This window comes from Lichenostomus cassidix, chromosome Z (assembly GCF_008360975.1).
Source record: "Lichenostomus cassidix isolate B80296 chromosome Z, HeHo_3.0, whole genome shotgun sequence".
Classification (NCBI taxonomy): Eukaryota; Metazoa; Chordata; class Aves; order Passeriformes; family Meliphagidae; genus Lichenostomus; species Lichenostomus cassidix.
The window spans coordinates 24,044,373-24,188,551 of NC_139511.1; the positions used below are offsets into that span (position 1 = coordinate 24,044,373).

At 41.8% G+C, this 144,179-nt stretch overlaps 1 protein-coding gene and 1 long non-coding RNA gene across 2 annotated transcripts; one reads left to right on the top strand and one right to left on the bottom strand.

The window, feature by feature from the left end:
- Positions 1-31,007: 31,007 nt before the first annotated feature.
- On the bottom strand, positions 31,008-106,691 carry LPAR1 (lysophosphatidic acid receptor 1). The gene is made up of 4 exons (XM_085043574.1): positions 106,584-106,691; positions 80,390-80,558; positions 67,638-68,385; positions 31,008-36,747 (listed from the first exon to the last, which is right to left on the bottom strand). Exons 2-4 carry the CDS (start codon positions 80,447-80,449, stop codon positions 36,446-36,448), a joined length of 1,110 nt encoding a protein of 369 aa, XP_084899700.1. The 5' UTR covers positions 80,450-80,558; positions 106,584-106,691; the 3' UTR covers positions 31,008-36,445.
- LOC146424540 (uncharacterized) lies at positions 85,692-88,147 on the top strand. The gene is made up of 3 exons (XR_014846998.1): positions 85,692-85,973; positions 87,856-87,899; positions 88,026-88,147. It is a non-coding gene; the product is annotated as an uncharacterized LOC146424540 (long non-coding RNA).
- Positions 106,692-144,179: the final 37,488 nt, after the last annotated feature.

Below are 144,179 nucleotides of genomic sequence, written 5' to 3' on the forward strand. Positions count from 1 at the left end.
AGTCTACCCTCCCAATAGCTGCTGGTATTTGTGCCTGGATTCTAATCTCCCACCTAGATGTGTGGAATTAAAGTGTGATATAAAATAAAAAAGAAACTGAGTTTACTGTCTGTAGAACACAGCTGAGAAGAGTTTCCTGCTGAAAGGCTGCCCCTCTACTGCTGTTGTGGAGCTGAGAAGTAACATGAAACAGCTTTTTGTACTTCGTAACAAATTCAGAGGCTTCCACTGGTGTTCAAATTTTCAGAGACTTCCAGTGGTGTCCTTCAGGAGTAAGATCATTTTCTTATTTACAAGGAGGAAAAAAAAAGAAAAAAAAAAACCTATCAATTTACCTGCCCCTCCAAAACCACAAAACCTGTTATAATAACATCATGGGTGTTTTACAAATTTCTCAACCTTGGAAGAGAAATTATGCACTATTTAATTGAAAAATATTTTGAAACTCACCTTTCTATACAGTCTTGCTGTACAGAACCAAGAGCATTCCCTAGAGGCCTCTGTCCAAGCTAGTGGTACAGTGGCCAGCTGTAATTGTAAAAAGGGGAATATCTGAGGAGCTTGAAGCTGCTCTTAAAACCAGTACTTGCAATTTTCTTCAGTGCTGGAGTGGTAGCCCTTAGCAAACATCATACTTTATACCACTGACATATTCGTGTGCTAACACAGCATCTTGTAACATCCCACAAATTTGGTAGTGAATAAATAAGAGTTTCATCAGCAACTGATAGACAGAATGTTTTATGATAAATTTGGACAAACATTCAATCAATTAATTAATTTGTTATATTTGTTGAAGAAATATTTTTCTTCTGTCTACTGGGATGCTTTAAATCGCATGCCATTTGTAGGCCAGTGTGCTTACTTTGACAGTGAGATAACCACACTATATATTTCTACTGGGCATGAGTGAACATGTTGAGGCACTTGTATGTTTATTTGCCCTCCCCCATGGCTTTTATATAAAAGAGATGTTACACTGGGAGTTTATATAGGCTAGCAAACTTTTATGTAAACAAAAAACTTAATGGAAGAGGGGATCTGTGCAGAAGAGGGGATCTGTGCAGAAGAGAGGAGTGCCAGGTGAATGAATGAGGGTTATTCACCCTCTGGATGTTGAGATCATGCTGTGCTAAATTTGACATCTTATTTAAAGCAGTGCTAACTACACAGCAGTGACACTGAAGAACAGGAGGGCTTTGGTTATTGTAAAGATGGGGAACTTCCCGTGGCTGGCTGTGAAGAGATGGGATGACGTGGGATCACTGTATGGAAAATGCAGCAAGGAGCAAGGCATTCCTTGACTGAGGAGCACACCATTTTCCTGAGAAGTGCAATACCAGGCACAGTCAGTCCCATGAATTCTCTCAGATTTTGTTGAGATTTACTTGCAGTGCTTTTGTTACTCTTCCTTGTGTTCTGGAATATAATGAGATCTTGATACTTGTGCTCTAAGCCCCTGAATTCTTGTGCCCCCATGCCTTGTGCTCTTCTCAAGGCAAGCAGCAGGACAGCCCTACTCCCTTTTCCTTCCTCCCAACAATGCACCACTTTCATTTGATCACAGGGTCCAGATAGGTGGCCATTTTGTGGAGAAGGGCAGTGCCAGTAAACAAGAATATTTCCACCACTCTTACAGTGTTGAAGAGGTGTTGGCTTTTTGTCCCATGCATAGATCAGCAGTATCACTACCCCAGGTCTGTACCTGGCCTGCAGTACAGGTGCAAGTCTTTACTGGTCTGGGAGGTTGCATCTTGTTCAGACAGAGCTCCTGGAGAATGCTGTACAAAATGTTCAGATCAAAACTTCCAGCAATGAAAAGCCACCCAGGTTTGGGTGTCATTACTGACCCTGATGAGGTTTGCCAGGAAGATCTGGGTGCTGCTAGGCTGCTGCTCGGCTACATTTCAAGAGAAACTGCCCTGATTTATAGCTTGGTGTCAGTAGCACATTGCAGTCCAACAGCCGTGGACTGGCAGGGGAATGGACAAGATGACTTGGTATTGGTATGTCTTACATGTGAGATCTTCAAGTCAACAGCAAAGCATTTTAATGATCTGTCCTCTCATTAATCTCAGATGTGAAAAATTGTGACTGTCTGGGCACGAGGCAGGTGACACCTGTCTAGACAAAACAATAAATTTTTTTGCCAATCTATTTTACTGTGTAACACACCACATACAGACACAACACAATGATACTTATACACTGTGCTGAACAGGGCTGGTCTCTTTTTGCAAACAACGTGCACTATTGCCCCGAGTCTACAGGACAGCAGTGTATTGGATTTAGCTTGCATGAGATAAATCCTGTCAATGAGAGGGACACACTGCCTATTTGGAAACATAACCTGACTCAGCAAGACTTGCACAAATATTTTTCTTGGACAGCTACCATGCAGTCAAGTAGCTGCTACTACACATTTGCCCTTTTATGCCAATCCAGACAAAGGATTATCTGTTAGCAAGAAGTTTTAAAAATAACTTGAGATAAAATGTTAGATTAAATTCTTACACATGAGATAAAAGTATCTCTGTCTACAATAAAAAATATGCAGAGTTCATCCTTTTGGAACTCTGAGATATTCTTTGCCTTCACTGGCAATCCTAACTTTACTCAGAGATTAGTGGGGCTGATAATTATCCACTGCATCTGCCAACACTCGAATGAAGGGGTTTCCAATGAACTTTAAAACAAGGATGCAAAAAATCCTACACAAGGCAAAATTATATGCACATGAGGCTACAGATGCCAAAGTATGAACAAATTTTAAAAAAAGGAAAATAAAACAGATTACACAAATTCATGTGGGAGAGGCCTGTCAATTTGCATTACATTTGATGGTTTCAATGTTTCACACTGCTGTTTTCTAGAACATTTTGGAGGAACAAAAAGCAAAAAATCTGGTTTATGGATGTAGGAAGAACCTGAACTGGTGCATTTCGTAGAATATCTACTGACAACAGTTGGAGTCGTGATACCAAGTATCTGTCCTTCTCATACGTGGTTTACTGCTCCTTTTCTGAGATTCCTTTGCAGAAGGGCCTGGGTTGTAAAATCTGGTCTCAGTTTACGGGTGTCTCCTAACTGAAGGATAATTGGTTGTTCTGGTCTTGGCACTGGCATGTAACCGGATGAAAAAAAAGTTAACTTTCTGTTTTTCTGTGATGTGTTTTAGTTTCTCTGGGATAATGTTATAACACCCTCTGAACCGAAACCTGAGCATCCTTCAATGGGCAAATGTCCTGTGTGCATCTGCAGGGCTAGAGGGATCAGAACAAACTCCTCCTGGTGCAACTCAAAGTGTTGCTACCCACTGAATGAGTAAATGACTTTTGAAACCTTCACCGTGTTTCCAGCTTACTAAGATGTGACAGTATTAACATTGAAGTGAAATAACTGAAAGGTATAACGAAAACCAGACCAGAGGATACAGAGTAAGGAGCCAAGCTCATCTGCTGAGGCAGCTTCTAGAGGCTGAAGCCCCTACAGCTCCACACACTACCTGCACTTCAACTGGGAACTCTAACCCTGTGATCCAACTGTGGCAGCTGGGATTGCACACAGATATTTTCCAAGTTAAAATCATTAAAACATGCATTTGGAGCCCTTGACTCTGAGCAAGCCACAGGGAAATGTGTGCTGACAGGTGAATGCACACCCCCCGGGACTCCGAAATCCATCTGTGTCCCTAAGGCAACCCTTGCACTGAACTGCACACACTGAATGTGTGTGATTTGGTCACACACATTACATTATCACGTAATATTCTTCTTGCAGATTTGGCAATGCCATTACTTGTAAAACACCAGCACAGTATCAGCAGCAGTACTTCTTAGCAAGTGGTCTTCCCAGCTAGTCTGTAGCAGCTCTCAGTCTCCAGATTTTAAATGATTGCAGCCAAACGCAGTTCTTTCAGTTCCAAACCCCGAAACCATTGACCTAAGCATCTGGCTGTCTCGTATCTCCTGGGCCAGTCTTTTTTCCAAGGAAACCCGTGATTCATCTGCAGATGGCTCCCTGAATCAGCAGGCAGCTCCACCCACAGCCAAGAAAACCGGCAATTCCAGTGCTTGCTGCCCCAGCAAGGATGTGAACCCAGTGCTGGCATGGTTCTCCCTGCAGTTTCAGAAACGTCTTGCTGTTTGTTTCAGGTCCAATGCTCAGTGATAGCAAGGAGAAAGACTTTTAGGGCACCCTGTTCACCATGGTGGGCATCTGTGTTGCAGAGATACTGTGGTACTGCAGGACTGCATCTACAAGGCACCCTAGGATGGGTGTGACTACTTTTGGGATGGCTTTTCTGTCCTGAGGAACGCAATTTGTCCTAGCCAAGAAGCAGCATGTTGATGCTGTTACCAAGTAACAGACATGGTGGGATACTGCAGGGATCATTTCCTGATGTGCTCCATTTCTTGGGGAAGGAAAAGCAGGGCAGAAGTATGAGACTCATCCTTCACTGTCCACCTGCATAGTTAATGTTGCTTGCTGGCCCTTGAAGGTGAACTTCCCATGATTTTGGCACTATCAATAGAAATTGGCTTGCTTAGAACATGCTTGAAAATGCCAGCCTCACTGTTGACGACAAAGTTTTCGTAATGTCAACAATTATGCAGGGCAAAGATTTTTAACATCTATGCTGCTGTAAATATGGACAGTTTTGATCACATACCACAGTTTTTTGAGTTGCTGCAGATTCATGCTGGAGTTATATAAGAATGACCTGTGCTTGACCTCCTCTGGCAGTTTCCCACATGTAATTAGAGATCTTCTGGCAACAAATTTATGATTGGATCCAAACAGCTTGGCAAATACGAGATATAGGAATTTCTGGTAAGCTGAGACTCCAAATAGCCTGATGCTGCCCATCTTCCAGATGTACAATTTTGGTGGCAGATGGACAAGGAAAATTTCCTCTCTCCCTCCTTCCTCTTCCCCCTGGCTTCAGTGGTGCTTTCACAAAGAAGAGCCTCCTGGTATCTGCTGCCTGGCTGAATTAATAGGTTACAGCAAGCTCTAGGGAAGTGCCCTTTCCTGCCCTTCCTGTGAGGCTTATCTTCTTTAAAATTAAATGCATGCTTCAGTAAGGCCAAAACGCCGTAATTTGCCACGTAGGAGCAGTACAACTTCATGCTGTGAGTCTCCCAAGCCAAAATAACAGGAGGGCATTGGAAGTCCCCTGCCTCCTAATGCTTGTGACACAGAGTTGATCAATGCAGCAGAGGAAGAGCAAGTGGGAAAAACAAGGAGACATAAAGCACCATGCTAGGTCATATAGTTGTCACCTAAACCTGCAGTGGTGGGAAGGGGAATGCTGCACCTCATGGCTCCAACCAGGCAAACCATCAGCCCCAGGACTTAAGTGAAGGCCTGGACCACTAGACATATAGTGCCAACCCCATGGGAGACCCAGCAGACAAGAGATGCTGCAGCCATTGAGATCATGGAATCATTAAGGCTGGAAAAGACCTCTAAGATGATCGAGTCAAATTTACTTTACCCTCAGTTTTACCTACATCTCTGTCCTCAGCAAGCAAATGGGTAGTCTTAGAGCCATGGTGAGTTGCTCAGCAATGCTGAGCAGTAAAATATGCTTTTGTCAGAAATAATTTTCCTAATTCTGTCCAAACAAAAGCATCATATGTACACCAACAGTAGAAGAATGGAAATTTTGTGAGAACCACCACATCCAGCTCACTATTCAAGGCTCATATAAAATGAAGTAGTCTGCCTGTTGGTGAGCAAAGAGAGACTCTCTACTTCTATTGTGAATGGATTGAGATCAAGATGGTAATTAATCCCCATTGTGTATTTTGTATGAGCTTCTGAGAGCTGCCATGGAGCCAAGAGGTGAGAATACTTAACTGTGATTGCCCTAAGGGTGTGTGCAGTTTATCCCTTTCTGAGTACAAAAGTTCACTATTTGACAGAGACCTACCCATAAACATCTGACTAGGAACCAAAAACCTGTTGCCAAACAGGATAGCTCTCTGAAACAGATTCAGCCATGTTCTTCACTCTGCTTTGGGTAAAATGCAGACAAAAATATATTACATATCATTAAAATGATCTGTTATATTTGACATGATAGAGTCTGATCCAGCTTTCATTCAAGACAGTTGAACAATTCCCATCAATCTCATTTAGGAGATAGCTACACTTCACAGCCAACTGTAGTTAAGTTAAACACAAATCCAAACATTCAGGAAGAAATAAGGAGTGCTGCAATGGCTATTTTTCCCTGGTGTTGGCATCCCTGGGGGTTTGAGACAACAAAAATACCTGAGCCTTTTTGTGAGAAATTATTTCACAAAAAACCAAGCCCGTAGAAAGCCCTTTCATGAGATCCTGTTTCCAGGAATGAACAAACTTCTTCCAGAGAGATACTTTATAGACTGGTTGAACTGAAACTGTGATAAAACAATATTTGGGAAACTGAGGCAGAGGGTGAAGATATCCATCCCTTTCTTTCATTCTTACGTATATCACTTTAATAGATTTTCCCTGACTGTCTTTGACAAAGCAGTGACAAATTTCTGCAGTTGTTCTGGGACACAAAGAATTACTCGACAAAATTAATAATGCTGCAGAGTTGGAAATGGTTTGGACCACACAGGTTTCATCATTGCTAACAGCAGTCCTGGCTGGGCACCTTTGTGCTGTCTCTGATTCAGTGTTAGTTGTGCAAAGGAAAGAGAAGAGCTGGAGGAATGAACTCTCACTGTGATTGCCTAAAATATTCACAATCCTGACTAATGGAGACCTTCTCCCCTCTCCTCCCTTCAGATCCTGAGAAAACAAGGCAATAACTCACATGACTCTTTGAGCCAGGCTGCTTAACTCTCCTCCCCCTCATTAAAACAGCAAATTGTGGACAAGATAAGGCTGAGCATTGCACTCAGTAGCACTGATGTTTGTGGAGGCTGAGACATGAATAGCGACTAGCCCTTGGCTGCCTATAAAGATACATTTTTATCAAATGGAAACACAGAAAGTGAGACACTTGTGGACGGAAAAAAAGTCCAAATAAAAGTCACTTGTAGTCTTCTATTGAAATGGTATTAAGAATATCAGGAAGAAGTAAGTTTCTCCCTCCAAAAAAACCCCAAGAGGAGCTATAAATGCATGATCTCCATAGGTTCTGCAGCAGTGTGAGGAAGGGTCACACAAGAGTGAGATACAGAGGTGTGAAGAGTAAAGGGCTGGGAAGGTGACAACAAGTTTGTGGAGTTCAGATGCCTTGCCAGGGGTGTGTGTCTATTTTTTAGGGAATGCTGGTCTGCCAAAATGTGATGCATGCTCAGATCACAGCCACAGAATATGGTGCCACATGGAGAAAACAGAACAGAATAGTTTTCTGGGAGGAGAATGAAATCAGGAAAGCTGTTGGCTCCCTTGAAGGCAGGGAGGCCCTGCAGAGAGACCTTGAGAAATGAGAGGACTGGGCAATCACCAACCATATGAAGTTCTACAAAGATCAGTGCTGCATTCTGCACCTGGAATGGGGAAACCCTGGATGTACAGACAGACTGGAGAATGAGATGCTGGAAAGCAGTGCTGAGAAAAGGGACCTGTGGGTCCTGGTCAGCAGAAAGCTGAACATGAGCCAGCAGTGCCCTGGCACCCAGGAGGGTCACTCGTGTCCTGGGGTGCATCAGGCACAGCACTGCCAGCTGGACAAGGGAGGGGATTGTCCTGCTCTGCTCTGCTCTGCTCTGCGGCAGTCTCACCTCCAGTGCTGAGGGCAGTTTTGGGTGCCACAATATAAGAAAGATATAAAGCCATTAGAGAGCATCCAAAGGAGGCCATGAGGATGGTGAAGGGCCATGTGAAGCCGTGTGAGGAGTGTCTGAGGACACTTCGTCTGTTCAGCCTGGAGAAGAGGAGACTGAGGGGAGACCTCACTGCAGTTACAAGTTCCTCAGGAGGGGAAGAGGAGGGGCAGGCACTGATCTCTTCTCTGGGGTGACAGTGACAGAACCAAAGGGAGTGGCCTGAAGTTGTGTCAGGGGAGGCTTAGGCTGAATATCATGAGAAGGTTCTTTACCCAGAGGGTGATTGAGCTGTGAACAGGCTCCCCAGGGAAGTGATCACAGCACCAGCCTGACAGAGCTCAAGAGACATTTGGACAGCTCTCTCATGCACATGGTGTGGCTCTTGGGGTTGGTCCTGTGTGGGGCCAGGAGTTGGACTTGATGATCCTTGTGAGTCCCTTCCAAATCAGCATTCTGTGAAAAGCAAAAGTCATGAGGAAGAGCTCACTGAACATCATTTAACCTTCAGTTCAGTTCTCCTGGCATGCCCTGTGAGGGAGACAAAACCGACTTTTGGCTAGCTGATATCGCATCCAGGAGGGGAGCAGAAAAGGTTTACAGCTTTTGTTTCATGCTTTTTTTCTGGACTACAGTTCTCTTTGCCAGCACGTTTCGTGTGTCTTTTTGTGTGCTCTCAAGCTGGTGGCAATGTCTGCCAACTCAGGCAGTCTCAGGCCACACACAACATCTATGGACTCTTAAAAACAGCAGCCGTTGCATTTCAGGGTAGGGAATTAGTTCGTAAATATTTACAAATCTGTCAGTTACAGAGACAAAGAGCTGCTAGCAGGACAGTTCTGATCAGAACAAGGGAGATGGGGCTTCAGCATCCCTGGCTAATTTAGCCTGGTAGTTGCCCAGCAAAATAATTTATGGGCATGAGGGACGCAGTTTTCCTCCTCCTGCTTCACAAATAAAGCAAGAGTCTACATTGCAGGATGTCTTCAAAATCCACTCAATGGGACTGGATCTGCTTAAAACGTGTCCCTTGAGGCTGTATTTTTAAAATCCATATGTAAGTATAATTTTTTTTTAGAGGGACTGAATAACTTCTCCCCATAACCTCATGTGTTGTAGGAAATCAAGCCCAAATACATTGGCTTAATCATGACCTGGAGTCCCAGTTCACACAGTCCTGGCACAACTCAGGCTAGTGCCAACAGGAGAGACCTATACATCACCCCAGTGTTCTGACTCACTGACCTGCTTCTGAATGAGAAGACACAGTCATGCTGAGAGTCTCCTGCAGGAATAAATGCTGCTCTCACCCTTTTCTTGGTAGGGAGGTCCAGGAACTTAGCAGCAAGGTGCCTCTGTCTGTGGGTGAGGGCTTGGTCCTAATCTCCCTTGGGGCTCCTGCAGTTGGATAATATCTGCAGGTACTAAATCAAACCTCTGGAGGCTATGCTGGAGGCTTTGCCAGAACAGAAATTCACTGCTGCACACTGATGCCATCCTTGTCTGAAGGAACCAGCTTGCACACCTGGAGGACATGTTGGAAAATGTAATGTCTTCCTCAAAATTTAAATGCTTTTTTTTAAGAGGTCAAGGATTTTTTAGTAGAAGTATAGTGTTGAAAATTAGGAAGCTGTTAGTTTTTTTGTTTAATTGACCAGGTAAAAGGTCTCAAGGCTTAGCACAACATTTTGAACAACAGTACACGAGATAGAAAGGAAAAGATGAACCACAGTTGATAGGTGAGAGACTACAGCATATGAGGAAATTAGATAGTTGATATGGATGATCTTATTTTCCCTGATCCAAACCACGTGAGACACAAACAGAACCCGAATGGTCTGGGATTATGGGCTAGACTGGCCTGCAGGAAGCTCCACAACAGAGACTGAAAGCTTCTAGTTTGGTGAGAAGTCCACAGCTTTGTCTGACAAGGAAAAGCCTGGAGCCTGTGGATTATGCACAGAGCTAAAGTATATTGTTCCATTTCCGGTTATTTCTCTTCTGCTTCCTTTTTTCCTGCTTTTTCCTTTTGGCCCAGTATGTGTCATTGGCTTAGGGCTTGTTCTAACTGGCATATTTCGGGGCAATGCTCCAAGTTATAGCCCTGGAGCACCCAAGGCTATCATGCTTTAGCAATGGTATTCCCCAATTAAGTGCTCCCACTGAGACTCTCCTAACCAGGAGCTGCTCGATTGTTCTCCCCCCACCTCCTCTCTGCCTCTGCAGGTGGCTGGAATTGAGAACTGGAAGGACAAAAGGTAAAGGTCACAGGTTGAGATAAGAACAGTTTACTGGAAACAGCAATGAGATAGGAAAATGAACCACAGCAGCAACAATAATAATGACAGAGGGTATAAGAGAGAGGCACACGATTCACAGGGAAACCCCTCGACAATACCTGACCATTCCCTATGCCACACTATGCCAACCTGGCAGGAACTACTTCTCCCAGGAACAGACACTCTTCCCCTCTCACCTGCCAATGGCAGAGGTGGTATAGAATAACCTCCAGGTCCTATCCAGGCCTCCTCTTGGCTACTGCAAAAAAATTAACCCTGTCCTGGCTGGATCTAGGATAAAAGCTCTATCCACATAGGTTTAACTTTGGGATTAGGTCTTAAAGGCAAGGTTTTTTGGAGAGAGGCTGCCCCTTAGTTTGTGTTATTCCAGCACTCAGTTTAATGTATCTGTGACCCCCGTGATGTCTGGGCATAGGAGTCAAGCAGCAATGGCATGAGAGCAGCAGCCTCTTGGCATATTTTATCCACTAGACACTCAGTAAAGTAATTACATGTCTTAAGCCAGGGCTCCTGCTCAAGGAGTCTTTTGGTCAGTATTTCTGCACATGACTGGATCTGTGTAGAAACAGTCACAAATCCCACTCTTTTTGCTGGTTGTTTTGGCTCTCAACTCTTTCCATGGCTACATTAAAAGGTGGGAGAAGAAGCAGTTTTATTAACTTTTCCTGAGGCTCTTGCAAGGCACAGAAACTCAAGATGCTGGATGCCTTTAAGGTGTAGTAGGAACATGCCAGCAAAGGCTGAAAATCCTGAGTCCTGCTTAATTTTTCCTGCCACATCTACTCTGAGGAATTTGTGAAGCTTCACTACACTTCCTGTCTTCAGCCTGTTGAGAGAGAAGAATGACATCCACATGTGTTTCACCAGTGACCTCGTGAGACACTCTGATGTCCAGTGAGATGAGACAAGATGAGAGATGTGCCTGGTGTTTCCAGAGCCTCTCACAGAAAAGAATAGATTCAGCCAGTACAAAATCTCAGATTTTTGCCAAAGATGACAATAGTGTACCTGATGCTGCCCATGCTGTCTACCCCTGAAGCTACTCTCAAAAAGCATGGCACTGGCAGCTCTGTTATCCTACCAGATGTTGCAGAGATGAACATCTGCCGGGCCAAATCATAACACAGCTGAAGTAATGACATGCTGTTCCCTGTCTCTCATGGCATCAAACCCTCCAGCCTGGATGTGAGTCCCAGGAACATGACAGTCTCTGGCTTCTCCACTGAAATCTTCTGTTCCAAAGATGTGTGCACACTCTGCTTACTCTGATCTTGTGGTAAATTATACAAATTGCTAATGACTTTTCTGTGTGTGGTCAGGGGATTCTTAGAGGATGCTGAATAATGAAATAGGCTCCTGCATATTCTTTTCACAGCTCTTCTTTATACTATAAAATACAAATGATGGGAGACTAGGAGACCACAATTTCGACAATGGATTTTGGAGATAAATTTAAAAGTGGAACAAATAATGAAAATTTTTTATGATAAAACCCCCCTGAAATGTTTTGCAAAAATCAATGCCACAGTATGAAAGGATTCACTAGACAGTTACTCCTTCTTTGCTGAGGAACAGAAGAAAAAGTACCACCAGTTTTAGTGGGACTCAGTCTTCAGAAATACAGAAGAACAGGTCTCTCTCCATGGTGTACTCCATTTGCAGACTTCTTGCAGTGGTAGAGAAATATAAAACCATATTTTCGAAGGATAAAACTAGATGTCTGACAAAATCATTAAAAAGCCACAGTGAAGGCAACAGATATTTTGCAAAAATAAGAAGTATCTGTAAGCAAGAGATGCACTTCCTTCAAGATACAGAAAATAATTTCTCTAAGTGCTTTTCTGATAAAATGTGTATAACTCAAAGACTTAACGGTGCCTCTATATTATACGTCAAAATATCACCTTTTCCTTATCACTGGCCTCAATTCTACTCCTTTCCCCAGCTCAGCAAAACAAATAAATGCATATTTAATTTCAGGCATCTGCTCAGATGCTTTGCTGGAGTAGTACAGAGGCTGAACTCATGGTAGATGCTGACCTTTGTGGCACCCCAGCATTTGGGAAGCTGGCAAGTCTTACCCCACAGGCTTTTGCAGGGCTGGGTATTTGCTCTACTACCCAATGAGAATCTCTTTGCATGTGAGGGATAAAGCTCTTGTCTGTAATAGAAAACAGGAGCTGAAATGTGGCTCTCTGATCGTTTGGTTCCCGAGAACTCCCGGGAAGCTTTTGTGTATCCTTTGCCAGATCTTCTGCAAATGCGTCTTTGCCCAAAGTCAAGGGCAGGTATGCCTGCTGTAGGGGGAAAGTAAAACTTTTGCAGGACACTAAAATTGTTGGGTGTTGCAACATATGTTCTATTTAAGGCTGTATTGGTATCAAGTTACTTTTTATAAAAGAACTTAACAAAGGCTGGGTAGAGGTAATATTCCTTAGAGGAAAACCTGGTTGCACTCAAGCCTTCTGTCTTTGTTCTACACCAGTAATGTGCACTGACTTCCCAAAACAGAATAAACTGGTCTTCAGCCAGTGCTTTTCTCCTAATTAAATCTACAGAGTGGAGAGGCATTTTAAGAGTTGTTTCAGAAATATAATCTCCAAAGGCCTGTCCTGGGTTTCTGAAACATGTTTCCATTACAGGTCATCATCTGTGTGTATGTAATTTATAAAGTCTCTTACTTTGTCAGGGGGCAAAAACTCAGGAAGATACATGGGCCCAGCCTACCCTTTCATTCAAATGTATCTCATCAAGTTCTTTCCAGCTCCTTTTTTTCAGTGAAGATGCCACAGAAATTTCTGGCTGAGGTCCTTCTACAGGTGGGAGAGAAACTCTCCCCTAAAGACGTGATCTTCCTCCACTATTCGGTACAAAAATAGTGCCTCTCCCCATTCAGCACATAAAGCACTGGAGCTCCTGCACTGTGAGAAGAGCAAGATCTCGCAGTCCTTGCTTGACAGGTCCCATCTGTGGCCCAGTAGTGGCTGTCATGCAAGAGAAGGGTCACAGCCTTTGTGACAAGACATGCCTCAAACAATGGGGACAATGTCTTTTGAGCAGAGGAAGTACATGTCCCAGAGGAATACACACACTGGGTATCATTCCACAGAAGATGGAAACTGTCACAAAGCCTTGGCTGTGGAGGAGCTTGGGTTTGCAGCCCTGCATGCCCTCTGTTCCTCAGCTCCTTAGCCAAGGGAGACTTAGGAATAAACAATTAAACAAGACTGTCAGGGTGAATTTTCCAGGAGTTCTGTCAAACACTGTGGTCAGCTGAAAACAAAACAAGGCCCAATCCCTGGCAGGAAATGTTCAGGACCTTGGAAGATTGAATGTGAGCTGAGCCAAAATAATTCCCAAGGGGCAACAGTAGGTCAGCAACTTCCCTTCTAAACAAGAGTTTCCTTCAGATTATCCACTCCTGTAGTGTTACTGCTTTGGTGTCAAGAAGACAGCATTCTCTGAGACCAGAGGTCAGAAAAGATTCTACAAAAGTAACAGACATCTCTTCACCTCTCACAGTGTTCTGGACCACACACTACTGCAAGTTACGGGCGTGCCTCCAAAGAGAGCAGAGGAAACTTTGGCGCTGTTGCTAGCTACAAACTCAAAAAACTTTATTGCTATTACCTTGAGAAAATAGTAGTAAATGCCCCCTCTGCAAGCTGTAGAAATTGCCCCAAGCTAGTACCCTAGGAAAACTGTCTGCTACTTCTTTGCAAACCCCCTCAATACAAGAGCAAAGACAGTTTGTCCACAAAGCTGCAGATACGAGTTGCGTCAGGGACACTAGTCTGTCTGATTCTGCAGACTACTGCAGGGGTGCCCTTGATGCAGGAGAGTGCAAAGAACTCAGTTTAAAACCACAGACTGGGGCTTTTAAGGCAGCTTGTGAAACCTGACTGTTTAGTTCTTGGCAGGCTATGGGGGACCTGGGTGAGCAGGGGTTACTTGAGGTAGAGCACAAAGCAGGTGAAAGAGTAATGCAAAATAACTTCCACATCTAGTTTCAAACACAAGGATGGCGGTTTATTCAATTTCAGATTACAAATTCTGCAAATGCTGGTTTCGAGTCTGAGTCTGGATACATGGTCTGAACGTTTCAGTAACTGATAGGAATACACTGGAAAAATTCTAGAATACCTGGAGGAGGGACAAGCAGGAGGCAAAAGTGCCCTAAAGGCATTGTTTTAAACTACAAATATATTCTAATGCAATGCCACAACTTCTGGATGTTTGAGTCTAGAGTTATTGCTAAGCTTTCATACCAAAGCAATGCACTCACTCATGGGTCTTCAAACAATATTGTGTGTGAAAAGCATGGTCTTTGTTGCTCAGAGGTTGTGCTCCCCATCTAACCTCTGACATAACTAGAGAAGTCCTTGTACACTGTATGGTTTTAATACTGAGTTTCGCACCACAGATTTTTAATGACTCCATGTACTCCCTCCGTTGGTTCTTGAATATCTCATGGTTTGAATATACTGTTACACAATAATTCATTGCACACAAAGAATTATGTCAAAACAGCCATCCACATGAAATTACAAAATCCTGAAGAAAAAGGCTGCCCAAAATACAAAAAATAAGTGACATAACTACTTTGCGACAGAACAGAAAAAGTAGCTATGTATTCACTTATTTTCTTATCAGATGATTAAGTGAATCAGAAATGATATTAAGTTCATGTCAAACTTTAATATTATATGTGATTTAAAAACATGTAACAAGGTCATATGCTCAAAAGCAACCTGAATAGCTGTGTTTACATAGAATGATTGTGTTAAAATGAAAAAAATGTAAGAAGTAGAAAGTATGAATGAAGTCTTTAGGGCTACTGCAGAAAACCCTGAAGTGCTGAAACTTTTTTCTTTCCAGAAAGGTACAGAAATGAGTGTGCTTGACCTCTGGTATGTGTGTCATATCTGAGTTCATGAAAGCTAGGAATATCACAGAAAGCTACTGTTTCAGTTTATTTCATTCCATCAATTAAAAAAAAAATTGAAAAGAAACAATTTTTGATCCTGAATGTAATGAAGAGCTGGAGATGCTGAAAATGTTGTGCCAAGAGAGTCTTTATTTCAGAAAAGGGACTGGTCAAGACCTGACTATAAGGTCTTTGGGCCCAGTCCCATTGACAATTAGAAAGAAAGTGTTTTATATTTGTCAAGTGCAAACAGGTACCTTCATGGCAGGAGTGCCAACAGAGGTGAAAAATAACAGGATAAGTTCCTGGTGAAAATGGAAAGTGGCTGAAAGTCTGTGTGCACATATCAAATAAATATCTTCTTTTTTGTCTTCTCTGCCTCTTGCCTAAGGCCAAAATAATTCAATGATCCAACTAACAAGTGGATCCCTGCTGCCTCACAGTGACAAAAAACACAGATGTCTTTATCCAGATGGTCTGACTTAAAAAAATAAGCCAACCAGGGACAGTTTTTGAAGACTGCGTTGCAAAATAATAAAATTAATGTATTAAACACCTTGAGAAAATTCCGAACCGGCAAACTTCACACAGGAACTTACCATATGTTTTCCACGGAAAAAAAAGGTATGACTATCTTCCTCCATGAAAGCCAGCAGCTTTGTTGCCACCTGTCTGCATTGCACCAAATCTGCATGGGAATGAATCACACCCACTCTTCTACTCCCTTTGCTTTGCACTGTGCTTCTCCTGCACAATGCAAAAATGAAAATTCAGAGATGAAAGCAAAGAGGGGCAACATATGAAAAAGAAATTGAACAAAAAAATCCCAAAAGGGCAAATAGCAGGGCTGTGCTGTTCCACTGGGCACTATAACATGGCAAATGCGTTAGGATTTCTGTTATTTTATTACGAGCAGATCACATGCAAGGGCTGGATCATCCATCCTGGATAGCCTGCTCTTTGGCCTTTTTTTTTTTTGGTAAAAAGCTTTTTAAACTTGTCTTCAGGGCTCTCCCTTTTGCTTTTCTGGTCTAGTTCGGTTTCTGACAGCAAGAGAAAACATACTAGTACATGGTATTTAACCATGTTGCAAGCTAGATCTCCACCCAAAATATTTAGAAAGTGTCTGGTTGGCAAAATCCCAGCTTTCATAAGACATAAATCACACCAATCTGCATCATTTGCCTGCTGATGTAGATGGAGCAGCATCTACAAGGAAAGAATGGAGAAGTCACAATTATTTCCAAGTTCTCCAAGTCCAGAAAAACTATACTAAGAAAAATTTAACTGAAAAAATCAAAAAACTCAAATGAAACCAAAACATCAAAATCCAACATGGTCTCATGTATCCCCATGATTTCCAAGCTCCTTAAAAGCGCATGAAGACTAAAGGGTGATATGTGACCACCTGGGGCTGTGGGATGTGGCAGGGACAATGTGAAGCCAACATGACAGAGGCTCATTTTTCAAGGCCTGTATGTACAAACTGACCAGCCATGGATCATGAGTGACACACAGTGGAGGGGTCTGTGAGCAGAGGGGGATGCAGCTGAAAAAAAAACGTGCAGAACTTGAGAAGAAACATGGTGTGCAGCTGCAGGACCACTCCCCAGCCAGGCCCCCACTTAGTGCTCCTGAGCTTTCATAAAGGGATTGTAAACAAAGGAGAAGGAAACAGAAAGGGAAAAAACCCCAACATCTTTCTCAAGGGAAATTTTAGCTGAGAAAAAACAATATAGCAAAACAGATGCTCATGTCTTTACCCTACAGTTTAACACAAGACAAGTTGGAGCAAAAACCCCTCCCTTTCATGCTCCCCTAAAAGCACCAAGCACACATCTTCTACCAGTTCTCAGCTCTTGAGCCAACCTTTGCCATTAACTCTTCCTGTCCAAAGTGAGTCTCTGAAGGTCCTCCCTTGCCAGCTGTGTTCTTAGTGCTCTGCTGTGCAAATTTAGTCCTTAAACAGTCCACCCAGCTGTATGGAGAAAAAAATGGAAAATAGTTTATCCCCAAACACCTCCTCATGAGATTTCCACAGAGTATTTTCTAATAATCTGAACTGATGTGCAGAAAATCTGACTTTCTAATTGTGTGATGGGGTTTTTCCTAGCTTTGTGAGCCAAGCCATTAAAACCACCTTGTTGCCTTCTTTTATGCTCTTTCCTTCTGTGAAAGCAAACAGGCGTTTTTTACTTTACTGCAGAACAGTAAGGACAAGGCAGGGTAGGTTTAATGAGTTAATCAGAGTACAGATGCATTTTCCAGAGCCAGGGCAGGTGGTTTTGTCATCTGGAGGAGTGTATTATCTGCTGCTCCTATGTGCCTGGCAGGCACAGAGCCTCACCCATCCTGGCTCTGACTTCTGCATTGCAATTGTCTGAAAACATCTCATACTTGCTATCTCTTCATGAATCTGAAGCCAATTTTCTTCTTTATTAAAAAAAATTCCTCTTTTAGAATAACAGGGGGTGTGAGATCGATTTTGCCGTTTTTGATCAGTGTAAGTTGTACCTTACTTGCAGAACATCTCCTTTGAAATCAGTGAATCATGCCGTGAGCTCCAGTTAAGTGAAAGCAGCAATTATTTGCTGCAAAAAGGGACTTTCATTGCAAATCAGGGACTTTTATTGCCAAACAGAGACTTTGGTAGATGAAGAAGGGTTAGAAAGTAAACATATGCCACAGTTTTTGTGGAGGGTCTAACAAAAATAGTTTTTAAAAAATTAATAGGTGCTTAATAGATTGCCTTAGTGACTGGTAATCAATTTTTAAGGAGTTCAAAGGGCAGCGAGTTACCTCTAGCCTTTACTTATTTCAAAATTACTTAAAATCCTTCATGACATACATTAAGCATGAAACCTTTGAAATTTTGCATTAACCTCTAATAAATCTTTTCCAACATAATTTCCATGCGAATTATTACTGAGGTTTTTCTGCAGCGCAGGGTGCCCTTCCTGTCTGGGTGGATATTTAGAGAGTCTTGTAGAACAGATCTATGCTACTATGATAACTTGCCTTTCCTGTAATTTTCTCCATGATTAAACTTCAGGTTTCAGAAACTGAAGAGTGACTTTGATGGGGCTGTGCTGATTAATAGGAAGTGTGGTTGTAGCTCTGCAGCAGTTTTTCATTAAAAGCAATGGGAGTTATTTACCAAACCTGCTAATGATTTCCTATAGTTTTAATTTCAAGGCATGTGACTGCAAGGAGCAATTCAGTATGAGGTAATTTTATTTTTTCCCTTCTTTAGAGTCACTTTGGGAATAATTTTTCATCTTTGCATATGGTCGTACCACTGCAACGTGATAAAATTCCCATACCAGTTCTTTGCTCAGAAAATTTATTTCTTACTAACGGGCCTCTGTGACTAGCCAAAAATTCTTCCCAGGACAGTTTCATGGAAAACAGTTGCCAGCTCAAAGAATTTTGATTCATTAAACAGACTGCTGATAGGAGCTGGGCTGGAAATAGTCTTGAATGAGTTGTATGAAGTAATCCTCAGATTTTGCCTGTGATTTGAGCAGTCCCTGTGTGCACACAGCCACTCATCATCTGCCTTTGACTATGGGAGTGACTCCATACCCACAGCAGGGACAAGCTGGGACTCCTTGCCCAGGTCACTAAAACCAGTACAGTTGGCTGTCACAGTCAAATGGATTTAATGAATGGGAAGATATTGATATTACCTTTTAAGCAGCTATTTTTTGTCCTGCTGCAGCATCTTTGTTAATAGCATACAGCTACAGAAGAGGTATGTTTATGCAATACAAAAAGGAGAAATTCTAATAAACACACACCAAAAAAAAAAAAGAACATAGTACTTGGGGGGAAAAAATGGCCAGGAAACTCACATCTATCATATGTCTTTCCAAAATCATGGTAACTGCTCCCCACAGTCCTGACTTTGTTTTCTCGAGCAAGATTATTTCAAATTGTGGAATCCAGAGAGCATCAGAAAATATCTTGCCTGATTCATAACTTCACTGATCCAGAAGACAGTTTTATAATTGAATCAGAGTCCTTGGAGGAGTAACCGTCTATTTGTTCAAAAGCATTTTAAAGGGCTTAGCAACAGAGTGAGACAGAATCTCACATGTGACACTCCACACCACCAAGTATGCGGCTTATGAGTTCAGCGTGCCATTTCTCTGACAACACAATTTTTTCTCCTGCTTTAACATGCAAGGATAGGCAGAAAAGAGCCTCCCAGATACTTCCATCTGTAAGGAGGGCTCATTTAGGATAAAAAACAGTATAATTTTGTGATGATCATTACACATGTGCCAAATGCAAAACCTTTTATTTCCTCATGCTGGAACAAATCCTCAAAACATATCCTTTGACCCTTACTAAAGTGGTCTAAATTTGCTGCAAAAATATTGATGCTATCCAGGGGCTCTCTGTAAAGTTAGGACTTTATGGTGCTAGTTGCTGCAGAAGCATTCAGGAAATAGAATAATTTTTTCCCATATTTATGACAACATGCAACAGATGGGGGAAACAAGAGGCCAGGGAGAGAGGGGAGAGAGCAAGATAGCAATATAAGCATATTTTCAGATAGACAAATGCAGCTAATTTGTTGACAGCTGTCATTGGAAGACCACCTTCTGCAGCTGTGCTTCTTCCGAGACTGTGTAAACTGCTTTTGCTCTTCTTACAGCACTTGGACACAAAGAAATGCTGAGATTGAATGTTCCTGAAGGATTGTGCTTGGGACATCCAGAGCTACAGACAAGAGGTTTTTTCATGAGACTAAGAGCTGAGCTCAAACCAGAGAGATGAGTACCTTAAATGAGAGTCCTAAAAGGTAGAGAAATTGAGTTCATCTTCAGGTCTTGCACTTGCAGATACCATGACTCAGAAATAGAAGAAATTTGCCAATGGAAAGTAACCTGAAGGAATCCTGGTCAAAGCAAATAATCAAGAGGGAGTAGAACTGACTGGCAGAGCATCACTTAGTCAGGAAGTACTTGGAAGATGAGCATGGTGTAAGAAAAATGAAGAGAAGGAGAGGTGAAGAGGGAAGAGCCCTGGTATGTGGCAACAGAGCTGAAGCAGTCAACATCTCCAGCTGGTGGAAAATGAAGTATTCTCCTTTGTTTTTAAAGAAGACACTTCACTTCTGCAGTGGTCAAACTAGGTTTTAGCAGCCTGGAGTTATTCCAGGCAGTTAGATTTTTCCAGACCACCTCTAGACTTTTATGGGAGAAAGGTCACTTAATAACACCCTTTCTTGCAAGAATCCATCCCACAAGAATTTCCACTAATCCCTCAGCCATCACATTGCTGAAATATATATTTTCCAGCTGCAGGAAGAGACTTGTCAATATGAGCAGCCCCAAGTACTGGGACAGCTTTTTACAGCAGAGCTCACATGCCTAAGGTGCTTTGTGCAGTTTCCTCAGAAGCACATGTTTTGGTTCACTTTAAGATAATTTAGAAGATAGATGATTAATCTGCCTATTAATCTAGATGATTAATCTGCCTATTCTGGAAGCAGAGCTAAGGTATGCAATGTCAATGGATTTCCATATTCTCATTTCACTACAGAAAGATGACAGCTCTGAATGAAGAGATCCTCCTGTGCCAACACACAAGGTTTGGTGTTTTCCTCCCAAGGCCACCATCATCCTGGGGGTCTGGCATCAACACAGATTGGTCTGCAAAGTGCTTTAAGGCCCTCTAGCATGCAAGGACTTCTCAGTGGAAGATGGTGACATTTTCTATTTGCTGCATCAGTGTTTCTTTTTTCCTCTCAGGTGTCTCAGGACAGGTGCATGCCTACCTTCCCCTCTCTCAAGTCTGCTGGTAGGTCAGATTTCAGTTGGGTTCACAAGCATTTCCTCACCACTGGTGTTTTGGTTGTGTCAGCATATGGGTTAAAAGCTATTTCCATCCCATAGTAGTTGATGAGTACTCTATAAAAAAAACAAATTCTTTGTACTGGTTTTGCTGTTTTCCTCACTTATAGTGGAGTTTTAGCACCAATTTCAGAAACAGGGTAGTGGCAAATCCTATGGAAAAAGACACCTGTGAAATCATGAGGAAGTTGTTTTAAACAACCATATGAGAGAGACTTTTGCCTAGGTGAAAACTATGCACTGGATTGGGATATCCAAAGCAGTAGTTCTCCAACCACTTTGTAGTGACACCACTGCCTGGATCAGAGAGAAAACTCTCCATCCATGCAGGCTGTGCTTTCAGTTTCCATTTCCTCTTTACAGGTCCCACACTTCCTTTTTCCAAAATTTCTCCCTTCATGCTGTTAACACCTCTCCATACTCTGAATGTTGTCATGACACCCCTTTCCTAGAGTCATCATTCAGTTAATTTCTATCCTTACTGCAACAACTACTAGCCCTCATTCACAAAATAATAGGAAATGCAGTCAGTGCTCCTGACATGTCTGTGCTAATGTATGATGGATCATTTCTGGAAAGACCTCCAGCAGCCCGTCCTCATTCAACTGCATTAATTCTATTTACTCTGTCAGAGTTTGCTGGTTTTCACTTCAGACTTTGCTGAGGGCAAGTCATCACAGAGCAGCTCTGGCTCCTCAGCCCTTCTGCTGCAGCTGGAGATGGGAGAGGCACTTTCTAGGATTTGCAAGGGCTGGTGATATACTGGGACCAGCCTTCAATCTCCCCCAAATGATTCTTGGAGGTCAAAAATTCTAGGTATTTTCTAAAGATGGCCCATCTTTATGCCTGAAGCTGTCAGCATTCTTCAGCTGATTAAGATCATCCTTTCGGCCAATAAAGCATGATGTGCCAAAAGTATCCTTCAGCCAGTCTCCTATACATTCCCTAAACCTTCCTCTTTCCACAGTACCCAATGACCTCTGTTTATAATAAACATCACAACACAGTGAGGATTTTCACACGAGGGAGTGAGTTGCCCCTCAGCAGATGTACAGACTTTAGAAACACCTCCCGAGAACAGCTCACCACATGGTCAAACTGGAGGTGAAGAAGGAACTTATATGCCAAACACTGTGCCTGTATTTCTGGCTGTCCTTCTTTTCACTTTACTTTTGGGTGCCAACTTACTTGCTGCAAAATAAATACCTTAATCACTGTATGCTGATGCAAAATTTGTTGTAGGTGGATATCCGATTATGTAGCAGGTAAAAAAGGTGAATATCAAACTAAATGTAAAGAATGTTATCCTCAGGTCTTTTTTTTATTTCTAGAAGAACAATGGATAGGCAAACACCTTTAAAAACTGAAAAGTAAATACATTTGAATAGTTAGCTTCTAGGAACTAGGTTTTAAAGGTCTACAATATTTAAAAACAACTATGGGAAAAGCAGGTTGTTCCACTTACTCTGAAACGTACCTTTGGTAATATTGACAGTGCCTCTGTCTCTTGCCAAGGGTGCCACCATGTTAGTAGGTCTCCAAACTCTCATGCTTGCTTCCCCAGAGAGGATAATGAACCAGGAAACAGGTGTTATCCCTGCTGGATGTAAATCACTACCTTATTTCAGAGCTCTAGCTTTTTCACAACCACTCCTGACTCTGAAAAATCTTCAAAACATGTATGCTATGAATGGCCCACAATTTGTAATGGCAGATTTGTAGGAGATTGTGAAGTAGGGTGGAAATATTTCTCTGAAACACATTTGCAGTGTTGGTTTAGGATTCTCACTGGTTGTGAACAAGATCTAATTCCCCCATGATTTGTACTAACTCTATCTAAAATACTGTGGAAAGCTTTTGTTTGGAAATCTCAGCACTGCATCAGTATGATTCCAAACTACTAACTTCATCTTTACGTGTACCCAAACTTCCTCTTTACCCAAAATACTTTGAGGATAATGATCAGGACGGTAGGAAGTCCCGGTTCCAGGCCAATGCTCACCCAACTACTGTGAGTGACCCACAGTGCTGCTTGTGCCTTCCACACCCTGATCACTTGCTGTCACAGAAACAGCTTGGAGACTTAATACCAGTGCTAGCTACAGGGAAATTTTGCCCTTGTCCTGAATATTAGTATGGATGTTGGCCTTTGTTTTATTTTCATGAGTTTTCAGAAATTACACCTAACACAGGTATAACTCCAACTCAAAAGGTGTAGAAGGCAGTGCCCAGGTTTTGATCTTGGTCTCAGAGACATATATCTGGATTTGATTTTCTGATTGCAGTAAGCTCATCAGGCATTTACAGAGAAACGAGAAAAGATTATGACTGTACAGAAGATAGTAACACCACTTCCTGTATTTCATCCCATGTGGTTCTGTAAACAGCTTAAAAGATCTATTTTAGTAGGAATTTAAACTTGTGACAATTGATTTTTCCAGGGTATGCTATCTGCAAAACTGTGCAAACAAGTTAATGATCTTATTGCAGAAGAAGTTCCTACCAGTGCATTGAACATTGCAGCCAATTTGATGGAGACTTCATAAAAGGAAAATGCCATTTTCTTCCTAAAAAGGGCCACTGGCCTGACTGAAGAGATTTGTTTGGTCTAATGGACAAATGGTCTCATAAAATGGACATGGATGGTTGGTACTGTGCATTGCCTGGTGTGGTGCCTTCTTTTCTGCCTCCAAGGAGATATCCATGGACTAAGTGGGTACTGACATCCTGAGCATCCCAAACATCCCATCCAGAGCCACGGTGCTGGGCAGTATGTGAGGCTCTGTGCTGGCTTCAGCTCCTGGTACCATTTGTGAGACTCCTGCTTCCTTCCATGGTAGGGATATTCCCACCCAAATGTCTCTGAAGTCAGCAGGACTTCCATTTCATCAATTTTATTGTCCTGGGAGCAGGTAGCAGACCTCTGAACTCAATGATCTTGCAAGATCTTAAATGAGAAGGCTTTCATGTGCCCTGAGACCATTTGAATTTCATAATTTCAGCTTGCTAGAAGGAAACCCCTTCCAACAGCACTGGTCTTGTCTCTCTTGGATGCCTCATTCACATTGTTATGTTTGCCCTTACAGGGGAAAATCTATTCTGCCTTTTGGTCTGTCTCTACATAGAGACACAAGAACTCTCTCATGAGGCTTATTTTGAGCAACTGTACTACCTTCCTTCTGAACTTAATTGTTACAAAAAAATTCAACAGGAGAGTGTCAGATTGATTGTTTCAGCAAAACATAGCTGTGGCCATGGTGTTTGCTCTGGTGTGGGAAGCAAGGAACATGTTTCCAGCCATCACAAAGGTGAGGAAAGAAATAAATCCACCTGGACACAACAGGAAACTGGGGCTGCCAGCTGGATGGCTTGGCCTCCATCATACAAAAAGGGTGGTGGAAATCAGCCCCAGTGAGCTTGCAGCTGGCACACAGAGGGGCAGTTTGACATGGTCACCAGAGCCCTTTATTTCCCTGGATTAGACATTTCATCTTAGTATTTATGAATGACAGTTCTTGATTGCCACTGGAGAATCACCATGCCTGAAAGGACCATAACCCCAGGGGAGAAAACCCAGGAAAATTCAGATGAAGTTTTTTCAGTGTTGTGGATTCATGCTCCCATCCAACAGCCATCTCACCCGCTAGTGAGTTTGATGCTGTAGGTTCCAGCCAAGATCCTCCATAATGGATCTCTTGTTAACTAAGTCTGCTCTAACAAATGCTGCTCTGTGTTTTAGTCATATTTTGGAACTGAATGTCTATGCTCCCTGTTTTTCAGGCAGAGCTCATTCCCTTCTCTTTCCTCCCAAGCACCACAGGCTCCCCTTTAACATCACTCCACAGGTCCACATGGTCCCATTGATTTTCTATAACCCTCCTCAGCAGCTGTAAGGGTCTGGGTTTGCTTAAATGATAAACCTGATGACTAACTTAAGCCTTCCAGGTTTTCAGGAAATGCAGCCATTTCCTGATGGACACTACTTCAGCATCCTGCTTTTCAGCAGGTCCTTTGACGGCTTCCTCATTTCCAGGCCTGCAGAAAATCAAGCTTAGCAGGCCATCAGTTTTCTGTCTGTGGTTCAGCAAAACTTAATCACAGGCAGTTTTGCATCTTTACATTTAATCCATTTCTTTTACTTCTTTTCTACAATTCTCCTTTAAGTTTATAATCCCTGAAAATATATTTTCCTTCCTTCCTTCATTACTACTTTTTGGTGTCCAACTGCATTCTTACGTAATTCCCTCTTTCTTGTCCAAACTCTCCTCCAATGAGGTAAAAAGATTACCAATCAGCTCACGTCCGAGTTGACAGTGAGTCAGCTGGGTGACTGAGTTGTTTAACTAAGTGACTCGAGTGCTGATCCAGAAATGGCCTCATTTGCTGGTGAAAATGTTTTCCCATGAACATGTTCATTTATCGCTCTGGGTTTTGCACAAACACGTTACAAATAGGTATTTCTCATATTTTAGAACTCGTGGTGGAAAGGGAGCAGGGGGCAAAAGCCTAATAGCCCTTACTGAAATGGAAAACTTAAATACTGAGGGCTAATTGCCTAATTGTATATAATGTGTGGCAGAGCCAGGCATAATTTCTGTCTTTGCATTCTTGGCACAATATTTTATCCATTTGGCCGTACTTCCTCTTTCTTTTGATTATTCCTTGCATTTGCTGACTGCGTGCTGGATCTCTGGGTTAGAGGCAGACCAGAAGGGAAGGCACAGGGTGGCACAGTGTCTGGACTCTGCATCGTATCATGTGATAGCCTTGTGCAGCGGCACTGAGCCCCAGGAGCACAGCCACAGCCCTCCTCAGCACTGCTCCACTGCTGACTGTGGGGCAAATCCAGCTGTGGATGGGCTGGGCACGATTAGGGAAGAAGGAGGAGGAGGCAGAAGCCCACCCAGAGCGGCGGTGTGAATGCAAAGGCTCAGGAGCTTTATTGATGGGCAATTCTTTGATGAATGACTGGATCTGCTTTGTTTTTCATTGTATACTTGACTTGCACACAGTGTTAACTAATGAAATTATGGGGTTTCTTACTAAAATCACACGTATGTCACTGCTAGTTCATAGCAAACAACATGGCTTCATTGTAAATTTATACGCTGTGTGATTTTTTTTCCACTCTTAATGGAAAACACACTGTTTTGTTTGGACCATCTCCAGACGTTTCAGTGATGGAGTTACTCACTGAAGGTGAAGCATGTGGGAGGTTGCTTTAAGCAACATTACTAGTAAAGCCACTTACTCTGAATATTGGCTGCTCTTTTACTTTATTTGGATGAAGAGCAATATTTTCAAAAGTGTCTGAGCTACTTAGGAGTCCATGGCTTACATCAAAAAAGTTTCACTGGCGCATGCTGGACTGGTTGTGATGTTTTTCCTTCAATGGTTGCACCTTCAGATAGAAATACAAGACAGTAGAACAAAGGTGCCTTTTACTAGCGCAGTTTCTTTTAGTTCCTGAACCAGATTAACCTGGACTGGTACAGGCAATGGGAGACTAACGCAGATATCTTGACACAAGCTGAGTTGTGTCTCTTCCACCAAATTCAGTAAAATGAATGCTGCCACATTTGTGCATATTTAGGGCATTTGTGAAGAAAACTCTTCTTGACTTTCAGCCAAATTACTCTAAAAAACCTCGATGCTTCTTCAGCTATGCAAATGCTTTGGGAAAATGCTAGCCTTGCAAGTAAAGGAACAGAGCACGGACATTAAGAGATTAAAACAAACAACTGTGCTACAAAGACTTCATTTTATACCACTGTTCATTGTAACATGAGCAGAAAAGGCAAGAACTCTTTTCTTACACCACTGTCCTGTGTCTGCTCACTAATAAATAAGATGTCTACCTTGGCTGTTGCTGTGCTGCAAGAAACTTTCAAGATGCTATTCAAATGCTAGAGAGAAAGAAAATCCCACACCCTGCTTTTATGTGCAGGATACACACATCCTGCTGGCAGTACCTGCTGTGGGATGGATTCTGCTGCCACAGCTGAACCTTTGGGCAAAGCAATGCTAGCCAGAGAAGTCCACTGTTCAGGAGTCACTGGAGAGGCAGAGGGCCCATCGGGCTGCCATTTCTAACATACTCCTGGAAGGACCCTCTCATAATGTCAAAGCCATATATGTTATTTGACCTGTCCTTTTTAGCTGAGTTATAGCCATGGAGCACAGTTTAAGGACAGGACAGAGGAACCCATCCTGAGTTCATTGTGGAGCACTGTGATAACTCCTGACAACAAGCCTCATCCTAGACAAAAGTTATATCCTTGCTCTCTGGGCCAGGTCTTGAATCCTTATAATCCACCTTGTGAGTTCATTATAACCATACAGTTCCTTCAATTCCAATTTAGTGGTGTTCTGGTGTATCGCCACAGATATTCCACCTCTTTGTAAAGTGCTAGAGGCAGGCAAGAGGGTAGTCCAGCTTGGCTCCATTTCATGTAACTACTTGGAAACATTTTTTGCCATGTGCCTCTTGCAACATGGCCCTGTGGCTTACCCTGGCTACTGCTCCTGGCAGGGCTGCCCTGATGCAGCTGCCCACCTGGGCTGACTTCACAGCCCAGAGACACAAGTGACACAAGTGACACCCCCTCCGCAGCCTCTTTGGTTCCTGCTGACCTCTACACCACCACAGCCATGGCAGGGGGGGTGAAGAGAACCTCCCTGACTGCACCCCCTTCCCTGAGCTCACAGGGTCCAGGTCAGGTTCAGAACCTTGCAGCAGTTTTCAAGAACAATAACCCTCCTACAGCAGCTAGGTTAAACATGGTTTGTTCAAAAAGGGAAGCTGTCATCTATGGTTTGCTATAAAAAGGAGTGTAGTTTCACCCTTTGGTGGTGTTTGTGCTTTCCCAGGATTTTGGAACACTTACTTAAATTCAGGGTATGTTCTGCTTACAAGAAAATTAAGTTATGCTGCTCCTTGTCTTGCAGTTTTCTGCACAGAAATAAAAAAAAAAAAACAAACAAAACCCTTCAAGTGAAAATCTTCTAATCCTACAAGTTTTCATGGAGTTTTTCTAAGAAAAATAATTGCCTGTGTCACAATTGTGTTTTATGTGTACCTTTAGACTAAGTCATTAAACATGTCTGGTGTTCTCAGACCAAAATAGACATCATAACGCAGACTCTGCATATGTTCAGCTGTCAAGAAAAGAGATCTGACCGTCAAGGACCTTGCAGTTCCCACTTTCCTGTGCATTCCCCCTGGTAGGTCAGGTGTGGATGCCTTGTGCTTTTAAGCATGTGGACTGAAAAACAGGTTTTCCACTTTGCAGAAAATATGCAGACTTTTTCAGGGGCACAAACAGGAGTGTGCACACATCTGAGCAGCAGGAGAAAGGACAGATGATCTAAAGACTCTAAAGACTAAACAACAACCCACTTCTAGGCATGTTCATGCAAAGATGTAGGAATGATGTTTCAAAAATAAAAGAAAGGTCTGTCACCTTTTTCAAACCCTTAACCCAATACAGCTCAGGAAAGTCTGCTTTCATGATAGTGTCTTTAAGAAACACCATATGGGCAGCCAGCTTGCCTGATGCACGTTGTATTAGCTATAGGGACATATATACAATACTGACATTTTCCCTGACACAAGAATTTCTAAACAAAATAATTGTCACTTGCTAGCATATATTTGTGGCTCAAAATCAGACCTCACTGTGATCAGACAGGAGAGGGGTCTGGAAGGCAGTAGCAGCTGGAGTAGCTCAAATTAGGCACATTTTTGAGTAACTCCCTTGAACTAAGGAGTGTTTACATATTTTGAAAAGCAGGATTGCAAAGAGACACTTGAGGACAAGAAGAATGTACAAACTTAAAAATTCTGTGGCCGAACAAGCAGCAAAATGTCCAGATATCATGAACTTTGGAAAACCAGAGGAGTAGAAAAACCCTAACCTATATCAGTGATCCTTGAAGCATCCTTCAATATTTTGAGAGGTAAAACACCATTTATATAAAAACAGTTTAATTTTGTGCTCAGTGTGGGTGGTAAATGGGAAGGCTTCTCCTTGTTTCAATTGGCCTTTTGATCTCTTAATAAATTAGATACACCTAAATCAACAAAGTCTTCCATCAGAAAAAAAAAAAGTAATGCCATGGAAGGGGCATTATTCTTTTTCCTTGAACAAAAGCCACAACCCAGAATTCTTTCCTGAACTTTCCAGAAAGCCTTTGAAAGGGTCATAAATGAAATTCTGCATAGAAGGTAGAGAAGTTTCTTATGTGTTGCCCCTTTCCCCTCACAATTTTTCACTTCCTTATTCTCTATATATTGTATTTATTTATCTACCATAGAATCATAGAATTGTTTTGGTTATAAAAGACCTTTAGGATCATCGACTGTAACCATTAACCTAGCATTGTCAGGCCCAGCAACAATCCATGCCTCTAAGTGCCACATCTACACATATTTTAAATATCTCCAGGGAGAGTGGAGAGATATCTCCAGACTCTCATCAGACATTGTTGATAAAGATACTAAACCAAACTGGCTCCAAAACTGGGCACTGGGGAACACCACTTGTGACAGACTGCCAAATGAATTTAACTCCATTTCCACCTCGTCCCCCAGGAAATCACAAAGGAACTGTATCTGGGGTGTAAAACACCTGGCTCTCACCTTGCAGCTTGCCACAAAGGTGGTTTAGGCTTCTGGAGGAGGCCCAGAGAAAGGCAACACATATGATGAGCTGGAAGGAATCTGAAGGGCAACAAGATTGTTCAGCAAGAGGTTGGGCTTGCAAAGACTAGAGGAGGGAGCAGCAGATCCATAACGATGTGAAACCTAAGCAGTTAAGAGGAGAAAGGCTTTAGATAAACATGAAAGAGGCTGACTTGCATCTGCTTCTGCTGGGTGCAGCTCATGTGAGGCAGTGCTGCCCATCCAGACACACCTGTCCTGATGGGTCACAAAAAGGCACAAAGCAGGATGGAAGGGCTGGCCCAGGGGACAGAGGCTCTGGGCACTGTGATCCCAAACGTGCTGGCTCTCTGGTCTCAGAGTTCCTGCTCTGCATGTCTCCCACTGCGCGCTGAGGCTGCGAGTTGCGGCGCTGCACGTGTTGTGTATTTAATGTTAACAGATCGCCATATAAACAGTCTGGCTTTCCCAGCAAATGGTGATCCGGGGCTTAAACAGAAAATCCCAGAGGGATTGCAGTGCATTTTCATGGGACGTGATTTATTTAGCAAATGTGTGTTTTGGCTTTCTGCTCATTATGTCCAGCAATCAAGCTCTATGGGGCTGCTTTACATTACCCACGCCATGCCACGGAAAGCCCAGCACCAGGGCATTAGTCATGAATCACTAGGATCTGGGGAGATGAAAAAACACCAACTCTTCTTGTTTTTCATTTTTGTACTTAACAATGCTTGGAGTGATTAGGAACAACAACTTTTTTTCTGTCATTTTGCTGAAGCAGACACTTGGCTTCCATCAGTGTGTTATTAGCTTCTCTAACAAAAGGCAGGGGGCTAATGAACCCTTTACAAAAGTCTTGTTTTCTTCAAAATGTGAAATAGGAGTTAGCATAAAAATAGAATCTGAAAGGACTATACTCAAACAGCACTGAAAGAATAATTTGATTTCACTTCTGCTCCCTTCCTATGGCTATCCAGGTCTATGTGTGGACACATACATTTCTATATATAAGCCAAGCAGCTTTGGTTTAGTTAACCTTATATGGCTGAATCAAAACTGGGGACACATAGTAGGAGAAACATGTCCATGCACAGAAAAAATGACAGGAAGGTGGAGGACAAAAGGAAGAGGAAGAAAGCAGAGGGAAAAAGGAAGGAAGGGGGAGAGGGAGAAGAAGCAACAAGTTTGTTTTCTCTGTGCAGAAAGGTTTTCTCTATAGCAACAAGATGAGGCCTGAGGTTAAACAGTGCAAATGTGGACTTCAAAGAAAGGTAGGTGGACACGTAAGAATCACAAACAGAATGAATTAAGTGATACACTGGAAATAACCTGTCCCTTTGCTGTCCCTGTGTTTCAGCCCTACCCTATCTCCTGGATGGGACAAGCCTGTGCCTCCATACAGTCAACGTTTTTTGAGTAATTCCCCTCCACATCCAAAAATACCAGCTCTCCCGAAAAAGGGTATTTCTTTCACACTCCATATTACACATGCCAAATACTTTATTGTACTAGATACAACCTCTAAACATTTACAGTAAGTGCACTTAGTAACAAAATTGTTTGCCAAACCTCATTGGCTGTCTCCATACTTTTGAATTACAAACACAGCTTTATTTAAACAGGAAAAATTAACAGATTCCTGAGTCTCCCACATACACTTCTGGTTATCAGAAGTTTATCACAGGCAAACGGGAACATTTCATGGAGGCTCTTGTTAAAATGCTGGCAGCTATATGTGTGTTGGATTTCCATGTACCGCAGAAGACAGCAGCATAGTTTAATATCCTTGTGCTCTGTGTTTTTCTTGTGGTTCTTTTTTTGGTTTGTTTGTTTTGTGAGGTTTTTGTTGTAATTTTTTTGTTTCTGTTTGGGTGTTTTGTTTGTTTTCTTTGAATATCAACCACTTTTTTTTTTGTCCTTGATAGACTTAGAAAAGAGGAACTGGGTATAGCTTCTTGGAAAATCTTCTAAGAGAGGAAAATGAAAGGAAAGTTAGAGGCACATTTTTTAAGGAGCTGTGGCTGGACAGGTGTGGGTGTTAGCACTCTTTAAGCTAACTCTCTATTGGGAGTGGCCTTTCCAATCAAATGGTAAAGCCGAAGCAATTTGTCTGAACAAATGAGACTGGAGTTGCAAATCCCCTTCCTACAGACATCAGTGTATAGCAGAGACTGAAGGCTCACAGCAGGAACTGGTTGGAAAGGACGTGACAGGTACACATGCAGTAACAGGAAAGCCCTTAACAGGACCAGAAAAAGGAAAAGCCTGTATTCACCTCTGCAGCAAGTGGAAAAAAAAAAAAAGCCAGTTTGCCAAGGCTGACCTCTGCCAGATATGTCCAGTCTAGTGGTCAGAAAGGACCCAGAACAATGTCAGGAACACTGGGGATGGGGTCATGCTTCTGCACAGGGTGGGGATGATGCCCTAGTGAAATGCCTTTGCCTGCTCTGCTTTTCATCACCTTGATTCACATTGACTGAAAGACAGACCAGGGGTGTTTGCATCAAAGCCTCTCCATCTGGTGGTGTTCTTTTTAATCTTACCTGGGAAGAACAATCTGCAGGGTGCACTTTTATTTCTTTCACAGAGAAAGCTGCATGTTTTTTGTCTGTGGACACCTCCTGCAGACAGATCTGGCTGTGGCAGTGGTGCAGACACAAACCCCAGATGGCTTTACAGTAGTTAAGTATGGCATCTGGTGGCATACTTCTGGGGCAACATAGAGGTCAGAAGAAGCTTCAAAGACCACTTCAGAAGCAAAGCCCACTTGAGTTTCCCCTGACACACAGCTCCTGGGACCCAGACTGGCCATGGTTAAACCTCTCCCCACCACACCACCAAAAGACATACTCCATGGAGTGACCCTAAAAGTTTCAGTTCACTGCAATCCCATAGTGGGACAAATTTATGTTGATATTGAGAAGTTACCTAGGAGAGGAGAGAGAACTAAGACACTGGACTTAAGAATATGTCCCTTCCTCTTTCACATCCATGTTACCCAGGTTTAGTTTGCCCCAGGAAGATAGCATGTCTGCCCTTCCCTTTTTGCCAATTGGCCTACTCTGAGCCTCTGTTGCCTGCTTCTTTAAACAGTGCTACAGCTGTGCCTTTGGCAAAGGCAGTGTTAAAAAAAAAAAAACCAATGGTAAATCTTGTGGCAACTATTTAAAAACCTCCATTACTGGTGCACCATGGACAGAGAGGTATGCGTAGTTTTAGGAATTACTGGAAAAGCCTGTTTTTGGCCTGCCCTCTCTTCTATCTGCCCAACTTTTAGCATCTCAGCCAGAAGCCAGCCTTGAAGCTGCCAAGGGGTCTCAGAAAACTCAGAATAACAAAGGTTCTGACAAGAAAACCAAAGTGTCAAACATACAAAGAATGTATTTTCAACCTTTTATTTAAAAGATGAGCTTTTCCTGACCAGTGGGTCACCCAGCCTCTCTATATATCACATCAAGAGGGAATTGAAATTCAAAGGTCATCTTTTCAATTAGTTTTCAGATTTATACTGTCATTGAAAATACATGAAGTAGGAAAGCACATTTTCCTTGATCTGCAAAGGATACTCCTTTAATACACAACTGCCCACCACTACAATTGCTGACACAAACACCATTACATTTGAACTTCAAGAGGATTTACTTGGACCAGAGGCAATCAGCAACAGAAGAATTTTAATGACTGTGGGAGGATTGTTGGTATTTTAAGAAGTCTTCTAAAACCTTTTGAAGAATTTGAGATAAGTAAAAATAAGTGGGGCAATTTTTTTCCCTAAGTACTTTGCACTGTGTTTTCACATAGCAGAAGTGAGTTCTACAACTGCACAATGAGGCTGGAAAATCTGAATAGAAGAGCAAAACTTAAAAAAATTCTGAGATGAAAACAAATGGCATGAGAACCATTCTAAGGAACACTGCAAATGAGTCCTTCTATTCCAGGCTCTGGTTTTTATTCTCTTTGCTCACTGGAGCTTTAATTTCATTAGCTTGCAAAGAACCACTCAATTCACAGATCAGATTTCTTAAGGATATAGGGACAACATGTCAACAACACAAAGCACTAATCAAATTTTAGTCAGCCACATGCCTCATGAGTTCCTCTAGCAGAATTGCACAAGCAATGTTCCTCCTGTTGCATTTGATCTGAAACACTGCACTTCACCTCTTAGAAGAAAAGCCACCTGTTGTCAGACATACTCCTGGATTAATATACCTGACAACTGAAATTTAACTGCAGCTAAGAGTTCAAGAGGTTCAGCTTCTTCAATTGTTGAGTGCCTCCTTGGGGAAGGGCTGATCAATGTATCTGGACAGCAACTGCCATCAGTCACAATCACAATGATGACTGAAAACCTCCTTGGGCATCTGTCTTCACAAGGGGCCTCTGGACCCACCCATGCCTTGAACAACTGTACCATCCCTGGTTTCAAATTATTCACCTGTGGCTTCTCAAAACCCTCCACAGTTCAGCCGGGTAAACTAGGGTGAATAATTTGCTGCTATTTTGTAACATCCTCTCATCCTATCCATATGAAATTCAATAACAGCATGCAAACAGCAGTGAAAAAGACACTTGGAAAGGGCAATGCCCCCAGCCCAAAAAACCCCAAACCCTAGAATAAAGTGTCTATGATCTTCTTCTTTTGTGGGGATGTTAGGGACAGGAAAAAGTGCTCTTGCTGGATCCAAGGAAGAAACGAATTCCATGCACTCGAGAAAAGGAAACTGTTTTGCAGTCAGATGTCCTCTGTCTTTGGAGGCAGTCTTACCCTCTCCTTTCTTCTGCTTACCTGTACTAATTCAAGTATCAAGCAGGCACTAAGGAAAAATTGTGAGTGGATTAGCAAGCAGGTGCTTTTAAATGAAAAATTCATATAGCTGTTCTGTTTTTCAGTACGGTTATGCGAATAAAACCAAATCAAACAGTGCATTCACTTGCTCTCATATACAGTCAGAAAAAAGAGCTGTTTTGTTCAAAGCAAGTGGATATATTCAAAACCTTGGTCAAGTGGCAGATAATGTTATGTTTATTCTCTCTGCCTACTCCACCCTCCACAATGTCCACACAAAATTAGCTTGACAGTTCATGTGGATTTCAGTTTTAGTGAAAGCAGCGTCAAAACTCTCACTTTATTCAGTAGTGGCATGTTTTGCTTACTTGCTTTTCTTCCCTCCTTCAGCAAGGAACTGACTATTCCAAGCAATTTTATGCTTGGAAGCATAAAATCAGAGCATCTTCTCTAAGCAAGAGATGCTGAAAACACTGGATTTTGGTGGGCTGACCCTATACTCTCCATTTTTTCCCTGCACAAATGGGAGAATATTGTCCCTTAAGTCACATTCCAGTACAGTACACTGAAGGATATACATCTCTGGGGTTTTTTGTTTTGTCTTGTGCGGTTATTTTTTTGTGAGTGTTTGGTTTTTTTGTTTGGTTATTTTCTTTTTGTTATAGAGACAAAGTACAATGACAAAAGTAGCGCCAGGAATTTACTGTTGATATATTTTACACTGTTAGGAGAACACACAGTTTCCTGGAAAGAGGTCCCAAGTTTTTTATCAGCAAGATCCCACCTTTGCTCACATTTACCCCTGTTAAGGAGTTTTGTTTAATATCACTGATTCTTGGCAACCAGTATTCGCATGAGTGACATTTCTCTTCAAAAAAGGCTCAAATGAAAAAAAACCCATCTGTTTAGGTATTTATAACAGTGCACATGTGTGGCTACTATCTGTAGCACGGTCCAGTCACTTGCAAAAGATGACTACCTTGTAAAGTCTTGACTTTACAAAATAAAATTGTGCCTTGGTTCTTAGTAGCCCACTGCTTTTGAAATGAAGGGTGCATCATTGAAAAGGTACCCTACAAACATTTCTCAGTGCAAAAATGCAGAAGGTGTTTTGTTTTCAATTACAAGAAAGGTTCCATGAAAACATATACCTTTTTTTGTCCCATTAAAAATGCCTATGCTTTTTGCCATGAACAAGAAAAGCATTCCAAGAATATGTCATAAATACAATTTTTTCAATCTACCAACCTGATTGCAGCCCTTTAAGAGCCTTAGGGATGTGTTCTACTTTAAGAACTTATCCATAAAAAACTTGGTACCCCTCACATGTTACACATTTCATACCGCACTTCAAAGAAGAACCTTATATACATTGTGACTAAAGTACTGTTTATTTCATAATCTAAACAAACACTGAAATACAGTCTATGCTTTTCTACTTTCCTGCAGACTTTACAAAGAGCTTTTTTTTTTCTTTTCATAATTAAAACAATCTGCATACACACAGAACATGCATTCTCTAACGCCAGTAATGAAGGTAAGAAGAGTCAGTTTCCATCATCTTCCTGTTGCCTGTGTTAGAAAAAAAATACTTTTCTTTTTACTGTAGTTATGACAGTGTGGCTAAGGATACAAAGACTAGAGCACAGTTTTACTCCCTGCACAAAAAATGTTCATCACAAGCATGCTGATGGTGATACATATTACATGTCTATTAAATGATAGGCATATTTTTATCCCCTTTACTCCCTTTTTAAAAATACTAAGTGGCTACATGTAAATGCAGTGAAGCAGGTATAAGCTTAATTAATCAGAGTTGATTCAAACTGGCACCAAGATGCAGCAAAGTCCAACAAAGTCTCAGCGAGGCTTTCCGTGGGCTATCGATGACCTCCGCCACAAAGCAACTACATTCTACTTTTTCAAAGTAGAAATCAAAGGCCTTGCAGCATGGCCAGTCCTGTGGACGGGGTGGTCTACACTGGTGTGTCAGGCCCCCTGGAAAAGATGCACTTGTAGTCCATTAGTGTTTGAGAAATCGTGAGTGGGTTACCTCCCCTGGGGCCATGCGCCTGCCCCGCCTCGCGGCGTCGCCTGCTGCTCTTTGTCGGTCACTAGGCTGGCTGTGGCCTCACACCACGGAGTGGTCATTGCTGTGCACTCCGGCCAAGATGGTGTGGTTGAGGGAGGACGCCGATCGGTCCGAGCCTTCGGTGGGACCATTGGTGCTCTCGCTGCGCTGGCAGCAGAGGATCTGCTTGAAGGTTGCACTCATTTCCTTGTCCCGGTAGGAGTAGATGATGGGGTTCATGGCAGAGTTGAACTCCGCCAGGAGCAGGAAGAATTTTTCGTAGGCCAGGACATTGCACTGGGGACAGCAAACATCGAGGAGCAGCAAGACTAATCCCGGGGTCCAGCAGATTATGAAAGCACCTAGGAAGAGAAAGAATGGACAAAAAGCAAACTCCACAAATATACTAATGGACCATTACTCGTCAAAACACCACAAGAACCATCTGGCCAGAAGCAGCAATAGTTAATTTTCTTTCAAGAGCATCGTTCCCACACTCTCTTTTCATTGACCTGATGAGAGTGATGCCTTTCAAAGATCTGTAAATGGTTATGGGCAGCACATCAAAAGAGCAAGACACACCCCCAAGCCCCAGCCCCAGCCCCCCTCCATCTGAAACTCTGCTTGGCAAATACATTTACATTTAAAGTTGATAATGAGGAACATTTTTTCCCTTCAGCTAGAGACCTCTGACTAATCAATCTCTTGACCAGGAGAAACAATACTGCAATTTACTTCTCAAACTAGTAACAACAAAGAAAACCTTTCTGTGAGTGCTGTGACTGAAGCATCAGTAATAGAAAAAGAGTGGTGCAGGCAGCAATTCTCAAGAAAAAGAAAGCCTGGGTTTTGTTAATCCATTTCAGCCCCATTATGTAATGGAAAGTTCTAAACACACATCCTTCTTGCGCTGAAATGCCGTCCTTCAACAGATCTACTTCTTTTCTTAGGGCTCTATTCAATCGAAATTCAGAGGCTCATCAGGCTTCAATAGTGTCAAAGCCAAAGAGTCTTACCCCGATTAAAATGCTTCCCCCTCCTTTCTCTGTTTTCTAAAGCTCTGAGGAGAACAAAGCCCAGAACAAAATTCAGAGCTCAATGCAGAAATTAAATCAAATGCCTTGCACTTTACTTGGAGTAGTGAATTAAAGAAAGATGGTAACTCCTTGCAAGGTTAGAGAGGTTTCAAATATAAGCACTGCTGGGGAAACCTTTACACACCAATCATGTCAGAACATAAAACAGGGCTCCTAAGATTTTCCAGGCTGCTTTGTTGAGGTGGAACCAATGTGTTATCATCAGTGAGTAGGATTAGCACAGGCAGCAGCAATAAGTGCTTCCCAGCACTATCCAGTGAGTGCTGTTTTCAAACCCGTTCTCCTGTCACTGTGGTATTTATTTGTTAACATACTGCTCCCATTTTATCTTTAGGGATGGTCTCTGCAGGTCTACCAGCTGACTAAAATCAGTTCCTGCAGCATGCAGACTTCTTACCATGGCTGCCAAGAAGGTGCAAGCAATTTCCACCTTTGGCAGTGGCAACTGTAAGCTGTGCAATCAGCTTTCTGTTTGGACAGCAAACCCACCTAGATCAAATTGAAGAACATTTTCCAAAGGGCTCTGCAAACATGTAATGTGTGCCAGGTGAAAGACACTGGTTACCAACCAGGGATCCACACATACAGGCTTTTTACACACCAAAAAGCATCCCTAAATTGAGCTTGCTTGCAACTAATGGTACCACTCAATGCCTTTCACGTTGCTGACCAACAAAGCTTGCCAATGGAAAGAAGTTGGGGGTTGAACTGCCAATACAAAGCAACGAGCCCTTTCACCAAATTACTTTGTTAGGGTCTCTGGCAGCAATTTGACAGCATGGGGAAGAAACTCTCCCATGCTGAGGTGGCATCAAACACATAAATCCACTTCATAGCTTTTGACTGCAGCTATTTTGGCTTCCAGCAGTCCTAGGAATAAGTACTTGAAACCCAAGCAAAATATTACAGGCTTTTGTCCCTTCCCTTTACCTGCTCCCATAAGAGCAGAGAACTGCATCTCTTTATTTGCAGGACTGTCCATGCTGATAAAGCATCGATACTTTCGTCTGTATGGAAAAGCTCTGCTGAGCTGGTCTATGCAGAAACCAAGCCAATAATTCAAATTCAATCACTCACTGTTGAATTTGTGCATGTTGTGTTCAGCCTCCCAGCTAGTAAGGCAGCAGTGGACTTTGCTCTAGCTTGAGCATATATTTCCGTCACTATAGGCTGCCTTGGGAGAACAACATCAGAGATGGGAACACTGCAAGTCATGGGATCTACAGTCAAGGACAAAAGACAATGACAGCATCCTCACCAGGCCTGTGTAGAAAAGTCCAGTGTGTAAACAATGGGAGAGAAGCTTGTATAGCATTGTTCAAAGTTGCAGTTGAAAGCTTCCAATTTTCCATTTTTTTTTTTTTTTAAATCTGTTGCTGAGGAACAACAGAACATTCTGTTGGCATAATTACTGATGTGTTCGAAACAGCAAAAAGAAGCTCTAGGGTGAGGCAGATAGGAATTTGCTCCTGAGAAAGCCCCAAAGTCATCCAGAAAAATCCACATGCAGCCCACTGTACTGAGCACTGGTCTCAGGTGGAGTTTCTGAGCCTCTCTGGGGTCCTCAGGGTCTCAGATAGGTCTGATAACCTGTGTGCTGAGGCTTTAATGGTTGCACTCAAGAAAAAGCAGACTGTGGCTGAGCAAACAGCTAAATGCTCTGGGCAGCTCATGCTACACTGAAAAATGATAAAAACAAAGGTTGCCTTCCCACCCAGCTCTGGAAGGAAGTCACTATTGTGCAAGTTGACACCCTTCTGCTCCTGGCAAAACATCCCCCCATGCTAATGGCTCTGGCAGCTTATTAAGTGCTTGTAAATGGTGACACAAAAATGCCTCAGGTTTGCTGCCTTTTTATTTAACTGTTGGTACACTGGTAAATACTGAGAAGCATAACTCATGGTAAGGACATGTTTGAGTTAGGTACAAAGCAAGGAACACACAAATATCAGGCTCTTATTACTTCAGATTTTGGAAACTTTATCTGTTAAAAATGGAATTATTTTTCTAGAATTATTCCAAAGAGAAATTTTTTTCCCCTCTTACTTGGAATATTTGTTGAAGTAAGCTAAAAGTGAGGTTAAATTCTACCCCTACCAGAAATCTGTTGTGAAATGATTTCACCAATAATGAAGATCTAAAAATATCACATTTAATAAAACAGTGACATCCAAAAGCATCCTCCTGCCATATACTGGAATCTCTAAAGCATACACCAAAATATTTATGTTTTTCTGCTCAGAATCAGAACTGAGTGCAGCCCAAAGTACAGTGTTAGTAATTTCCAGGTGCATCTTAACATTTTACAAACTCAGTCAAACCCAAGTTACAATGACATACAAAGCAGACCTGTTGTATTCAGTGACTTGACCCTTTGTGGATGTGCCACAGTCATACCATGGCACTAGGAGAGCCCAATGTGCTTGAAAGAAAGTGCAGACTGTGTGTCCTTGTGTGGCTGAAGAGCACTGTTGCCTGGACAGAGAGCACCTTGGGATGTCTCTTCCAGCCCTGGCAGTCCTTCAGAGGGACTGGCACTGCAAGAAGCTGAACAAACTCTTCAGTTGCAGCATGAGGAACACTCCTAAGGTGCATGTCCAAGGTCTGTCCTGAGGGTCTGGCCACAAGGGCTGTGTGAAGAAGAAATTCCCATCAGACTGAGGGGTGAATGGCTCGCCATTAGATGGGAAAGCATGAGGGACCCAGAGAAATATGACCAGATCTTCTTAAAAGATTGAGGGGTCCCTATGGACAGAGAAGCATGTTTTACAGCAGGAAATACCACTTACAAAAAAGCAGTTATGACCTAATCTAATTTTCTGCTGCTGTGTGACACCTCTCACCCAGGAATGAAACCCCAACTTCTTGTGCATTCTCTGTCAGAGCTGTGGCAGCAGTCCACTGGGGGCTTTCCAATGTCCATGATATGACTACATCACATCTGTCTTGAACCCTTGTCTGGTGCACCAGTGCAGATTATGTTTCCATGGTATCTGGATGTTGGAAACCCCCGGGTGAGTGTGACATGGCCTTACAGCAAGATTTGATTGCAAGAGAGTAAAAACTGTTGCAGGCAGCCAGCCTATGAAACCAGCCATGATAAATCACACAAAAATGAATGAGTAGAAGAACAAAAGAGAAAATAACTCCAAAAACCAGCAGCAGAAAAGAAACAAGCTACACAAGAATGCACACAGAGGAACTAGTCACTTATTACTAGGATACCAGACTGGATGGCTACTCACGAAACTTCTTGTGCTAGCAGCAAAGTGTTTCCTAAGCAGCACTCCTTTTTTCACCCTTTTTCTTGGTCTTTTGCCTTGGACAGCCTCTGTCTGTGTTTATTCCATGAACATTTGTTTTCCCCTAACTCAAATGAGCAAAATAAAAGACGTATTTCTGTTTCTGCCAAGTCACACACTGTTGTCCCTCAAAGGGTCTGGAGGGATGCAGCTCTTGTCAATGCACACCTATTCTGAAACACCTTTCTTGTCTGCTTTACCCATCCTGTGTCCTTTTCACTTGTCCTCTTCTGTCCATCTTGTGTGTTCACCCTGATTTCTGTCATGGGCTCACACTCACCCTGCAAATTCCTCAGTCTGCATGGAGAGGAAAAATATTGGAAGGGACTCTTTTAGGGAGTGAGAGAAGAAAAAAAATCTCTCCTGTGTTTGCAGTTTTTTTAAGATTACAGGAATGGGATAAAGCACTAGCATGTCAAAGACAGAAAATATCCATTCCAGCTGTACTGCAGGAACATTTACAATCTGCTGCCGTTGCCCACTTACTCTTGCCTACCCGCTGTCCTCTCCAGACCCCCTCCTGCCCTCAGAGTGGAGTTGTGACAGGCAGCTGTGCCCCTCCCCTCTCTTCTTGAACAATGGTGACTGAGAGAGGAAAGGACACTGAGCATCACTGCTATCACTGTTATCACAGCTACCAACAGGCAGAGGAGTCCTTCTGCACTTTGTGCAGGCTGAAAACAGTGCTATGGGGGGATGATTCATTTTAATTAACAAAATCGTAGCCAGAAAGGGCTACAGAAGTGCCTCGCATTTTCCAGATTCTGATATAATCCCACCCTCAGCAGGGAAAGCCACTTGCCATGCTAGCTGAGGAGCAAGCTCATCAGCTGCAGCACAACTGCACTTCTTCATGTCCTAGCCATCTGTGAGTTGTATCAATAATCCTCCTTATCACACTGAGCATTATCTTGTGCACAGCATGGCTAGAGATAAGTACTGCATGCAATACTGCTTCTTTACAGCTATGTATTGCTTTTCCCTGACACAAATATGAGAGCATGAAATCTAAAATGAATGCTGAATTATTATAGATGCAAAAGATCATGAAGATCATTTACCATGTGGTAAACACACAGAGCGTAGGAGCAATTATTCTTATTCTAGTCTGTCATAATTTCCCCCAGTTTTGCCACAACATTAGTACAATATAGCTAATAGTTTTTGGTGGATGAAAACACAGTTGTTGTTGTTTTTTGCATTTTCTGCTGGAAATAATTAACATAGGGGTAATGTTTGCTTCCGCCCATGGAATATTCATGTGAAGAAATAAAATATGTCTACCACATATGGACCATATTAATAAATTTAAAATAATTGTACACTAAACTTGGCAAATTTTGAAGACCTTCATATATGAAAGGCTTGCCTCTCCATCCACAGACTCCAAAAGACTTGAGGAGGATGACAGTGATGAAACAAAGTCCTTGAAAAATACCCCAGCTGGGGGAGAGCTGCCTACAGGGTACCAATAAGAATGGCCATGTTGAAAAAGGTGCTATCAAAACAGCTTCCTTTATTCAAGGTGTCTTTATTTAAGGAAGCTGTATGAATTCTGAAAGAGAAATTCATAGCACACTCCTTCTGAAGTTTTTGAATGATTGTAAAATGCTGTCTTCTCTGATGTGCCTCTGGGAGACTTTAACACTATGGGTGCCTTTGGGTTTCAAACCAAATATTTATCTGGTGGGACAGCATGTGAAAGAAAGAGGGGATACCTCCAGAAAGAAGGAGGGGACAGGAGTGTAAACCAGGAAATGAGAAACAAAGCAAACATAAATGAAATCTACGTTCATATTCATGCAACACTATCTTACATATACTTCTCTGAGATGATTTGAAGCAAGAGAACATGAGCACATAAGAGAAAATACACAACTAGAGAGCATATGAGAGGAGCAGGGTGATACAAGCCACCAGCTTGTCTTTCAAAACACTGTATGTGCCCCACTCCTGGCGTTCCCTGTTCTAGTCTCCCATGAGCAGCTGTGACTGGGGAGGTTATAGACAAAATCCTGACCTCAGCTTTATCAAATATCTTAACTCCACATGAACTCTGTAACTGACAGGCTTGTGAGATTTTTCAGTCTTCTGTACCCATGACTTGTAAAGGGATTTTAGAAGAAACTGGTTCTGCTAGTATTGTAGCTGACCCCTGATTTCCTACCTTCTCCACAGCTCCTTGCAAATGCACAATCCAACCTCTTCCTGAATCTTGTTCTGGGAATTTCAGCTGTTGAGTTTGGCCAGACTTTATACAAAATAATGGCTGGATTGTGTAGGAACAGAGAAATCATGTCTTGCTCAAAAATGTATTTCCTCTTCTCAGCAGGAATAGAGAATGTGTCTACTTCAAACATTTATCTTCACCTTTGAACTTGTGCACACAGAATTGTTTTGGTGTTTAAAGCATGTCTATCTTTGTCAACAAACCATCCCTTCTCTGAGGAATCTATCTGCTTCCATCTTCAGACATTTATCTGGTTTAAAACATGCTAATAACTTAACATGAAAGCAGCCCTGGGGCTCTGCCTGTGCTCTGGCTGGGAGGAGCAGCCAGCCTTGACCACAAAGACTGAAGTCCAGAGTATCTTAGCATCACCTCATTCTGGGCCTTAATATTTAGTATTTCACCTGTGTCTGTTCATCCATCCAATCCTCACTGTCTTCTTTCATTTCAGAGAAGACAAAGTACAAAACTGTTTCTAAAAGGACACACAGTCGTGACCACAAATGATACTCCTGCTGGCACCTAGACTCCTCTGCTACAGGTTGGCCTCTGCTCTACCTGGTCTATTCCAGTGCTCACATCACCACGTCGCTCTTGACAATTTATCATTGAAATACACACAAATTCCTTGGTGAAACCTCTAGATCAAAGCTTTTCTTTTAAACCAGACACACTTTAGCACCTACACCTGCTACACAAAGGGTGAACTGAAGAAACACCTGACCTATTGTGGTGTTTCATAGGATGCTGACAACAACCATTAGCCAGCAATTCCATTGGCACCACCAGCTGCACGACCACTGTCTCCAAGCATGGAGATACTCAGACACAAAATACCTGTGGTCAGTGGGGCTGCATCTACAGCAATCATACCTTCCCTTATCTCAGGGTGGGCCAGCACCTTTCATCTTCTTTTCCTGCAATTATACCTTTCCTTATCTCAGGGTGGGCCAACACCTTTCATCTTCTTTTCCTGCTTCAGTTTGCAAGTCCAGACCAGAGGTGATGAAGAGCAGGTTTGCCTCAGCAGGAGTCAGAAGTGGCAGCTGTGGGAATCTGTGTGAGCTCTCCCTCTGAGGTACCTTGTGCTTACTGCCCTGAGTGCTCACTGCCATGTGCTGGAGGCAGGGCATGCTGACACTGAATCCTGACTTTCCTTCTGGAGATGCTATCTGTTGCATGTCTTCTCATCTGGGCAACACTGCGTGGCCTTTCCACAGAGCCTGGCACCAGATGTGGAAGTTTCCAGTACCACATAGTCTCCAAGCACTTGTATATTCCTGCAGCATCTGGGGCTTTTGAAGTTTGAAACAGCAAACAGACAGAAAAGCCTGTGAAGGACCAATAACAGAACAAAACTAACTGAAGAGAAAATGAAACTGGGCAGTAGAAAGACAGCAGAACTGACCTGCTTATTTCATGGGTGCTCACCAAACTCTAGCCCAGGTTAACACATGATGTAGTTCCCCACCTGCTGCTTGCAGTCTTGCAAAATGAGTTTACTGGTCTTTGGCCAGCTGGTCCAGCTGCCCTCAGGTATTCCATAGCTGACATTTCTGAAGGAGAACTTAAGTACTACTGCAAATGGAGGAGACCAGGACGGTTTTTCAGCTAACATCTACAAACCGAAGGTGTTTGAATAGTCCTCTTTCAGAACATACTTGTAATGGTTTTAAAGAACACCTTGCAAAGCGGACTGTGCAAAACTCATTCCAAAAACAAAAGCAAAAGCTTAATCCCATTGCAATTTATCTGCATCGATTTGAATCCCTCGAAACAAGAAAAATGGAGTTTGCTCCTGACCTAGTAACTGCAGGAGTCAGGTGGTGCACTACCCCTCTGCAAAGGGAGAAACTAAGCCTTTTATCTATAGAAAATATTTTAGACAAAAACAGGAAGTCATTAAACACCAGTGGTCAGCATTCCAACTGATTTCTAAATTCATAAAGATATGTGAAGCTCATCTCTGAATAAAAGCTTGGCTGTTGCCAAAGCAATTTGATTATTTATCTCTGTGTAAACACAAACAGTAGTCCCCATGGAGTTTCTCTTTTGCTAAAAAACCTGACACACAGAGGAAATTTTGGTGTCGTTTTCAACTCTTGGGTGTTCCAGACAAGCCTTTGTGCTCTAACCTAAAAACAAATGCTCCTACAGTCCCAAATCAGTGCTGGTAGCTTGGCTAGAAAATGAACACGTAAGCCCAGCTGATAAGGGACTCCTGGTCCTGGTCTCCCTGGGTCACAGGACAAATAAAAGAAGGCAAGAGATGCCTGGGGAAAAGTAGAAGCAAGAATCATAGAATCCTAGAAAGACCTGTGTTGGAAGGGGCCTTAAACATTGTCTAGTTCTAACCACTCGTCATGAGAAGGGATGCCACCCACTTGATCAGGTTGCTCAGGGCACCGTCCTTGAACACTTCTAGTGATGGGACAGCCACAACTTCTCTGGGCAACCTGCTCGAGTGCCTTATCACTCTCACAGTAAAGAATTTCTTCCTAATTTCTTCCTTCTAATGAAATTCTACTAAGAATTGCTTCCTTCTAATGAAAATCTACTTTTTTTTTTTTCTACTTAAAGCCATTCCCACTTGTTCGATCACTCTACATCTTGTTAAAAAGTCCCTATTCAGCTTTCTTGTAGGCCCTGTTCTGGTACTGAGAGGTGCTGTAAGTTCTCCCCAGAGCCTTTTATTCTCCAGGCTCAACAAGCCCAAGCCTCTGTTCCAGCTCTCTGATCATCTTGGTCCTCCTCTGGATCTGCTCTAACGGGTCCAAGAAACAACCTTCAGCTCATATCTGGCAGCCTGTTTTCATCCCTTAGCCCAAACATAGCTCAGATTCTCTTTAGGGGCCCTGACTAATCATGGGAATGACTTGGGACTTCAGGTGGGGGACAGACCCCTCCTGAGCAGCAAGAGGAGGGTCTGAAGGGTCTGGGTGAGGCTTTCAGGTCCCGGATGTGGGGCAGCTGGAGGTCACCAGGTCTTGTGAAGCATGAATGTGCCTAGGCAGCAGTGAAGGCTCACTGCAAGAGGTCATCTGGGGCAGGAGCTGGACAGCTGGCACCCTACAAGCAGGGCTTACAGACTGGACTCTCCTCTGCCTGCTTCTGCAAGGTACACTTAGCCAGCTTGGGACTTGGGTGTTTTGCTGCTTTTCTAGTAGCTGCAGTTTCCAATCACAGAAAAATACTTCACAGCCATGTTGTAAAAGCTCTGCTCTGCCTGCTTTTCCTACAGAAATCCATATATCCTCTGTGGTATTCTGGTACTTTCCCAGGCATGGTCACAATGCTACGCTCAAGCAATACAATAGGTTTAGCAGATTGCAACCAACTTTGCTACGTGAGATTGTATAATTGTATTTTCCTTTGTTGTTAAGGACATCAAGTGTTACTGGTATTATGTTTGGATAAGTTCCAGTTGCAACACAAGATTCCAAATGAAGCCTGGGTGGATGCAATTTAATATATAAAGGACTGCCTTGATTCTTACGTAAGATTAAACTAATAATATTAGAAGAAAAATATTAGCCTCTGTTGGTTTCCTTAATAGGAATCTAAATTGTTTCTCTCATACTAATACCAGACTGTGAGTAGGAGGAAGTGTTACCAAGGGGTAGAGATAATGAAAATGACTTACTATATTATATATCATCTCTACCTCAACTGCAAGAAAACTGTGTGTGCTTTTAGTTTATATAGCCATACTAACATTAACTAGATTATTGCTGTCTGGTTAAGCTGTGGTAGACACCCTCAGATGGAATTGCAGTAAGACCAGTCACATAAAACAGGTTTAAGAAGCAGAATCCACATTGACTGCTGTGCCTCTGAGAAAATGAAGAGCACAAGCTCCAAAGTGAAGTGGACAACAGGGTCCACTATCTGCTATTGATAAGGGAATGCCTCACTCTAGGATACATCTTCTTGGAAAAATCTGCTGTCTTTGGACAAGTTAGTATAGACAAGTTAGAAAAGCCTTTTTACTCCTCACCTGAATACAACAAATGAAAACTACTGCCTTCAAGCAGCAGTAGCCTTGGACAGACTGCACATGAATGGCACTATACTGAGTTGCCTGCACACCTCACCACCCAGGAGGTGTTAAGGTCCTACAGACATTACTCCAACTATCAGACTACAAGGAAGGCACCTACAAATTGCACTGTTAAAACAGAGGGAAGCAGACAGATGTGACATTGCACATCACTGGAGAAGCACTGAGTGATGAACCACCCATGTTTAGACTGTGGTAAGTATATACTTACAGATTATCAAAAGGGTAAATTGCAGGTTTTGGCACGTAATTCTATCTGTACTTGTTTAAAACTATATACATGAGGCTGGTATCAAGAGGAGAAAATACAGGTTTTGTTCTGTACTTCCACGCTGAAGATGAGACATGTTTTAAAGGGGTGCAGCTACCTTTTGGCTCTCACAGATGCCTCTGGATTCCCCATTAGGGTGTTTACTGTCCTGCAGCACATAATTTCACTGTGGTAGCAACAGTATTTCCCATACTTCAAATGGGAAATTCAGTGAACAGAACTGGAAATGTTTCATTGCTGCTGATGGATTCCAGGGGCAGCTTCTCTGTAATCTCCTTTTTTTTTTTTTTTTTTTTTTCTTTTTTTTACCATTACAGAATCTATATAGATTTAAATTTTCAGGTAAACACAGAACAGAGCTCTAATAAAATTTAGCCTCTAATTAAAGTCATACAATCAGGAATGACATCGCCAAATTGCACATTATCTGTCAGAAAAAAAGGTGCATCTTCAGCTAGCTTTTCCTCTCACCAATACACACCTGTGTAAAACCCCGGAAATGCAGCTACATCCTCATGACTACAAACAAGGACATCCCAGTCTCATCCACGTAGAGGGTTAGTCATTAAGACTGCTCCTGGGTTAGGCAAGTCATGTGTATTCCCCCTTACGACCAAGCTTCCCCAAAATTACTGCATTTATTGGAGATGTGAGCTTGATTCTGCATACAGAACTGATCCCTGTGATTCCCTTGGCTTACAGGAACAGTCTTCTACCCTTGGCAGTCTGCTTTCCTGTTCTAAATTTAACCTCTGCTAAGAAAAGTGTGGCACCTAAAAGCACCCAAGAATAGTGCTTGCACTGTGTTAGCACCACATTCTTGGTCACTTGGTTCAAAGATTGCTACATAAATATCCTCTGAAACCACAAAAAAGTGCACTATCATGCTATTTTGAAGATTACTCAATCTGCATATTTCTGAGGATGTGACTCTTTTGACCTCTGGCTGACAGTTTGCTCCAGTGTCCCTATAAAAGTCTGTAGGTTTTGGCTATATATAAAAAGGAACAACAATGATGAAATAATAAAGAAAGGCACCAAGTCTTAACTTTCAGTTCCCTTACTCCCACCCTCTCATGAAAAACCAATTGAATAGCAGCAGAAAACTGGAATAACTGTCTGTGCCAAAAATGGGCTGACTCCCAGCCACCTTCATCTCTTTTGGGAGTGTTCATGAGAAGTGCCAGAAAAAGATCATTTACATCCAGTTCCTATCTACCATGCAAGGAAGGCAGAGGTGTTAACATTGCAGCTTTCTGTGCAGCATGCCTTGCCTGCAGCTCAGCTTCGTCCTGGATCATCTATTGCTGAGCATGAGCATGAGTCTCTGTTCCCACTGAACTCCTGGTGTCCCTAGTGAGACTGTCAAAGACAACAGTAATAATTTTTTTCTGTCACCTGTCAGCCTAAGGGCAAAGCCAACTTGTCTCTCACAGTGACACAAAGAAGAGAAGCTTCAGCCAGGGCAGAGATCATGGCTGTGCTCACACAGGAGCTCCCCATGGACCTGCATGAATGTGATGTTTCTGCAGGGCAAAAGCTTGAAAACTCTTCCCTTTTAGCACTCTTCTTGCCGGGAACTTCAGTCCTCAAGGGATAAGGGATTTATATACCATCTAATGTAAAATCTTTGCCAGCTGCAAATTTTCAAGAAGTTTTCAAAATAGAAAACACAGTTTAAACAATTCTCTAAGATGTGGACCAAGATGATCTGGTAAAAATGCACATCACCATTATGCACAACAGGACAGAACTCTACTTTTTAAAATAATCACTAATAACAGTTCCACCAGATGTGGCAGATAGCAACATACAATGCAGATCACACCAATGGCTGCCAGAGATAGAAAATACCTGTGAAAGCATTTGCTTCACACTTGAAATGCCTGAGATTTCATGCAGACAGTGATGAAGCATCCAGAAAGCAAGCCTAATTTGTTCTGTATCATCTGATGTCCCCTATAGCTGTCTAATCCCCTTTGACTGATCCTGCACCATCACCAGGCACATCTGTGGAGCACGCTGCCCTCTCTGTGTGAACTGGCTCTAGGTGCAGGGCTGGCACGTCTGCTCCAAGGGAGGGGACAGCATACAAGCAGGGAGTCAGCCATCAAGGAAACTGAAACTCCACTGACTCCCACAAGCAATTGCAAAAACAAACTGTTGCCATCACTACGGCTGCATTGAAAGTCAGCTTCCGAAAGGAAAACAAAAGACTCCTCCATACTCTGAAAAACCACAAGAAGTTTTGGCAAGGTCCTCAAAGTCCTCAAAAGAAGGTCTTGGTATGCCTAGGCCATCTACTGAATAATGTCCTTCTGCTTTACACAATACAGGGTTGTGGTCATGGAGGCAGGATTGTGAAGCAGAAAACTGACCCAGAACATCATCAGTAGCTGTTGCCCGATGGAAGAGGGACTGAAGGACCAAGACTGCTACCAAACCACAAAGGCAATTTCCACTTTTTTTACATTCAGCAGCTGCACATGTCTGCAGCTCACTTATGAGGCTGAGGAGGCAGTAAATTTACAGACTAGCAGAAGAGGTGAAACAGGGCTAAGAGGATCAAAACCAGACACCTCCTCAAATTCCTCCTGCCAGCTTTTGTCTTGCTCCATGTTAACAAAAAAAAAAGTACTGCACCAGGCAGAAAGGCTGTGCCCACAGGAAATATGTATTATTGCAATGCCAACTAATCAAAGCACCTACACTGAGTACTCCTCCTCCAACACACACCCAAAATAGTACCACTGGGATCATTCTGATGTTTTAGTTCGTCATTGCTCACAGTAACTCAAGTCAGATTATTTTGGGACAGACATGCTGATATATGAATCTGTAAGACTTCTCCAGGATTGTGGGTTTTCTTGTTTTTTTATCAGATACTTGTAGGCTTGTGCCTAAAGCAAACAGGAAACTGCATGAGATAAACTGGGACCTTCCAGGCAAAAAGGCCCTCCACTGAGGAATTTTTGGGTTTTAAAAAAAAAGACATAAACAAGCAATTAGTACATTGTAAGAAAATTGCTTGCAAAGTCCTTCTACTCAGCAAATTAATTGCTTCTAAGAAGAACCTCCACTGTTCCAAATGAAATATAATGCTTTTTTCCTTTTCCAGAAAAGATTAAGGCTCCCCTAACTACTCAGCAATGGACTGAAGGGCACCTGGTGATACTTGCTGCTTCTCATTTTTCTACAGAGCTCAGAGCAGTGGCCACACCTAAGTCAGGCTAGCTAAATCAGGGACAAATGCAAGGCAGGGGAGCCATTTCAGTCCTGTAGGAAAAGCCTGTGCTTCCAGTTCCTTCTCTTTATAGCCTGGAGATTGATCACAGCTGTGCCTTAAATAGTAAGAGCCAAACCAACCACCACTCCAAGCTGCATATCTGCTGGGCTCTTACTGTTCTGCAAGCTATGAGGGGAGAAGAAGAGCAGAGATTTCTCTGTCCCTGGTATCTTCTAGGAGAGGCAAGCAACAAGTGATGAGCCCACTTATTTGCCCTTCAAAATAACGAGCATTCAGCTTTGTTAGGCATCCAGTGACACCACAAGCATTTTACTGGCATTGGTGCTCCTATAGATCTGCTCATTAATTATCTATGAGCATGAGAATACACAGATATGAACAGGGCAACATTAAGCAGAACTTCCAGACTGACCTACTGCAAATTGAGAGATTTCATGATATTTTCAGCACATATTTTGCTGAAAACAAGCACCCACTAATTATATTTTTCATTGTCTATCCTCTTGTCTTTAACTGCATTTATTAGAGAAGGCTCATTCAAGTTTCACCAGCTTGAATCCCTTTATGAATGCAGCATCAGTGGCTGAGAAGACTATTACTGCTACATGTATACAGCAAGTAACATGGTCTGGGCAGGAGAGTTTTCACTCCTTGCTACTTTAATCAGTGTTTTGTGGATCTCTGAAGCTGGCTGAGCACTTTGCAAAGTCCTCAGTGTTGCGATGCCATAGGAGCCTCTTAGGTTGGTGAGTTCCATGTTCCCCTGCACAAGATGTTGTCCTGGCCACAGTCCAGCCACCCCTCTCCCTTATTGACACAGCTTTCATGTGAACTTTGCTCTCCTCCCTCCTGACCCATGGCTGGAGAAGCTTCCACCAGTACCTGAACCATGGAGTTTTGTAAAACTCAAGCTGTGTGTGCCTGGGGAAGAGAATGAATGAGAACAGGGAGGAGCAGAAGCATTGCATGACCCCTCTTACCCTCCCCAAATGTAAGAGTTTTGCTCCAGTAAGTTATAAACAGTGCCACTCTCTCACATGGTACTGGATCTTGTGTTTTCTCTGGGGGTCAGGGGAGCTCCCTTGAGATTAAAACTCGCTGCTGTTGTAATCCACATTTGTGATGCTCCCTGGCATTGATGGTTTCTGTGTTCCTGCAATTACATCAGTATGTTACTGTAGTTATGGCTACATGTTTAATCCATAAAAGAAACAAGCAAACAACCACCTGTAACTGATCCACAGCCTGGATGTTCTTCACCTCTTCCTTCTAATTCTGCATGACAGACTAATTCTCATATTCATCATGATACCTTAATGATTTCGGGTTTTTTTCCTCTTCATGTATCTGTAGCTTGGTGTAGTTCTGTGCTCTTACTGGATGCTGAAAACCTCTGTTCCCAACACATTTAACCAAAACAAAGCTCTCTGGATAGAGATTCAAGGACACATTCGTTACCCTAGGACCTGAAATGTGTAACCAATGGTGGAAAGGGGGGAGCAGGGCCTGAGGCAGTCAGTATCATCACCTGAAGGTGTGACTGGAGAATTAGGGACCAAGATGCTAATAGCAGAGAACTCATAAAAGGTGAAGAGCTCGTGACCTAGTGTCCATTTTGGGTGTAGTCCCCTAGGGGGACTTTGCTTGCCCAAATACACCTTGAAGGCCTTGAATAAATTTGTCTGCTTTTATATACTCCTGATTTGTCTTGGCCTCTGTTTCAGGGAACCTGTTTTAGGCATCAATCAGGGTTACTTTGTGCAGGAGTTTGGGGTTGATGGGAGAGGGTTGAATGCAGAGATCTCCCAAGGTTCAGTTGTGGCTGTAAAACACTGCTGAGTACAGTGAAGTCTGACCTTGAATGTTGCAGCAATGCAAGCTTTTTGGGTATAAAATTTAGATGTTCACAGTACATGGTGCAGCGCACAGGCCAGAGCAAACTCAGCAATAAGTGAGGAAATGAGTTGCTTTGCAAATTGCAGTAGATGTTGTCAGGAGACTTTGAGATAAGCAGTGAGATGACCATATACAGTGGTCACCACAAGGGCACTGCCCATGAGCATGGGGAGAAGGAGAGGCAGATGTACCAATGCCTGCAAGAGCATTGCACATCATGGCAACAGACACATGTAGAAGTTTATGGATGCAATTTAAAACAAACTTTTCCACAGAAATGTTGAGATGTGTCAGCTAGGTGGAAAGAGACAACCCCAAGAGCTGTTTGTGGCAGAAGAGAGCCATATGTAACTTGCCACCTCTCCATCTTTCTCCCTAGATGTGCCTTCTGAATTTATCCAGGGATGGTCAATGGGGTGTACCCATCTCCTCGCCCATAGCTATACTGACTGCTTTGGGAAATTCAGAAAGCTAGCTTATGCTGTCATCACACTTTTAGCGCATATACTCATCTCACAATTTAATGCATTTGCTAGCATCTGTATTACTCGCATTTTAAGAATTCATGCACGCTTCCACAGCAAGTGTATTTATCAAGAGCAATCCAAGAAGAACCTGCATCTCTGTTGCTCATGAAATGACACTTCTTTGTGCCTTGCTGTGAGAGTTACTGAATGCCACCAGACTTCTAGTCTAGCTGTGAGGGTTTGCAGGGCACAACAGGGCTTACAGTGTATTGTATGATATTGTTCTACCTGTGAGTCTATAATTGGGGTAGTTCTTATTGAACATGACTGGATTTAGAGTGCTGCACTGGCTCTGTACTTCTGTGGCTTAGTGTTGAATTGGCTATGACCCAGAATCTAAGCCCAGCCACTGCCAGCCCCTTTGATATCTGAGGACTAGCTGGAACACAAAGCTGTTTATTTTTCTCTTCAACTTCCTTACTCTTAATGTATCAAAAAAGCTTGCCCTTACTCCTAATGTGACAGCCATCACAGAGGTGTCTGTATCTGCTCTTGAGTACTCATGAACTCTAAGCAAGTCCTGGAGTCAGAAGACACTGCCACAAACGGGGCAGCTGAGGTCACAGCGGTGAGGGATCCCCTGGAAAACCATCACACCAGGGGCACAAACTGCAACGTGCACACACCCCCTTTAATCCTAACACAAGTCCTCCATCCAAATTAAAGAACAATTCATGAACTGAGCTACCGAATCATTAAATATCTGCAGATAGTTCTCTTACTTATACCTCTCATGTTGGTTCATCAATTTTCCAAACCTATCACTAGCCTAACTAGTCTTCTCACAGGCCTTTAAAATGCTGGCAATGTGCCTGACATTTCCAAGTACTTTGTATTTTATTTTTCTGAGGCATAAGAAACAGAAGTGTTTAAACAACAAAAAAAAATCTTATCCATCTTCCAAGCATGTGGACTTTTCTTGTTTTTTTGAAAGTGGTCAGCCTGTGTCACAAAAAGGGAGGATAGGGTTTCAGGATGTGGCAAAAAACATCTCTTACTATCACAGACTTCAGCACACACAGAAGTCCACTATAATACACTGCTGCAAAATGATGCCTTCAAAATCAAATACATGCAGACTTTCAGGAATTTCACCAAGGTACTAGAGCCTATGCACTGCTTTCTATTAAAAAAACCACCTTAACTGCTTACAACAGTATCAGTTTTCTGCTTGGGCTGACATTTTTGTTTGTGGTGCTTTCTGCTTTCTTACATTCATCTGAGGAGATGCTCAGTGAAACTGCTGCATCTGCTAGACATCTCTTCTGTTTGAAAGCAACTGCAGCAAAAAAGAAGCAGTGAACTGAAATTTCGAATGAAAAAGATGTTAAGCTTCTCTAAAGCATCTGGCCAGTATAATTCTTTAGTATTTTTTGTTATTTTGGGGGAAATCTGCACTCAACAGTGCAATATGCCTTGGAGACATCCCATAAGTGACACTTTGCAAGATTACCTGTACTGTATGAGTGAAGGGTAATTCTTGATAGCTGTGGATGCAGGAGACCACTCTGCAAACTTTGGAAGAAAGGCATATTGTTTCAAAGTGAAATGCATAAAGTACAAAGCTAATGAATGGTTTATGGTTAGGGTTTTAATATATTTCATCACTGTTTTTAGGGTCAACGCCAGGTTTGAAATCTGGTTCGTGTCTCTGCTGAGATTTCAAGAGTGCTTGCAGAGAAATCCTTATGTTTATACAGACAAATGCAGAACTTGTGCTTCAGCCAGCTCTCTTCACTCATTTTAAATGGAGGACGTGTTAGAAATTTGAGGATCTGTTGTATGCACTGTATTCTAGAAAACTGCTACATCTGCGGCTGTACATCCCTCCCAATGGAAACTACTCAAACAGGTTCAATTTCCTTATGTATCAAACCTTAACTGGCCATTACTTCTGTGTGATCTACTTTTTCCATAACTGATGATAGTCAGGTCCTGGACTCAGGAACTGGAAGTACAAGACAACTACAATTAAAAAGTAGAATAGAATAGAATAGAATAGAATAGAATAGAATAGAATAGAATAGATGAAATAAAATGAAATAAAATAAAATAAAAGTTTTTAGAAGTATCTTTTCGATGTTGAGTTTCCCAGACCACTGAGGAGAGGTTACTAGCTTGGAAAGTCATGTATCCTCTTTAACCAGAGGATGTCTCAGCCCTGGTTGGTTTCTGTGGGCTCCCATAGATGCAGAGGAAGTACCTGAGGAAAGAAACCCAACCCCTAGACCCCCAAAATCTGAGCAGCAATAGTAAATTGACCTGTGCCTGGCAAGTGGCCAAAGGCAGCAGGCTCTTTTGCATCCTGGTGCCCCCCTTTCTTGGATCAGCATAGTCAGAGAAGCTGTGAAGCAAACATCTGCCTACCCAGCAGGCAAAATACTCAATAATCCTCCTGCTGAGGTATTTCTCTCCTTCAATCAGAGAGATAAACCTATGAGAGGGCTAAATGGTGAACTGGCAGGGTAAGAATGGAACAGATTTGTCTACCATTTCACAGCCTTGTTCCAATAATTAAAAAAAAAATTGCTTTTCTTTCCAGGAGTAAATCTCTAAATACTGGATATTTATGCCTGTGACAAAGGTTTGCAGGAAGGTGGCTATACTTTGTTTCCTGGAAATAGGCCTGGAATGCCATGACACAAGCCAGGACAGTCTGGCAGCCCAAACCAGCTCAGAGGCACGTGAGAGTGAGCCACTGGTGCTGCAGGACAAGGTGGTCTCTACTGTGAAGGCCCCAGAACATCCTCCAGCAGCTCAGGCTCCCATGGCTTATCCTGCAGCTAGGCTGGCTGTCAGAGGTGCTGCTCCTGCCTGCCAGTCCAACAGCAGCAAGGCCACATAGATAAAGTTATAAACAAAGAAAGGGAGTAGAGAGATGGGAAAGGAGGGAAAGGAGGGAAAGGAGGGAAAGGAGAGGGAGGAGGGTAAAATAATTAAATAAAAGGAAAATCTCAGGGGAAACAGAACCAATCAGTACTGTGCTCACTGGAATGTGCTTAAAAGCTCATATTTCTAGAGTGCATATGGCTTTACCCATACCTCTCCCCCTGCTTGGTAGGGCAAAGGCCAGTGTACCTGAAAGCCTTCTGCTTAGTAGCAACACTAGCCATGGTGAGTGCAGCACTCAGGTATTTGATGGGTGAGTCAGCTGAAAGTTCATCTAAAGAATGCTACATTACTTATTTCAAGCTAAGTACTTTGCTTTGTTTGTTTATTTAAACTGATCACTCCTCCCCCTAGACTGAACCAAGCCAAGCTTTCCGGCTGGAAAGACAGAAACCCACAGAACTCATTTTGTGGAGAACTCTGGCTAAATAGGCAAGGATCAGATGCAGATCCCCCCCAATGAAGGGCCGTTTTCAGTTCCCGTGGTGAAGCTACAGCATACTCTGATATAACTCTCTGTGTGCTGAAGGAGGGTAAGTACAAAATGCAGCTGGAAGGCCAAGTGTGTTCACAAGGCTGATTATCAAGCAGCAAGCAATGATCCCTCAGCACCCAGCACCCTCAGAGCTATGTCCCACAACATTGCATCTATCCAGTTTTCAATTTTAGTATGTTTGAAAGATGGAAGTGGCAGCCATTCTACAAATACACAACAGTTTTACACAATGTTTTTTACTTGAACTATAATCAGCTTTTGCTTAGAAAATTAATATCTAAATTACTCCTTGTACTTCTCTAGAAAAGTAAAAAATGAGCACCTTAAAGCAACTTAAAACAAGGGAAGATGAGAGTTATCAATGCCATATGTCAGAACAAGTTCCTTCTGAGGTTATATCAATACCAGAAGATGGGAAACAGCTCCCTCAAAACTGCTTTCAGAAGAACAAGGAAGGTACTGAGTCCAGGGGAGCTTGGCAGCTTTTCCTCCTTTTAACAGCTAAGTTCCCTCCCTTTTCTTTGGGACATGACTTCTTTCATGGAGGAAGATATTTCAAAAATCTTAAGTGTTCTCGCATATCTATGGTTATATTAACAAACTTGTAATCAGATACCAAGTACTTTATTAAAACAGAAAGACCCAAGCAGAAAGCTCTTACTCAAACACAAAAAAATGCAACAGAATTTCTCTCTCTCTCTCTCCTCTCAAACATGTCTCAACCTTTTTTCTTTCCAGTAACCTCCTGGGTTTTTAACGCTACTGTCAAGGAATTATTACTTCAACCTTTGCAGCCCACAGAGGCTGCTCTCCTAACAGCAGCAGATGGCCACCCCATGGCAGATACGTCTGGGGCAGTTTTACAGACCAAGTACTCACTTTCCCAGTTGCAAAACTTAAGATCACCCTATCCACAAACTTCAAATACTCATCACTGTGTGCCCAAATACCTCCTGTTTGCTGGTGGGTCTGGAAATCAAGGATTTTCACTTTGAGCAATTCCCCTTGCTCCAGAACATCATTAAATAATGTAGAGTGATGGAAAACACCAGAGCTTGGAAATGAAATGTCTCAGATTTATAAATGATGTCATAGCTTCTGAAGTCTCATGACCTTCCATAAAAGCTCTGAGCCCTTGCTGTTCTCTGGCCATTGATGGGAAAGGGTATGTGTGCACTAGTGGACCTGCCACATTACACAAGCAGCACACTTGGACATAACATCAGCATTTCTCCATGTGGATACAGGAAAATGAACTTCAGAGACTTTTTTCCTACGCTGAGGTAAGTAAAAGTGTGACACAGAGTTTTCCCAGATGAGAACTGCAGTAAGAATGGGGATCTTCTGCTGCTGTTGTTGCTTCCCGCTTTAAAGGAGGGTATCAAGTGTGTGGGAGAGAGAAACTTATGCAGCTGGAAGGCCAAGTGTGTTCAAAAGGCTGAGTATCAGGCAGCAAACCTGATAAGGGTTGGGAAGAAAAGGGAAAAGAAAGAAAGAGAAAGTGAGAGAGTGAGAGAGAGTGAGAGAGAGAGAGAGAGAGAGAGAGAAAGAAAGAAAGAAAGAAAGAAAGAAAGCAAGCAAGCTGAAAATATCTTTGAAAGAAAAAAAGTAAAAGCAGTCTACCTGTGAGCTCAGTGACAGCATCCCCATGAGTATGAAACTCAAAAATAGGAAGCTGTTCTGCCAGCACCAGGAGAATGCAGAATCATATTTTTCTTTCACATCCAGATTTGAAACACATTTACTAAAAAAAAATGCACAAAGAAAGTCTTTTTTGTTGAACATTCTTTTCATGCTGAGGCTAGAAGGATGGAGGCATGGCTGCTATCTGAAAGCTATCATTCAGTGCTGACCATTTCCCACTGCACTGACTGGCTGCTGTAACTCAGATGTCTCAGCAAGTTATGCCATCAGCAATAACTCCGTGTTTTGATGCTAAGAGCCATAGTTTCATTGCAACTATAAAGGCAAAAATAATTTGATACTTAAAATTGTTATTCTTCTGTTCTCATGGGTTATCCCAGAAAAAACAAACAACCCAGAATACTTAATCGCACTTTTCATGTGCAATGAAGCAATTCAGAGGGAGCACCACAGCTTCTCTGGCACAAAACAGTCTGTTGTTGTCAGTGCTTTCCTCTGGTGGAAACAAACAATAGTTCAGTACTGCACTGAATGCAGTTTCACAATGAGACAAGTTAACAGCTGGCATTTTTGTTCACGTAACTTCTCAAGCTGAGGTCTAGCTGTAAGTTTGACTAAGCACTTGAGGGTTTTTTGCTGAAGCACAGGAAGGACAAATGGTATCACAAAGGTGAAAACAGAAGGGAGTGGCTGGACATCGGCCTCACCCCATACCTTGAGTCTGCAAATGCTTTGCTTTAAGAGTTTCCAAGGGTGTATCAGTTTTAGCTGAGGGGGCAAGAAATGTAATCTGGAAAGTCAGTGAATAACATAAGCAAAACGTTTAGAATCAAACTCCCCATGCTTTCAACAATGTGCTTTCTAGAGGACAAAAAGGTTATGTTGTGAGCAGCCATTTTGTAAAAGCGTTATTGTTGCCTCTTCTAAAGAAAGGATAGGCTCCCATCTTCTCTTCCAAAAAATTAAAAATTCAAAATACTCAAATTTTGAGAGATCAGTAGGACTTGGTCACATGCTGGCATTTTACAGTAAGCCTTCTTGTATGTGCTGATTTTCAAAATTTCTTCTTGGCAACAATTTCTGCCCTGGGTATTTAGCAAAGTTTACCAAGGCCTTTGTTTTAGAGCACATGTTTCACAAAATGTTCCACTGTTTTGGAGAAGCCCAGGTTGATGAGTGTTCACTTGTGGATGTAGCCATGCTGAGTGGAGTCTGATCTCAGAGCAAGAGAAGTTACCAATTAATTTTGATTTGGTATGGATTTTCAGTAAGCAAATATCACTCCTTAGTCAGCATTTTATTATTTTACCTGGATCCAAGTGAAAATCTTGGATTCTATTTTTCAAGGCCAAAGTGTGATTTTCAAACCCTATTATTAAATTAAAGGAAAATAAAAATCAATTCTCAAGGCCTGTTGAGGAATATACGTACTTTTGCCACTGCAATTCATTTTTAAAAGCTTCTTGGAAAAAAGACAAAACCTATGCAAGCAATTAGAACTAATTTTTTTAATAGTTTTTTAATCAAAACGTGAACACAAGTGCAAGAACTACTTAAGGTTTACCTTTTCCTGGCTGTTCTTAGAAAAATGAGGAGAGCTTTCATCTGCCCTTTAAATTTATTTTTTCTCTGAAAAGGTAATAAATTATACTGAAGTCGGGGAAAATACTTTTATTAAGCAAGGCCTCATTTTCACCATACTTAAAGGACTATATTTACTAGAGAAAATTTTCCCTCTCAAAAATAAAATAAAACCACATTCCTGTCTTGGGAAATGAGGGAAGTTCCTCAAAATGCATTTTCAAAGGATCCTAAATGAAAAGAAATAATTCTTATTCTTAACTGAAGGGGGAAAGAAGAGGAAAACTTCCAAAGGGATTCCCCAGGGTGAAGCATTGAATGCCACAGGGATACCTGGAACACTTTAGAGAAAAGACAGTTAACAAGGATGTATCAGCTTTAGCTGTGGATGCAATAAAATAAGTTGAGAGAGTCAGTGGAGAAATTAAGCAAAATAGATAGAGTGAGCCTCCCTACACACCCAACCATGCTCTGGGTTCAGAGAGACTTGCCTGGATACAAGGCACCAATAACTTCTGCTTCATCAAGTGGAGCTTGCACAGGCTTGATTTGGAACAGAAATCTACTTATGAAGTTTATCACACAAACAAACTGACCACAGTGTAATTTCCAGATGCTGTGCTTCCTTATTCTTTCTCCTTTCAGTATCCTCGACAGCCAACCAGTAACAGGAAGAGATTTGGTTTGGGACTACTAGAAAAATTCTAGTTTTCTAGAAAAATTCATTTGCAGGACTATAAATGACCATAAAAATGATCAGGGACTGAGATTTTGAGACAGAGCACACATAGTACTGCTTTTACTAGCAGCACAAAATGTATCAAGCAATCAAGCAACATCCTACGAAGACTGTTAAAGTTAAAACACACTATAATCACTGCATAATTATGTACATATTGTACATAGATCCTTGGCAAGTTCTCACGCCTCCATTATTTTAACTGAAAGAAGAAACTGATTTTTAATAATTCATTGTGAAAATTTGTCTTCCTGATAGAAAAAAGTGCTAGACCTGTCTAATATAGTGATCAAGCAGTATTTATGAAGAAAATAAGAATACAGACATTTACAAACATAAATATATTAATACACTTGTTATGAATCACTGACTAAAGTCAAATTTCTTGTTATTAAATCTGAATGATTTCACAATGAAACCTTCTAAAAAATATACGCAATAATATGAAGACTTTAATTCCCTTTCACCTACTTGCAAGCTAAAAGTACACTGTTACTTAAGTCAATACCAAAATGTCATTAAGATGGACAGGGGAAATGAAAAAACTCAACAACTAAACAAAAAAGATAATACATAATACACCATAAGTAGAAATGGCAAGGCCTGGAAACCATTGACCCCCTAAACTGCATGATTTTTTCTGCAAGAGAGCTTTTAATGAGCAATCAGAACTACTCCTAAGGCCTTCCAAGAAGAGAGAAGAGAGAAGAGAAAGAAATCCAAGTAATCAAAAATCCTATAGCATAGGTAACATGTGCTATATATTAAAAAATAATTTTAATCAAGATTTCACTTTTTCGTGCAAATATTTGATGATACAGCTTGAAAGTACTGCTGTCACACTGAAACTCTAAAAGCATTTATTACAAACCTTCCTTCTCCATACAATGTAATAAGAATTTATGCTACAAACTCTACGAGCTCTCCAGATACACAACAGTCATCAGCAACAATTTCCCAGTTTACTCGACTATAGGGTTAAATTCACAGTTTATGCACTTTTAAAATATACTTATCTAAAAACACTGGGGCTGAACATAACTGCACCCTGTGTACAGAACAGAAAGTCATTGATGCTCAGACTTGTACTGCCCACACCAGTTCCAGGGTTTATTGCCCTGTTTTTCCGTCAGGACTAAATCAATACACAAGTGACATTTCTGTGATGCAGGGGTCAGGCAGGGTTGGTGACTCTGAACTGACCACAGGGTAACACGGTATTTATGGCTTCACACTGCACCACTTCCAGAGAAGAAGCTGTGAAAAATGCTGCTCTCATCTGAACTCCAGCCTGATCCTACTGCCCAGCCCAGCTCTCTAAGGAATATGCAATTACAAGGAAAAGTGCCTGACTGGATGCTGCTCTTCTCCCCAAGGGGCCACTGCTACCTGGTGGAAGGACATTCCCAAGCTAAGACAACATCCTCAATTTCAGTAATCTCAGGAAAAGTGCTGCTCTAGAGCTCATCTCTCTCAACACCAGCAGGAGTCCTCAAGGAGGAGGTAAATAGGTGTAGTTGTCATCTTACATCACTGGGCTCAGAGTTATACCCTGGCTTCTACAAAATATCCTCTTAGAAGCTGCATTGTGCTATGAGGGCTGATGCTTGCTTTGGCCCACTGGTATAATGTTCCATGGGCAGGCAAGGTCTGTCAAAGTTTGAGTGATACCATAACGAAGCTCTGTCGAGACAAGATCATCTTCATCTCAGTCCGGGACCACATTCTTGGTAGCTGGTGGAATATATTTCATATTGTTCAAACCTTAAGGCCAACAAAGATAAGCCATTCCAGCTAATTACCTGACACTCCATGAGGAGTATGGAAATAAAGACTCGCCTCTGTCAAGCTACTATGTGCTGTCAATCAGGTTGTAGCATTATTTCACAGTCTGTTTATTTTGTACTGATAATCAAGTGCTTTTACTGCATGGGAGGAGAAAGGGAGTAAAGATACAGACTGCATGTCAAAACAACTACTCAGAAAGGTTAAAGTTATCAATAATGCACTTTATTTGCTTCAACTGCATAGCTACAGCTTATGTGACCTCTCGTGCATCAACAGTTATTTGCTGCTTTCCAACCTCATTTGGTACCTAGATGTGAAAGAAAAGCTACAAAATACAAAAATAAGTCTCATGCAATTTGTAACTGCAGAGAGAGGGCAAGAAGAAAGCTGTTGCTGAGCAATTCTACCCTTCCAGATGTTTATACTGAACTTCCAGATGTTTTTTCTTGCATTTATTTCTTTGTTATAATAAGTAAAGGACTGTCTTCAAACACAGTGAGACTCATTTGAATCAAAACAGTTTATACAAAAAGAATCTTCACCATTTTTGCCTGTGCCCACATTAGTTTCCCAGTCTTACAGAGTAAACCACATTCCTGCAAACAAAGTGGACAATTCTACAGGCAGGAAAGTCCTAAGTGTCTTTTTTACTTCCCAGGAACATAAAGGGTAAACATTTATGAATTCATTGTTTGGTCTCCCTACATCCTGGGGGCTAGCTCTGGTGCTTGGCTCAACAGGCATGCCTAATTTTGGCCAAAAAATATTGAGAACTCACCCAACATAGAAGGCTAATCATCAGGATTATTAAAATACACATAAGAAGGGTTGTTGGCTTATTTAAAATTCAGTTATAATCCCTCAGTATCACAATCTCACCGTCTAAATTCTAAATAGAGAGGAATGCCCAAAGATGCATATGGAGGTATATGGCAGAGTTATCCACACTGTAAAAACTAGAGGTGACAAGTTAGGATAGATATTTAATCAGCATTTAGGCATGTGAAAAACAGGCTAACTGTCCAACAGTAACATTCTAAGCCAGTAGCTCTCTACAAATGCAGGTTTGCACCTGAAAACACCTGAAAGACCCTAGCCTTTCATGACTGATTCCAGGCCAAGGAGCTAGTTTATCCAGGCCTGAGCTCTGAAATCCTTCATGTGGTGCCTTCACTGCTTCTTAAAACAATAGTTAGATATTGTCATCCATTTTTGGGCCAAACCTACAACTGGCCCAGATAAATGCTTTCAGAGTCTAACTCTGATCCCCACCAGAAAAACAGTTTAGCTTTGTCTTTAAATGTAACATGAGAAAAAGTGGAGAACAGAAGAGAGGATGCCAAGTTTTAGCTGATGTATCTGCTCAGTTTCTGCCTGTTCCCTGATTGCTCATTTAAAGGGAACACATGGTGGTGGTGAAAGGCAAAGTGTCATTGAGCTGCAAGCCAAACCAGACATGATTTTATGGCTATGTGCAGTACACAGATCAGTCTTTTCTCAGTTCCAATGCAAAGGAAAGGCATGGTTTAGAGAAAAAGCTGTATGTTCCTTGTTACTTTTGAAAGATTTCTAAAGCAGCTTTGTTAAAAGAAAAAAGGGCTCAGCTATGAAATCACTTCCTTCTGTTTAAACTATTTTACTCAAGCAAAAAAACAACAAGAGGGCATGAAAAAAAAAAAAATCTGTTCTCTGCTTTTGACTTGTTCCTAGGATTCAGCAACCCACCCGCTCTGTGGGATGACGCAGTGTGCCAGATCCCGACCGCTCCAGTCAGTGCGTCAAGCGGCCATAGCCCTTCCCACACAATCACCCTCTTGTCAGAGGCAGCTGGCACCCTCCCCGCACATGCTGACAGCATCTCTGCCTGGAGGACTGCACCCCTTTGGGGCTGCTCTTCTCCTCCTGGAGCAAGGCAGCAAGGCACGAGGAGGGCAGGCCGTGTTAGGCAGCTAACAAACAAGAAGCGTTTGTGTTATTCCCTCCACCTCCTGCCCCCAAAGCATAGCGAGAATGCGGACAGGGTAAAAGATGCTCTTCTCCTTGAGGCAGCAGCATGGCTTTGCCTGGGAGCACAGCCAGCAGGACAACTCCAGGACACCCGTTTATGGAAGTTTAAAAGTCAAATGAACAGTTCATTGCTGCCCAATTCACAATGGGGTTCCTTACGGCTGAGCAGCATTTTAACAAAGATTCTAAGATGAGGAATGGTTTGCCTCCCTCTGCCAATGCTCACAGGTTTACCCAGACTCCCAGTCCTGTTTTCCCTTGGATCCCAGGGCACCCTCCCTCTCCTCCAAAATGAATTGTCTTCTCCTGTGTAAAGCAGCCTGACACAAACCAGCTCCCTTCCCCACTCAATATGGGATAGGAGAGGGGGGAGAGGGATCTTCAGAATAAACTGCTTTCTTTCCCATCTTCACCTCCTGCAAAAAGTTGGTTTCTGCCTCAAACCAATGTCTCAAGTAATGTATTATTACTCCAATCTGCACCATTAAAAACAGGCAGGGGTTCTTTTCCTCCATATTATTGAGGTTCACTGATGTAGAAACAGCCAGATCACATGAGAGAAATGTTCGGCAAATTGCTCCATGCAGCCTAAGACACTCACCTTTCCCACCCTTTCCAAAGCTCCACTAGATAAACTTGCAGCACTAACTTTTCAAGAAGGCATTCAGGAAGTATGACTCCATAAATTAAATCTTCTGCTTGTGAAAACTTTAAGCCAGACTTACAAGTAGATTGCAAACAGTGACAGAGCACCAGCACACCTGCCTAACCGACATGGTGATCACACCATTTGCTTGAGAGATATCTGGTGATATCTGGTGATATCTGAGATGCCCAGACGTGCTTTGAAGTGATGCGTAGCTTTTCTTCTTCAGAACCACGAAACAATCCTCCACTGAAGTGCAAATTCAGCAATATGTGATGGCACTCGCCCTCTGATGGCAACTAATGAACATTCCTCATGGTGCACCTAGCAGTCTGGTAACACCTTGATGCACAAACATTTAACTCTCCAGAAGTCTTTGTGGTTATCCCAGAGCCTTGGCTTCAGTCTGTTTTTTATTTATTTCTTTCTTAAATTGAAAGACTTTACATAACAAACTCCCAGCTGTTTCCCAACCACCTTTATCTTCCAACTGTGCCTCACAGGTGGCAAGGAGGTGAAAGTATTCCTGCTTCTTTACAATATGGCCCCATGACTGACCTCCTCTAGCCTTGCTCTAGAAACCACACTGCTTAGGAAAAACCCCAATTGAACCAAAACCCAAACCCTTTGCCAATTAATACCAAGGTGAGAGCTGCAAAAAGGAGGAAGAGTGTCACAACCTACAAGTGCCTTTGTTTCCCTCAAACAGATTTATTAAGATAATAAGTTCTTGCTTTCTGTAAGTGGTATTTTATACAGATTAAAAGAGGTGCTAAAGTGGAGTGTGTGCAAAACACTGAATGAAGTAACAAGAATTAAGGTCCTGTTTGAATTTTGAAGAAAGCTTCAACATGTGCTACCTGCAGTCCTGAAAAATCTGACCTTAATGAGGAATCAGAGCTATTACTGAACTACATCTCCAGCTAAACTGAAGTCACCTTCAGTTTAGCTAATGTCCCTTAACCCCTGGAGCTGTTTCACTCTTTCTAGAACAATACCTGAAAAAATTATACTTATTAGGGGAAGAGAAGTGTCACTTTATGTTCCTTGTACACCACTACTGCTGTGGCCACAGTGGGTGGCCTGTACATGTTCCCTCTGACCTCTTCTCATGTCAGGACAGTGTAGTCACCACCTACCCTTCCTGCTACATGTGTACCTCTGGTCCTACCCATGCTTGGGATAAGCTGACATTTGCTATTTACTCAATGACTTTTATTGCTACAACTCCACATTGCATTGGTGTAAATACTGACTATTTGCTATCCACTTTTTTTTGGGTTGTTGTTTTTAGTTTTTTTGCTTTTGTATTTTTTTTAAGTCTGAGCCAGTCTTTCATCTCATAGGAAATACTACACTGCTGTATGAACAGTGATTCTTCAGGAGGGAAAACAGGAAAGTGTTTCCTAAAAGAGGACTGAAAAACCTGAATTTTCCTTATATTTTTAATCATCTTGCTTTCTGCCATGGGAATCATGGAGGTGGGAAGGGACAGACCTCTGAACCACCAGGAAGTCAGGGGAGGTTTTACCAACTGCTACAGTCTCCCTCACAAAACTCATAGAGAATCTTTCCCTGAAGACAAAAACAGGGCATGGAAGAATAAGCCTTATCAATGGTTTAATGGGTTAGTTAGCCACACAATTCATGTTCTGGTTAAAAAGCTAATCACTAGGTCAGAGTACAACATGTAAATTCTTAAACTAACAAGTGAGTTGACACAGTGACTCACACGGAATCTCTGCACCTATTCTGCCACATTTGTGATAGAAAGCACAAGTCACAGCACAAACCTGTGGGAATCATAATGTCAAGGAGAGAAATGGGGCTAAGTTTTGGGCTTTGTAGACTGCATAACAATTGCATTTATGGACTATTAGGGCAACCATCTGATACAACAGGGCAGTGTGATTCCTAGAGACCCATGTACTGTATTGGAAGACCTAATAGGTGAGATCACATGTTAGGACAAGGAAACCGTCTGCACCATCCTTGCTGCCTTCAGCTCACTATCATCTGCAGCAACAAAGAACAGAGCAAACTGCAAAGAAGATCACCAGGGAATGCTACTCAGCATTCAGGTTGTGCTTCTGCATGAGCAAGCTGGGAGCCCCAGACAAAATCCAAGTAAAACTACTCACAAAATGAAAAGAACCACCTGAATCCACAATGTGTTATGGTGTTTTTCTCACATTTCCCTGTTTTCCAAGCTCTGAAACTTAGGCATCTCCTGAGCAGAGTGCTGAAGCACCAGAATCTTATTTGTTGCTTTCCTGTGTTAGCAAATGGTCAGATACTGATACGTGCCAAACACTATAGGATTGAGTACATGCAGCCCTGCTCAACACACAATTGTTTCATGAATAGCCTGTAATCCTTCATTGTTCTTCATATATTGGAATTTTGCATGAATACACACAACACCTTTCGGGTGGCAAAAAGGAGACAACAGGTACTTCAGCGGAATATTGAGCTTTCCCTGTACTGTTTTAAGTTTAAAGCCATTCGGCATCTTCAAAGGCAAAAGGGCAAACACTGCATACAATAGGCTGCTGCAAAAGGTTTTAAACATGCCTTGCTGCAAAAAACCACATTACATCTGGATTTTCACCAGTTACAAGGCTGAGTAACCAAGTTTGTTCCATCAACTTCGATAAATAAGCCTGATAGCCCCTAGTGGTCACAGTAGTGAACTCTGGGGGTTCTCACTGTCTGCACCTCTTCCAGTGTCTTCCAAATGCTGCTGATCCCCCAGGAGCTGACCATGCATTACTGACATCACCTGATAAGGAACAGAGTGGGGAGAACAGGGTGGGCAAAGTAAGCACTTACCAAGCACAATGACCACAGTCTTCAGGAGGCTCATCATGGTGTCACGATTCCTGCGGGGTCCAGAACTGTGTCTGGACATTCTCATAGTCCTTTGGCGAACATACCCAAAGATGTGAGCATATAGGACCACCATAACCACAAAAGTGACCAGGTTGAAAATAGCCCAGAAGACCAGGTAGGAGTCACTATAGAGCGGTGCCATGTTGGAGCAGTGAGTGATATCACAAATACAGTTCCATCCAACACTTGGTATGGCACCCATGACGATGGCCATAGTCCAGATAACAACAATTACGACGACCACTCGGCGGTTGCTCATCCGCGTATGTAGCTGCATCCGGAAAACTGTAATGTGCCGCTCAATAGCAATGGCCAACAAATTGGCTACAGAGGCTGTCAGACTGGTGTCAATGAGACCCTGACGGAGAAGCCAGGTGCTTACAGTCAGTCTTCTAGTGTTGGGTCCTGTGTTGAACATTAAGTAAAAGTAGGCCAGCCCTGCAAAAAAGTCTGCAGCAGCTAAGTTGGCCATTAAGTAATAAATAGGAAAGTGGAATCGACGGTTGACATAAATAGCCACCATAACCAAGAGGTTGGCCAGCATTATGAAGATGCAGACGGTAATCCCCAGTCCCATTACAAGCTTGCTGACAGTGTTCCATTCAGTGGCTAGATATTTTCCACTTCGGTTATAAAAGAAGGCAATGGTTTCATTGTAGTAGCACTGTGGTTCGCTCATGGCTGTGGACTGAAAGAACAGGGGAAAAAAAGAGAGAGAAAAAAAAAGAATGACATCAGAACTGAAAACATATGATTGCCTCCATGGATGAGACATGCACAAAGAGTGGGGAGGGGGACAGGAAAGGAACACGCTTCAGAACAAATTTATTTTTTCAGACCAAATGGCATTCCACAACTCACAAACAATTGCTTTGAGGAATCTAGTAACAGCAACCAGAGTAGAACCAACCAGAAATGGTTCCATCTGCTCTGGGAGCCAGCATGATTTCTGATGTAGTTGTAAATTGCATGGAAAATGAGCTCCTGGCCAAGTAGACCTGCTGAAAGATTCAGTTAAGGAAAGGCATGCAATTCATAATTAAGAAAAGTTAACTCTGCTACAGACATCTTATTTATGTTATTGGTGCATAAAACTGTTGTTTGACTCTAGTGGAAGAATAGCCCTTCAAAAAGGAGGAAATGTTTACTATGTTTCCAAGCAGATTTTTGTTTTCCATCACGGCTATTCCTTCTTGCCCTGTCTTAAAAAGTGGGAAGAATACCTTATACAAAGATTGTCAGTATGCTCTGAGCCTGTCAATTACCAGGCGTGGTTTGTCCACAATGCATGAAGTGCTTTTATGAACAATAAAAGAAGCATGACATAGCATTTCTATGAGCATCAGCCACATTTCTAGAGAGGGTTTGAAATACACAATGCCTTTAAATATAACTCACCAGAACTGACTTATTCCAAATTGAAATAGTGAGCCAAAAAAAAAGAAAAGTAATATGTGGCTTTACTAGTGTTAAAAGCATCCAACCTTATTTCCTGAATTAAATATTGTTATAGCTGTGTCAGGGAACACATGATTAATTTTCCTTGTGGAGTACTCTGCTGAGAACATCTAGGGGTGCAACAAACAAGCCCATACTCCAGCAGAATGTGGAAGTTTTGAATAAAACTGTTGGCTCATAAGAAAATGCTTAGTGAGTTTCCTTTCTCAGTTCCACTCAATTACTCAAGGCGCAATTCCCAAAAGACAAACCTTAGGAAAAGGAATCTCTCTGAATAACTTCCTGATTCCTTGTTTAGCATGGGTAAACAACAAGGATGTAAAAATAATAATTAAAAAATACTCAAACCAAGAATCACATGTCAAAAAGGTCTCTTCCTACAAGACACTCAGGAGACCTGCCTTTGCCTCTCTGCTTTTATGGCTCTGGAACACTATCAACTAAACTTGAATTTTTACAAAAACAGATTCAGTTTTAGCAAATGCAGGTAATAAGCCCATTCAAAGTACAGATCAACAACATTAAAATATAAGAATTTCTTCCCATTAAAACATACAAACTAAACCATATATTTTGGACAGCTCCAGTTACTCTGCAGGAAGTGCTACAGCTAAACGTCTTGTTGAAAGCAAAAATGTACAGAATTGGAAAAGAGAATTAGTAATTCAACTCAAGTGAAAATAGTATCTGATAAAGATCTCCTCAGAATTACCCAAAGCTATTTCCGTTTCTTTTCATTTCTACGTTTTTTCAATGCAATTAAGCCAACTTCAATAAAGCAATATACCAAACTTCACACATATATCCCAAATGCACTACATTTAAATTTATGCTAAAGAAAAAGGTCTTTATAAAAAGATTTTACCTCCAGCCTAAACATTGATCAGAAACATTTGCAGGCCCAGGATAATAAAAAGTTAGCGTAAATAGTATTTCTCAGCACAGTGAGTATAATACTTTTATTGTTCCTCTAGGATACATCAGCTCTTAGGGTTGAAGCCTTTTAGCCTTAATTATTCAAGAAATTTTTGAAGTTCCTATGGAGGACCTCTCTGCAGCATATAAAAAAAAAATATTTATAAGGGATATTTAACAAAAGGAGGCCTCGCCACAAGACATCTGGCTTTAATTCTTCGGTTAAAACCTTGTAGTAATAACAGGTCAAGTATAAGAACCCTTGAGGGAGGGAGGAAGTCATACGAATGAATTAGTGGCCCTTACAAAAGCTTGCCAAAATCTGAATTAATTAGGCAATGCATTGGGTTTTTAGCCTCTGTAGCAATATCTGGATGCAGGATCTAGTAGATATCTGTGATCTTTAATAAATTATCTATGCCTATGTATTTGTCAATTTATTTTTTTCTTTCAGATGTCTGCTGCCCATGTGTCATGATACCTGTTCCACTCCTGCTTCTGTGGAAAGAGGCCTGCTACATCTGGAAAAAACATATCTTTTCATAATTCAGAAATTTAAAATGTGGCAGTTATTATGCTTTTACTTTTTTTTCTTCTTTTTTTCTTTGTGCTTTTGTTTTGCATGTGGCCTTAAAATGCGAATTATTCCCTGAGTGTGTAACATTCTTCCCTACCTTTTAGTATGAAATTTGAAACAAAATATGACAAAAAATTTGACTTTTTCACAAAATGCCAAGCCAGGACTGAATGTATGTACACACATAAGAATATGTAAAATGTTACAGAGTCAGGCTTGCTCAATTTAAAAGCACGACATCACTTGAGCAATCTCAGAGAAGTTAGCGTGAGGCTCACTTGCTGCTTCTCTCATTTTGAAGACAGAAAAACAAAATGCTGTGTTCGTGTAAGGGATTTTGGAGAAGTTTTGGTTTTGAGGCATGCTAATCTAAAACCTGGGATCTCGTTTAAAAGTAATCTTTTCACCCCCCAAAGGGAAAGAAGAGAAGAAGACAAGATAGTTTGCTGGCAAAAGTTCAAACAGGGGACTTCAGATGATCAGCTTTCTCGGATGCCAGTGTATATCTTATAGGAAGGTTTTGACCTCCCAGGTCACAAACATAAAAATCCTAAGCATCATATTTAGCTGTGATGCTGACTGGAAAGGCTCAATCAGGAGAGAAATGCAATGCATCTCCCAGTAATGAAAGTGTTAACATACCACAAAGGCATGCAAGCAGGCAGACCCCATCCCCTCTCCTGCCCCTGCAGGAAAAGGGGCAGGGAAGTTTATATTTTAATTTCCTGAAGTTTCACTCAGTGTGTTTCACTGCCTGTGTAAGCCAGATGTGTGGTGCCCGGAGATTTACCTCATCCATTCAGTATATCTCAACAGAAGTTTAAAACAAACTGAGCTGCAAATTGCCCATGTTAACTAAACCTCTATGACACATCTGTGTAGAAGAAGAAAATGTTGAGTTATAAAGCAACAAGACAGATAAAGAAAAATGGGAGTAAAAGCAGGCTAAAAGCAAAGTCTTCTCTTACCATATGAAGCTGACTCAAGACACAGTGGTCTCAAATCAAAGAACAAGAAAATCACAAGTACATGGAATTAAATCTCTTAATATTATGAGACAAAGTTATAACCACAGCACAGTACAGACAGACCAGGAAATCTGGCACCAGAATTTAATAAACAACAGTCACTCTTCTTCAGCAATTAGTCATTCAACAGCCAGAACCTCACCTTGGCACTAGCCTTTTCAGGCAGTATTTGTCTGGTTGTCTCCTTTCCTCTGGTTATATAGGATCATACCACAGGGGTAGCAGTGGGAACACTGGGAAGAAGAACCTACGTAAGCTTTCCCACATTTTGTGCTTGGTTCCTCTTGCTTCTGCCCCACCTCTGCATCACAGCCAAAGGATAGGGTGAGGATTTGGACCCACAGCTGCTTGACCATAGGATGTCCTTGTGTGAGAAGCCCATTGCTATGTGCCTCTCCTGTGGAAGAGACCAGACTGGAGAGGACACTGTCTGCCTGGAGCAGGAAGGTGACAGGGGATCTCTGTCAGCTCCATGACAGGTGAGTGACAGCTCAGCTCGGGAGGCCTGTGTCACAGAAAGATGCTCAGCGTGGAAAACAAACATCAAAAAGTTTTCAAATACCACTGATTGATATTGACTAAACAAAGCATTGATTAGCACAAGGCGCCTGAGGGGAGAATGATCAGTTTACAAACCCCTCTGCAATCTCAGAGTTTGGAGAGTTCCTCAATCCATCTAACAAAAAAGGCAGGCCCCTCTCCCCACCCCCAGGATGCATGTGTGCATTTATTTCTTGCTGAGAGAAACAGCAGATCATTCTTCAAATACTAAGGTCTGACTTTTACAGCACTTTTCAAACTCGTAAGCCACAAAAATGAATCCATATCCAGGAAATCTCTTAAAAATACCTTAACCCTAAACTCCCCAAACACAGTCTGCTCTTCTCTTTTTTTGGTGAATTAATCTCGACATGCTGCTGTTTTCTTACCCAGAACACAGAGGGGACAAAAAGCAATTAATTTTTCTCATATTGGTGTGATAAACTAAGAATATAAAACCGTAATAACTGTCTTATATATTTACATTTAGTGCAGCAGTGAATGGAAATCAGTACCACTGCTTTCAGCTTAGGTAAACACTCTTAAGTTTACCAACATACCAGAAGGGGTCAAGCTGGAAAACTTTAGGGAACTGCCAACTTCAAAATCCCCAAAGAAGGGTATAAATTAAGAATATCTTTAAAATAAGGATAAGCAAATAAGTATAGGCATAATTGAATCAATATGTAAGTACTTCATCAACCCACAACTGCTAAACATGGGGTTTACAAAAGTAAAGTTGTAACAGATGAGAAAAAAATCCAATTTTCAAAAAGCTTTTCTCCATTACCTAATGAAAAACATAGACTGTTTTCCAAACTGCAGAACATGAAAGAAAAGCTTTAAAATAAAGAAGAAAAGAGGTGTTTCTGTTAAAGACAAAGGAGAAGTAAAATATCATAAAGTCACAAAGCGAGGGTCCTGATTTAAAGCCTTATGCACAGATATATTTTTCATCTGCACAATTAAAGTATGAAACCCTATCACCAACACAGAATGGCTCCTCCTCTTCCAAATTGCATCTCCCAAAGTAACCATTCAATGGACTTGAAGATAATCCTGTATAGTAAGACATGGTGGGTACGGAACAGAAGGTTACTTAATTTCACTAGACTCATTTCGCCCTTCACAAAGCTGACGAGCCAGGAGGAAATTAATCTCTCTGCAAGGGGATCCCTTTATTGCTATTACAACATACTAAAACATGTTACTGAAGGATCATGTGGCAACAGCTAGACCATCCAATAATTTTTAGGATGCTTTTGTAGCAAAATGTATTAGAGTCTCAGAGTCTACAGAGTCTCAGAGCTGCCTTATGTCCCATCCACTAGAAACAGAACTGAGAATTCCTCTGTATCCTACAGCTTATACCTGGAAAAGTAACTCAACATATCCAAAGAACAAAGAGACCCAGTCACCAGCAAGAGTATGAAAAGAGGCAATTTTCCTGTTGAAAGGTATAATTCAGAAGTGACATAGATCCCATTGATAACTATGATTATGACCTCCACAGGTTGGCTATAAAACTAGGGAGGTTGTTGACCTTCAGTAGAAGTTATTCACTCTTGAATACTACAAAAGCAAGTTCAAAAAAGCTTCCATGAGCTAAATAACAGAACGTGAGAGACCAGGAAGTCCAGCATACTATAAAACCACCTTTCTTTTGGAAGATGCCAAACTACCAGGTTAATTAGGAAGATGCTAACTATCAGGTCTGAAATACCTTGAACCCTACAGTTCTTGAGCATAGATAAATGAGAAGCCATGCAATGCCCTATTCAAACACAAGGACATTAGGGAACAGCAGTGATGGTCAGGAGCACACTGGGCTGGCCTAAGACAGTCCCTGATGGTTTCAAATTCTCCATTTTCTGCTGCAGCCCTGCACACCTTGCATCTGAATTTTCTTTCAATGCAAAATTTTGTTAGCAAAAGGGTGTTTAAGAAGCTAAAAGCTAGAAGAATTGGGAAAAAAACCCCAAAAAAACAGAGAGACAAAGAGTGAAGGTATCGGACCACAACTTAGCTGGCAATTCAGACACTGTTTTATTCTTGCTCCTTTTCCACAGATCCAGCATTTTTCAGATGAGCTGCATCCCTCACAAGTACTACCTAAATGTTAATATGAAGGTTTTCCAGTAGAGGAGGAAATGAAGACTTTTTGACTCAGGGCATAGTTCTACATCATCACACCCTCACTTACATTGCTAGAATGAGTTATATATGTTGATTACTAAGGACTTTTTTTTCCTCTGGCACCGCATTTCTGCTTTCCAAGCTCCTCTCAAAGGGAGATTCCCACTGTAATGTGTAGATATTTAAGAAAATAAAGTAACTGGCTGAGGCACGTGTAGAGCATATTGAGCCCAAATTGGGGACTTAAGCCCAAGTGTTGCATACAAAGTACAGAAGGAGGTCCTGCAAAGCTCTTAAAACTTCCTTCGGGGGTAGCTTTCATGACCAGCTGAGCTTCACAAACACTAGCCAAACATGGGCACAGGCTCAACACTTTGTGGCTTTGTGGGAGACACAGGAAGAAATTATATGCCACCATCTCACTTAGTGACTGAAATATTCCACCTCTTATGCCTCCAGAAAAAGTCTTTGCCATGTTGACTGGGCTGCTCCTCTATTTTGCCCAGTTCACTCCCCAGTTGCCCACCTGCCTTATCCTCAATCTGAACATCCTAAACAGGAACCCAACCTGCTGTGAGTCCTCAAATGCTGCTTTGAGGATGAGTACAGCGCAGGACAGATCTTTGCCAAAGACCCTCACCTTGGGAGGAGTTTCCTGCAGAGAGGAGCAGCAGCAGTGTCCTGTGCATGTAGTTCAGAAGCCAGAGCGGAAACAATTGGAGTGGAATAAAATCTGCATCTATTACATCCCAAATGTGTTTTCACGCAAAATGATTTACAACATGCATCCTTTAGGCCCTGTCAGGTGCTCAGTAAGCCAAGTTGGTAATTATTTATTGGCTACAACAGCTCAAAGACTGTGATTTTATGCTGAAAAAGTGCTGTGGTCCATTAGGGATGCTTCCACCTCCAGGGCACACCTCCCATCACTCCTCATCAAGCAAATCAGCAAAGTGAGCACTTGGGAAAGTTTAGACTGCAAGCAAAATGCTTATGTTAATGAGAATAGCAAATTTCATTTGGGAACTGGAAATAGAGATTTACAGATGGCAATAAGAAGACTATTATGTGTTTACCCCAGCAAATACATGTTTTCATGAAATACATGTTAAGACAATTTGGGTTTCTTTTGCTTTGATGAACTGAAATATTTGTGAAATACATAAACAGAATATGGAAAAATCTTTGTCTCAGAGCTTTAGAAACAATGGGGTCTTCTATAAGCAACTTGTTCACACAGTTGCCTATAGGGCAGTATTGGTCTACTTTAAAAAAACCTGAGGTGCATTTTGAACCTCCAGTAAAAGACTTAAAAAAATAAAAGCATACTGGCATTTTAGTTTCCCCTATGATGTCTGTAATTGGTTGGATGTACTTTTAAATACAGCCTGTTTCTTCCAGACTCACCATTTCCTTTTGTTCTCTTGTTTACCTTGCTTACCACCACCAGAGGCCTGTTTTGGTAACAAGGCTAATTTGTTTATTCAGCTCAAGGGGGAGAAAAAAATACACATACTTGTTGACTGCAGAAATTTGGGCACCAAATCCAAAATGCAAATTGTGCTGTGCTTTGTTGGGAACAGGGGTGACAACAGCTGTGCCATCCCACAGCAGTCTGGTCTCAAGCATATTGTGAAAAGGATAACCATTCTGTGGCAATGGTAGTTTAAATCTCTTCCCCTCCAATTCAAACAAAAAGAGGAGAAAATAGAGATGTATTCAATGGCACAGAGTGGGAGAAGTGGTTTTTGGCTCTGGCCATGAAAGGCCACTCTAATGGAAACTGTTTTGGATTTCTCATTGGAACAGCTGCAAGGCAGTTATTTAAATGTACTCATTTGCTTCTAGTATTTGGCTGGTAGGATCCACTGCTGGCAGACGCAAAGACAGACTGATAAATTTTTGTTGTCTTTTTGTTTTAAGCGTTTTTGAGGCACTGTTGGAAGTCCCTGGTTCATTAAGGAACTGGAGCTCAAGTAATTTCTTCTTCAAAGCTTTTACTGCAGAATTCATCTCCTGCCATTCACAAAGACAGAAAATACTAGTCACTTCAGAGAGTACTTTTATCAGTACGGGTCACAACTTGGGATGTTTCTTTTTCTGCAAACAGCAAAGCCCTCGGGGATGCTAAATGCTTCTTGCAGAATTATTTAACTTTCTGTTTAATGCATTATCAGACTAGTCAGGTTTCTATGAGGTCACTTTGCTTGTCCATAGCTGAGGTATGATGTAATAACATGTACACAAAATATGTCCAAATTAAAAATCAAAAAGTTCTGTTACATTTTATTTCTCTCTCTTTAAGAACAGAACATCTTATCTAGTCAGAAATCGCTACACTCTTATTTATTGTGACTGATTTGAGGTAATTTTTTGCCTTAAAACTAAACCCTGTGGCAAAGAACTCAAAGCATATTGCAAAAATTTTTTGTTTCATTGATTCTTAAACATTTTGTGAATGCTATTCCATATCTATTTTCTATTTCAGATTGCAGCTATGGACAGCTAAACTACCTTGAAACTTATCATTCATCTTTACACATGACCAAGATGCCTGTGCTCTTAATCACCATTTCTTGTGTCTGGTAACAAGACCTTGGGGGTGGAAAACAAGAGGGGAGATTTGGGTAAGTCAGTTCATTGGGAGAGTATGACAAACCATGATGGTGGCAAATGTGTTGTTTCAATGGAAAGTTGTACAGAATTACCAGAAGTAGGTCCTATGTTGTCACACTAGAAATAAGAACATTTAACACAATATTAGCAATTTCACATGTGGTACTAAGAAGTGACTTTCAAAAACTTTTGCAAAAAGGTGAATCTTTTTTCACCTGATGCAGAAGATAAGTCTTGGGAAAAATACTATTTGCCACTAAATTAACAGGAACTTCTCTTGCTGAGGTGCCACCACGAGCATCTGTAAGATTGAAGCCTGAGCAAAAACCTGTCAGAGGGAGCTCTGGGTTGCAACAGGCCCTGCTGAGGTCTCTGAGCTTCTCTCCCAGGGGAAGTAAGCTTGTTTGTCTGATGCAGTTAAAGGACTGATGATAAGCAGAGGAGTATTTACTACTGCAATGTATAAACATGTGTACATATACATATATAGGTATACAAAATAGTATTTACTTATGAATCTAAATGGACCATATATGAAGGAAGCCAACTATGCTAGCAATGCCAAAAGAAAGTTTAAAGACAAAGGATTATTAAAAAAAAGGGAAGTTTAAAGTAGCAAAACTCTTCTTTTTGTAACTAAGATGCCATCTAGCTCATGCAAAAGGCATGCAAGGTTTCTTCCAAGTTAAAAAAAAAAATCCTTCCTTAAAACATTAGTCTCTAAATGACTTCTGCAGCATACTGTGGCATCTCCCGAGTTTCAAAAGGCAAAATAATGTCCTCTGGGGGAAAAAAAAATATTGTAATCAATGTTTTCTAAACTGTATCCAAAAATTTATTTGCATGTCAACACAAACATGAAAGGTGAAAGCCCTTGCAGTCCAAGTATGAAAAGTGCTTTACTTCAATATTTGATCTAGCAATTTTCTCTTTACATATGTATCTCGCTATGCCCTTGTCTGTTAAAAAGGTCTTCCTTACTCTCAGAAACATACATGTGGCTCCCAGCAGATTCTTTGGAGATGTTACTCTTTTATATTTGATTGAAGATTTATATCAACTGTCTTATACCAACACACCCACAATTACATATTAAAATCTGTGGGAATTCATGCAAGCATTTAAGTCTTCACATACAGATATCAATTTTGAGCCTATTTTTACAACATGAGGCTGAGAGAATGGTATTTTTTTCTACCATAATCTCCCACACTGAGATACCAGTCTTTCCTTTGCTTCTGGTTGTCATTTCCTTTTGGCTTCCAAGTCAAATCTCATTGAAGCACAGTTTCTAAAACCTGAGTGTGGAGGGACACCTCTAGATTATGAATCAATGAACAGAACCATCTATTTATTTCTAGTCTTTGGACTAGTGATAGAAGTCCAGGCAGAATTGATTCAGTAAAAACTCCCTGCAGACCCAGGACATGCACATTTATTCAACACAGCAGAATGGTGACCATACTGGTCATCAGGTCCTTTAAAAGTGATAGCTTTTCTTCCACTTATTCTCACACTACAGTTGCTCTTATTCTCCTTTCGAGAAGTCATTGTCCTGGAGAAGAATCTTTAAAGACACACAAATACAAAATGTGCTGCAATCAAGCAAGTCACATGAGTGAAATCTCCTTGGAACAGAAGGTGGTGGCTAGGTTCTTGATATGGTGAGGCCTGGCAAATTGATTACATTGGACCACTGCCACAAACACGTCAAGGCAAGAGCTACATACCCACCATGGTAGAAGCAACAACTGGATGGCTGGAAACATACCCTGTAAACCATTGCCACTGCTTGGAATACCATCTGAGGCCTCGAGAGACACATTCTGTGGTGACATGGTACCCCAGAGAGAATCAAATCAGTCAATGGGACTCATTTTTGAAGTAACTTTATAAAGTACTGGGCATACAAACACAGCACTGAGTGGATATATCACATCCTTTATCACCCACAAGCCTCTGGGAAGATTCGGAGGTATAAGACTGGACTGCTGAAGACTATTTTTAAGAGCATTAGGTAAAACAGCATGGAAGCATTGGGATGCAAATTTAGCAGAAGCCACTTGGCTGGTAAACACTATGGGATCTGCTAACCACCTGGTCCCACCCAAACAAAGCCCTGCACACTGCGGGAGGAGATATGGTCCTTGCACTGAACATAGCGAAGTGGCTGGGGAACTCGGTGTGGAATTCTCCTCCCACAAAGGCAAACCCATTCGTGGGACTGTCTTTGCCCAAGGACTTGGGTGTACTTGGTGTGTAGTGCAGAAGGATGAGGAGACCTGGCGTGTGCCTCAAGGAGATTCAATCTTGAGGGAAAAATAATGTGTGGTGTAAGTTGTATGTTGCAGGAAGTAAAGTAGCAGGAATGACATGAACTGATGAAGAATTAATTTTGTGAGGAGCAAGGAGAATGAGATGCCAATGCAGGCTGGGCTTATCAAGGCCTAAAGTGCCTTTTAAAATACACTAGCTCTCCATTTGAAACACAGGAGGAAGAGTAATACAAAGAAGTTTCTCCAAAGCAGACTTTGGATTCAGCTTGTAACACATCATCAACCAGTTGTGGACATGTTTTTTTTTTAATCTCAGAGTCTAGGGATCTTTGAAATACTGCACTTCTCAGTGCATAGTTCTGAAAGATATAGTCTCCTGAGACAAAGAATCTCCAGCAAACAAGAATAACAAAAAAATAAGCAAAATAAATATTGGATGTTCAATTTTCTGATGTCTACCTTAATTAATTGTGGTACCTTTATCAGTAAAATACACATCCCTAAATGTTTTAACAGGCACTTGGGTCTCTGTGAAGTCAAAAGGACTTTGAAAATGCTTTTCTGAAATGAAATCTTGAGTGTTATGAACATCTCCTTTTCTGTTTGTAGTTTTTACTTTATCAGAATACTCAAGTACTTGATGTTCAGTACAAGAACCTAAAGAAATAATTTTTATTAATGAGTCTGAAACACACAATGGATTCACAAAAGCAGGATTAGTGTGTTAGTAATTCTAAATGTGTTATTAATTGTATTACTGCTTTTTGCTTTAAACTTTCCTGATAAGAACATCAAACCTGAAATTTCCTTTGGTATTATTCCAACTTATCCACACTACAGACTCTGTTTTGTATGTATTAGGCACAGTAAAAATCAAGCTGCAGTGCAGTGATCACCTACATGGAGTCAATAAAGATCATATTTTGCCATGTATTTTCTTCTACAAATAGTAGTATAACACATCAATGTCATGTGCCAAAGTATAACAACATTCCTAGGAAGTGACGAGTGTCTTTAATAGAGTATTTCAGGAAATATTCCCCTGATGACTCAAAATGAGAGAGGAGGAGAAACTAGGATTCAACGAAGAAATAAGAAAGAGATTTAATCAGTTCACCTGCTAGAGTTTCATCGTGGTCTACTCACCTCAATCACCTCAGGTTGGGACATCATGGAGGATGGCACCAGATCGGTGGGGATATCCATGGTAGCTCAAAATGTCCCTGCTGTCCTTGCACCGTTCCTCTGCACCAGCAAGCTCTTGGCAGGAACACAGAAGCCCTTCCTCAGACTCTAGTCATACTGATATTTACTCCTAATAGGAAGGGGGGAAAAAAAAAAAACCTGTTGAGAATAATGGAAGAACTGGGTGGGCAATCAACAGCCAAGACCCTGGGCTGCTGCAAAACCAGCCTGAGTTTGTCCAGCCTCACTTGCTTACATGACCACTCACACCAGATTGGCAGAAGTTTCAAACAGCATACTGGAATTTGGTCCCGAACAGGAAAAAAATCCACTTGACCACACAAACTAGCAAGCATCACACAAACTGAATTCAGCAAGAAGGCTAACACACAGACTGCTCCCAGTTTTGCAAGGAAATAGTCACCTACAGAGCATTGGAACTGTCCTGACTTTTCCACCCCATAACAAAAGAAAGAAGAAAACACGCACAAAAAAACCTCACAGAATTACTTGCTGGAAATCAGGATACATTTATTCCCTTTAACAATTATTCTTCAGTGATCACATGAACTTTTCTTCTTTGTTAAGAAAAACCACTTAAACATTATGACTTAGAAATATGATACCCTTTTTTCCAGGTAGTCACAGATGTGCAGTACATGAATATACTGAACTGTAAAATTTAATCAGCTGATCAAATAGAATGAAGTTATCTCCATAGCTGTCACATTTATCAAGGTCAGTCCAGCTTCCACAGATTTGTTCCATTCTTTTTCTACTCTTGTGTGCAAAAAAAACTAACAAAAAGGTGGAGGGGGAAACCGCTGTAAATGTCCAAGATATTAATCCCATTTAAAAATTCTAGAGTAAGACTACTGCTGTTTTTATCTCCTAGCCAGGCCAGACATACAACACAACCCACAAATTAGTCACCACAGAAAGGATTTTGGAGAGACACCTATTGCTCTCTGTATCTATCACTTCCTATTCTGCAAGTCATGATAGAAATCTACTCATGCAAAGTGTAATCAGCATCCAATAAACATACCAAAAGTTACTCCAAATTTTTCAGAAGTATTTTTCAAAGTGTGGCCGTGCTACAGTTACACAGACAATGCCAGTAACTTTCCTGGCCGCAAGTTCATTTTTTCAAAGGCAATGCTTACCATGCCAAGAAAGAACAGATAAGTGCTGTAGGAAAGTTATGCTCCACATGCTTTTCTGATTCAGTTATGTCTTTTTTTTTGGTCTTGTTAATTTAAACTCAGCCTTTGCACGCCACTGTGGAAATTATTCCTCCTTCTTAAAAAGCATCATCTTGAAATGCCTGCTTCACATTTCAACACATCCCCACATGCCTTACGTCACATGTAGCTGTCTCATCTTCCAAGCTCTAGGATCACTTTTTCCATCTTTATATAGCTTTCCAATGACCCCTATTCTTTCCTACTCAGTTCTTGCTAGTAGCCTTTCATTCTTTCCACTCCCTGCTCCAAATTTCTACTACTATACTCACGGGGAGGGCAGAAAATGGAGACTTTGCATGTCTCCAAAACAGCCTTCACAACGTCAAAGAACAAACACAACATTTGGGCTTCCTGTTTACTTTCAAAAATGAGAACTAATTTTCTGAAATTCACTAATTTTTCCACTGATGGATGAGGCAAACAGCATCAACTTGAAATTCTGACTTAGGGAAGCTTTTGCCACTTGACAGTGATTTTCAGTAAAACTCTATCAACAGCCTGAAAATCTTCAACCAGCCTATCTCATCAATGCCTTGTGAGCTGTTCCAATTATAACTTAAATAAGATCTCAGAAGAACTTTTTCTCTGTTCTTCTCATAACACGTTAAAGAGTGGCACTAGCACTGCACCTACTTTACAACTGGTCATTGTTAGTTTCTTTTAAAATCTTTCCCCTAATGCTGAAATGCTGCCACTTTTAGATAATGAAGGTGGGGAAAAAATTACAGTCGAAGCTGCCTTTTGGGAACATTGTCTAAACCAAAACCAGAGGTATGCTAAGAATCCTGTTTGTCAAACAAAAAGGAGAGAAAACAAACATTTTTACTAGGGAGCATCATAAGAGAAAAACTAAGAAAAAAAACTAAAGTTTGTTCAGTCTTTAGCTAGCTCTGTGTACTCCAAGTAGAACACAAATTCTGACATTTCTGTCAAAAGTCAGAAAAGGCTTAACCCATAAAACCCAATGAGTGTTTAAGGCAGATGAGAGAAGAAATATGCCTGTAGACATTTTTCTACAAGAAACAAAACCCACAAGATAAATAAAAGTTCCTAATCCTATGACCATATCTCGTATTCTGTTCTACACCTATATTTTCATTGCTTGTATTTCACTGATCTCTCAGTTTGGCTAGCAAAAAGGAAAGCTCTTCTGCAAACACCTTTTTCTCAACCTTCTGAGCATGACATACATGATAAACGCTTTCTGTCAAATGGTTAGACTCATAAAAGCATTCCTGCTGAAGAAGGGTCAGCCTGTACAAAAGAACTCTTCCTCCCAGTTCCCAGCCCCCCTCATCTTCTTAAGCAATAATAAAATACAAGAGGGGACTGTGAGTTCACAGCAGAGCTAGAATAGCCTGCCTAGCTAGAATGGAGTCTGCATAGTCACTAGGCAGACTTCATTCAAGCAAATAAAAGTGGCTCCTGACTTAATATCTGTGTGAGTTCAGGGTGCTGTGTTTTCAAGAACTGCAAATAAAGGGAGCAGGATCCTCAAATTAACTTCACTAAGGGAATTATGGCAGGAAATGTAATTTCTTTTTTTAAACTAAAGTATGAAAACCAGAAGCACAAGAGTAGCTTCTAACTAAGGAGATTTTGATACCTTGCTACACTACAGAACATTGAAAAAAATCCCAAAACTTGGAAGCAGATTCACATATCCCAAACTCTGGAATTGCAGGTGCTGCAGGCAAATACTATTTTATGTTCTCTTCTCTTTATAGACACTGCTGTCTTTATTGAGTACATCTAGAGAACTGCAAACCTGGGAAACATGTTGGATTGGGATCTAAAATTCATAAAAAAAATTATGAAATTTCTTATCCTCTGTGAAGGAATACACTCTCACCAAAAAAAGCATACTGCTCTCTGACATGCCATGATTAAGCATCATGCTTTGTGGATCAGCTGTCCGATACCACAAAAAAGAAGAACCATGCAGTCTTGTCATTACTTGGAGTACTTGGAAGAAATACAGTTGCGTATCACAAAGTACCTTCTTGAAGGAACTGTTTTCAGAAAATCCATTACAAAACCCAGGGACTGAAGTTATTACCCTTATTCCTTCCCAGTTTCTTGCACAGCACACTGGTGGTCTGCAAATTTGCAGTGATATAGCAATACCAAGAACTTCTGCATCACTGAGTATTTCATCTGGGGTCACAAATGTATAGTGCTCCCCTACATTAAAGTTCTGGGACTGAATGGAAAGTTTGTTTTCACGACCTGTGCTCCCCTACATTAAAGTTCTGGGACTGAATGGAAAGTTTGTTTTCACGACCTGTGCTGTCTCCTGCGTCAGACAATTCCAGGTGTCCTGCACTGTTGCCTTCTTTCAGTCTTGGTGTCCTGCATCCATATCAGAGTGTCTTTTGGTATCACTTTGGCTTGACTTTGCAGACTTCAAGTGTCTGGATTACGTGACTCTGAAGATGGTGATACTGTGACCTTGAAGCTGTTAAGTGCAATTTAGCTAAACAAAGTTACTCTTCCTGCACTAGTGAATAAAAACTTAGCTTACAGTATAAAGTACTAATTGATCCCAGATGGATAGGTCCTGTAAACTCATCAAAGAAAATAAAGCATTTGAACACCATGTAAAAGAGGTGAGAAAGTAAGAAAAAGATCTCACGTAACATCACACTTCCAGATGTCACATCTGAATTTTTGCCATCTGAAAGTATTCATTTGGCATCACTCACCTCTCACAGCCTTCACTAAACAATCCTGTTTGCAAATAATTTGTTCAACTCACGAATAAGTGCATCACCCCACCATGGGAGCCTTACCAGTCACAAAGTAAAGTGAATGCCATCCAGGGAAGAGCAACAGCAGTGACTTGTCTTGCCTAGCATTTCATTTAACTACTTGTTAAAGTGAGAGTGGTAGCACAACCTTTTAGTTACCATAAAAATCTATGGAGGTGTTTTTCTGCTGTCCTGAGCTGAGAAAAGAACAATTTACTGGAAACAGCTATGAGATAAGAATATGAACAGTAACAATATTAATAACAAAAGTATACAAAAAGAGGGTGATTTACATGTAAAAATGCCCAAAGACCGACCTGGTTACATGTGGCCACTGAGACAATGAACAAAACCAGGCACAGACTCCCTGTGCCCACATTTTTCTTCCTGACTGAAAGCTGCCCCACTCCCTCTGGGAAGCAAGATTCCCTTACTTCCAGACCCCTGCAGTAATATGCCTGGCATAGTACAACCACCTAGGCACACCCACAGAGCTCCAGGCTCCACCCCCTCATGGCTACTGTGAGAAAATTAATTCTGTCCTGGCCAAAAAACAAGCACTGTGCACCCCTTATTCTACGCCATCTATGTCATGCCCAGATCCTACCTTCCAGCTTTATATACCTACATATAGGGATACAGATATACACAAACACAAGTATCATTTCCATAGTCAATGGCCATCCCTCCAAGATGTTAATTGTGTTAATTTAGTTCATGACTGTGGGCTCTCTAGGAGCTCACAACTGGCTTATCTGGAGCATCCATACTTATTGTCCATGGTAGTTACGACATATAGTGGCAGTATCATTCAGCAACCAATATTATATAACTCAACATTACAGACTGGTCTCACCCAAAAATGAAATCCTCTTGAGGTACACACCATGTTTCCCCATCCCTCTGCATTATCCACCAAGTGCACTCAGTTTCTTGAGCAAAAACAATCCGATAGATGGATTTACATTTTCTTGAGGCAGCACTAATCCAAACTGTCTTCTGTTACACATTTCTCATATGTACCACAGGGACTTTATCGCCTTTTACAGTACATGGAGGTTTTGACTGGGCAGGACCAGCTCAATTGGTAGAGTTAACTAACTAGGTCCCACAACCCATTGCTTTCAATGTGGCTTTTAGCACTCTGTTGCACTGTTCACTTTTCATAGAAGCTGGTGCACAATAGGGACTACAATACACCCGCTCAATCCAGTGCACTCTGTTTTTGTGTCTATTTTTGAAATGAATTCCACTGTCCACCTCAGTTCTCTCTGGGGTGCCATGTCTACACAGGACCTGCTTTTCAAGGCCCAGGATGGTGTTATGGGCAGTGGCATGAGGCACAGGGTAAGTCTCCAGCCATTCAGTGGTGGCTTCTACCATTGTGAGCACGTGGCGCTTGCCATGGCGGGTTTGAGGCAGTGCGATGTAATCAATCTGCCAGGCCTCACCATATCTGTATGTGGATCACTGCCCACCATACCATGGGGGCTTCACCTGCCCGGCCTGCTTGATCTCAGTGCACATCTCACAATCATGGATTACCTGGTAAATGGTGTCCATGGTTAAATCCACCCCTAGATCATGAGCCAATCTGTGTGGTGCATCTCTCCTCTGATGACCAGAGGCATCATGGGGCTACCCAGCCAGAAATAACTCTAGTTGCAAGTCCAGATCCATCTAAGACACTTTAACCTTGGTAGCTCATCCACCCGCCTGCTGTTGCAATGTTCTTCACCGCCTGACGCTGGGGTGCATGTGCATCTAGATAACCTGCTTTTACAGCCACCTCCTCTACCCAGGCAGACATGTCTCGCCACAATTCAACAGCCCAGATGGGTTTCCCTCTGTGCTACTAATTGGTGTTTTTCCACTGTTCCAGACTCCTCCACAGAGCATTTCTCACCATCCATGAGTCAGTGTAGAGGTAGGCTGCTGGCCATTTCTTTCATTCAGTGATATCCAAAGCCAGCTGGATGGCTTTAACTTGTTCCTGTCCCTTAACAGTTTCTGCAACTTGCCACATAGGACTCCAAGTGGCAGCTTTGCATTTTCAACATATTCCTACGATATGGCAGATATATCAGTAAAGAGACAGTATATCTTCTCATTTCCAGGTAGCTGGTTATATGGTAGGGCCTCCTCAGCCCATCACCTTCTTCGCCTCTTCTGATGGTAATCTGAAATTTTTGCCTTTGGGCCAGTGCATGATGAATTCTAAGATCCCCAGGGGATTTGGATTTCCTATTCGATCTCACTGTGTGATGACACACAACCCACTTACTCCATGTAGCATCTGTGGCATGAAGTGTGGAAGGAACTTTCCCTTTGAACATCCAGCCCAGCATGGGCAGCTGGGATGATGCCAATCACTTCTGGAACAGCTTGATCCCCTTCATAAGCTGACAGATACTCTTTTTCAGCCAGGGTGTACCAGGATCCTTTGTATCCCCAGCTTCAGGACCCAGGGGTTGTCCTTGAGTCTCTCCAGGTACTTGTGAGAGACTCCAGGAAGGTACATTCTCCCTGGCTGCATTGTGGAGCACACTTTTTACATCTTATCCTATCCTGACTGGCAGGGTTACTGCATGAACAATCTCCTGTTTAATTTGTTCAAAAGCTTGTTGTTGTCCAGTATCCCCCAAAACCCACGACGCCTAGGAAAGCCTGTGCTTCCTTCTTGCTCCTTGAGGGGGACATAGCTGCTATTCTGTTGATTACATCCACTGGAAGCTGTCAATGTCCATCTTGCCATTTTACCCATTAAAACTGAATTTTCTGGGCAGATCCCTTGATCTTACTTCACCAAAAACCAGGACAATGATCAAAGCATAAGGACAAGCCAAACTAACTTAAGTTTTGAGGAAAATATTTAATGCAGGTAGCTCAGGGTGTGCAGCCTGCAAGCTGAGCTGCCTGCATTTAATGTATTCCTCAACAGAAGTGGTTATGATCTTTGCAATTTCCTCCTAATTCTGCCCTCTCTGTGTTCCATGGGGTGTTGTATCTGCAAATGAGGATAACCTCCTGCACTCTGTTCAGTACTTAAAAGAGCTGCAAGAAGGTAATAGCTGTGATTTAGTATTGGGCAAAAAAAGCAGAAAAGAAATAAAAGAGGAGATTTCCAAACAGATGGTGAGGCCCATTGTTGTACTCTTCCCTTAAAGTTATGAACAACAGCAACAGGTTTTTTTCTACTTAATGACACTCCCCACCATCTTCCCATCAAATTTCTGATGTCTCAACAAAGAGACTACCTCTTCTCTTGCCTCAGCAGATGCATTAACAGTTTGGAAGGTAGCACAAAATTAACTGTCCCAGTCAAATTTTGCTGATAGTGTGTGTTTGAATACACACATTTTACAGTACAAATTCTACACATTGATTGGTATCAGCCTGGCTCTATCAGCTGATACCCCTCTCCAAAAAGCAGGATGAAGAGTGCCATCACATCCACTACCTATTGCAATAGCAGTAAGTATTGGAATAAATCTAGTATATGGCATTGATTTAGTATGTTCAATAGTGGTGAATGCAACTACTCAGCACACCTTCAGACCAACTGCCAACAAAATGCACAAGTTACACCTGTTCTTGCAGCACGTGCCACACCACCCTCCATTGTCCCAGTGAAGACCAGTTCTACAAACATGTCCACCCCCAAAGGATTCCTGTCTGCTGTTTCTCATCACTGATCAAACTGCATTAAAGAACTACAGAGCTATAGCTTCTCGCCCATTTAGAAGCACTTCATAAGAATGAATAAATTCATTGTGAAAATGGATTTGTGAAGTATTGCTTGAGGGGTCATGGAAATCTGGGAGTGTCAAAAACAAGGGACAAGTTCACCATATTTCCTGTGCTGAGTACACCATCAGCCCCCCTGGAAACTGTCCCTGACAGTAAAGTCAGACCATTCTTGAGTATAACTTCACTGTGTAGAAAAAGAGGATGGAATTTGCTAACATATAAAAAGGTTCAGACACAACAATAGGAAATCTATACCTTGTAAATATTGAAATAATAATAAAACAAAATGAAACCCCAGAGTAAAACATACTTGACTCTGCCTTTTCCCAATATCAAGAGCGACAAAAGCTACAAAAGTAACAAAAGCTACAACCAGCCATAAGAAACTTGACAGATTTTTCAGTGTAAGAATAAAGATCAAGGACAGACTGAAGGTACAACAAAAATGAGCTTATTCATTCACTTCTTCAGAAGAAAATGAGATCCTCACAGGAAACAAGGTGAATTTTTCATGCTGCTGTTCGGCTAGCATGCTACATAGGAGCAAGGGATTTTACATATGCACCAAGACAGGCAATAACTACACAGAGTAAAAGATACTTTCATAAATAATGCCTCATCCCCAAAACACAGCACATATATTTACCCAAACCACAACTGGAAATCAATTTATATCCAGAAACATTTTTCCATCAAATCCCTGTCCCGGTGGAGGAATCCCCTATGGACCTAGTAATTTCTTTGCAGTTGTCAATGGTTAATTTACTTTGACAATAAATGTCAATTCTTTGCAGATATTGTTTAAGAGATCAGAATTTTACTTTTACAGGCTGAGAATGTTAATCCAACAGCATCAATGTCTACCCAGGCCACTTCTGCTCACAGAAGTCCTGCTGCTGATGAAGCATTGCACTGTTTGGGCACAAACATACCCACAGCAATTATTGGAAAGGATCATTTTCCAATCTGACACAATAAGTGAGCAACACAGAAACTGGCTAAACAAAACATAATTAAGGCTTAGATGGGAGGGAAGAAGGAGGGAGATCTGCAGCAAGAATAACGCACTGTTTTGCCGTCATCAAAAAATGACTTATCAATAACAAATGAACTGGAAACTACAATGGACAGTTGAGTTGACTGGCCCAAAACCCAGAACTCGTTGGTACTAAACCCTGTCTCCTGACCTCATTCTTTGGCTATATGTATCACAACAAAATTTCATAGCAGAGCTGCAGAGGCACAACCAGAGCTGAATTCACAGGATGTCCTGTGTGATGGGGAAGGATTGCAAAAGGGTTGTAAGGCAGGCTGAGACAGCCTCCTGCATAGCCACTGAGAGAGAGCAGCAGAACAGCCTCTGGCAAGACCACTGGGCAGCAAGTGCCATCTCTACCTGCCATTTGATCTCCAGCATGCTGCCTAACCCACCTCAGAATCTTGGGGGAGACCAGGATAAAACGGCATTGACACCCCAGCAGATCAGATCACAAAAATGGCATTATCCTCTTCCAGGTGTTTAAAAATACCCTCCTTTTATCCCATGCACATCATCTGTTTTCTGGCCTTTCTCAATGAGTTGTGTTTTGTTTTGTTTTTTGTGGGGGTGTTTTTTTGGGTTTTCTTCTCCTTGTTTTCAGCAATCTGAGCACTTAGGACCTCGACAACCAGAAATAGAGAAGGACAAAAAAAACTCTCCCAAGTACAGCTGAAACCCAGCCACTGAACATGTCAAAACAGGTACTGCCTAGATCATTACTGCCCCTTCAGAATGACAGTGCCCTAAACAATCGTCTTGGAAGTGATTCAGTGTTACAAAAATATAACAGTCAGGGATTTTATTACTTCTAAGATTCCATGTAAGTAATACATGTACTTTTACGTTGATATGATGCTTGCTTTCATTGCAATTTGTCAGCCAAAGCATACATTCAGTTTAATATGAAGTGTGACCAGCTCTTTACCTACTAACAGCATCAAAAGCAGGACAGCAGCATGTTTAGCTGTGTATCAGCTTGCAGATTGCTTTAATGAAATATCAACAGCTGGCCAGAGTGCTCAGCTTTCATTTAGGCAAATCAAAACATAATAACAGACAACACCTTAGGAAACTTAACCTCAAGCTGCCCAGGCACCTGAAAAGCATCCTACAAAAAACCTGAAACCAAAACAAACAAAACAAAATAGACATGAGAGCTCACTGAAAAATCAAATTAAAATGCAGAAGTCCCAAAGTGTATTACTAATGAGAAAAAAATAATAAAAAAAAACCCCTCATCTTTCCTACCTTCCCCATCTTTCCTACCTTCCCTACCTTCCCATTAGTATTACTAATGAGAAAAAAATAATAAAAAAAAAACCCCTCATCTTTCCTACCTTCCCTTCTGCCTTCCACCAACTCACACCTGTACACCTCAAAGAGTTTTTAAAAGCTGCTGCAGAGAAGTCTGTGGCTTCCTGAGGCTAAAAGAAACTTTCAGTTTCCACTACCTCAGTCTTCACTTTCACAGTACATCTGTTAGCCTTTCTTATGAAGGGAAAAAAGATGAAGATTTCAGTAGTGAGCTGAGGCTAGAAATTTATTTCTACATAATTTTAAAAAACTGCCCTTACATTCAGTAAGACTCTTCTACAACACAATGGTCAACAGAGGATTTTGAATCTATGTCATTTACATTCACAGTGCAGCCTGTGCTTCAAACAAACAAACAAAAAAAATTACATCAGTCAAACTTTTTTGAATAGGAGCTCTGTGGCTAATCTGGGGAAGATCATTGTTCTGGCCTCAATAATTAATAGTACGAGCACTACAAGACTGCTGCTAAGGCTTGCCATGAAGCCTTACTTACACTTGCAGAGTACAGCCTGAAAGTTCAGCAAAGATGCTTTGGGTGAAGTCTCCTACACCAAGCTAGATAGTTTCACAAACTCTGCAGAGGGAGTGTGGTGTGAAACTGTCCTCTTTCCCCACTGTAACTTTAGGGAGATGACCTGTCACTGTAGCATTTATTATGCGCTGAATTAATTTACAATAAAACAGTATCATTGTGCAGTTGCAGTCCCTCAGAGAATTCATCTGCTGTCACAAAGAACGTTTCAATAGCGATATCTTCCCAGTCTTCCCACCAGGGCAAGGTTAGAGACCCTGCCCATGCCCCAAGTAAGAGCAGAAGATCAACCTGAATGCATTAACGGACAAAAACCTCTCTTCATAGGTTTTCAATGAAAATAACCAAACAAACCAGTAGATAGTGTAATATCCCCAAGCCTTTATCTTGCAGGGAAATCTTTTCCAAATGCCACTCTAACTTGGCTGTCACCATGCCTCATACCCCTTCTGAGGATGACAAAAGCAGACTGACCACAGTCATGCACTGGGTTCTGCCAAAGGGCAGACAGTTCAAGAGTTTGTAATTAAACTACAGGTCTGCCTTTCTCCTTTACTTTCTCTGAGGTTCACCCCCAGAAAGGACCTTCCGATGATCTTAAGTGAGTAGATTATTCCCAAAATTACAAACTGTTCATTCTTTCAGGAATTGTTTTTTGTCTTTATGTGTTTTGTTAGTTTGGGTTTTTTGGAGGGAGAAGAAAATGTCACATTTTATTAAGTGACAGAAAACATACTTTGAAAGGACAAACCTATGGTATTTGGCATTGTAACATGAAATCATGAACACGTTCACCCTAAGTCATGTCAATTATGATACAAACTGGACTCACATGAGCAGCAGGCTAATCCACAAGGGATGCAGCAGCACATCAGGTTTCGCTGCATACTAATGAAATGAAATTTACCAAAATAAAGAAAAAAAGAGACATTTTCTATTCACTCACTATTATCTCAACTTTTTTTTTTCTGAAAGTGTCATGACTGTACTGTACAAAACCAAATCATACTCCTTTCCCATGTTTAACGCAGGATACCTTTTTCTATGCTAACTTGAAATCCTATTTGCAGTCAGGCAAAACTTCCACTTATTTTATGTAGTTGTCCTTTTTCAGAATCCTTTCCATACTTCCCTGACCTAGGTCAGTTTGCACCATCCACTGCAATTCTCTCACTTGCTAAACCTCCTTTCCTGATTATTTCCATATTGAATCTAATCCACACCCATCTCTTGGGGAGCATTTTCTTGCTGTTTTTTAAACCCAGAATGATACCTCATCTTCTCTTGAAGCCTCCTACTTCTCTGAAAAGCTGAACTTTGTCTGAAAACTCATAAAAATTCTGTGTGGCTTCCTCAGTTTTCTCATTTTCCTGCCATTTGCCCTTTCAACCCAACACATAAGGTTCCCTTCCCATTACTATCCAGTACATCTAGACTTATTTCAGTCATTATCTAGCTTCTCCTAATGACTTCCATTAATGCTTACTTCTTAGGAATTGCTTGGAGATGATTGTTCTTTGCCACTCATTAAGAAGAACCTCTTCCCACTCTCTCTGGGGGAAAGAGTGAGCTCTGCCTTAATGCAAGGGATTCTGGCTGGTAGATGCCTGTCCCTTTGGATGCATTAGGAGCTTCTCCAACACAGCCATCAGGTCAGCATAAAATAACCAAACCAAACCTACAGGCAGACAAAAATTGCTTTAAAACATCTCTGCTAGCCACAGCACCATCCTCAAAAAACAACTGCAGCAGCAGCTCCACTAAGTTTTTTTAATTGGTGAATACTGGAACAGAAAGATATCCCTGAAAGTGAGTTTTTGATTTCCCCATTTCAAGTAAAAGCCACATGAACTAGGAAGACTTCAGAGTAATAATTCATGCAATCATCTAATTTCAACATTATCTCACTGCTTTAAACTTCTAGAAAGAATCACCAGAAAATAAAAGGGGAGAATACAGCTAGAAGCCAACTGCTGGAGAATAATACTAATCTGCTCAGGCTTACGTAAACAAGTTACTACAATGTGGATGGACTCTCATAGCATAACCACAATGAAGCTGCTGTCCTATGACTATATTTTCAAAATATACTCTTTCATCCTACTGACTCCTATAGTACCAAATACTTCTAAAAGAAGTAATTTCAAAACACTTTCTGAAACTTTTTTAAATTGTTTATTTCTACTGACAGATATGAAATTCCAACTAGTTAACTAAGAGTCAGAAAAGTTCAAAATAATCATGGATAGCTCACTATTGAAGATATATTATTAACTGTTGCCAGCATTGTGCATGCATGTGTTTATAAAAGAAGCAAGAATGGTACATGTTTTTGTCCTCTCCTAGAGAGAGAGAGAGAAAGAGAGCAAGGAGCTGGTTATTAAAATTATTCTGAAAACTGGAATTGCAAGGGTAGTGGACAGAATTTAGCTCCTAACACATTCTCATGAGTATTTTGTCTACTAATCAATATCATTAAAGAAGATAACAGTGGGCAAAGACTTTTGTATCAGCTTTACTAATTACACAGACACAGGAATGGAGTCCATCCCCAGAAAAGCTGCAGATGACACCAAGCTGAGTGGTGCTGTTGACACTCCTGAAGGATGGGATGCCATCCAGAGGAACTTGGACAAGTTCAAGAAGAATTTCACCTGGGAATTTCATGAGGTTTAACAAGGCCTAGTACAAGGTGCTGCACCTGGGTCAGGACAACCCCTGGCATCAGCACAGGCTGGGGATGAACAGACCAAGAGCAGCCCTGTGAGAATGAGTTGGGGCTGCTGGTGGCTGAGAGGCTGGACATGACACAGCCATGTGCACTCACAGCCCAGAAAGCCAAACGTGTCCTGGGCTGCATCCAGAGCAGCATGGGCAGCAGGGAAGGGAGGGGATTCTTCCCCTTTGCTCTGCTCTGGTGAGACCCACCTGGAGCATTGCATCAGCTCTGGGGTCCCAGAACAGGAAGGACTTTGGACCTGCTGGGACAGAGTCCAGAGGAGGGACACCTCTGCTATGAGGAAAAGTTAAGACAATTGGGATTGTTCATCCTGGAAAACAGGAGGCTGCAGGGTGACTTAATTGTAGCCTTCCAGTACCTGAAGGGAGCCTTCAAGATAGACAAAGAGGAACTTTTTACAAGAGCATGTAGTGACAGGAGCAGGGGGAATGGATTCAAACTGAAAGAGAGTGGGTTTAGATTAGATGTTGGAAAGAATCCTTTACTCTGAGGGTGGTGAGGCACTGGAACAGGTTGCCCAGGGAAGGTGTGGATGTCCCACCCTTGGAAGAGTTTAAGGTTAGGTTGGATGGGCCTTTGAGCAGCCTGGTCTAGGGAAAGGTGTCCCTGTCCATGGCAGGGGCCCTATAACTGATCCTTAAGGCTCCTTCCAGGCCATTATATTATGATTCTATCAAGGTATAAATCACTATATAAGAAATCAGGATGCTTTTCCCTAACTATTCTCTCTTCAGTGGAAAAAGCAACAAGAATCTGTCTCCTCAACAACTTACAAAAATAATTTTAATATTTGTTTCCAAGAAGAAATAACAAAGTAATACAATTCAACACATCCATGGATCAGCAACAAAGAATCCATTTGTAAACTCCACTTTTTGTTTAAAACTCAGAAAAGTAGTAATAGGCTGACACTCTTCTGAAACAACTTTGTATTTAAACAATCAGGCAATATCCTTTTGCTAGATAAAAAAACCATCTGGATGATAACAAAATGTCACAATTCTCTAAGCAGCTTTGAGGGGGGCCAGCCTTAAAGCAAATACTTCCTTTTCCCCCCACATCCACAAAACACATGTTCAATCTTCAGGCAGAATAAGCCACCACAAAATACAATAGTCTGGAAATGCTGAAGCTGAGGAAGTTCCCAACTAAGCATGCCAAACCCCAAATCCCAAATTGCAAATGCACCACCTCAATATAGATCTACATGCACTATGACCAATAATGCACAAACAGGAGTTTAATTTAGTTTATCTGAAACAGAAATTTGCCAACCATTTCCCCCACTCCTGAAAATATATTAAACCACTGCAAGGCAATAGCTTAAAGTGGTTCAGGCCAGCACCAATGCAGACACAGGAACTGTTTATCAACCCCTCAAACCAGAAATAAGAGTCATGCTCCTTCAGAAATATTTATACAACATCTGCATTGATTCAACTGACTGTTGAATCACTGCAGAAATTCAAATTTCTGCAGTGCTGTATTTTGCATAGTTAACCTGAATGAAGTTTGAAAGAATTTAGAATTAACAATGAGAAAGAATTATCTTACTGACAGGACTTAAATTCCCTATTCTCATGCTCTTTCCCAAGGCCACAAACAAACTTATCTGATGGACAGCAGTGACCCAGAAATAAGATCTTACCTTTGATCTTGTCAAGAGGGAGGGGGAGCAAACCCAGTAGCTCAAAACAACAAAAATCCTGATGTTGACAAATGAAAGGGAATTACTTCTTGTCCATCACGCAAATCTCTGGTGTGCTCAGAACAATACCCCCAGAATTTGTGAATGCGTGCTGTAAAATCAGGGCTGGTTACAAGTTTCTTAGCAGAGGTCAACAGGGCTTCCTCATCCTCACAGTTTGCACCATGCTCCCTGCTGTCTACAGTATGCCAACTCAACCAGGTGGACTTTTTGTGGAACAGCTTTTGTGGATGATCAGGAAGTAACACACTCCCCAAAATACTCTGGGAGCAGCAGCAGCAGCTGTCAGGGGTGCTTAGTAGAAAACTGCAGCAGAGTACTGGGTTTTGGCCTTGGGTAGTTTATGCTAATCATTCCATGAATTCAAGATTTATAAATGCAAAGCACTACTGAAATATGCCCTGAAAGGAGAGAGATAAAGAAAACAGCAAGACTTCACCACCTTTCCCTTCGACCCTTCCCCTTTCAATTATTAAGTGAAGTTTAAAGCAACTTAGGCTGCTGCCTATCTGAAAACGCAGGTAAATACAGAGGATTAGCTCACAGCTTGACTAATTCACTTTAAGAATTGAGTTGGATTAACTCCGAGTTGTGTTTAGCAGACAGGCTCTCAGTGCATACAAGAGGTCACATGAATTAAGCAGGCTGTTGTAAATTCACACCATACTTCAGTGATTATTCAGCTTCCCTGACTAGGTCCTCAATATATACAATGCCCAACAGAAACAACAAATATTTCAGTCAGAATATTTAGGAAATGCCACAAATTCAAGTGGAAAAAAATAAGGGAGGAGGCAGATTGGAGCCGATGTAAAAACAGAACAAAACCAAGAAAAACTATTTTCTAACATATATAATGACAGAAAGGTTAGTGTTCAAGCACTATCTAGTCTGTCTCACCATGTTTTAAATAAACTTTTTTGGCACTTCTTTTAAAGAGTAAGAAACGAGAAAAAACAATCTTGTTGGACAAAAGTATAACGGAATATCAATGGATTATTCTTAAAGAAAAAAGAAAATAAAAACTAACTAGTAGTTTGCCTCCAGCTCTTCCGTTGGAACTTGGTGCACATTAGCATGGGTACAAACATTAAACACATACACACTTCAAAGCCTCCTGCAGACAGTTTGTAACAAAAGCACAAGCCATAAAGCATTACTTGGGAACCACTAAGACTTTTTTTGTGACCACACAAATAAACTAAGAAGTTCAAGGGATCCAGGCCACAAAAGGAGAACGTACTGAAATCCACCCACAAACCAGATTTTTTAGGCATCCCACAATTGCTCATACCAGCTGTGTCCATGACACCAAAGCCTGAGGCCCATGCACAGCTACTCCCATCTCTGACACAGCCCACTTAGGCATGCTGGGTCTGATTTTCAGCCTCTGCTACCGAGCAGCCTCTGTTAGGTCAGCCAGCCTTGTACTTCCCCTCTGCTCCACTCTCAGGAGATCCCACCTGGAGTACTGCATCCAGCTCTGGATCTCTCAACAGAATAAAGAGCGAGTCTAGAGAGGGCCACAGAAATGATCAGAGAGCTGGAGCACCTGTCCTGTGAAGACAGGCTGAGAGAGCTGGAGTTTTTCAGCCTGGAGAAGAAAAGGTTCTGGGAAGACTTTATAGCACCTTCCAGTACCTAAAGAGGGCTTATAAAAAAAGCTGGAACGGGACTTTTTACAAGGGTATGTAGTGATAGGAACGGGGTAATTGACCCAGAAAGAAGGTAGATTTTGATTAGATACTAGGAATAAATTCTTTACTGTGAGGGAGGTGAGGCACTGGAAGAGGTTGCCCAGAGAAGTGATGAATGCCTCATCCCTGTAAATGTTCAAGGTTATGTTGCATAGCACTTTGAGCAACCTGGTATAGTGGAAGGTGTTCCTATGTGTCATAGGGGGTTGGGAACTAGATGATGCTTAAGGTCCATTCCAACCCAAACCATCCTATGGCTCTATACAAAAATGCTTTATAGCATGCTGGCAGAACTGACAAGGGTTTTGGAGAAACCTAATGCCTGTTACTTGGTCAGCTGCTGCCTTAGTCTTGCAGCAGCCTTCTTCCAAGAATACTCCACTTAACCCAATGGGCAACACTGCCAGGCCAGAAGGAAGAGTAAAGCACTATAACTTACCAAACCCTCAAAGTTTCCCACTACAGCTATACTGGCATCCCCCTCTAGTGGAGACTCAGGTCATACAAGCAGGAGATGACACTTGCAGGGTCTTGGGGGGAAAGTTAATCAAACAACAAGAGGAACAGTCAGGCGGATATACAGAGTACAGAATGGCTTCTGGCACAATTGCAGGAGGGAGATGTATGGCAAGTGCACATTTGGATTTGCCATCAACCAAGAAATATCACCTCATCTTGGGAGCTCCAAGAAAAGTCAGTATTTTCTCCCCCTCCTTTCCCACATGCCTGGCAATGATCAACCACGAAGGAGCAGGGTGTGGCTTCATTGCCAAAGCCATTCCTGTAGTTTTGTGCCACTCTTCTGAAGGAAACAGTAACTGCTTTCCCACAAAAATTATACCAAATGTCCCTTCGCAGAGTCTTCATAACATATTAGGAACAATTTAGAAAGAAGAACTGAAAAAACTGTAAACAAGTCTCTCAAACAGAACTTTGTCATTAAAATCTGGGCAACTGATTGCAAGAAAGTCTGTGGAGGAGATGTTGAGGATGGAAATATGCAGGATCGTGGCATAAGTGTTTGCTCAGGCATATAATTTTTAAGGCATTTATGTGTTCTACAATCATGTAATTCCCTCCTGTCATCAGGTTGTCATCAGCTTGCACATCTCCCCTTGAATTTTTCCTCTAGGCTGAACCTCTTATGATGCTTTTGCATGTGAAACTTAAACAATCCAAGGCAGGAAACAGAAGTACACTGTACTTCTTGGAGAAGCACGTATTAACCTATGCTATTCCTATGAAGTGTTTGCAAAATTGAAGTAATTCTAGAGACCTATTTTCAGTCTATTCACTAAATACCAGGACTGCTCTGATTACAATAGTACCCTGAAATCTCAGTCAGTTTCCAGTCCCACTAGCATGTGGTATTTGAAATAGGACACCATAACTGCTGTAAAAGAGAGGCTAAAAGACTAGGGGAGAAAACATTAATTCAGAAAAATCTGCTTTTGTTTGCAAGGCTTCTGTACAGGGAAATACACTGCTTCGAGGTAAAGTTTTCAGTAGTTCCATCAAAAGCTTTAGAAGAAACAAAATGATCCTGATGTCCTGCTAGCCACATTGGGACAGCTCTCAAAGCACTGCAAAGCAACAATGCCCAGAGCAGGTCAAAGGCACCTGGATCACTTCCACAGAATTGCTTTCCATGTATGACACATTTCGGGAGGGACAGCAAGGAAAAGGAAGACAGAAAGACCAATAAACTTGATAAACAATCATAATGTTATCATTCAAGTACAAGTCGCATTCAAGATCATGTTCCTTGAACACTGGGTACATATCCACACATCCATTTCCCTGAAGTTGTCTGTCCAACTGCAGCATCTCAGGAAAACAACTGGAAAATCCCATTCCCTTGACAAGAGGAATGAGAGGACAATGACCTATTGATGCACCAGACTTGTGCCTGCAGGAATGTCGCAGCAAATGGGGAGACATGTGGATAGAAATGGCTGAAAACCCCAAACAACTCTGCACTGAAAGGCCAGTTGCTCCTCAACCGAATCTAATGATTATGTGGATGGTTAACACAAGCCCAAACATTATTCCCAGTACATTGTAGTGTTACTGTGGTATAAAGGACAACATGCTCTTACTAGTTTGGCTGGTTCAACCTGACAAGACAGAAATACCTGGAGATATTCTTGGATGGGTACAGGGAACATTCAAGTTGTTCTCCTGTACCGATAATTTGCCAATATGACTCTTCAGCAGGGCTGTGTACACATTTGCAAAGACATCTTCCAAGTGCAGTAGTCAGTGAACTGCAGCACAGTATTAATACAGAACTTGCTATGCTTTACTCTCCTTCGGGATAGATTGACAAGCTTATCATTATCAGTCTGAATCTATTCTGGTCCACCTAACGTTCTCCAACCAATTTCCCAAATGCTTTTTTTATTTCAATAATTAGTTTTATATGTTTAAAGCTAGCATGCAACTACAGAAATGTGCTACGAAGTTTAATCCTATAAGCACAACCAGAGGCAAGGTAGACAAATTTCCCCTTTACATCCTACATTATATCTTCACTACCACATGAAAGCAACACTTTCCACTGCAACTCATAACAGGACTATACATACCTGATAAAACTACTGATCCAGTCTCTATAGGCAATCACTGAAAATGAACCTGTCACAATGAGCATGGAAACAATGACTGAATTATGCACAAAAGTGCACAATTTACTTCTATTATCTGGAGTATCAAAGGGCTCAGAAGTGTCTGGATAGAACATCTCACACACATTCACACGAGCAGCCTTTGCTACTTCCTGTTTGGTTACAAGTAACTGCGAAAATGGTTAGTAACGCAACCAGGCAACCTTAAAAGCTCTAAGACCCAAGAAGTGACACCCTGTTACAGTAAGATTGTAAAAAACACAGTAACCACAAGCAGATCCCACCAAGGTCAGTGAGCACGTAATGTAGGCACACAAACAAAAAAAATACTGACCACAATAGTGGCAAACACTGTTCCTCCCAGTGCAAGGCAATGTCTGGGGCCAAGATGACCTTCTCCCAACGTTGCCATTGGCTTAAGGCACTAACCTGCCGTCCTCCACTGAGGTCTCCTGCCACCAGCCAGCCATCCAAGGGCCAGCAGCCACAGCTGGTGCCAATCTTTGACAATCTGCTTCTCCTTGCTCCAAAGCAGAAGGAGAGTGGGAATGCTCAGCATCCACTGGGCTTCTGCGTTGTGAGCTGAAGGGACAGTGACTGTTGCATTGGTGGCATTTCCGGAGCCTTCCACCCAGCCTTCAGCCCCTCCACCTCACTTGATGCCAGCAAAGCTGATTTGAAAATGAGCAGCAAACAAACTTGGCTTTCTTCTGCATCAACACCTTGGCTGTGGACACCCACATCCTGGCTCAGGAAGGCACACTGCCCTTCACACCCTAAAGCTATGCAATGACACCCCAGTTCCTTTGCTCTGTCACCAGCAGCAGCTCAGTGCTTCAGGACACTGTCCAGCAGCTCTGACAACCACAACAGGTCAAAAGCAGACTGCACTATCAAAGACTAAACATTTAATGAAATCCAGTGGCTACAAACCCTTTATCAATGCCCCTGTGCAGCAGACAAAACACTTTCCACACTTGCAAGCTATGTAGCCATTTCCTCCTGAGAGTTTGTCAGTCTTTCTCATTCCCTACAAACTCCAACCTGAAGTATAACTACCTAAAAAATAGGTGTCACCTGTACAGAATTTCCCCTGACTGCTTGGATTCCAGTAAGTCTTTCCTGGTGTTAAGATCACTGCTATTAAATAATTACCCGCTTACTCAAAGAGAAAATTTCTCTTTGCAGTAGACAGTCAATACTCATCCAACTTTTTTTTTTTTTTTTAAGTTTAAGCTGCAGCTAACTTCTTAATAAAAAAAGGGATACTACTCTAGTTACATTTTTCCATTCAGGGTGAAAACAATCATCCTCAAACAGCCAAAGAACTTCTAAGAAAAACTGCTCCCATAAATAATGTACCAGCACCATTTCGTATTTGACATACACACCCTAAAAAGAGGGGGAGGAGGGAGGGAAAGGGGCTTACAATGAAAAACAGTATGCATTTCCTTTGCCAGATTTTTACCACTCTTACAATCTCCAGCATTCTGTATAGAAAGATCTTGCCTTTGATGTCAGTCCAATGCTTTTTCGCTTGCTCCTGCAAGCATTGCAATATGCAATACATTTTCTAGCTGGCAAAGAAATGGATGTACTGAATAAAGTGCCTGTGAAATCCATCTGAGTCAGAAGGTCACTGTGGCATGTAAATTCCTACAGAAAAGCCTAAATGATCTTGAGTATGGCAACATGAAGTCTACACAGAACTGAATTTTATCATATATGACTACTAAATTCACTGGCATTTTTATCAGGGGTTTAGAAAATCCACATCAGGAGGTGTTTTCCTCTTAGTCACAGTCAGAAGCAAAAGCAGAAAGACAATACTGGGCTCCCATATTTAGCACCTTTGTGTTATGAAAGCACTTCCAAATTTTATTTCGAGTAAGCCACATGAAAGCCAAAAAAAAACCAAAAAAGAAAAAGAAAAAGCAGCTCCAATGCCTCTAAAATTAAAGAAATCTAAAATAAAGATAATTCAGTTGGCACAAAAGTCTACATACAGTTTTCAGCAATAGAGTATCTGTGCACACAAAATACATTTCCTTCTAGAAGCGATACAGCCTTCCCACTTTTGCAACTGAAGGCATTTCTTGTGCCAGTGATCCACACCACTTATGACTATCTCACCAGCAGACCCCATGGCAATCTGTGAGTGGGAAACAGCAAGACACAACACTTTGCTCCTGTTTCCCCAGCAGGGCCAGCAGCCAGGCCATTATCCACCACAAAGCCCACCAGCACAAATCTTCAAGGCGTTTGGAAAGCAAACCACTCAACACACCCCAGGCCAGAACCCTGTCCAGGCTATTCATCTTGGGAGTGGCTTGAGGAGGAGGGATGTGGTTCCCCCTCTCTGGCTGTGCTGCTGGCAGAGGCAGGCATGCCTTACCCAGACTCCTTGAACCACAGCAGCCATGCAAGTCTGTGGCTGTTTTTGTCTGCCAGAAGCAGGGAGAGAAGATTCACTTTCTTTTTAAGGAGAAATACTTCTTTACTTCTGGGGTAAATGCACCGGAGCTCCTCCCTTTACATGCACTAACCTAACTGCCTTCTATATCTGGGTCAAGACAGAGCAAGATCCAGTAGGAAGTAGGTACAGGACTGAAGAAAACATGGCCAATAAACTATGCCAGGCTGTGCCTATCAGCAAATTCTGGACATTTTGCACTAATCCAAGCAAGGCTATTGTTCCTCTATACAGAAATACAATGCCTTAACCACCTCAAAAGGTCTTTGTGAAGAGCTTGTAAGAGAAATGCAATGATCATGGAGTTGCCATGTGGAATGGGGACACACACACACTATCTAAACCACCACCAGCACATAGGCTCTTTTCTGATGCCCAGTGTTGCACAAATAGAAATAGTACTTTCAAGAATAAGAGACACCAGTCATTAAAAAATGAAAATTCATCCTAGAGATTCAGCCAAACAATTACCAAGATTTTGCAAGCCAGATGTGCTGTTAATCAGCTTGGGAGTATGGAAAGAGTGTCAGGCAGTCAAGGAACACCAATGGATGGGAGAAAGAGAGGTCTGGGTACACAAAGACAGGCACTTCTCAGAATACTCCTCTACTTCCAATAAAAATCAAAACAAGGCACCAGCCATTCAGATGTTCACTGTCATATGTATCAGTACATCAATGAAGGAGTGAGAACACACAAGCAATACTTCTACATGTTTTAAAGAAACTAAGCTTGAAATATAAATGAAGAAAACCAAAATTCAAGTTCTCTGAAACGTAAGTAGAACGGCAGCTCTCATTTCCTTTGACAGAGCCCTGGGAATAATTTCTGTCAAAGCAACACATCAGCCTTGCTCCTGATGCAAAGTCATTCAGTGCCAATAAAGATTTTACCATTGACACCTACCGGCCATGGATGAAACCTTAAGCTTCTGCTTTAGCTATGAAGACAAACATGAGGGAAAATAGTGTAAGTTCAGCCCTAATGCAGCACTCCTGAGGAGTGCCACATCTCTACAGTATCACCTTGTGACACCTGGAAGAGAAAAGTCAAAACACATTGGATGCTACATTACCACTGCCAGTTCAAGCCATTGATGCCTCCAGTCCCTCATGATCAAGCATTTGTGGAGAGTAGTGTTCTCCCTTCAAATTAACAAAAATCCTAAGGCATCAAATGAGGACCATAACTAAATGGAAAGCAATCTTAAAGAAAAGGATACAGGAAGATGGAAAAAGAAAAGATACACTGTTTTCTCAAAAGGTGTTTTCCTTTTTACACTACTAAACTGTTAAAAAAAATACAGCCCATTGTGAAAGATCAAGCAGTGAAATGCACAACATATAAAGAACTAATCCAGAAACTAAAGACGGTGGAGGGATCAAATATTGATTTCGCTATCCTCCTTTCAGTAAAACAGTTCTATGCATCTTTCCCCTGGCATTATGTGTAGCAGCGGCTCTTCAAATATCCCATTTAAGCTGAATTTAAGTGTCCCTTAAATTACATGAACTTTTTCTTCTGAAAGGGAAGAAATCACGCTTACGTAGCAAATTCTAACTTTGGGAGGGAAATGACAGTGAAAAGTACAGCCTGTTTCCACTCTCATATTCTTCCATGTGTCGTTGGACATCACCAAGACCATAAGCAACTGCTGTGAAGAGTTCCTCACTCAGCCCTGATGGCAAAAGAGTGGCACTCAATTCTCTTCTGCATCCATATGATAAAAAAAGCCAGATACGCAGCAACAGTGCTCCGTAAGTGCTGGCAGGTCACCACCTAGAGGAGCTCAAAGCCAGCTCTTCGGACATCTGGAGAAGGCAGCTCACCTCTGAGAGTGCTCAAACTGCTGGCTACTCAAAGGGAAGATGGTGGCGGTCTCCCAAAGAAATATACTGCCCAGAATTGCTTGCCTTTTGATTTAAACCTCTGAATAGGAGACAAAGAAAGCTCAGTGTGGAGAGCCTACTGAGAAACAGCCAAATATCCATTAAAATGTTATTAAGGGCCCATCACAGCAATATAAAAGGGAACCCCATGTAAGTACTACCCAAGTTTCTCTTCCAGGGCAAAACACTTTCTTCAACACCCTCTTCTGAATTCCCCAAATAGTTTCACTGTGTGACACTACAAGGCCAAGTTACAGACAGATTTTTATTTTCTCCCATTTTTAAGCAGAAAAGGAATTGTATTTTAGTTACAATCTTCCAGAGGTACTGATGAAAACCACATGACCATAAAGTATTTTTGAACACAGTGATAAGATTGTCTATTAAGACTGTCTGTTACTCACACGTGGAGTTCACATATTAAAGCTGGATACACAGTGTAACATTAATTTTGCATTTTCCATGTGTTTCGTCTCAAAAGCTGTTTAACCTTTCGACCCTCAATATTTGTTTTGAAGAGCGGAGGAAGAGAAAGCAGACACCAGCCAATGTTTTCCTCTCTCCAACCAGCACTGCTACTGCTAAGTTCTCAGAAAAAGGTTTGTAGCAGCCAAGGGTCTAACTAGTGTAATCTGCAATAGGGACCGATAAGGACAACACCATACTGATCATGCAACAGTGCTTCTCAGTATTCCTAAGTAACAATTCCATGGTTATTTACTGCACAAAAAGGAATACAACCACTGTTCATGTACAACTGCACAGGATGAGACAGTGTCAATCTGTTCTGGAGCAAGAGAGCATTTGATTTTGTGTGGTTAATATTTAATAAAAACAACAGTAAAACACAGGCCTATCAAGTTGCTTTGTAAGTCTGAGCACATATCAGTTAAGGAAAAACATGCGGCACGCCTATAGCCAGTAATAGCGAGCTGCAGGGCAGAGCTTCACTTACGCCTGTGCACACAGAATATCACTTCAGTCCACTGCTGGAATTGCCAGAAATATTATTTCAGTACTGCAGTATACCCCATCCTCACACAAGAGTAACAGGCTGCATGGCACACAGCCCTGGCCGCCAAATTGAAACATGACTCCCAGACCTGAGAGTGATTCATTTTAGACCAAATGGTACAGCACACCAAACCTGACTTAGCATGCAAAAACTTTCTTTGAAAAGATAGAAGTTGCAGCAGTTTTTAGCAGTCAAAAGATTGCAACTACCCCAATTCCGCCCCACTTTGTGAACACAAGTTGCCTACAGGGGCTCCCCCAAGTTATTTTGCCTTGAAACTTCAAAAAAACCCAAACAAAATGAGCAAACAACAACAACAAAAAAAAAAACCAAAAAACCCCCCCAAAACCAAAACCAAAACCAAAACACCAACCCAAACTTGGAGCAAATAAAGATGGGGAAAAAAAAAAAGAAGAAAGGGGAGATTTGCGCAGCTTCTAACATTCACAGACAACTGAAATCATGAAGGTGTTGTTTCAGAGAAATCCACAAGAAAATTAAATTTAGACATTCCAACATTTTTCTGATAACGAAAACTTTTCACATATTTCCATAGGAAGCAGGCTTTTGGGATGGTTCCCATTGTGGAGCTATTTAAAAAGAACACAGGGAAAGAAGTGAGAGGAAGAAACTTGGTCCCTCTGGTTCCACCTCTATCTTCTCACTTCAGTTTGCTAACGGCTTTTGTCCTCTAGTTTCCCTCCTGCTCCCCCCGCTCCCGGTCTTCCTCTAATAATCCAAACCCTTCTGCTTGTCATTCATCTTCTCCCTGTCCTTTACCTTTGTAAACCCCATGGATACACCGACACTGTCGGTCCCACCGGACTTTACCAGGCTTTTCGTTCGAAGGACTGAGGAAGTCAGGAGAAAGAGGTGGCAACCATTTTTTATCTAGACTTTTTCCACTGCCTTAATTTGGTATAAATAAATCCAAAGAGACTTTGGGGGATGGAGGGGAAGGGGAAGAAAGGAGGAAGAAAAAAAAAAAAGAAAAATTTGAGGATAGACCCTAAGCAAGTCCTGTTAGTGTCCCTTAATCAAACAAGTGCCCATCACTTATTCCAGGCCAATCCCGGAGGCGTTAGTCCAGCAGGAACAGCAGCCTGCCCCGACGCCTGCAGCCCACTCGAGCCCATTCCGAAGGAGCCCCTCGCCGCAGAGGGCCCCCCGCCAACGCGGCCGCCCGGCACACCGCCCAGCGCCGCGGCACCGCCACCAGGATCAGAAATGCGAGAGAAAAAGGCAAAAAGAAGAGAGGAAAGGCGCCGAGGGCACGAAGCCCTCGGGGAATGGGCAGCGGGCACCTTTCCGCGGGCGAGAATGGCGGGACCCCCCGCCCGCTCCGCCCCCGGGGCGCCGCGCTGCGCTTACCTGCGGGGGCTGCGCGGCCGCGGCTGGAGGGAGCGCGGCGCCGCCGCCGCCGGCGCGCAGAGGGAGGGAGGGAGGCAGAGAGAGAGAGGGAGGGAGGAATGAGGGGTGGGACGGGGAGGGACAGAGCGGGACGGGACGGGACGGGGAGGGAGGATCGGGACGGGACGGGACGGGACGGGCTCCCTCCGCCCCCGCTCCGCCCGCGCCCCTCCGCCGGGCGGGGCTCAGGTGTGCCCGCCCCGCCCCTCCCCGCCCCGCCGACCCCACGCGTGCTCCGGCGGCGGCAGGGCAGCGCTGAGAGCACCCCGCAGCACAGCCGGGCCGGCCGCCGAGGCTCCCTCGGAAAGGGCCGTGCGGTTCGGGCTGCGTGGCGGTATGCAGGTGCTTCGGGAACAGCCACAGTTCTTGTCCCGTGAGTGTTTCGAATCTTTTGCCCACCTCGGCAAGAGCCATCTGGGAGCCCCAGTCGTAGGAATAGTCAGTTGGCAGGTTCACTGAGCCCTTACCATTAGAAAAGGACAGGGTTGCACAACAGATAGTTTTCCACATTAGAGGAATTATTTCATTACACAAAACCAGGTTCAAATGACTTCTTCCTCACCCCGTACCTCCCATCAGTTTTCAGTGTGAAATACTCTGATTTCATTGGATTGCAGGAGCATCTAGAGGCCACTTTTGCACGTACACACATCAAGTGGAAAGACGGTGCGTTGCACAACGCGTAGCGTTCAGTGGCTGAAAAGGCTAAGCGTTTCTGAGCCCTGCAGTGACATTTCTAAGGGGGTTGCCTCCAACAGTACAAAAGCCTATAATAAAGCACCAAGCCCACTTAAAGCACTCATTGTATTTCCCAAGGAACCAGAAATCAGCAAAGACAATTCTCAAGTCTGATCTTTTCTTGTGTGCCATCAACACACTGATGACCCTGCAGCTACTGGCAATATCTGCTGCACCAGAGGTATTGACATTAAAAAGGTTTTTGGCATCAGTACGAGCAGGTCTCTTGCTGTCATGGCTGGTGAGGAGCTCTCTCTTCAGAAAGCAGTCAAATGTTTTGTTGTAGTCACCACACAGATCTTGTGTTTGTCCTCAGCATTATAATTTTTCACTGCGACTAGACTTCAACGTGCTGAAAAGTCTTGTTAAGTATTCAGCAGGCTATGAACTTTGGAAAATGCTTGATTTCATCTTCTACCTGTTCAAAGCAAGCTACCAAGTATTTGCAAGAGGTGACCAGAAAGCATGTTCTGTTACAAGCTCTAATACATGGTTTAGCATCTATACACCAATTATGGTGACAGGTCTTAGTAGTTTCTCATCTATGCACAGGCCACATCCAGACTGGACATCTGCAGGCTTGAAACAGTGTGCTCAAACTGCACATGTCCTACCCTGGTGGTAGAAAAGGGATGACTTACATGACCTGCTGGTTGGAGAGCAGGTCTGCAGAGTGTAAAATCAGTTCTTCCATCCCCGTGGACTATTTCTTCTGAAGCTTCATTATAGACCACATTTCACTTATCCTTGGGACACGAACTGCCTGTACATGCCTACAAAGCCTGTCCTGTCCTCAGCCAGTTGCCCAGGTGCCACTATAAGAACCAAAAGCAATGAAAGCTTCAAGCAAAGAGTGATCTGACAAGATTTACATGTCTGTGGTGAGACCTACAAGCTCAAGCTGGAAGGACCTTCCTTCAGTAGGAGAGCACAGGTACACAGATGCTTGGTACTAAGAGCTACTGCATCTGCAAATTGTAAATCACCATTGCTCAGCATCCCTATGATTACTCAGAAATCGCTGGTTAGGATGTCCTCTGCAGTGACTCTAGCTACTGACCCTTGAAGGAAAACAGCACAAAACAGCAGTGCTGAGCCCATGGGGAAAGGCTGATCTGTGCATGGGATGGAATTATATGAAGGTAAAATGATGACAAACATTTTAAAGAAAAGTATTTTTAAGACTACTTTCAGGGAACTGGTGTAGTTAAAGCAGCAATGTGTTTTCAGTTCTTTTGTTTTCTGTTAGTGACTTCAGGCATGCTTGCTTAGCCCTGAAACATTGACTTGTCATTTATTCAAGGATAATGTAATTAATTCTCAGTGAAACACTCTTGCTGTAACTAGAAAATATACGGAATATTCAGTAAATCTTAAAAACAGGCAAATATTGAAGGTCCAGGGAAGATCACATGGTCTGACATTCAATGAATGTAACTGCTATGAGACTTGGCTGTGGTGCTCTGTGGTCTGAGACGTGTTTATGTAATTACATACAGATGTACTGAATTGCATTAGATAGGGAAGTAGTTTTCACATCCTTCAGTCTGGAAAAACTTCTGTTTCCAGAAAAAATCGTATAAGTTCCATGTGCTCAATTCAGTGAATTGATTCAAATCATAAGTATGCTTAACATGTGCAGACATTGATATATTTATATGTAATTCTCAGCATTCATGCAGTTTCAACTGAGTGGCTGCAAGATTAGTCATACAAACCCAGAAAACTTAAACATCTAATTCCTCTTGAGTCTGGGCCTGGAAAGTACCTCTGGTGTTTGTAATTAAAAATAAAAATTCAGGAAATTTACACTTCAGATGTCTCTTCACTCTGTTACTTCTCTATGCAGTGTACTGTGGTGTGGATAGCAGTGAATGCTTTCATTTTAGACTGGAAATGTGCTGAAATTTTCAGTGCAATGGGTGCTTTGAAAAAAACATTAGATGAGGTCATTACTAATTACTGTGGAAAAAAGGGCATGCTTCAGCACTATCTGAGATAGGAATAATTAGAGACCTTGAACAATATTTTCACTTTTTATTGATCAGCTTTTCAGTATGCTTCAGTTTGTCAAAGTCCCACCATTGAGAGTAGATTGCTAAAGCATGTGTTACATTACAAAGAACGGCTCCAACAATTCACACAGAATAAAGCACTCTCTGGAGTTTGACTTTTTACTCATTTGTTACACACATTCTATCTGAAGCACGGTGCTCCCATGTTGGAGATCTGTTCAGAACAGGATGCAGAGGAATCTGAGCAAGTAACAACATTACCATGGTCAGAAAACATGCTGTTTTCCAGAGAAACTTCAGACATCAGAAATCTCACAGAAAGAAAGCAGCACTATGCATAAAGCCACGTCATCTTTGTTCCATGGCAGAGCTTCTGCCCTGGTTCAGTCTCCTTGGGGCTTCTCTAAAATTCTCAAGGCAAAAAAGCAGCTTTTGCCATGGAAGTCTCTCTCTCCCTGGTTCAGCCTCTTGTTGCCTGGACCTGAACATGTCCTAATCTTTCTGCAGTGTAGTAGATTGCTGAAAAGTTAATGCAACCATAGTACTCCTGGAAACCAGGCTCTTAGTGGCTTTCTGCCCATGCCCAGCACCTAACAGCAGGACTGCAAGACCAGGATTGAAGGAAAAATAGGAGCCCATAGGTGCCTGGGCATAATGAGGGTTAGAGATGTATCCTCAGAAGCAGAGGAGATGGTTATTCCTCTAGCCTCTGTGGCAAGGTCTAGGTCAGATCAGGCTGTTTAGACAGTGCCTGCACCAGAAATGAGAGCACTGTCTGTCCAAGTGACCAGGACATCAGCCCTTCGTGAAAGAAAGTTTGGGTTTGTCATGGCACTGGCAGCATCCATGTTGCCCTGAGATGACTGGACTAGGGTTTGCAAGATGCTTCAGGTAGTTACTGTCAGAGATGCAAAGGAGTTCAGTGCATTAGTGACTAATCCAGTAATAACTCGTACAGAACCATAAACCTCTGTGTCACTGTTAGGGCTCCTAGGAATCATGTGCCCTGAGATGCATCGACAAGAGCTGATGGCTGTGTGAAGCATATGGTGCTTGTCTGGGGCAGGCACAGGGGCAGAAGGTTGCCAGGAGGCTCCCAGATGGGACGCCAGGAAGCTGATGGTTGTGGCTTCCCTGCGGTGAGGGAGGCAAGACAGTGAGGAGGAGCTTTGGTTTTGTGGTAGGTGCAGAATCAGGGATGGCTGCAGGTTCCATGGAGGGAAGGCCGTGGGGGGAGGCTGGGTGTCTCCCATGGGATGGCTGCAGCCTTGAACATTTGTGTCCTTCAGCTCCGAGGAGCACCTGGGCTGGAGCCTGGGGCTGGGTCACCACTGCTGTTCCGGAGAAGCTGTGCATTTATGCTGCCTGGACACTGCTGCTCATCCAGCCTTTTGTTTTCCAGGTTGTCAAAAAAATTGTTTGTAGGGTGTTAAGGGACGACAGGATGGTGAATGTTGTTCTGATTTGTCTCTTCATCAAGCATAGGGTGCTGGTCTGCTGTGAAATGACTGAAATCATGCTCCCCATGAGGATACAGGGAAAAAGGAAACCTTTACCTCTAGCGAGTGCAGTGGTAGCTGTTTGGTGCATTGGTCCAGCACCTGCCCCTTTGGCTATAGCTGCAAGGTGCAATGAATATAAAATCCTGCTCCAACAGAGATCCTTAGTCAACAGACAGCATCTAAAATCCATAATTTATCCTGTCTGTGCCCTTTCCCCTTCAACTGGATGATATTTGTACACCAATAAATTGAGTGCCATGCTCCTTCACATGATTTAAAAAAAAAAAGCTCAGAAAAGTTCAGGTGGATGCCTCTGTACTGTATATAACTTTGCACATCAGTTTGGTGTGTTTAAATGCTCAGTCTTACGTGGAGATCCTGGAGCAAGTCCAGCAGAGGACAATAAAGGGACTGGAACCTCTCTCTTACAAGGAAATGATGAGGTAGCTGGGTCGGCTCAGCCTCAAGCATTGACACCTGAGAGGGGACCTCCTTGACATACATAAATATCTGAAAGGAGGGTGCCAAGAGGGGGGAGCCAGGCTCTTCTTGGTGGTGCCAAGCAATAGGGCAAGAAGCAATGAACAGAAACTGATGCTCAGGAATTTCCAGCTGAACATGAGGAAGAATTTCTTTAGCGTGCAGGTGACTGAGCCCTGGAACAGGCAGCCCAGAGGTTGTGGACTCTCCCTCTCTGGAGATACTCAAGAAGTGTCTGGACACAATTCTGTGCAATGTGTTTTAGGATGACCCTACTTGAGCAGAGAGGTTGGACCAGATGACCCACTGTGGTCCTTTCCAACCTGACCCATTCCGTGATTCTGTGGGCTTTGAAGAGATGCTGGGGCTATTATTTGAAAAAAGTAAATAATGGCAAATTAAAAACTCAGTCCTACATTCAAATTACATTTCCTTCAAGAGCCAGTATTTCTTACTAGTGTCTAAGTGTTGTTATTTTTACTGAAATAATAACTGGCCCCTTCTCTTTCTTATGGAGCTTCAGCAGCTCAAATCGCTAAAAGTTTTCCAAGAGGTGCCACATCCACAATGGGATGGGTTACACAAACTCAAAGGAGAAATACTGTGGGACTGAAGCTTTAACTGACCAAAACTGAAAAAAACCCCTTCCAAACACAGGGTAGAGCCTGTAGTATTAGCTGCACAATAAAGAATTTAGATATATTTAGTTAATGAAAGCTCTTGCTGGAAGGTAAGATTGGGTCATTTATGTCTGCACAATAGCAGCCCCAGTGTAGAACATATGAATACCAGATGGCTGGAACTGTTCCATTAATGAACTGATGCATTCATTGTTCTGAATTTGATTTTGTAGCTTTTTGCTTAAAATGATTTGATTGCACCATTAAAAACCTTCAATAACCTCAGAATTCCTCAGAATGCAAAAGAGGAGATGCCTCTGTCTCCACTTTCCACTGACCTGCAGGTGTGCAACACCTCTGTCTGTCAAGCTGATGAATACATTTCATGCTGTTTTCTTAGTTCTTTCATTTAAATAATTTATGCAGGATCCATGTACAATACATTTTTCCAAGGCGCAGGAAAATGCATTCCAGGTGACACTCCATTATAGTCAACGGGGTTATCCTGTGATGAATATGTAAGACAAAAGAAAATCGTAGCTGTAGGTACAAAGGGAGACATTCCTTCCAGATTTGTGCAAATAAAGGAACAATGTCAGGCACCAGGAGATATTCTTTTCCTCCAGAGCAGATGCCTCCTTTATTAAACATAATTCCTATTGCAATAATCTTTCCGGTCTCCGAGCTTAATTAATAAACAGTCTAGGAACCCACTTGTGTATGTTACCACAGGCAGATTAATTCTTCTGGCTTACACACCTCCCCTGTAAACTTTCCCTCTGGTCCAATACTCTGCCCTAGCACTTGCTGTATCTTCACTGTGGCCCTGCAGACACCCTTTGTCACAAAAAGGCCTGGTGTAATTAGGTGACAAACATATTTCTGTCCTTTGTGGCTAATCTCTGATCCTCATGTCTAAACAGACCTAATGGACAGGGAAAAAGAAAAAAAATCAAACCTTGAATATTAGGTTAGCAGTGAGAAAAGGCTTTCCATCAGAGCTGGGCTTCTGCTATATACCTGTCTTTGAGTGGATGGAAGGACTCCAACCCTAGTGTCAGAAGTGACACCAGGTTTCTTATTTCTTATTTTACTTCCATTTCAGTCCTTTTAATATTGCACTTATCAAGAAAGCTAAAATTTGAGTAAAATAAATTTAAAAAACAAGAAACAGTGAAGAACAAACAGGAGGAAAAAAAATGGAAGTAGACAAGTGTGGATGCAGACTGACTACAAGACACTTGGAGGCAAGTTCTGCTTTCTTCTCTTCCCTGGGGCTCCTGTGCCTCCTTTTTCACCTCGCTTCCCCAACATCTGGTGGTGATGGTGGTAGAGATTAGTTGTCTCTGATACAGCTTTTTGGGGCAGTGCCACACCAAGAAAGAAGCAGAAGTCAGGTGGCAGGGGGAAATTTTCATTTCTACCCTCCTTAGCATGAAGGCAAGGGGCATGGATACCAGACAACAGAGCTGGAAGCCCATTTTTTTAGGCACTTTATTTCCCTAAGAAGAACATCTTGGGTTTTTCCTGGGATGCTCTGTGAGGTTTGCTTCTCCTGAACTTCAGTATCATGTCTCAGGGACACTAAGGACAGGGAATGATCACCAGCTTAGAAGAATGGGATTCACACTATGCCATTACTTGTTCCAGACACTGTAGGGTAATCTAACACTCATCCTGTAGGTGCTGGGCACACAGGGAAGTTGCAGGAAACCCTTCTGTGTCTTTCTGGAATAGGGGGAGAGGACACTCTGGGTCGTCCCAAATGGAAAGAGATGTGCAGGTGTGGATTCAGTTCCCCACCCAGAAAGAGTAAGCCAGGAGGATCAAGATATCCGAAGGCTTTGCTCAGCTGCACAGGAGCAAAGCCCATGTAACGCAGCTGCTGCACCCTTAGGAGTGCTCTGCTGGCTGGCTGCCACAGCACTGCTTTCCAAGCGTGCTGATCTGGTGCACTCAGTGAAATGCCCCTGTTCTGCCTCAAAAGCACGGAGGAAAACCTTGGGGTCAGTCCAGCCTTTTTAGTTAATAATTGAAGGCCTGGTTGCCTGCTAGTCCCTGTTGCCATTTAGGGCTGAATCACTGCATGTGTTTGCAATCCCACTGGTAGTATTTGCAGTGTTTGTTTGCGATTGTTCTCGTAGTTCCTTTGTGTCTCTTTCACAGGGCAAGCAGAGCAAGGGCTACAATGGAAAACAAATAGAAAGCCATTTGTTTAATGCCAGCAAAGTAGGGGGGCAGACTTCTTGACCTCATCAACTAAAGCCACTTTAAACCTGATGGAAGTCTAACCCCGTGTTTTTAAAAGATGAGCACGCCTTTCTTGGTGGCATATCTACTTTTTTGACCAGCTGCCAGAAGTTGGCTGGCGTGGACTGTGATTTTCCAAGGTTTCTAGATGCCCAGTTCTCCTTTCTTTCAATAGGGAAAAGGTGTTCAAAGTGCATGGTAATTTCCATAGTAACTCTTCAGAGACATACTTGCCCTGATGGTGACCCCCTCAGCACTGAGAGAAACAAAAAATAACTCCAGCTCTGGCTGTTGAGCTGTGCCATAAAACAAACCTGGGGCCCCATCAGATTTTGGGTTTTAATTTTTGCCTTCAGAAGCCTCTCAGGCAGCACAGGACAAAGAGTCACCCAATAGGGGCAGAGAGGAAGCTCAGGAGGGCATACAGCCTGTGGAGGACCCTGTACTGGAGCAGTGAAATCAGAAATGAGAAAAGCAAAAGTAAAGGAACAACAACCAAGTCCCCTGTGTCGTCAGTCACATGTCAGAAGGTGCTGAGTGCAACAAAGAGTAAAAAGTGAGGAGAAGAGGTGTCAGGAGCAAAGCTGAAATATGAGTTTATTTGTTTTATTTCTCAGTACAGAATCAGTAACTAGCAGCTTGTTAGTTGGCAATAGATTATATAGGTTGAAATTTCCCACAGAACTGGGGGTTTTAGACCATGACAGAAATAAGCTGTTTCGTGGGTAAAAGAATGTGGGCTGCTGATACCTGTAGTTTTGTTGATGGAAGTAATGGATATCAGGTTGTTCAGGATTAGCAATATTTGAATTCTGGTCCTTGCTCTACCATGGCTTAAGATCTTCAAGCCAAGAGCATGTATATATTTTTATGGAAAACATGTTTTATCAGTCATCAATTTTGCGCACAAAGGATGAGTAGCCAAGGCAACCTCTGTGGCAGCTATTACACTTGTGGTCAGACTTAATTACTTTTCCCCAAACCTTCAAGCACAGAAGAATGTAATACATTGAATGAAAAGGGCCAGCCTGATTGTGTATCAGTCTGAACAAGAAACATCCTGCCTTCCAGAAAGTAATAACTGTTAAATGGAAAGGAAAAAGGTGTGCTGCATTAGAGGAATGAAGTGCTGACCTCTACAGAGGTTAACAGGCAATGTACAAAATGGAGATTTTTTGTTCATTAGGAGGAAACATGAGAGTATAATTAGAAACAGGCCATGCTGTATGGTTTTTCCCACTACTACTATTCAACAGAGGAGAATAGAGGAAGGTACTCACTAATTTTGGGATTGAATGAACAACTGGAAATTTAACAGTGAGTGATTAACATCGGCATTAATTTTTTCCCCACAGGAGTTAGGAGACGAACCTGCAGTTGAGTATTTGAGCCTAACATCAGCAGAATAATCAAAATTTCTAAGAATGTGACTAAAAAATTATTTTATAATATAGTCAATGAAGAGGAACATGCACTATTTGAATGATCATTAGGTGGAGGCGGTAGGAAATCTAGAAGCATACCACCAGAGACTGATCTCTTCAAATTGTTCTGGAATCTGTCCACATAAAACCCTGGGACAAAAATCAGTCTCTATATCATAAGCTGTGTATGAAAATAAAGGCTTTTTCTTTCTTTGAGGTAGGTGCATGTGCCCTATGAAGATTAATGGGAACTGCAGAAGCATTTGCCCTACAGGGAGGGGGAGTTAAAAATCCGCATTATTAAATTGCTCAACCAGAAATTTTGGTCTTTAGCACTTACACAGATATATTAAAATTATTTGGGGTTTTTTCGCTTCTCAGCAAAAACTCTCATGAAAGTTGCAAAATGTTGAGGTTGAACGGGAAGAAGTAGGTCAGGGAGCGAGGTTGTTTGCCTCTATATGCTGGGAGCCTTACGGCTGAATTGCACACACTTGTGTAAGGCCACTTAAGCTACATAACACTGGGGCTTCACAAGTCCGCCCTGTTTGCACTGTTTTCTGTTGAACGTGTTCTAATTGGGAAGAACTTCTTCAGCCAGGCATTTGACCCAATCTCTTGGTCAAAGAAAGGACTCCTGAGTCAGGTGGAGTAATGCTTGAATCATTGGAAACAGCAGTATTACTGTGCCTCTTTCTGTTTAGCTTGCACCTTTTGGACAAGACTGATAGCCTGAAAAAGACCAGGAATCTGCCTCCTTTTCAGACAAAATCCTCCAGGTACCATTTGGAGTCACTTGTCCATCATCCCAACAAAGTAACTCACCTTCAGACACATTGTAGAAAATATATGTATTTGAAAACACCAGTTTGCAATGACAAGAAAGAAGGATTCCCTTTATGCAAATCTTTCTTTAAGTCTTTCTTCTTCAAGGTGTGTTTGAGGACCATGAGCAGCTAGATGAGTCAAGTGAAATCCTCTCCTCACCCTGGGTTCTTCCCAGAACTCAGTTTCGATCACAGGGTGAACACAGTTGCATGGTAGTCAATCCTGCAACTCAGATAAGGTGAGCTTATGTGGCCCTGTAAGCACTGAACAAATGAAGTTACCTATTGTGTGAGAGATCTGAAAAATCCTCATGCACAATGATTGAAGAAAATATTTATGAGAGGACTTGCATTGTGTAGAGTCCCTGAATTGTAAATAGCAGTCTGTATAATGTACTAAGACTTTTGAGCACCATGATTTCATACCTTCATGAACTTCGCTAGGATAGCTTTTAAATTTGTTTCATTAAAGGATATATTCTCAGTCAAACTCTTCTGGACCCTGTTATTCTCTTTTTTCTTTTGAGCTGTGACCCATTCTTTGTGCCTAGTATGATTTAACTAAGATTTACCTACTACAGTAAGTGAAAGATCACATATTTTGGAGATGCAGTACCTAAAAAGAATAAGACTCTGAAGCCATACACACAGCAACATGCATAACTTGTGTGAACTCCAGAACTCAGTTACTGCCACAAAACACAAATGTTGTATAGGCAATGAAGAGTTCATGTTTGAGGTCAAAATCAAGTTCTCAGTGTCAGTAAAGGGCCAGTATAATTTAAGTGGCTTTATTTGAAGGGGTCCACACCACTGTTTGCATGCCTAGGTAGCTTGGCCTGTGACTCCCATTAGTACCTGAAAGGAGTGTGACAGAACCATATCCCTCATATTCAAAATAGGAATACAGCTTTGTATTTTAGCACATTCCCAGGAAGGCTGGAGCAATGCGCTCCTTGTGACTCAGAACGGGTGGTTTCCAGATGCTCTTTTGGTCAGTCAGTCAAGCAAGGATTGAGCACAGTGCTGCTCCTCAAATTGCAAACCTCCTCGCACTGCTCATTCGGCAGAACAAATGCCCGTGCTCCCTCGGATGAAGTCTGAGAATGAAAGGCAGCAAGACTTCCCTATTCTGCTTCCTACTGAGTCAGGAGCTTGGGCTTTGTTACGCCAAAGATTTATTGGCTTTATATTGCTGGAAGTACAAAATACTCTGAATACAAGGAACAGCAGATTATCTCTCATAGTAAGTATGCTGCCTGTGCAGAGCAGGAAAATCTCCTTTCAGCATCCTTGGCATGATGAGAATATGCCTTTCTGTGTATGTACCATCCCGTTCTAGTTTCCATTCTGCCTCCAAGATTCTACCAAGAACAATGAATCTACCCACATATGGATTTTATCTGGAAGTAGATTATCCTTAGGTGGGATAGTGAATGGTTTACTGTAGAAAAAACACCTGTTTTCTGAAAAGTCACCATCCTTAGAAACTGCCTTAGTGAAGGGAACTTAGTGAAGATTGAGCTGGAGAGAGGAGAAGTGGGAGAGGAAGGAGGCATGTGCAGCTCTGGGAGCCATCTGTGAGCTGGGCACTTGCTGCAATCCAGAACAGCTCCCAGGATTTCTGGAGCATGCCAAGGTCAGAATATAGAAAGGAGGGGGGAGCCTTGAAAACTCTTGAAAACTCTGAAAACTCTAAAAAAAAATATTCTCTTTTCAAATGTTCGATTTAAATGCATCAGTGCAAAACTTGGTCAAAGCAAGAGCAGCGATTGCAAACTCTTTGAGGCAGACACCAGATGTTGACAGTTTCCAGAGAAGTGAAACATCAGTTTTAAGTGGAACCCACAAGTGCTACAGTTTAAAGAAAATACCAAAAATGCAGCTGGTGCATGGTCACCCCATATATCTTTGGCTGTTGGAAGCATGTGACCCCTGGCTTGGAATTTCAAATGACATAAAAGGTACGTTGGCATAGAGTGTCCTTACTACCAACTGCATGTCTTGCTTCCCACTCTTACTGACACAAACATTGTCCTGGTTGCACTCTGTGCTGCACACTTTCAGCTCTGTGTAATTAGCATTTCACTGCCATAATGACACAGACATGAACTGGAGCTCCTTGAAGGCATCCTAGCCATGAGACTGGCCTGGCTTTGCTCACTTACAGTGGAAATGTCACGCCTGACTCTCAGAGACGCAGAACACAGGTCGTGTGGTGCCGAGGTGCAGAACATGGGAGCAAAATAGGAGCCCCTGTGACAAAAAGAGGCCAGTCTCCAATGACAAAACAAATCCTGTTTTTTGGCATTAAAATGATCACGTCACAGCTTGGAGCCACTCTGTAAAAGCTCCACCCCACGGCTGTGCGATGGCAGACTTGGTGGCTCACGGGTGGCAGAACTGTAAAAAGCCAGGAAATCATCAAATAAGCCCAGCTGTGACCCATAAAGTTCCCCTTCTACCCTGCAGCAAATCTGAAAACAGGCTAACTCTGAACATTCCTCCTCCTCTGGTCAATGACGCACTTGACAAATGGACAGCTTGGTACTGGGGACAAAACCAAAGATTCCACACTGGCTATTAAACCCTCTTCTAACTCCATCACTGTCAGCTTGCTGCTGCCATTCAGAAAAATTCTGCTAAGAAGATGCATTTGGTTGAACTACATGGAGTGAAAAGACTGTGTATGGAGCATAAAAGTTGGAATGGTATATAATGTTCTGAGATTTTAGAGCAAAAATTGAATAAAAAGCAAGAAAACTGAAGTTGGCAAAGCCAAATGTCTAGCATAATAATAATAATAAAATGCCGTTTGTCTTCCCATGGGCTTCATTGTTTCCTTTTGCAAACAACATTATCTGGATAACAGGCAAAATTTCCATTTAGTCCAAGAACTGTGGCTGTCTCCAGTCATCTATATGCTACAGGAACACAGGGGCAGAACAAATGAGTTGTGCTTTTTTAAAAAAAGTTTTGACCAAACCTGAAGACCTCACCTAAGATAAATGTTTTTTAACCAAGCATATTTCTCTTTCATTTTTCTTAAAACTGGAGTCATCAGTGATGCCATAAATCTCTCCTGCCAGCAGTAAAAGACATGTTTTACCCTACAGGCATGACTGACTTTAGATTTCATGTTAAGATTTGATCAATACATGGTTTGTGTATCTGAACATTTCAGTGCAAAAAGTAGGCTGGCTTTCAAAGGCTGAGGTAACTGCTTGAAGCAGAAATGTACATGCCAAACGACATGCATTCCTCCTTTTCATTTGGGTTTCTTCCTTTCAAAGTACACTGACCTCCTTTGTCTCTTTATCTGTGTATACTTCAAAATGCCAGTCAGTTTAGTCTATGTCAGAGACTTCTAAGCTAGGTCTGATAAACACCTCTGTCATACTGACTATCTCCTGTAATAAGTTCTTTGGTGTTGTTTATAGACAAGACCACCTTCTTGTGTCTTTGGGAGGTGTGCTCTGACAGAAGCAGCTAGTACTGACCTTGGTAGAAGGGATCATTTATCAGCATGAGTGGGAAACCCATAGCTATAAACATATAAATAAGACCAAACCATAGCATTGTTAAAAGGCTTGTGTCTATGTTGAAAAAGACCAAAAACCCAAACACACCAAGAAGAAACCACACATCTCTGCTCTTTTATTTAAACTGTGTAGTACTTGCCTTGTGCTGAAGTGAGCAATAGCTTGCATGAAAAGCTCTTGTGACTCATGGCTACTAAAGTGCTTGTTTCTTGCTCACCTCCTTGCTTACCGTTCACTGAATCTCAGTCCTTTGCTGGTGGGTCTGGAAACATTTTCTGCTGCAGCAGCACCTCTCCTGCCTCTGAGGCCCCACACATGGGGATCAGGACTGTATTGTGCCAGATATGAACAGGTATTCATACTTGTTATAGCTTTCAGTCTAAATAAGCAGGGGTGAGGAGACAGGGAAGAGTTATATTCTCCATTAAGAAACGAGGGATTTAGTGATTTGCCCAAAGCAATGCATGTAATTACTGTCAGAGCTTGCAATTGAAAACAGGATTCTGGAGCTCCCAAGTGCCAGAATGAAGAAACTAGACTTCTACAAAATCTGCCTAGCTCTGATTAAAGAAAATGAAAATATACTTTAAAAATAAACCCCGATTTTTATGATTGATATGTATCATAACATGCGTGAGTAAAATCCCTCCTTTCTCAAACCCAGATTTTGTGTACAGACATACATGAAGACGAAGTCAGAGTTTAAGTGGGTAAAGTTTGGTTTATTCCTCTGGAGCCCTGCCTGTTTACATATGGCTGAAGTAGAGGTATTATATCTTTGACAATGTACCCCACTAATATTTTTGTACAAACGCATCTACACCACAATCTCCAGTGGCTCTCTATTACTCTGTTTTTCACTTGTTTAAACTTTTCACCTTCCTGCTGAGTTCCTAATGGAACGGTTTCCTAATGCTCTGGTTCTGGGGTAGTGTTTTTGTCTTTTTTTTTTTTTTTTAAGGTTTGTGAAGATTGTCCAGCACTTTGAACAAAAGCTTTAGTAATAACTATATAACACTAGGACCAATCCCTTTGCCCTTCCTCATTCGGAGGTTCCTCTTTTGATTTCAAGAGCAGAATCAGCTGAGCAAGACACTACTCAGCACAAACAGCATTGGCAGGGGGACCCATAAAGCAGAAACAGAACTCCTGTCCTTCAGCCAGAAGGCATTATTATTTCTATGACGAAGAAGATCATATTGCACTTTTGTTCCTACAGTCACAGTAAGAGGAACAGTCAGTTCTCAGAAATACATGATTTTATTTTAAGCAGTGTTGTGTGGTAGAGACAGCTTAGCTAACACTGCAGATAAGCTCCTGCAAAGAAAAATCAGATCACAGAAAATGCAGAGTAGATGCAGGAATATACGGCAGAGTACGTACTGGAAAGGAAAGACAGTGCTTCAAGGTGCTACTTCTTTACTGAGGAATGGGTTGAGAGAAAGGAGAAAAGGCAAACTGGACAAATAATTGTCATTATCCAGATACAGCACACATGAAGCTGCATGTGGAGCAACTGCATATTGATCCAGTGAGCAAGGACTGGAGAAACAGAAATGTGGAGAACTTCTCAGGAAAGGAAAAAGATACAGTGAAAACTTGCCAAACTCACTGGAAAACTCCAGGTGGGGGAGTGAAGTGCCTAAGAAAGCAGAGCAGGGCAAAATAATGCAAAAAAGTAAGTGAAGAACTAATGATTGAAGCAGAAACTATAGTGGTGCAGAAGTGAAGTGGGTAAATGCAGAGCCTTCTCCCAAGTGACAATCTGCAAAAGAAGAAATGGGTGAATTGAAAGCAAAGGTGAAAAACATGCTCAGATTTGGGTAGGACAACACAGAAAAAAAAAAAAAAGAAAAAGGAAAAAAAAAAGACACAGGATTTCCAAATGGAGTTAGTTCCACCTTAATACAACATCTAGTGAAATGCAGGAACTTAGCCAAGATATCATCAATATCACTCCAATAGAAATGTCAGCAATACAAGCTGCAATTCAGAAGATGAAAAACAACAGAGCAGCAGTCAAAAAAGTCCTAGCAGTAATGCTAAGGATATGTGACACTAAGAACTTAAAAGAAACCATGGCAGAGCTTGGCAGCAATGCCTGAGAAAGGAGATCCCCCCCAGCACACTGAGAAAACAAAATTATTGTCAAAATGCTCCAAAATGAGATTGCAAGAACCATGATGTCTGGAAACAAGTTATGAACTGTATCTAATCGGAAAAGTTTTCTGCAAGTGCTGCACTGGATGAAGTAAAAGGACCAGTGCATAGGAAGTTTTGGAAGGAGTTTGGATATACACTTAGTCCTGTACAGATCAGACACATCCACTTAACCCACTGTAGATGTATGTAAAACAGATCACTGGCTTTCAAAGCTCCCAACATGGGTTGAAGTAATCTTTGTTATTGACTCTTTTGTCCTAGAGAAGCTTGCCTGCTGTTATTTATAACAATAAGGAAGAGAAAAGTGAAGTGTTGCTGAGAAACAGTAAACAGTGATTTAGCATAAACACCCCTTAAGAATGTGGCTGCTTTTCCCTTCCATTGATATTAAGATTTGTCATGGATGGATGGTGTCAGTGTGCACTGACAATACTAATCCTGAATGTGTGGACACTGCCTCTACACTTTTGATAGCACAAATGTCCCTAGGTACAACTCATTGCCAGGATGTGTCACAGTGCCCAAGCTCTCAGGAGTGGTCACAAAAGAAGGGCTAGATGTAGAAGCAGCAACCTGCAGCAGTGTCACTTCTCAAGAACTAAGTGCAGAAGTTGCAGTGCAGAAGTTGCAGTCATCCTGATCTTGATAAGCAGCTCTGTTCCCCTGGGAAAGTGCATACCTGGGGATTGAGCCTAGCCATGAACACCGGTGTGTGGATGCCTCTCTTACAACCCAGAACGCTGGGTGGGAGTTGTGTTTGTGTGAATGACTAATAAGGGCAGAAACGTCTGCTCATCAGGTGCTTGGTTTGGTGTAAGCTGTTTTGTCTGTCCTGCTGTGCATTCCCAAAACTCTCCCTAAACTTTCCCTTAGTAGAAACATATAAAAACTGAAGTGTGTGTAATAAAGATGGATCCTGATAGAAGAAGCAATGGTCTCTGGTATTTTTCAAGCTGCTGCGCTAGATCATAGACTCATTAAGGTTGGAAAAGACCTCTAAGATCATCCAGCTGTCAGTCTAGCACCATCATCTTGTTCACCACTAAACCATGTCTTCAATGTGTCACTATCACACATTTTATTAACATTTCCAGGGATGGTGACTTCTCCACTTTCCTGGGCAACCTGTTCACATGATTTGCAACCCTTTCAGTGAAGAAATTTTTCCTAATATCCAATCTAAATGTGGTGCAACTTGAAGCCATTTCCTCTTGTCCTGTCACTTGTTACCTGGGAGAAGAGACCAAGCCTCACCTGGTTACACCCTCCTTACAGGCAGCTGTAGAGAGTGATAAGGGTTTCCTCTGAGCATCTTCTTCTCCAAGCTAAACAACCCAGCTCTCTCAGCTGCTTCTCATCAGACTTGTTCTCAAACCCTTCCCCAGCTCCTTGCCCTTCTCTGGACATGCTCCAGTACCTCTGTTCTTCTTCTACTAATGGGCCCAAAATTGAACACAGGACTTGAGGCACAGCCTCACCAGTGCCAGGTACAGAGTGACAGTCACTGTCCTGGTCCTGCTGGCCACATGATTGCTGACAGAGACCAGGATGTCTCTGGCCTTCTTGTCCACCTGGGCACATTCTGCCTCATGTTCAGCTGAATGCTGACCAGCAGCCTCAAGTCCTTTTCTGCCAAGCCACTTTCCAGCCACTCTGTCCCCAGCCTGTAGCACTGCACGGCGTTGTTGTAACCGAGGACCAGAACTTGAATCTCAGCCCAGAGATCCAGCCTGTGTTTGTATGGATGCTTAGAGTACATGCAGTCCAAATAGATGGTTCCTTGGAAAGATATATGCAAAAATAACCACCCTAAGATTTCCAGTGTTTCTGGTCAAGTGATGAAAGGCAAATGTTATGCCATGGCTGTGACCTGTGATCACACCTTTTTCATGTGCTCAACATCTAGTAGTGCCTTGAGGGGGTGAACTATAGTGCATCGTCCAGTTGACTGTGCTGCACATGTGCAGAGCTAAGCTCTTGAATGCTTTCAAAGGCCTCTGGGAGAAGCTAAAGGGCAGGCAACCATCAGAATAACACATGCAAATTACTCCTTACTGTCATCTTCTTCTCTATGCACCTGACAGCAGGAAGAACATATTTATCTTGTGGCAGCAGCACACATCAAGTTGCTACCTGTGGCAGCACAGACTCTTTCCCATGGGAATTTTCTCTTCTTCTTCCTGTGTTTTTTATAAATAAAGATAAAGTTTGGATGTTATTGAAATGGTCTCTGGAAAGATAGGTGGTTCAAGCCTGGCCAATTGGCCTAGGGGGAGGTTTTGAATTGACCCAATCCAGACGACCTTTAAAAGCCTATATAAGTCTTGAAATTAATTAATAAATTCAGATTTGTGCCACATTTGATCTGGCCTGGTTCTTTCACTCTGCTAGCAGTTCAACAGCGACAGCTACCAGAGTGGGGAGTCCTGTAACCCCTCCTTATTCACATGACAGACTCGTTTTCTTGTTATAAAATATTATCAGATCCAAAAAATACTTTAATTGCAGCTATTGTTAGTTGACTGTGTTGCTTGCATTTCTCTGCCAGAAACAATGGGAGTGTGCTCATTCTCCTGGAGGACACTGTATAAACACATCTCTTGATTTCTTTCCCACAAATCACCAACAGGTGAGTTTCATGGTGGCACTCAAGGCTCTCCTTCACTGCCTTATAGCAAGCTAGGCTACAGAGCACTGCTGTCATGGATGCACTCCTTTTGCATCCATCCCAACTCCTTTTCTCATCCATTTTGCAAGATGGTATTTCTGAGTAGCTTTTTTGTAAATTCACAGAATAGGTGAACATGGATGGGATGTGATGGTCAGTTTCTCATACTCATTTTGTGATCACTTCAGTGCACCAGGTTAGCAAACTCCTTATTAACACACTGGCATTTGTAACAAAGTCCATAGTTTTGGGGAAAAGTTATCTCAGCCCTTCTGCTGGTGCTGCTTAGCACTGGAGGTCTAAGTCAGTAGCAGGTTGAGATTCTTGCAGAGTTTGCAGGGTTTGACTCAAGGATGTGAGAATTCACTGCCTCCTCCAATATGGACAGGAAACATTTACAGATGCTCCCAGTGGAGTCTTCAAAGGGTGAGGCAGGAAAACATGTGGTGAACATGTGGACTTCTGGGGGAGGTGGTTCTGCTTGATGGATATTTTTCCTCTGTCAGTTTGTGATACAGACAGCAGACCCTGAGGGGATAGTGGGGTCACGCCTAGGACTGAAAACTCTGCTTGTGCTGAAGCAACAGGCAGAGCTGCCATTGCAATCATTTGTATTTCCAACAGTTATACACTGCCAAAGCACCGATTGTCTTCAGTGGGACAAACATTGTATTGCAAGGAAAGGTGAGCACATTCTGTAATGGACGTTTCCTTGGCCTTGAGTCTTTTCATTTCGTGGAAGATTATCAGCAGAGGGAGAAAGAAAGGGAACTCCTCCTGCTTTGCTTCACTGCTTTTTACCAACTAATTATGACTTATACGTTGCACTTGTACAACTGACTACTCCAAAATTAATTAAATCCTTCCAGTCCTTAGAACTCCAAGCAGTTGGGTTGCCGTATTTAACCATTGTATTTAACCAGTCAGTAGCGGAAGGAAACTCTTGTTTAGAACAGAAAGTGGTCTGAATTGTTCAGCCTCTCCTTGTATCTTCCAAACCCAGTTTCTTAAAGGAAAATCTCCTTACAGTTTGCAAGAAGAAGTCATAGAAAGAAACCTTCAGCTTGTCCTTCACGCAAATAACACCATAAAAGCCCATATTCCTTGTCACCCATGACCCTGCACTGAACATAATGTGTACACAGGATAATTTTATGTCTCTAGCATATCTCATGAAGAAACAAGCCATTCCTATCTTTCTGCCTCCATCTTCAGCTCAGAGAGCAAAACTCTGCCTATTGCATGCATGCAGAACTATTTCTGATGTACTGGCACGACCTCAGCAGCTCCTGCACAACAGATTTGTGAAGAAACTTTGTACCACCGATGAGTTGAAACAGGATTCCAAGGCACCGGGAAAATATGAAAACTGCTCAAGTGCCTTAGCAATATTTTCTTTAGTTGATCAAAAACTGGGAAGGTTAGGAAGAGGGCTGCCAATTCTTAGCACAAAGAAGTTTTTCACTCAGTGGAGTGCTGTATGTCCTTCTTTATGACATGTGTCATTTTCCTCCAGCAAAGAAACCATCATTTTTTCTTCCTTTCATCAGCTAAGATGGATACTATTTTAAAGAGCATATGCATCAGCCAAAATTGTCTCAGTATTCTCAGAATTGAGAAGATGAAAAAAAGCCCAATTTTTTTCATGCACAAAGGAGTTGGAAATCTGTTTCTCTCGATATTGTTTGTCTTAATGATGCAGCCACTTAGGTATGAATTTGATTGATTTAATGAACAAAGTAACAAAATCACAAAGTCACAGAATATGCTGAGTTGGAAGTGACCCACAAGGATTGTCAAGTCCAGCTGTTAGCCCTGCACAACACCATCTCCAAGAGTCACAGTATGTGCCTGAGTGCACCTATTGTGCAGCAAAGTAGAGAAAATAATTGAAGATGGCTCCTTCTCAGTTACACTGAGTGGCTCGTGAGTGCTGGATAGAATGAAAGCTAATGAAAAGTAATAATTTTGTCACTAAAGCATCCTGACATGACTCTAAGTTCAGACCAGGAACAGAACAGGGAGGAATGGGGATGACATTCTTTCCTATTCCAGAGTAAAGTCACACTCCAAACAAAGAAATGATGGGATAATTTCCAGACTCGGATTTCTCAGTAAGAGATGAGATGCTTATTAGGGACTGTGATACCCCAATATTTTCCATCTGGTCAACAATCCTTTTGAAGTCCTGGGAAAACAAGAGATGCATGCAAGTAAAGCACAGGACAGAGAAGACTCTTGCCACAGGAAAGGGTCACGAGTGAGAGCGAGCTCTATGCCTTCAGCATGATTTATGAGCAGGTCAGAGGTAATGAGTATAGCAAGTCACAGCTCCACAAATACTTTTCATGCAATTTAATGTCCTGCTATGCTGGTGCATAGTTCTATGTGGACATGGGGCTATTGCACAACATGTGAATGCAGCAGGTTTCCATCTGACTTCAGCAGCGATTTGTATATGGTCTGGAGTAATCTGCAGCCTCAATACATTTGAGTTGTTTTTGGAAAAGCAGTTAAATATCCAGATGCCTAATGGAATTTCTTAGTCTGTGAAAATGGGACAGGATTGATGCAAACAAATCCTTCCTTATTGGGCTTTTCTATAAGACTAATTTGTCTGGAAGCACAAATTGCTCCTATCTAATGGAAACAATTCCCTTCTCTATCTTCATATTCCTGTCTTGAAGCTACTCAAAAGATTAACAAGACCCTAGTCGAATTCCAGAATTTCAGCATGGGAAGTTCCTAGGTAAATTTAGTTTCTTCTTCTCATTAGGAGTCCAAATCTCTCTAGTTCCCTGGTCCTCTTCATCCAGTATTAATTAAAAGTTTTGCTGAGTCTGAGTTGCTCTAGAATTGCAGCCTTTATCTAAGAAACTCTTCAGAGAAAGAGGGTTGAGAAAACTGTTGATGTGGAAATAAAAACCTCATCAATCCTCACAATCCACAAATGAGCAGCTTCATGACTAATATATTCTAGACTCTCTCTGTGTTCCCTATTTAGCTCTAAAGGTTCATAGCCAGAGTTCCAGTCACATGAGATGTTTTTTTGAGAAAAAAACAAGAGTGGTCATTTTTAGAAAATAAAAATCTGTTCAATCCAAATTCTCTTCCCCAAGTGTATGACACAAACCTTTTCAAGAGAAGGAGCTTCTACAACAACAAACCTCCTTTGGACTTGTCTGGACTCAAGTGGATACTAGATGAAAACTGTAAGGGGAACTCTGCATTAAATTGGATATACAGCCCTTCCATTCTAATCCCTAGGTGAAAATTTCCCCCAATATCAGAAAAAATTACTCTGAAGATACAACTCACATTTCCCATGTCAAGAGGGGAACAAACAACAACAACAACAACAATGTGTTGTGTGCTTAATAAAGGCATTAGTTATATAACAAGTTTCAGTTGATAAAGAGTTAAATTTTTTGTTTTTTCAATGAGAGAAGAAAACAGGCTTCAGGAATAAAAAAAAATCTGGGCTTTTAACCTGCTGTGTCACATGGCAAAGAACATAATTGCTTGCAGAGCTGTTGAGCGTATGTAAATCCTGGTGCAACAGAGCTTCCATGTCCTAGCTAAATATAAAGGTAAAGTAACCTTTTGAAGTCACAGATTGGCAGAGAGGCAACTAAGAGCACTTTGCTCTGCAAATTGCACACAGACACATCATAACCATCTTAATCATGTTTGCTTTGGAGCCAGAAGGCAGCTTCAGGAAACATGAAGCAAATATTAGATCCAGGTCTTTTGGGAATTTTGCCATTTCTTTTCCATTATGAAGCTGTGTCGCTTTTTCCACTACTGAGGATATACTTCACTAAGAGCAGGTTTTGTCTTTATCAAGGTAGACGTTGCCATCTATCTGACTGCAGTAGAGCTTTAAGTCCTAGAGAAATGGTGTGGGAGTTCTTTATCAGGAGTACATAGTACACCCATTAGGTGCTCCACAGCAATCCATAGGAATAATAATCTATGTGCCCCAGATATGTTTTTAAATAGACAATTTTGCCACTTTGTGAGTTTTTACTTTCCTGGATTTGTCATGGCAAACAGCCCATTCTCAGACATAAATTCATTATCCTGGAAGCTGCCACAGCTTAACCTTTGTGGCTTTCTTAGAATTTCTTTAATTTTTTTATAACTCAAATGGAAATGCAAATTTAAACCTATGATGCTAAGAAACAATTTACTCTAAATGTATTTTGAGGACCAGTCAACAAAAGGAGTTTGACACAGTCTTCTCTATAGATCACTTTTATCTTTCATCCCAAACCATTAACCTAAGGCTCTGCCTTCCCATGATATCCTTTCTGTTGTTATTCTGATTGTTCTTCAACATACCTGGACAAATACGCAACATAGACTCAGACATAACTCAATGATACCCAATGAAACTTCTACTTTTGTCTGTTGGAAGAGGAAATATACTGTCCTGGATCTACTGCTTGCTCTTCATTGCTGCCATTGTTCTTTGAATACCACTCTGGCAAATTAAAAAATGAATCCTAAGCTAAGTATTGCACGAATTGAAGCGTATCCTGTAGAATGAAGTTTCTTACTCTACCATTTGAAGGATTGTTTTAAGGGTAATCCCAGAATCTTAACCTTGCCTGAATGATGAACAGAAGTTTCTCAGAAACTCCAGAAATCCACTGTCTTAAATTTTTTGAGGTGGGGCTTAGGAACATATCTGCTTGTGTCAGGGATGTTCCAGGATACTTCTTTATGCACTGTAGAGCCCACTGACAGACTTGTTATTTGTGCATTTGCCCCAATTTCTTTTCAAATTTTTCCTGTTGCTTTCTTTTAAGTAACTTTTCAATTTTTTAAATGCCAAGTGATCCTTTTGAAAGCTTCTTAACGCTTACAAGACTGTGAAGGATGAAGATTTTGTTTTGTTTTCTTTTCTTTTGGAGCAGTGGTACACGATTTACTTTGGTTTCTAACACCATGTTTTTAAAAAGCTCCCTGGTTGCTTGTAGGCTTTTCTCCTTTCTTTTTTTTTCCTTTCTTCTTTTTTCTCCTTTCTTCTTTTTTTTCCTTTCTTCTCCTTTCTTCTTTTTTCTCCTCTCCTCTCCTCTCCTCTCCTCTCCTCTCCTCTCCTCTCCTCTCCTCTCCTCTCCTCTCCTCTCCTCTCTCCTCTCCTCTCCTCTCCTCTCCTCTCCTCTCCTCTCCTCTCCTCTCCTCTCCTCTCCTCTCCTCTCCTCTCCTCTCCTCTCCGTCTTTTGTTTTCTTGCCTTGTCTTGCCCTTTCTTGCCTTTTCTTGCTTTTTCTGCATTAAATGTGTCCATTTGCTTTAGTTTGCTTCATTTTCTGCAGTTCCTCTCTTAAATTGGGTTCAGCTTTGTACTACACTTATTTGGCATGATCTCTTCTTCTATAAACTTTATGCTGAACCTTTCAAATGGTGTTCCTATTCTAGTTCCTAATTTTTTTATTGTAAGACCTAAGATCTTGTTTTGTGAAGTCTACTGACTGGCATGCTGATTGCTTCTTCCTGAATTCTCTTCCTAAATTTATGCTTGCTCTAGGGACAGAGACACAAAATCTTTAATTTTGACATTGCAGAATCTAGTGTCTGCTCTCGTAAACTTAATGTGGATGTGCATTGCATTGGCACACTTAATTTTGCTCTACAGCTCTGACCTTCACAAGTTGCAAATTAATCTTAATTCCAGCCATGATTTAAACAGTGACACCCTCACTATTTCACTGATAAACCTAATTTTCCTTGTCCCAAAATTGTCCCTATGAATAATTTCCAAAGAAATGACTTTGAAAGCTTTTTACTGGAAAAGATAATTGGGGAACACAACAGAATGATTCCCATTATTGAATACTAATATTTAATGAAAAAATAGCCAGGAAATATAATTTTATATACAAAAGGAATTGCAAGTTAGTAATTAAATTCCTGGAAGCTTCAAAAATATATGAAGAAAGATGACTATTCTATTTACAGTTGCATCTTTCTCTTTTTCAGAAAGGAAGCAGGGGTCACAGTGTACCTGCTGGTGAGAAGCTCAGCATGCAATGAACCTGAGGTCAGAAGAATATTTTTCCAGATGAGCAGAGGTTTTTCACTGTCTAATCATTATTATTGATTTTTGTTATCATATGTGGCTGTATTTAATTAGTTCCATTTTTTTTTTCTTCCCTAGGAAGAGTTTATAGCTGTTTACCCCAGTTTTTAGTTTGTGCTAATCCTCACCAATATAGTTTTGTTCTGTAGTCAGTTGTGTAGCTGGGCAGCTCTTGTTGGTTCATCACCAAGCCTCAGCCTACTGGGTGATATCTACATACCCTGTGGAAAAATAATTCCCATTTTCTCCATAGAAAACCTCATGGGTACAGTTCTCATACACCTGAGGTTTCTCACCTAACTATAGTCCAATTTTCACTCTAGAGCTTCTACTTCACTAAGCTGTAAATATATTGTTTATTCATAAATGCTGCTCTTTAGTACATATTACCTAAAGCAGGTTTTCCTTGTTAATATCTTCAGGAATTACTGTGTCTAAGACTACATTGGCATTTGCTGCTGCCCTCTTACTTTGACCCAGACCTTCCATACTTTGATGGTTCCTCTTGTTTGCTTCTTTGCACTTCTACTGCTTCAGCACCTGAATATCTGGTGAGGTAATTCTCCTACACTCTTATGAGATCCTATACTGCTGTGCTGACTCTTGAGTCACTTTTCAAAGGTTACAATGGAGATTTTTGCCAATACAATTAATTGTTCCCTATCTTCTAGGTCTGGGTGCTTCCTGTCTTGGACAAATGAAATCCTTTGAGTGACTTTCAGGGATGGCCATCAGAAGGGACCCTGCTGGTAGTGTGCCCTGTAGCTTTGTGATCAGACATGGAGGAAGGCTCCTCCAAAAGCAACTTCTCCATGTAACTTTGTTGTTCTTTACCCAGTGCTTTCCTCTTGCAATCTACCCACAAAATGCTGCAGGACCCTGTTCTGCACTCAGCTCCCTGCACCCAGGGAACCATTCTCTGAACATTGCAAAGATATTTTCTGGATATCTTGATGATTGTGCCTTTGTTTCAGGGTCTCCTTTGTATAGGAGTGCTATGGCTAAAGTTGTCATTTTTGAGTGGTGAAAGCTTAAAGTGAATTTGTCTTTGGGTATTTTAGCAGTGACTGGTGTTCAGATAATACAGCAATTTAACTGTTGAGACAGAGCAGTGTCTTCATGGAGGCATTACCAATGTGACAAATAGAGCACTGTATTGAGTCAGCCTCAGTCATCTTTTCCTGTTTGATGTTCAGTACTGTTGGGCTCAGGGAGGCAGCTACCTGCTTGGTGCTGTGTTCTGCCAAATAAACACAGCTTTGGAAAAGCATAAACTAACAAACTCCTGACACTCTGTTGACTTTTGCAGTAGGACTTCAGGAAGGTAAATTTGACTAAAGGTGAAGTGAAAGTAACTCAGTACTCGCAGGGAGTTCCCAGCATTCTTGGGAACATGAGTATGTTTCTGAATGTACACATATGTACCAATGTGCACAAGCAGTACACTGATGATCTCCACATTCAAACAAGACAAAAGCATAGCCAAACTTCACAGAGTGATTCTCCCACTGAGTTACAGCTCTGAGCTGAGAAGTGACATGACATGTCAAAGAGTATGTTGCTGGTTTGTTCCCTGCTTTGTAGGTGCAGTTACAACACTAGACACTGCCCAAATCCAGGTAAATTGCAGCCATTTATTATTTATGCCTGATATTTCTTTTACTCTTCTTTCCAGGAATGAAGAGTAGAAGAAGGATAAGGAAAGAAAGAATAGTTCACTGGCAAGACTTGTTTGGAAGATATAAAAGGATATCTTTGCAATTCAAGACCAAACAAATCCCCTTATCCCTGTTTGCTTGCACTTTTTTGCTGGACTACTGAAGGATGTATGAACCAAATGTCCTGCTATGTTCTTTTTCTCCACTCACACTTCCAACACATTCTTCATAACAAAATTTGAGGACAATAAATGTCTTTCCAAACAACAAGATAGCAGCCGGAGGCAAAACCCCATATTGTCCAGCTCCAGTGTGAGATTTCAGACTGAGCCTTATCTTCTCCCTGAAGCTCTGGGTTTCTCCAGTGGCAGATTTAAAAAAAGAAAAAAAATAATTTAAAAAGAGTGTTTACTCCCTAACAAGGAAGCCATATCATATTTATACAGCCAGATGTATCAGCCATGACTGAAAAACTGGAAACTCCTACAGTGAGGGAACTGACCAGTGCTTTCAACACATTATTTAAAAACAGTATTGTTTTTGTAGCTTTTGGCTACACAGACAAAACACAGCCAGTAAAAAAAAATATATAAAAAATTCTGAAAAATATCTCATGGGACTTAGACGCTTTCCCTTCCATGCCTTGTTTCTGGCAAATAGGACCAACTCACAAAGCATATGGTATTCTTTCTGCTCTGGACACCAGGAGGTACACCAATGACAAACTATCCCTGCGGGGTTTTCTAGACCTCCAGACACATCACCATAGTTGTTCTGCTAATACAATAAGTGTAATTTGTTCCAAACTGGGAATCTCTTAATCCTACTGGTTTACTTTCTGCTTCTTTTCTCACATTACTGTACTCAGAAGCCTTCAGGTTTGCACTAGTAGGGCTACTTTCCTCAAGACAGCCTATAGTTTCTTTGGCCACATGAAATGTGAATATTATCTCAGCTGTCTCCTCCACTATAATAAATGGTGTTAAAATTCTATACCAACTGTACATGAAAACCTGCTGGAATTAAAAAAAAAAAAAGTTAATTAAATAAACAAACAAGCAAACAAACAAATTAAATATCTGTTATAAGATCCAACAAAATTATTAGAGGAGAAGGCAGCCTATGTGTTTTTTTTGAAAAAAATACCTTTAAAAAACACCTTGTTTTTTATGCCTAGTTCAGCATTTCTTCCCACAGCTGTTCAGTGGAGAGGCACAAATGCACTCACACAGCCAGGAAAAAGTACACAAAATCACATGTGTTAAGCATGAAACCTTTCTGTGGTTGTTTTTGTCTATTCCATCAGGTGTTATTGTAGGTCCTATACTGTGGCATATGGTGGGGGTGGTATGCTCTGGGGCACTTCAATGAGCTGGTCTTCAGAGCTGTTCTGTCAATTTTTGCTCTTGTAAATATCTCTCTGAAATGGTGGAGAGCTAGCTAAAATTAAAATCACATGTCTTTCCAGTTGCAGCCAGTCAATGAGGATAAAGGCATTCCTGAATCCCATTAGAGGATCCCAGTGGTATTTCAGACATCTTGAGGTTGCTGTCATCAGGGCTGTCCCTACCAAAGATCACTCTAGCCCTGTAAGAAGTTCACCCTTACAACTGTCATTACTGCCACGCTAATTGCCTGAGGAGCAAGGCAGTCAATGGAAGCTCTCTCTTTCTCCTACAACCATGGAACAAAGGCTGCTCCCTGCAAATAACCTGTGCTGGAAGGCTCCACTCAAGTAGGCTGCCATGGAGTCAGTTCTGTGTCCAGAGGGAAGCTCAGAGGGTGAAGTACATCAGCAGGGGCTGAGAGGAAAGAGGAGCAGGAAGCAGAACTTGTGTGGATTTGGACAGACCAGTTTCACACATGGTGAGAACCAGGGAAGTAAATCATGAGCAGGATATTAAGCATTTATAACCTCATATATTAACAGTGACCACATGAGGGAGGGAGGGAGGGAGGGAGGGAGGGAGGGAGGAAGGAAGGAAGGAAGGAAGGAAGGAAGGAAGGAAGGAAGGAAGGAAGGAAGGAAGGAAGGAAGGAAGGAAGGAAGGAAGGAAGGAAGGAAGACTTTGGGACAGCAGATAGAGACACAAAATGACATACAACTCCCCCCTTTAACCCCATTCCATGAAATCTGTAAATTTTATCAAACTTTATAAGAATTCAAGTTTCCTAATGTGCTAGCATAATCTGGTAAATCACCTGCCATCTTATTTGCTTTCCACCACCAGAGAACAAAGGTGTCTTTCATTTGCAAAATGAGGTATGACGAAGCAATTGCTTATGGTTATTACATGGCCATGGTGGACTCCCCACACACAGAGAGCTGCACTGCAGCATGACTCTCTACAACACGAAAAGAAGTCTTGTGCATCTGAAACCTCAACAGCTGAGGTCCCCTTAGGTATCCCTAATGAGCCCTTGCTTTCAGCTGTGGAGACAGGTAGACTAAACCAGGCGAGTCAATGTGGGCAAAGTCATCTTCCACACTCACCTCTGACTGCAGTTTTCCTGGTAAAACTGGAGGCTGCAGTCACTGAGGCCGATAAGCCATTGGTAAGGATGGAGGGTGTGTGGTGTGAGGGAGCAGTGCCTTCTTTGCCTCTCTTCCCAAACAGCAGCTGTCCCCAGAAACACGTCTGTAAAGTATTTCAGAAGAGGAAATCTTCAGTTTGAACACCACTGCCAATCAAGCTTGTCAAAAGTAAGCTTTTAGCCATGGAAACAGAACTGAAGGACAACCTCTCTCCCAGATTTCTGTCCAAAATGTCTTGCTGAACCACAGTACTCTGTTTATAAGTGAGGGTAATGACTGCTATTGATCTGCAGTGACTAGCTGTGTGCATGCAAATAAGAAAAAGCTATTGTAAAATAAAAGAAAATTTTATTTGAAGGGTACGATGCTTCATCCTCATTTTAACTGAGAAATCCAGTGTATATTCTAGAACAGAAAAATGTTAATTTTGTTATTATTTTAGACACATTTTAGGGTTTTTTTCTTTTTCTTCCTGTCTGAAGGCCTTTTCTCACCTCAGGTGCTAGAAGTATTCAGCTATTGATTTTTTTCCTTAGCCACCATTACCACAGCTAAACAGATGCCATTAAGAATTTCACCAAATTAAAGTTGCAAAGCAAATGCATAGGCTCATCTTTCATCCCATATTTTGCCAAGCCTAAACAAAAGAGTGCTCTTGTGAAAGGAAGCCTGCAAGACTGAGATCACAGAGAAGGTAAAACCCAGAGCCACAGGGACTCTAGATTATACGTAATATTAAGGACAACAACCAAGCACTTAGAAAATTATGATAATCTTTAGGAATACAATTTACTTACAGACTATTTTTTTTTCTAGGTGATACATATTTCTTGTTACCCCTTGCGCATATTTTTCAATCAGACCTTAGAAGAAATACTTTTCAGGGAATAAGGTGAGAGAATTTGCTGCCTTGTGAGGATTTTGTGCCTCTCTGTGGTCATCAGTAGTCCTTGGAGGTAGAAAAAACACCTTCTGTGGGGCTTTTTTATTTTTCTGGGCCAAGGGTGACAGGGTCACCATCAGTAGGCAGGAGATGAAAGGAAAGATATATGGGAAAAGGATCTCATGGGAAAAGGAGAGGAAAAAGAGTGGCTTCAAAATATAGCTCATTCCTAAACTGGAGTTTCTCACATATGTGTTTTAACTTTGCTTTTTGGCAGTATAATTTGCTTGAAAAATGCTTGTGCCCCTGTAGCACTTGCTTTGCATAGACACTATTTTCTGAAATATAATTCCTTCTTTGTCTTCTGACTCATTAGGATCTAGATGCTACAAGTATCATATCCCTGAAAGGTAGCATTGAACAGTATGCTACACAGACCATACAACAGCATTATGTCTAAGAACTTCAAAATACATTAACTGTAATAAGTGCTTTAAAAAATAATGGCTTTTCAGTTCTCTGGAAACAAGGAACTGTACAGCTGAGAGACTTGGATGACAGGGATCAAGTTCAAACTGCACAATGCCCAAAGGCTGGTGATACTTGGATGAAGAATTTTTCATTACAGCATTGCTACACTGAATTTAGCACCATATACAACACTGAATTCTCTCAAATCTCCCTTGGATGCAAAATCTTGGGCTAGGCACATCTCTGCTGAGCATCTCTGGCAAAACCTAAGGATATAAAATTTGTGCCTTGTGAACCTCATGTTGATTTCTGCCCTCTACTGGAACTGAATCTAGAGACACACAGTGACAGCAAACTGGAAATGCAGTTGGTGATAGAAAAATATCTCCTTGCACACACACATGGGTGATGCCATTTATTTTATGCTTTTGTGACAGCTGACCAATTTCACCTGTTTGACTGCTATTTTGAATGATGATACACAGGACTGAAATAGTAGCGAAATTGTAGGCCTGAAGTACTTTTGCAAATGCAGTGAGGATTTTAAGAACACGGGTAAAGAATAAAAAGCCCCAAAAGATCACATTGTGCCATTTTTACATTCAGTAGTGCAGTGTAAATTTTTTTATTCGGGTCCTAAATAAGTGGTGTGGCAGTCACACGTGGGCTACAGAAGCAAGCGTTTGTCCTTTCCTGCTAGACTGGCACTCAGAGATCAGCTATCACAGGCATACCAGTGATTGCCATATTTCTTCTAAGTTATGGCTCTCATTATATAGCTATACTGGCTTGTGGGTTTGTTGTCCTGCTTGCGAATGGAAGACAGTGTTTTGTTGAGGAGCTCTGGGAAAAATGTAAATAAATATGTTAAGGAATAAATTACTGTGAGAATATAGATGAAATAATGAATGACATTATAAAGTTAAACATGAAGGAATGGAGCTATTACAAAGAGAAAAAACTTCTATCGAAGGACAAGAGAGCATTGTATGGTGCAATATGATCTCAGAATATAGTCAATTTAACTGAGAATCTCAGTCCCTTCCAGAATCTCACTTTTCTTTGACTATTAAGGGGTTTTGCATTGCAGTGAATCTAACTAAAGACTAGTATTTGTAGCTCCTTGTTCTTTCTCCCTCTTTTCTGTAGGTTTTTTCTACAGCGAAACCTGGGACAGTGTTGCTTGGTGGGTGCTTTTAACTAAACAATTAATTCAATATAGAACCTTTGTGCATGCCTAAATAATTAGGATGGCAAGCCTCTTATTTCTAAATGTTCTAGTTCTCCTTTTGCTGCTTGGAACAGCCCAAACAGGAGAGATAAGACAAAACTAAGCCTCTGTGTCTGACTCTTGCTTATACTCTGCTACTTTCCTTTTCTTTTTGTGCCATTTCTGCCCAACAGCCTAAGGAAGCATTATACATAGAACAAGATTGTATGGTCCAAAACCTAGTATTCACTGCAAGGAAATTGTCCCGATGTGAGGAGATCCTGAAAGAACAAAGAGCTGTAGTACATTCTCCTATTTAGCTTCTAATCAACATTATGGCTATTTACATATATGAGGATTTTTGTCCTGATAAGTATGTAGCATGCTGCCAAACAGAAGAAAATAGCACAGTTTTGTATTTCAGCTTTTGAGTTGGTATCTTTTGGGCTTTATGGAGCCATAGGGATTTCCTGTTAATTGCCATGTCCCACCCTGCACAAACTACAGGTTTTCCCTATTGTGTTAGCCTGCCTTTCATTCTTTGTGACTCCTCAGACTTCCTTCTATCAGCCCTTGCAGATGTGAATTCTCTTGGAGGGACAATGTAGAATTTCAAAGCAATTAGGAGGTGTGTGGTTAATCTTCATGAATCTTCACAACTGGTGTCACTTAACATTACTCCAAACAGCTTCAGGGTAATTAAGCCAGTGCTTCTGTCTTTCTGTTTTTGCTTCTGCTGCTTGTAGGCTGCTTGTGCTGCCTAACTGGAAGCCTTATGTTTCATGAGCTGGTAGCAGAACACACATTCAAGCTGATGTCTGCAATGAACGGGCTGGTGGGAGCAGGCAGCAGGGAAGCAGCTGAGATGGCTTGTGGGAAATCTTCAGGCCCAACAGAAACCCACAGCATACTTTCCAAAAGCAAAACCCCAATAAAACCTCGCTGGATTCATGGTCTGAGTTAATTTCTTCCCCTGCAAGCTCCAAGAAAGCAGGGGAGCTGGTGACTCAGTGTGTCGCTGCCTGCCGAGCTGTCCTGCAGCCCTCATGGTGGTGGTGGGGAGGAGTGCCGGGCTGAGTCACTCTCTGAGCTCTTTGCAGCATCAAGCTGTGCTTCAGGAGGAGCCTTGTGCTTCTCAGCTTCACTTCAAACGTGTGTTCTCATCGCTTGCAGTTGTGTCAAATGCCTGGCAGGAGCTGTAATTTTCACCCTGTTCCCAGGGAGGGAGGTGGCTGCATTACTACACAGCTTCCCCGCCTCCAGTGAGTGCAACAAGGGGTCAGCCACAGTTCGTGCAGAACACAGAGGTGTTCCTCTCTGTCCCCCAGTTTAGGGCAAGGAGGGCATGTGCGCATTTCACACACCTGTGTCCAAACCTTTGGTCAGCAGCCAGCCCCCTTCTCACCAAACTGCTGAGTGTTTCTAGCTTATGGTCCCCACACTGCAGCTGCTGCTCCACTGGTCCAGTATTGAGTCGAGTGCCAGCTTATCCCTGAAGAGCCAGCACTGCCTTGTTTGACTTCAGCTTATTTCACTTTATCTGGAGCAAGCACTTCCCTTGCCAGTTTTGTTTTTTTCTGCCTCCACTCTTCACCTCATCCCGAAAATGATTGGAGAGGGATTCACTTCCAGCTGTGCAGGAAAAGAAAAAGAGAGCAAAACAATTCAGAGAGTAGCCAAATTTCAACTGAAAATGGTATTGCAGTTACTGAGCTGTAAATACTCTGCTTTGTGAGAGCTTCTCTCTCATGAAGGAATGGGCAAAGAGAAAGTGTAACTCCATCATATGAGTAAAGATATCTGCAGTATCATGAATTTAACAGCATTTCACATTACAGTATGGAGAATGCTTAGCCCAAGATCTAGAAGATGACAGGGCTGAAGCAGGAGGAAATTGACTCCACTTCTGAAAAGATCACTACATTAATAGATTCCTGGGCAAAAGCTTCTTTATTGCAGTGGGGTCAGAGGAAGTCCAGTCTTAAGATGGAACTCAGAAAGAGTGACTCAGTAAACCGCCGTGTCACAACAAAAGGGAGCTAGTGGAAAGGTGTATGCTGCTCATCAACAAGATGTGAGGCAACACTGCAGAAAACTGCTGTGCACTTAGGGCTGTAATTTTGCCCTGAATAAATGTAGAGCCTAATTCATTCTGATTAATACTGTGCTCTGCCTGACATTAAACTGGTGCCTTTTTCTCCTTTTCCAAGTTTTAGACCATGAAAAGTCAGAGTACAGCTAGCTTTCATTTTAACCAGGTATTTCTTTCTACTCCTTCATTAGGATCTACCCTAACACAGAGGGTTCTTGGCTTAGGATATTCATGCTGAGTGGGGATTTGACAACTTGGAGCTCAGGTTCCCAGCCTGTGGTACAAGGCACTATGAAGGACTTGGAGTGATATAATTTCAGCCAAAACTTTTACTTCCTGTCCTTACACTGGGACTGTAATTCCTCACCTTCTTGCTGCTCTCATTCTATTGCTCCATGTGCTTTGTAGGTAGCTCTGTACTGCTCAGGTACAGCGATTTCTCCATAACATAGACACAAGAAGTGCTCATCATTTTTATGCTGAGGTCAGTGTGAGGTGCAGGCAGACCCAAATGGTCATGGCTTGACTGAGTGCATGCTGTGCCATGTCAGCTCTGAGTGCAGCCCTGCCTTTGGACAGGAATCCCTCCTACCTATGGGGACAGATCTATGTCTCTGCTTCCAGACAAATTTCCTTTCTGTAAGACAGCACCAGTTCCCAGAAAACCGCACGTGGCTGTGGCTGAAATGCCAAGAGTGTGATTCTGTCTCAGGGATTTGCTGCCTTCACGCTGCGCTCCAGCTGTGCTTTCGTGGCAGATGACATCAGCAGCACTCCTCAGGCCCAGCATATAATACTCTCAAAGCAATGCAGAAACTAATTAATTCCAAGTGTGCCCTTAATCTCATAACACAGCTTGTATATGCCTTTACTTTTACACATGCAGGAACCAAGACTTCTTCTTTCTCCTCATCCTAAGTGGTCATGAAGTAACTAACATTAAATGAACATGCAAGGTTGTATGTATTCCCTACAGACTGCATGATGTTTTTGCAATGTGGGTCTCATTAAGATCAAATGGGCTAAGGGAATAGCAAGCCTGGCATTGAGTAATAAAACAATCATGACAGTCCTTGTGTAAGCCAAAGCTTTCAGAGAAATTTACCACCAAATTCAACATTTCAAAAAGTAGCCTTTATTTTCACATGTGCAACTACAGCACTTCATCAATTCATGTACTGGCTATCTAACATTGAATACAAACTAATAGGGGAACCAAAAAAATCAGGAGTCCTCAGTCTCATCTCAGTCCTGCAGCTTTTTGATCAAAACTCAGCAGACATGGTAAGAAATATTTTCAGAAAATTCAGCAGTTCCTAGATCACACCATAAAATAGAATTCCCAGTGAGACTACATCTCCTTTAGGGACAACCCATTTGAACCATTCTTAAGAAAAGTTAAGTATTTCACAAGGTGTTATATCTGTTTTGACACAGTAAGAAATTGATTTGGTTAGATTGGTGTAATTTCACCAGAATTTTGTGGTACTGTGACTCAGAGCTGATTGCCCATCATCACAAACAATGAGTTTGCTACATTTTCTAGAGCATCCTACATGGCCCTGAGCCCCTCTCTGCTCATGAAGTTGTTTCTTGAACTTTGCAGGCAGCTGTAGCACAAGACTATGTATTGCTGCTGCCATTGCAGACTTCATAATGTCATGCAGCAGTGGGTAAAAGTAGTTAATAAATATGCACCAAAACTCAAATTAAAAATGAAAAGAGAAATAATTTAGCATTATCGTTGGAAGTTTTTTTCCCCTGTGGTTTTTTCTATCAAATAGTTGTATTTCTCTTGTTCATCCTTTATCTCATACAGCTATTTGCTTTAGGCTACACTGAATGAATGAACATGAATGAAGCTCCAGGAAATGCATTTTTACACAGTTTCTGCTGCTCACAGCAGTGAAAAAAATCTTAAAAATGTGAGTAAAGTGATTGCTACAGAGTTAGCAATTGTAAAATAAAGAGAGGGGAAGTCACTACATAAGTTGTTCAGGGTGGTTTCTTCTAATCTAGCTATCCTGAGGCTTTTGCTCAGGGTTTTGTGGTGTTTTGTGGTGTTTTGGAAAGATGTCTGCTGCAGCAGGTTGGATAGAATGACACTTGAAAAATCTGGGGTGACCAAAGGAACAGATCAACTGGTATCTGCTTTACTTTTCTTCTAGTGTCCCTGAGTGTAACCACCCAGTTAAGAGAGTCCTTTCCATGAGGCCACTGATTCCTTTCTAGTACAGAAATGTCTAGAGAGGCACCTGCCCACATGAACCTCTGGTGTGAGGTGTGTGCTCCTGGCCTGTTGTTAATTTACCCCATTAGCACTAATGAAAGAAAAGGAACCGTGGGGTGGCAGTGGTGGTGATGTTGGACTGACACCATGCTGCCACCAGGACAAGTGACAATGCCTTGATGGCAGTCTGACTTTTGCAAGAAAAGGTGATTGGCAACCTCATCATCAAGCACTGTTATGCAGTAATGAGGCACAACTTCTAGGAAACCATGGCAACTCTTGAAGGAATTATTGAAGATTTTTGGTTTTGGTGAGTTTTTTTTATTCTTAGTTTTTGTCATCATGAACTACATAATTTTCCAAGGACTCATTCAATTTCCACGTCAGGTTGCAGGTACACCCAGGCTGGGATTTTCCTTTGGTCACAATGTCAAAAATGCCTTTGCTTGAGTGGGAAGTTACCATCAAGCACAGGGGTGTCTGATCCCACAACTCTTAGCATTGCTCACCAGAAAAGTAAACTGTAACCCCAGGTACACCAAAGGCTTCTGTGTGAAGTAGTGCACAAAATCTCTCTCCTTTGCACTGGATATACCAATACCCTTGTCAATAAACCACTGTCAGATGTTTTAACTACAAAACACAGCCTAAAATCACATCTCTCACACCCAGGTAAGTGGCGTAGCATCTGTTGGCTTTGTAAGGCTCATGATCCAGCCCTGAGGACAAACACTACCCCATTATCCATTTATGAAATGCTGCATCCAAAGGGATGATGAGCAGGACTAGTAGGTGCTGTATCACCTGTGGATCTGAAAATCACCTCTCTGTCTGTCACAAGGAAGCAGCAGCAATGTTCTAAACATCTGACACACACAACACCACAAGGCATAGCAGGGATTAAAGTGGGCAATAATGTGGAAAATATGTTAAATATTTCTGGGTTCTTACAGTACGGTGGATGCCTGTCTGGGTTTAAGACAGAGTTTTTAGTTTTAACCACACCCCATTTTACCAATGAGGAGACACGAATGTGAGAAGATGTAAGTGAAAAAATAGCAGCTGACTAAACCCCAAAACAAATAACAAATAATGGGCAAAATAACCATAAAACATCACTGGATATGAAGGTGATGAGTTCTCACAGACTGCCTAGGAACAAAGAAAACAAGAGGGCAGAGAGGCCCTGCCCCCCAAGATGGTACCCTCCACTGACAACGTTGTGTGGGGAGAGAGAACAGAGAGAGAATAAATGACACAGCAGCTGAACCTCTGCACTACAAAAACTCCCTCTTCCCCCAAACAACAGGGAACAAAGACAAACAAAAAAAACCCTGGAGATATATGGAATACCATAACATTTTGGGTTATCCAGGACAGCCCCAAATTTGATAAAGTATTCGTTGCATTAGTATTTCAAGTGCAGAGCTAAGTGATTTCCAAGCGTTTATCACACTTCTACCCTTATAATATCTTTTTATTCCAAGCCCATTATTCTGTGAAACTGTTAAACAGTTATTACACACATTCCATTATGTTCAGTCTTCCAGGAATGCAAACAAGCCCCAGGTTATGATGTATATTTAAATTTAGCTATGTTTCCATCCTCATTCCCAATTCTTTTTTTTCTTTTGCTGATGCGATTGGTTTTGGTTTTATTTCCCTGGAACTAATTATTTTTAATTTAAAAAATAGCTTCAACGTATTCTTTCTGATATAATACAGACTATCTAAAGAATACTAGAGTAGTTATTTTCATTCACTTCCTTCTAAAGCTTCCATTGTAATTGGAACATGCTTTGAACAACTTCTGAAGTTCCTGTCTAGTGCTTTCCACTTTGAACATTTTGCAGTGTTTCTTTCATTGTTTCCTTCCTCAAGTGCTATCAGGCAGGCTTTTCAAGTTAGAGGTTGCTGTAGATAAAATGTCTCAATGTTTCTCAAGGGAGGAGTGTGTGTTACCATGGTGGTTCTGCCCTTGTGCTGGAGCACCTTCAGCATCAGAGAGCACTCAGGTGATCTCCTGCCATGGGCTGTCATAGATAGAAACTGTTGCATTTGGTTTGATTCACTTCTTGCTGGGATTGCAGACCTTTTCAGGCCTCTGCCCTTCTGTACTGCAATGATCTTCTGCCTTTTTCATAAGCATGAAGTGTTTTGTC

Coding starts and splice junctions, on each gene's coding strand:
- LPAR1 (XM_085043574.1), bottom strand. CDS start 80,449: ATGGATATCCCCACCGATCTGGTGCCATCCTCCATGATGTCCCAACCT. Junction 68,386..80,389: donor CCCAACCTGAGGTGATTGAG/GTGAGTAGACCA, acceptor CTGTTCTTTCAG/TCCACAGCCATGAGCGAACC. Junction 36,748..67,637: donor GACTGTGGTCATTGTGCTTG/GTAAGTGCTTAC, acceptor TTCTCTTCCTAG/GTGCTTTCATAATCTGCTGG.